Source organism: Cebidichthys violaceus, unplaced genomic scaffold (assembly GCF_023349555.1).
Source record: "Cebidichthys violaceus isolate CVI_PGR_0920_01 unplaced genomic scaffold, fCebVio1.0.p SCAF_6, whole genome shotgun sequence".
NCBI lineage: Eukaryota > Metazoa > Chordata > Actinopteri > Perciformes > Stichaeidae > Cebidichthys > Cebidichthys violaceus.
The window spans coordinates 12466636-12610814 of NW_027176816.1; the positions used below are offsets into that span (position 1 = coordinate 12466636).

The window sequence follows — 144179 nt, forward strand, 5'->3', positions numbered from 1 at the left end:
GTGGGATTTGTGTACAGCAGCATGCGATGTCATGTTTGAGAAATCTGGGCGTAGAACACGAGCCCCTCGAATCCATTAGCTTGTCAAATTGTTTTTGAACGGCTTTGATTTTTGCTTTTATCCTCGTCTGTCACTCGGTAAGAGTAAGACGAGGCTGTTATCGTGCAGTGGAAATGGAAATCAAGTCTTAGCCCGTAGTACAATTGCACTCTTTGAGTGGGGCATAACAAAGAATGCGCTTTATCAATTTACAGTAAGTGAGTTTCAAGGACAAGTCCAATAATACTTCAGCAGCGCATTAAGAATGCTATGACTGAATTAATACGGACAGATTATTTGGGTTTTACTTCAATCTCAGCATAATTCTAGTTAAATTTGATGGTTGCTTGACTTGATTAAATTGCAAGTAAGTTTTTGGGGATTTGAATATAAGGAGCTGTGAGTATGGTGAGAAAGCTCAACATTTTTGATCATACATTTTTCAGGGAAAAATCGTATCTTCTTATTAGAAGGTTAGATAAAAAGGTCAATATCACACCTATTTCTGTGCATTAAGTAGCTGGGGTCTGGAGGGGTTTAGCCTTAGCCTAGCACAAAGCCTTAAGTCTTTATGTTACTTTTTACATCTACCGGGGCAGCTGTGGCTCAGGGGTTACAGCGGGTTGTCCTTTAATCACAAGGTTTCCTTTCAATCCCCAATTCCTACTGTCTGCATGTCAAAGTGTCCTTGAGCCAGACCCATTTGAGCCCCAAGTTGCTCCGTGGGCACTTTGAAGTAGCACACTGCTCCTAAATGCTTAGGCTGAGTTAAATTCAGAGGTCTAATTTCATTTATGTAAGTATGTGACGATAAAAAATAAAGGTTTTTTTACTCCTACAGTTCAGAGGTAAAATTATATCTTCTCCAGTTACGACATTAAAATGGTATTTATACAGTGACACATCAGTATTAACAGTCTAGTAATGTAATATATGACAATATGTCATATTTAGCTGATAATACATATACTAAAGTGGGATTTTAAATGCTTTACATATCTATTCATTTTGGGTTTGAGTATTTTTTCACATTGGACTGAGACAGGATGGCAGTCTTAAAGCTTAGCGAGGCCAATAATGTCCAGCCTCCAGATGTCTCCCCAAGTTTGTTGTTGTTGAATCGAAAAGATGGAGCTAGTATCAGGGGAAGTCGTTAACCTGATAATTGCATCCCTGCATGCTGCTAAAGTATCCTCCACATGGATCTGAATGTAATGCATGAAATATATATTCCAGAAGTAAACATACTCGATGTAATAGCCTCATCCAGGCTGAGATGTGCCTGATATGCATTCTATCTCACTGTCTACAGATGCGGGGACACTAAGGGCTGCATGGTGCAATAACAAATATCCTAATGTGTAAAATATGTGTTTATTCTCTGAATCAAGCCTCTTCCCCTCACCACTAACCCACTTCCTGAAATAGATCTGCTCCATTCACTCTCTGAAGTCTTCCAAAGAGGAAAAAGTGCTTCTGGCTGCCCATGTCCTACATAATGTAATTATGTAAACCAAACCAAGAGAAAGAACCCGCCCACAACACAATCTACCACGCAATCAATGGCAGATGATCATTGAGAGAGCTAAAAATGCACAGAAATGCTTCTGATTCAGCGCGGTGCTGCTGTAGCGGATACAACGGTGTTTCCTGGGATACAGTCAGCCTGAGTCGTTTGTTGATATTGATTATAAAAATGCGCGCGTATGGACGACAGGATTCATGAAGTTCTTCAAGTACCAAGAGGAGCATGTGTGAGAGCCCAGCACTGCGTCTTATCTGACAGCAGATTGCTTTCTCGAGACCGAAATGACGAGGGCTATTTTCTGTCCTCTTAACCAAACCACTTGGTGCTTCAATCTTCATGAAATGCACCTTGAAAGCCCTGCTCGTCATTCAGCGATGGTCAATGGGCCGCCGCCATAATATTCTCCCTCACGCACACACACACACACACACACACACTCATGCACCCACTGATGTTCGGTAAATTGCAGTTTCATAGAATACTTTTATAATGAAGGTCTAAAGAGGACAGAGCTTAGGGAGGGAGAAGATGTAATAGGAACAGCTTTGCTTGCCTTATCTATGTGACAGCATGTCTGTAACACAGCTCATTGGTCTAGCCATTGAATGGAACAGCCTGTCCTCTTTCAGATGCCTCCATTGATTATATTGGCTCACTTGGGGACCACTTATGCCATTCCAGCGTGGTTCAATGTGCAAGTGGTTACATCACTCATTTGCTTTCTCCCTTTTTTTTATTTCTATTTTCTTAAGGAGACCTGGGTTACACACATGAGCACACACACTTAGAACCCCCACATCGTAGCCCATTGGTGCCATTAAAGCCATGGGCATTCTCCTCAGCAACGCCTGTCAGGTCAATGAAGATGCACGTTAAGTGAAGTGATAGCATTTTCTCACTATCGAGCCCTCTCTTTGACACATTACATGTTCACATAACGGATCATTTCAGAGCCTGACCTCCTTTGGAGGTGTTTTTTTTTGGGAAATTTTTTTATGAGATGTTGACGCTTTAACATGTGTGTCTAAGTGAGGAACGGAGCCAAATGATATGGTTTGTACACACTGTGTTTCATGCCAAACACTTCCGAGTCGCACGGCCATTTCATAAAGTTTAGCTTCTCCCAGAAGCATTCATCACAGTACTCAATGCTGTTTCCAAGAAAGCTGACTGAATTGAAGTGACAAAGAAAACACTTAGGTTGGGTTCTCAATAGCTAAATGTCACATCTAATGTGTGTCTCGTTGGCGATTTTCAAACTTTTATTTCACAGGATATTGAAGCCCTAATGTGAAGCAACTGACATTTTCTGACTTTGATGACTCCAAAGGGTAGTATCATAAAAAAGACACTGCAATAGGATTTTACATTCTAGAACCTGCATTTGACAGAACAATTACAACAAGTGTGGATGATATCCAGGCAGCATGGCTTCTGGCATATTGTTTTGCTTCTGTGTGTAAAGGGAAGTTAGCAGGACTGATAATATTTTCCCAACCAGAAATTGGCTAACATAAACACATGATTTTTAGGCTAGAGAGGCCCCAAGCAGTGGGTATCTTTGGGAATCTCGCATGCGAGTCACGATTGATTCTTGATTCAAAATCAGTTCAGTAAGTAGTGAAGGTGGTACTTTTTTTCTAGTGCCAAACTTGTGTTTTTAGTCCACTGATGAAAATAAAAAAATAACTTGCAGTTAAATCCCCACACAGTGAATTCCACTTATTCTGGGCAGATCTGACCTCCTGTCAGATGGTAGCACAGACTGTTTGATTTAGGCACTTCTGTTTGCACCTGTTAGGATGGGAAAAATGTAACCTTTACCATTCTTATTGGTTCAAGGAAGCCGAAGCTTCACTTACACTTCAACATCAACCTTATACAGAGGTCTAATCAGCCAGAGTAACTGAAAACACCTGTGGGGTGTGCAGGGCCTTAGTTACGGTCATCCCATATGGAGAGATTGTCGTGTTGTTATTTTAACTTGAATACCGTACATGTTTAGTGAACTTCAATACATTCTCCATTTCTATTATTTAAATTCAAGTTCAACTTTGAGTCACTGCTTTGTACTATGCCCTTTGCATTTGGTGCCCACAGTGAATATTAGATGATGGTCTTTCACCAACAGAAATCTCTTAGCTGCATTGGTTGAATCACTGCAAATGAGTAGGGAGTAGCCAGTCCCCTTGCGTGGTGGACAGAATTGGGGCATCAGCAACACACTGCAGGGATATCTCAGCAACACTTAAGCTACATTCAAAAACGTTTGTTTATTGAGTGCTCTGAACTGCCCTAATAATGTTGTCCAGTCAGACAGTCAACTTTATTTCCTCATTAGAACTGGTGTCCTGACGTGGCCTCGGCCTCTATGACCGGAGGCCGTGTTGTAGATTGGAAGTGGGTAAAGTGGCAGCTCTCCCAGCACAGAGGAACTGGGGGATGGCAATGGAGGCGGCCAATTAATATTTCAACAATACATCCTCTGTGGCCTGAGATTGACTGACTAAACTGCTAACTGTCAGAACAGTTATCTTCAAAAACCGTCCGGGTAGGAATTCAAAACGCTCGGTATAGAAAGGGATTTTGTATTCATCGCTCACTTTTGCATTCTGCATAGAATTGGTTACAGAAGCAATTAACACTGGAGGAAAATGAAATGAATATAAATAAGGCTGAGGGACAACATGTCGACGTAATCAGGCACCTTCTCTTCTCCAACTTTGTTTTGTCTTTGGATCAGGAAGTTAAACTGAGCAAACCTATTCAGAATATGAGAGGATGGATCGGCAACACCTTTCCTCCCAGAGAGGTGTTTTTCCACAGATCTACAGTTAATAAATGGCTTTTGTATAGCGCCCTTCCAGTATTCCAGCTGTACACTACATGTCATCATTCACCCATTCACACACATCATAGGCCACCATGCAGATGCCACCGGCACTAAACTAATTCACATTCAAACTCATTCATACACCGATGGCACAGCCTTCAAGAGCAGTTTGGGTTCAGCATCTTGTCCAAGGACAGTTTGACGTGCAGACTGGAGGAGCCGAGGATCGGACTGTTGATCTTCCGATTGGAAGACGACTCACTCTACCTCTGAGCCACAGCTGCCCTGATCTTTACCCAACAGGTGTTGACTTCACCCCTACCTTTGACAGTTACAGCCAAGACTCTAAGAGTATGTGTTGGACTCTAGGGTCATAGTATATCAAGTTGCCAGATGGTTCTTGTTCCTGTCCAATCTCTGATTGGAGCACTTTGCATCTGAGTGTGATGAAATTGGGTTTAAAAAAAATACTTTGCCCACAAAATGACCATTTGTGTAACAATTACTCACCCTGTGTTAACTTGAATTCTTAAAGAAAACTTTGTTTTCCTCTCATGCCTCCACTGTGAATGGACTATCAAAAAAACATTAATTAATTAATAATTGTCATTATGGATGTTATCAGCCAGATGTTTGGCTTCCAGCTTCCTTAAACCTAATAGTACAACTCTGCAAGACATCTGAACTCTTGAGGATTGAATCATGAGCTCCTTGAGGAGGATATGCTGGTCTGCACTGGTCCAGGGAGGAATGTTAATATTATGTCCAGAAAAGTTTAAATATTTGAAAGTTAGGTGATGATTTGCCATAGATTTGTCCTTAATGGCACATCTATATCACACTGTTGACTCCATGTCAAAAGCCCATTCTATGTGAAAACAAGACAGCCATGTAACATCCCTGATCCACAGCCAGTGAGTAAGGCTCATTATTTTGCCATCCATGGTGATACATTCGGTCTGGAGCCGCAGCCACCTGTCAGAAAGTTGTGGAGTTCATTTGAAGTTTGCCTTTGTTTTCACTCCTCCTCTATTGCTGTAACATTTCAGTGGCATGTTGACAGGTTTATCTTGGAAGCTGATGAGGTGCACTTTAGTGTGTTTGGACTTCCTGATTAGTTGACACAAAATAGGGAAATTGTGACATGTGGTGAAAACGCTGCATGCTGTTATGGGAAATATACCTGCTCAGGTTGAGTGAATTGGTTTCTCTGTCTCACTCGTTTACATTAACATTAGAGAGTGGTAATTATGTCAAAATATGGCAAGCAATCATTTTCTAAGACTCTTTTTTTAGACAGCTAATTTGAGCATTGTAGTATAACTGGATATTTACCATCATATTATCATAAAGCAGTGTAGATATGACTTGTGAGTACATTCTTTGGGAAGACCGCAAAAGCCTTGAATGATCTCTGCACATGTTCAGCTTTTGATTACATTCACACATTTCTGAAAAAATCAGAACATCAATTACATGCTTGATCCTCTTCATTCCAATTCTGCAAAGTTCGAAACAAAAAATAAAAAGCCACCACCACACAAGGCTGGATTGAAGGCTGCCCCCGGACCCTCAGGGGCCCCAAAGGAACCAAGTTGACTGTGTGGCCATTAGTTTATGCCAATTTGATTAATTGTTCATTTCAGAGTTGAACTTCTTCCTTAGTTTAAGAAACAGTAGTTCGGCAAAAAATATTGACTCATCCTCCACTAAATAGCTTTATCCAAAGCTTTTAACTACATCTCACACTATAGACAAACAAATCCCAGCAGCATTTCAACTCTAATACTGCATCCATACAATCTAAATTTCATTATAAAAAACAACTACCAACTAACAGCAGGGCAAGAATACGCAAAATGTGACAAAATGTATAAAACACTGAGAGCCAGTTGAAAAATACGCTGCTGTCTTATAATCCTCATGTGAGGCGTCAGCCTATGTTTATGTTCGCCATCTTTGTGTTTGCTGTGACACTAAAAGGTGGCTGTAGGCCAAGAGAGCGTGCGGTAGCTCCGGGAAACAAACCTTCAGAACTGTTGCAGCTTAAATTCAGCCCGCGCGAACCCTTGCACCGGGGGTCTGATCCCGGGTGACTGTCTGGACTCCCCACCGCATCAGCAAACTTTCTGTTGCTGCCGTTACACAGCTTAGACCCAACACTCCACCATCTCGCTGTGACTCTCTGTGCTGAGGTTTGCACTGGCTAAATGTGAGCTAACTGCTAACTGCTAACCGACGGTCTGTCTCCAGGAACTGCCACCCACCTTCCTCTCTGAGAAGTAGTCTGCCGGTGACGGGGAAGACAAATTATTAGTCTGAGTCATTTATGCCAATTTGGATTTAATCCAATGAACAAACTTAAGAAAAAAGCGTGATTATCTAATTATTGGTTTGTTTCAAGTTCAATTGTTGATCTGGTGGTAACTGATTGCTCCATGCTTTCTGTGTTCTAAAGTGTGTTTTAATGTGTTTTTGATTATTGTTTTTTTCTTGTATACATTTTGTGCTTGGTATTTATGTTTTCTGTGCTGTATCCTGTGTTAAAAAGGTGCTAATTAATTCAAATCTTACATGCTCACTAGCTGGTTAGCATGTTCCTTTTTGTAGATATCTATGCAACACAATACATACACATCTTTGACATAACGTCAACACTGTCACCTCCTCACGTTCCGTTGATAAAAAACATTCCGGCAAGATCTTACACATTGCATCTTTAAAGGTAACAGGATACAAAGCAAACAGCTCAGCTTTGCCCTTGGCCCCCTGTGGGTTTAACCCATACCTGCCACTACAAAGCAATAAAAGTGTGTGCATCTTGTATATGAATGTAAACACTTGAACGTGCAACAAGCATGTATCTGTGATTTTCACTATGGCAGGGTGTGACACATGGGTGTAAATGTTGGTATCAGCTCAGGAGAGCAGCAATCAAGATAATTCAGTTGTAGCACCATAGTGTAACTAAATCATCATGACTCACACTCACATCACTCCAACCAAATGATATGTTGACAGTGATCAGTCATTCCAATTTGTCCTCAGAAATGTGATCGTATAAGCAGGTTTGAAAGATTTAGTGGGAAACGATATCACATGCGAGGACTTTGCTTTGCTAAATGAATTGATCTAATCAGAGATGTACATGTAGGAGCTTTTAAGCAGCACCTGGAGGCAGCATCACTCTTTGCCGTGTGAGCAGATATTGTTTCAGTCGAGGGCTTGTGAGGGTTGATTTATTTTTATTATTTTTTTCATATCCATGTGCAATGGAGTTGCAGGCTTTGAGTTTCCACGCTCTCTTCCTCTCTCTCTCTCTCTATCTATGTAGGGCAGCCCGTGGATCAGCTGACATCCCCATCCTCCCACTTGCCCACACAATCTTGTTAAAGCATGCAGTTAATCTGAAGAGGAAAAGGACTCTCTTCACAAGCAAGCGACTCTTTCATCACCCTTTTGTATTGCCCACATCACGTTGTCACGCGAATATCGGATTCTCCCAAACCTCAGGTGCTTAGGAGAAGCGGCGCCCTCGTCTTGGCTCTGCCTGATGTCATTTGCCTGGAAGTGACTTTGTGAATTGGGCATTAAACCGCACTCTAGGAGCCCAGATAGCATTATGTCGCGGGAAGAATCAACATCTCAATGGGGGACTCTCCATTAATTTTTCTCTTCTTTCTTTCAGAAGTTGGCTCCACCATCAATAATTTAGACGAAAGTGCCGCCACAAAGATGAAACACAGGAAATAAAGCATGTGCTCTCCGGAAAGTCTTCTGAAAGAAGCCTACAGTCGTCAATTTAGAAACTCTTGATCATATCCTACGCATTTTCATAATCAAGCACGTACAACAGAAGGGAGGAAACACACACAAATACTCTTTTGCTCCTCTATTTCTCTTTATGCTTGTGCCTTTTTTTTATTGAGAGCTTAGTGAAAACAAAGAGCCTCGGCTGCTGCCTGGCAGGTCAGTTGAAGTGCAGCAATTTGATGGACACAGATACAGGGCAGCGCGGGAAAGGCCTCTGTTTGAATTGCCACTCGCTGTCGCCGCCGCTCTTCATTCCCCTGCCTGCTCAACGCGGTGTAAGAGACACAGAGAGGGTCATCGATAAATGCAGGAGGGGCTGCATCTAAGCCCTCATTTGACAGGAGAGGTACTGTCTGGATTGAGGTGAGAGTGGATGGAGGGGGGGGGGGGTGATTGTGCTGCGGCTGCTTGTCCCCACTCTGAAGTAGCTGGAAACCTCAAGACCCTGCTTCAGGGCTGAAACATTTCTCGGCCCTTGTGGGCTCTCAAAAGAGCAGCTCGCTTCTATGGGCTGTGGAGGTACATCTCAAAAGCACCTTCCATCTCTCGGAAGAGAGAAAGTGAGAGCGAATCATGTTAAACTCCCACATAATCACGAGTGTGCTTTTTCAGACACAATAAAAATGCACTGAGCTCTCAAACAGGGCTGATTGTGCTCAAGAGGAAAATGCACCTTGGAAAAATGAAACAAACCTCTTCACTCTCCTCCTACTTGTTATGCTGTTTGAGGTGTGTCTAGATTGCCTTCATCTGACTTTTCATTACACAGCCGCAGCCGGAAGCTGACTGAATCTTTTAAATTAATTTATCAAATGCCTTACTTCCTCATTGAATCAGAGGAGACGTATCATAGAGAGGATTTCCATCCCTGAAACCAACAAATGAGGAAGTTGAATACTGCAACTGTGCTACTGTGTTGCTGTCTCACAGGTTTTTTTTCTTCTTCTATGTACCAGGCATGCATGTTCCAGTCAAGTAAACACTGTACATATGTGTGGTGCTATGGTTGACTTGGCAACACTGCCATCTCATGGTGATCAGAGTAAAAAAGAACACATCGTTTTTTCCAAAACATCTTTATTAGACAATGTGTATTAATCAAGCAAGGCATGTTATCATCATCTTCCTCTGCCATATTAACTCAATCTATATACTGTCTCCTGTCAAAGCCTTCATCATTGCAATTATTGTATTAAAAATGCACATGCACTACGTAATGAGATCAACACAAGCTATTGTTGATTACAAAAAATCGAGCATAAAGCAACGTGATTTGGTTCCAGCTATCTTGTTAATGCTCTCATATATAAAAGAGAGTGACAGTTTGTGTTTAACTTGTGGAACTATAGTTTTCTTCAGCGTAGAAAACTCCTCTGACTGAAACATCACTTCTTGGAAAGGTTTTTATCAAAAGGGGTTGCATAAATTCCTCTCTGATCTTTTCAGTGGGGACTTATTCACTTTTCTTGTGGTCTATTTCTAGTCACTGAACCTCCAGAGAGCCGAGACTGTCTCCGAGCGAGGCTGAGATGCAGAAGAGATGGCAGATGGGTTCAACTTTTCTCTTGGTGTGTGAAAGGCATCCTCGCTCCCCCAAGGGCTAAAGTCGTGCCTCACGGCATTTTGAGCCTTTCTATAACTGGGCACCTTTCTGATCTTCCTCCCTCTCAGTGCCCCTCTCTGTGTCTGTTTGACAGCTCGGCTCCTTTCCACCTGCTTCCTCCTCCTCCTCCTCCTCCTCCCCACCCCTCTGGGTTTGACACCGGAGCACCAGAGCGGAACACCTCCCCAACCCTGATTCTCCAACCCGCTGCTTGCACTGCACCACAAAGATCCTGTAAAGCTCCAAGAGGACGACGAGGATGTTCTTGCAGGTGAAGAAGATCATGAGCTGGTTGAGCACCCGCTCTTGGACCATGAGGTAGAGCCGGTAGAGCAGAAACGGGCCATCTTGGAGTCCCACTGTCAGCAGCAAGCTCCACACTTCGCTGGAGCAGCAGGAGGAAGACGACAATGGAGCAGTGGGGCGGCGGGCGAGACCACCCGCACTCTTCTGCGGAGGCTCACCCTCTGGGAGTTGCGTCTGGGTCAGCACCAGAGGGAACTGCATGAGCGCCCAAGAGAAGAGGCCCAGGCCCATGTAGACAACCGTTTGGTTGGTTTTAACCTCGGGTTCCTTGAAGGTGTCAAAGATGTCCAGGATGTCGGCGCCCAGTCCCACATAGACCATGAGGAGCTGGGAGAGCTGGTCGCGGGACATGTCCCCCTTGGGCATCAGCCAGCGACCCAGAACCAACACTATGAGCATGGTCTGCTCCAGGCCAGCGACCCAGTTCTCCGGGTCCAGCTCCACGATGGCCTGGGTGATGGAAACAGCAATGTCTGGTTACGACAGAGGCGTTCGTCAAGTTCGACAATTAATTTTTCACAGTTTGTGTCACAGAGCAGGGAAATTTCCTTTGGATTGTCATTGGCTTTCCCCGATATTGCAATTACTTTTTGATCAATCACCCATAGACAGATATTATTTTAAATCTTGGTATGTGGTATGTGGAATCATCCATTCAACAAGACCTCTCCTCTCTATTCTTGCTGTAACTTGTGAGTCAGCTCCTCGTTGTGGCAAGGATCATTGAGTTTACCCTGACGGCACCCCTTGACGTTTCACAACATTACCGAAACACTACGTCTTCCACTTTCAAAAGCTGCCACCCAGCCTCGAGCACAGCCAAGGGGCAAAAAAGTTCCCAAATCCTACATGAAAGAGACTGCACTAAAATCACCCCAGAAGGGGTGAGATCTGAGAGTTTTTCAGAGCAGGAGCCTATCTGGACCTCATCTCACTGTGTCAATTACACATTTCCTGCAACTTATAGTTTATCCACCTCCTTGCTAGATTTAAATCTTATCTGATATCAGGTGTTGCTTTAATGTGGCTACGTGGAGGGTGAGGCGCGGAGGGCAGTTTTGTGGTGGGGCCCCTACCGCTGTGATCGGGATGCGAGCCAGCAAATGAAGCTCGGGGCCTGAGGAATTGTTGACAGGCAGCTTGGACTGCAGCAGGCTCAGCTCCAGGAACCAAATGGATGGGATGACAGTACTGAGGTAGAGGAAAACCATGGGAGAGAACCTAAAATTGGGCCACCAAAGGAGAGGGAGGGTGGTCGGGGAGGAAAGGTGGGGGTAGGTTATTTTTAGGGACATCCTTTTTTTTTTTATTTGCCACCCGCTTAAGAAGAAAGAGTCCCTATTTTTCTTCCAAAAGAAGCATTGAATTTCAGACTGCAATTATTCTCATCATATATGCAAATCCCTCTTGACAGTGCAAAGCCTTCTCCATGAGGAGAGAACTTCAAAGTAAGACTCAGTAAGAAAGAGAGAGGCCTGAAGAAAGCTTGTGCCTGTGGATGTTCACTGTATGTGTCAGAGCTACAGCGTTTGAATGAGACGCAGCTTGATGTTGAATGAGGTGTGACACTAAATGCTCATATCCTTTGGAGACTCGCGTAATAGAGGTTGGTGTCAGTTTATGTTTACTCAAGCCAAATTTTTTTTTTTTCAATCCAGCTGGACAGAAACGGCTTGAGCCAGCAGCAGCAGACATTTTCTCTGCCACTGGACAGGAGAACACTGTGACAGAGACGTGATGGCAGGCTCAGAACATAAGCTCAGAGAAAGACAGAGCAATAGCACCATGGAGGAATAGATTTGTTTTTGATAGACAGTGAAAGAGAGAACGAGCTGCAAAGGATAACAGAGAATTTAGTGGCAGAGAATATTATAGGCCGTACACAAGCTGCCTCTCACCCCCCTGAGCAGATGGGTTGTAAAGTGTTCAGAAGTTATTTACTCTCCTTCACAAAACAGGTTTACAAAGTCCTGCTCACAACACCTCAATCCTCATGTCACCGCTTTAGAAATAGAAAAAAAGATGGTTTGTACATGCTTAGTTAGCCTAAAAACACATTTTTGTTTATTATAGCTGAAGCAGATCCATGATCCTTTTTAGAGATATCTATATCTTCTGTGTCTCTTTGTAAAGAAGGAGAAATTTCCCCCACTGGAAATACTTCACTCAAGATATTTCGGACTACCTTTTTTTTATTTGTCTCTTGTGAGTCCCACAACTTTATGGAAGTGCAATACTAAACTGCTAAAGTACGGCGTCATTGAAATTGCTCTGCAGGTTGGTTAGGTAGAACGGATCATAGTATTATGTTATTAACATTGTGGTGTCAATGTCTGCAATCGATGCATGCAGATGTTTAGCCATTCTAGCAGTGTGGCTCTAGGGATGATAATGGTTTGTTGGTCGGTCGTTCCACCGCTTTGGTCCCAACCGAAATATTTCAACAAAAACTCAATGGATTGCTGTGAAATTTTGTCGAGGGATTTATAGACTGCAGATGATTAACCTAATCACTTTGGTGTTCCTCAGCTTTTCCTTTAGCAGGTACATTTTATACCTTCAAAACTATCGTCATCTCATCAGCCCAAGCTGTACTTTGTGTTTATTCCCAATAAGCAAATTGTAACATCCTAACAATCAGAATGATGGTTGGATGGACCTGTTAAATTGGCATTGTAAGACTTTTAGCATTTAGCTCAATGCACCTCTGTGCCACAATACAGCCTCAGAGACCCATTAGCATTGGCTACAGATGATGCAATATTTGAATGAAGGTCCAATTTTAGCCCAAAATGTCAGCCTAATCCTGATATTAACACTGTTGTGATCTAAATGTTACCATTTCCACTCTGCGTTTCGGGTGCACTTCAGAGTGACGGCCATTTCCACGCCCAGCAGAGCTACGCCCGTCAGCAGCAGCCAATAGAGTGGCTCCTCTTTAATGGCCACCACACGCCACACAGTCACCACCCCATGGACTGCAAACAGGAAGCGACTCAACAAAGCCAGCAGGATGTTCAGGAGACGGCACATCGTGCAACACAGAAAACCTGTAGAGAAGATAGTTTTATTGTCACTTGCTTTAAATGATGGAAAAATGTTTTTTTAAATCAAAATGTGTTGATTTGATACTGACTGAACCACTGACGTCCATTAACTTACAGTAAGTCAGATACAAGGACATATTAAGCCTATTGAATGATTAAGGGAAAATCCTATTTATATGCCACATTTGCACATTCTTGCAAGATTAATAAAAGCCGAAGCTTTTCCAGTATTTTTGCACAATTTCAACAAAACTTTTGTTTACAAGGTCTCAAAAGGCCTTCATGTTCTTTTGAATCTCATATAGTTTAACTGCAACACACTTAATGTCCAACAGTAAAGGCTTTTGCAGAGTATAGAATTGCCAAAGGCCAATTCAATTTGATTGCATTTTGCAATAAATTCAAACAATAAACTCACACAGAATTGTCAGTGTCAGGCAGCAAAAAACCAAACCAACCACGAACAATTTGTAAACAGTTATGTAACCGCCTGCCTCATTACATGTTATACGCCCAATTGAGCATTAATTATCAATAACTATTGCATAATATGTATGTGCAAACAGTCCTCGCTGTCAATTAGTCAGTTTAGGATAAAAGCTTCTGATCTTTGTGGGAATTCAAAGCAAGCAGTGATTAGTATGCAAATTAGAGAAACTGATCTGGAGTCAAAATTAAATAACTCCAGGAGGCTTTGCATGGGTTTTCTTAGATCTGATCTCTGGATCTCTGGATTATTGTGATGACTTGAGGACTTGAAAGCGGTTAAAAAGCATACCATTTAATCAATTCCGGCCAGGGACTTTTGTTGCAAATCATATCTTTCTCTTGTTCCCTATGTTTCCTGTTTGTTTCTGAACTGTCACCATGTAATTAAGACGAAATGTAAAAAAATTGAATAATAAAAAGGTTTGTAATGCTAATAAGGCACCTTTTGTAACAGGATTTATATTTGGAGACGTTTTTTCTAACACTGTACAGATGACGTACAGACCATTAATAATAACAACTTTTGTGTTGCCAGGTTGTGAAAGATCCTTTCCACATACTTTCAATAACATTTACTCATCATGTCACAACAAAACATCATCCAGTCAGCATTGTGGTCCCTTCAAAAAAAAATTCTGTTACTGTATATAAACGTAGTTTTTAAAGGACAGGGTTGCCACCCACAATAGAGCATATGGAGCCATACATGGTTTTTACTAGACAGCAATGAAATGTTAGTAAGTCCTTCATAAAGGGTCACAACTTTCTCACTAACAAGCCAAAAGCTAGTGAAAAGAAATGCATGTGGCTGGTGTCAGTACTTACTGGATACAATAAATAAATAAATAAAATAGGTACATATTATATATTTAGTTTGTCTTCATTTATAAAGACTCATAAAACAAATACATTTTTTATGATGTCTGTTTTGACAGGTCTATATGCCTTGAAGAGAATTCATGCTATATGTATGGTGCAGTTGCATGCAGTACAGACCTACAGTATAAGCTGGACTTCCGCCGAAAATGGTTGAGATCAGTTTCTTCGGTGTATTTCCCAAAAGTTCTCGGATGCTGCAGCAGTAGAAAATGTCAATACCAGAGCAGTCACACACTCTGACCCGGTCTGTCTGTCCTGTTTTGACTTTTAAATGACACCTCCAAGACCCACTGGACGTGTAGACATTTCAATGGTGTGTGTGTGTGTGTGTGTGTGTGTGTGTGTGTGTGTGTGTGTGTGTGTGCGTGTGTGCGTGCGTGCGTGCGTGCGTGCGTGTGTGTGTGTGTGTTCCTATGTGTGACTGCTGTTCAATTCCACTTGTGCAGAGTATCAGTGAGCTGTAGTTGTGTCCCACAAGTGTGTCTCCGTCCCCTCTGTGCCATTGTAGCAGATAGCGTTTCCTGCCCTCTGCGCCCACATCTTCATCGCCATCAGTCATGATGTCATCTCTCCTGGACCAGAACAAAGTTATCTCCCTGGGAGAAGCCGGCCTGTCGCGCTCCCTGTTCAGAGAGCACCCAGCCCTGCCCAGATCCCACCCATGCCTGCACTGCCTCTGCACTGTTTGCCCTGATAACAGCTTCGCTCCCTGGCGACTCATGGAGCACAAAAACATGGAGCAACAAGAGGTATTGGAGATGCCGATGCCCCCCTGAGCAGTCACTATAGGAATTTGTTGTTATGGCTGCTGCGTCAGAATGAGGACTCTGCGTGGGCCAATGCTGTCCAGGAACTTCAATCCACTAAACTCCTAAAGTGGAACAATAAATATGTTTACAGCCTGCTACAAAAAGGGTTTTTGTTCTCTATAGCTAATTCCTCCATCCATGACAACTGTACGGGAGAGGTTCATTTTTATTTTATTTTATTTTAAATTATATTACGGCTTAAAGTTAGGCATAATTGAAGATGTGGCCACTTTGAATGATGTACCAGGTGGCTAGCTGCTAGCTGTCTGCTCTGCCGTGTCACCATTTTTTGATTAGCCGCGAGTTAGGCTGTGTTGTCACTGCCAAAACCTATTGCTGACGTCACAGTCTTTGAGGGACGGGCTGTCAGTGTTGCCGACTTGGGGACTTTCTCAGAAGATTTAGCGACTTTTGGAGCTAGCGCTACTTTCATTTGAAAAGAGTTAGCAACACTGGGCTTTGGTTTTTCTATTGGATAATTTTTTTAAATCTACTATTGCCGGTTTCTCCAATGTTACCTACCCTAGCTTTTAGGTGTGTCCAGACTAAATGCAAAGCAGATTTTAGAGGTGGCATAATTGCATATGACGTCAATGAACAGACGAGTATTTCTTCTGTGTGGTGTGCATCGAGGCAAAAACATGTCAGTGAGAGGTGAAAATGTTTGAGCGAAAAATTCACATTTTATCTTGAGGCTTTATGGCTCCAGTGTTCAAACATATGGAGACGAGAAGAAAGGGGAGGTGTGGAGAGAAAAAAGCGACAGAGAGAAGTTTTGAGATCAGTCAGTGTCTGACTCTGAGCTATCATCACAACACACTCCACACACATTTGTTGTGTACAGCTCTAGCTAACACCTATACGTTTAGTACATTGGCTGCAAATAGACATAGACTGCTAAAATACTGTAAAATTTGGTGCAGTCTGAACCCATTTTAAGAGCATTGTCGGTGAGTGGTGAATGAGACATACTGGCCAGATTTCTATTAATTTATGTGCAGTGGCAGAAAATACGGGTGTGCATATTTGGGTGGTAGATGTAAGGCTGCATGTAATACACTCAAGGCATTCTGGAGTTCATGCCTCATTAACTAGTTATGTTATCAATCATCTGCCCCAAACCGTAACCTTACCATACTGTAGTTGCAATGCACAGATATTGGAGAATTAAATTATTTAAAAACATTTAAAAACAGGTGAGTATTAACAAGTTGACGAGTGACCAAAATAGGAGCGGGACATTTTACAGTTGAAAAACAAAACAAGTGAATACACTGTGTACTGTGTTTCTAAATGTCCCAGACATTTCTTTGTATTTCTGTATTGCAGTTTCTTGTTTTTCAGCCATCAGACTCTTGTTGGAATATGTTTGTGCAAAGACCCTGACCTTTTCTATAGTCCCATTGTTAGGTCAGGATTTTCCTTTGTCCATGTCCATGAAAAACTATTGTGAGAACTAACCATGACATTTATGGAATATGAATGGTCCCCAGTGAATGAATTCTAATGCTTTAGGTGACCTTGAGACCTTTCCTCTAGAGACACCATCAGGTAAATAAAATGTCCCCTTGTAGACAGGAAATATCACAATCTAACGGTCGGTTTGCTATGACATTTATCTTCGTGGCTGTCAGAGAAACTCTACATGTTAGCTGCTTTATGGTTCCCCCCTCATACTAAACTTTATCTCTATTATAGGTAAGCTTCTTAAAATAGCATAACACCCATATATTTGGTGGATGTAGCATTAGACTTTCAAACTTGTTTAAGATGTATTATACAATATCTTCTAATTGGATCAAAATTAGAACGCGGTAAGACAAGACACCTGAGAGTGCAGCAATTATCAAAAAGGCAATACTGTGATGTTGAATGAAAACTAGGTCATTCTTTGACTGTGAAGCTGCAGTGCTTTCTCATCCATAACTTTCCCCAAATCAATTTCCAAGTTCATACAAAGGACAGGCAAGAGTCTAAAATTATTCATAAGAGCACAAATCTTGACCTCTCTCAGTTGGACATACCTTCTTGTTGAAATAATATTCCCAAATTTTTTGCATTGACAAGTTTTTCATCTCCCACAAGGGATTTCAGCATTTCTTTTCTTTTAATCACACCCAAGATTTGGATTTTAGATTGAAGTGACCATTTGAAGCAGGAGAAAGAGAGAGAGAGAGACACACACAGGTACTGTCGTGGAGGAAGTCCTTTAATAGTGAGGAAAAAGGCAGAACTGGCAGAAGGAGATAAGACACCCCAGACGGTGTCCTGAACGAAAAATGAATTGAAAAGAAAATGGGTGGAGGACCAAAGGCGGGAGAGGAAGAGAGGGGGTGGCGATGGTGCGGGAGGAGGGTGAGTGAGTTATCAGCCATGCAGAATAGTAGGACACCTCATCTTGTTATCCTTCTGGTTTGGGCGGCGCTTTTTGCTTTTCGAGATAACAGGCGGTTCGCTCCAGATTGTTGCTTTTGAGTTAGTTAAGCCGACTATGCTTATTTGCGAGAAGTGCGCTTGTGGTCAGTGCTGCAGGTGTTCGAGCACAATATGTGGTTTTGGTGTCCCGTGTTGAGTTTGTTTAACAGCATGACATGTGTAGATCTGGATTGTTGGCTAAACTGTGTTCACTGTTTATGTGATCCTCCTCAACAGGCAACACAGTCCTTTGCGTTTATACAGCACTTTTCTCTATTTCTATTTAAATATATTAAGTCCTGTTAATACGTTTTAAACTCATAACTACTTCCATTACTACCATATTTCCATATTCACAGGCCATAGCAGTTCATTTCGTCTGAAGTATTTATTTATTTATTTATTTTTAACTGAGGCCTGCAGTATATTTTCGCTGCACCAGTCTGCCAGCATTGAAGTGGTACAACTCCAGCAGTTTCTTATATACAGCCCTGGATGGCAGCCATTCGCACAGACCTGCTGCCTCCTCTTCACATGGTGTACGCCACCCAGTAGATCACGTTCACCACGGCGAAAGTGAAAGGGAACACGGCCCTGGCGTAGATGTCGATGGTGTCGGCATCAATGGGCTTGCACACGCACTTGGAACAGCATTTCTTCTCCTCCGTGCTCTCCTCCGGCTGCCTGGACCTTCTCCTCCTCGGCTCAGCCTCCTCGCTGCCGCCCTCCCCGGGGATTTCACTGCTGGAGCGCTGGGGCCGTCCGTGGCGGTTGGAAATCATTACGCCCTGGTTCATGCCGGTGACCGACAGGGAAAACAGAACCATGGCCTGTTTGCCGTTCTTCACAATGGACTGTGGGGAGACAGAGAGAGAGGCGTGTAAGCACTTTCTGAGGCTTTACATGCTAGAGTTCAGTTTTGGGTCGCTCAGCATCAAATATTTGACGAATCAGGCAAAAGTGTCCGTTAGCTAATCTGCCTCCTGATGGACTAGACAAATTATTAAACCCTGCTAAACATCAAAAGAAAAGTTTGTTTTATAATTTCAGAATTACATCATCCACTCTTTTCATCATTACAAATCCTAATAGATAACAGAATAACCCCCTACACTTTTTGTTAAATCACATCTTACATTTTTTTGCACTGTGCTACTGGATCACTTCAAATCACATCACACTCATTTTACTTTATCATATTAGTACTTGGAATTTTGTATTAGCAAATTTATTAAATCTAAAGAATTGTCATTTGTAACTTTTTGCATTTAAAACAGAGCTGCCCCTGAAACAAGGCAGATTAGGTAAATCCTCAGGTCTTGATTTTTAGAGGAAGCTATGGTTTATTCAATGGTGGAGGAAGTATTTAGATCCTTTAATAAAGTAAAGATACAAATGCTAAACATGCTAAAAGTACTCTGTTACAAGTGACAGTCATGCATTTAAATAGTTACAAATGGTTTTGTATGAAAAATTACTCAAACCTTGTTCAAATAAGTTGCCCTTATAGGCAAATTCTTTATATTTCCTGTGCAAAATTTTTTTGTAAACTAGTCATTAAAGCTCACAAATAAATGTAGTGGAGTAAAAATACAATGTTTCCCTCTGAAATGTAGTGGAGTAGAAGCAGAAATTGGTGTGAAAAGAAAGGACTAAAGTAAAGTAAGTACCTAAAAATTTTACTTACGTTCCACCTCTGTTGTTTTTATATCATTGGTAGGTTTTTATAGTCTCTGTAATTTTACCCTCATCAACAATGCATGCTGGGTCTCCACACATTTTCAATCACTGTACGTTTCAATGTCACTCGCTTCAATCATCTTGTCATGTTTTTGTCCTCATTTTTCTTGTGTTGTCAGAATATAAGCAGATTTTGCTTACGCTTTCTATTATTTCATTTGATTTGATCCATGTCCTATTCTGAAGGTGTACCTCAGTAAGATGTATATCAACAGTAAAGCAAACAGACAGTATGATGAGAGTCACTATTACTCCCTGAAGGGAGATCTTCTATTCCCCCATTATGCTCTATAGAGATGCATTGTCTTGCTGAAGGTCAGTGGGATGGCTGCTTGTCAACAGCGGAGTTTGAAGTGCCAGCACAGGTCTATGTTAGAAAGGCGTACTCATTACTCACAACACTCCCCTCCCTGGAGTTCCACATTGTGATCTGCTGATGGGAGTACATGACAGGAGTGATTTTCTCACCTCAGAGCTGAGCTTGTTGGCCTTCACCTTGGCCTTCTCTTTGAGTCTGTAGTCAGCATTGTAGTGAGCGAAGGCGTACTCGATGAGTGCCGCGAACACAAACACGTAGCAGATCCAGAAATAGACGTCTAATGCCTTGATGGCTGACGCCCGAGGCAGGGAGGAGCGGGCACTTACCATCAGCGTGGTCATGGTGAGCACGGTTGTGATCCCTGTGGAAACAACGTGGGCGCAACGTGTCAGATTATGGTTATTATTTTGGGTTTTAGCCATACTTGCACCACTGTGCCCAAGTACAGCTGCACAGAGCCGCTAGCATGGCCTCTTTGTCTCATTAACAGACCACATATGAGGACTTTAGCAGCCCAGTGGTCATTTTACATCATAGCGGTGATGATCATCATCATCACTTTCTTCACAGGTCACAATACTGGATGGGAACATCACTTGATGGTTTTGTTGCTATCAGCATTGGTGACACTTCAGCAATAAATCCCAATAACATCTGGCCAGATGTCAAGCCCCGATTTCCACTTTCTACACATTAAATATCTAATAGGCATATTGCCATGAAATTTACTGAGGATAATATGCTCCTCGGAGTAGACACGTGGACATTTAATGAGCTTTTCTCTAACGCTACTGTCAAAACAAAAAGTCAACATGGTACACAACATTTCTCACTAACTGAGAGATTGCCATGAAAACTGAAAGTATATTTTGACTTTTGTCTTTTCTCTAGTGCCAGCACCAGCATGCACTTGACATTTGTACCACTGGTGAGGCTCTAAGAATAGCAAAATGGTCAGTATTGTTCAGTACGTTGTTGTTGTTACTGAAAGTTCAATGTCTGCCTGAGCAAGCTGTTCCATCCTAGCACAGTAAAACATTGCATGGTTTAACCTTTCTACAGATGAATGAGCACCAACTTTGATTTAAGTCCCACCTTTTAAAAATGAATTTTAAAAGTTAAAACAGACCTCATCAAACTATTACCAACCTAAGGATACACGAGCAGGGACTGCTGTTTGGCTGATCCAGAAGGACACCCAGGACATGGCGACCAGTAAAATGGAAGGCATGTATGACTGGATGATGTAGACGCCTCGATTACGTCTCAGCTCGAAGCGGAGGCTGAGCCTCGGAAATCGTCCCGCTGGGAAGCAGAAAACAGACACTGTTTTTAATTGCTTCTCTGTGTTTAGGAAATTAGCACAATGTTTAATTGCTTTACTGTTATTTTAGAATGGCTATCTGCTCACTTGTGCCCCTGGTGGCAAAGCTCTGAGATGCCGGACATAAAAGAAGTGCTGCATACATTTTCCCAGCAGCAACTCCTATCATCTCTTAAACCTCCTGCCTGGCTCAGCAGCAAGCCTGACTTGATTCATTCCTTCTATGCATAGAATATGACCAGAGCAGTGCTTCAAGTTAAAATAGAAATCTTGCTTCAAAAAGAATCTGAGTCTTCCAACGCAAGAGGCAAGACCAATTGAAAACCCCAAATCGTACATAATGCATAAAACACTCACTCAAATGCAAGGAGCTATCAGACTGACTCTACTGGAGCTAACCTTGACAACAAGAAAAACAAAGGAAAGCAAGATGGATGCTCACCAGATTTGAAGTTCATCATCTCAGTGACAAACCGATAGTCTGTGATGGTGAACTGGGAGAGCTCTAGTTTGTCCAGGCCGTGGATGTGTTTCTGACTCTCTGACCAGTGGTACACAATGTCCTCTGAGGAGTAGCCATCTAGAAAGAGAACATATTATCAGTCCAACCTACAATGATGTAGGAATGTGAAGGTAGAAGTAGTTATGGATAAAGCTTGTAACCAGGCGGCAACCTCCGGGAATGAACAGTGAAGCCAATGCGGACGTGCCTTAAACTTGCATTCTTTCTAAGGGCCAGCAAGGAGCTACTCCTCTGGTTGCAAAAATAATTAGGGCCCGAGCACACCGACAACGTCGGGCCAGCGAAGGCCCTATTGAAATTGTATGGGGTATTATTAGGGCCCGAGCCACCGACAACGTCGGGCCAGCGAAGGCCCTATTGAAATTCTATGGGGTATTATTAGGGCCCGAGCCACCGACAACGTCGGGCCAGCGAAGGCCCTATTGGGATTCTAATGTTTATTATTAGGGCCTGAGCCATCGACAACGTCGGGCCAGCGAAGGCCCTATTGAAATTCTATGGGGTATTATTATTATTAGGGCCCGAGCCACCGACAACGTCGGGCCAGCGAAGGCCCTATTGAAATTCTATGGGGTATTATTATTATTAGGGCCTGAGCCACCGACAACGTCGGGCCAGCGAAGGCCCTATTGAGATTGTATGGGGTATTATTAGGGCCCAAGCCACCGACAACGTCGGGCCAGCGAAGGCCCTATTGAGATTGTATGGGGTATTATTAGGGCCCGAGCCACCGACAACGTCGGGCCAGCGAAGGCCCGATTGAAATTCTATGGGGTATTATTAGGGCCCGAGCACCGACGTAGTCGGAGCGGAGGACCTGTTGTTATTCTAATGTTTTTTATTATTATTATTATTATTATTATTATTATTAGGGCCCGAGCACCGACGTAGTCGGAGCGGAGGACCTATTGTTATTCTAATGTTTTTTATTATTATTATTATTATTATTATTATTATTATTATTATTATTATTATCGTACCAGTTTCATCGCAAAAAGGAGGTGCTTGGGATACTGGGAATCTTTTGAAATTTGGCACAAAATTCAATCGTGGTGAAAATTCCAGTATTATTGGGGTGTCCAATATTTGCATGACATTTTGGCTCGATAGCGTCCCCTACAGAGTAGCCCCAACTTTGGGTTTCACCTAGCTGTATGAAATTTGGTAGGTATGTGGAACGTGATGGGACGTACAAAAAAGTCAAAAGGAGGTATATCCTAAACCAAACAGGAAGTCGGCCATTTTGAATTTTATGACGTTTTTGGACCGTTTCAAGGCGCCGTACTTTAACAAACTCCTCCTAGAGATTAAACCCGATTGCCTTCAGATTTGGTCAGTATGCTCTTGAGACCTTGGCAGTGAAACGATACTCAAAGATCAAAAAGTTATCGAACTATGTGTCCGTGGCGTGGCGGCAAAAAAACACCATTCGCCATGAAACAGGAAGTTGTTGTAACTCGGCTGTACATTGCCTAATCTGCTCCAAATTTCTCAGATGTCATAACATCCTGACCCTGAACACATGTATATGACAATTTAGAATCATAGTAATAGCGCCACCTAGTGGCAACAGGAAGTCATAGGTTGTGTACTTTGACACCCTACTGCTCACAGATTAATCGGATCCCTCTCAAATTTTGTCACAAAAGCCTTAACACCTTGATAATGCTTCATTGTGAAAATTGTAGGAAGTTGTCGAAGCGTGGCGACGTGGCGGCTCTGCAAATTTCGATCCTTCGCCACGAACGAATAAACTGATGTAACTCGACTCTGCATCATCAGATCTTTACCAGATTTCACATGTTTGATTAAACTCCAGGCCTGAAGACATCTGCAAGCCAATTTTGAATCATAGTCATAGCGCCACCTACTGGCAACAGTAAGTTAAAGTCTTTATACTTTGGCTTGTTTCTCTTAGTTGGAAAATCAGATCAACATCAAATTTGTTCCACACAAATGTAAGAAGTTCATAATGCCAGTTCTCTAAGCTTTTGATGTTTCGTCGAACGCCGTTGCCGTGGTAACGCAGTCTTCGCAGTGAAAAACGATGGTCATTTGGAGAGGTTAAAAAAGCTCGAAACACAAGCAAACTTGACACACAGATCACAAGGCCAAAATGTAGTTCTATAATATGATTTAATTCAATCAGAGTGTTAAATCGGCTCAATAGCGCCCCCTACAAAATTTCGACGAAGCAGCCCTCGCAGTACGTTTCACATAGATTAACAAAATTTGGTAGGCACATGTATCACATGTGGACTTAAATAAAAGTCTCTTGGGGCCATGCCCTAAACCCAACCGGAAGTCAGCCATTTTGAAATTTGTATGAATTTCTAGTGTCGTTTTAGACATTTCCAGGGGCTCTACTTTAACGAACTCCTCCTAGGGAATTAATCAGATCGACTTCAAATTTGGTCAGTACAATCTAAAGACCTTTGTGATGAAAAGTTACTCAAAGGTTGTTGTTTCGTGAAAGGCCGTTGCCGTGGCGACGCATTCTTCGCCACGAAAAACAAAAGTGTTTTTGAGGGGCTAAAAATGCTCAAAACGTAACCAAACTTGTCAAACACATTTAAAATCCTGAATGTAGTTATCTGATGTGATTTTAATGCTTCAGAGCGGCAAGTTGGCTCGATAGTGCCCCCTACAATTTTTTGACGATGCAGCCCTCGCAGTACGTTTCACCTAGCTGTATAAAATTTGGTAAGCAGATGTATCACATGTAGACTTAACAAAAAGTCTTAGGGGTTCATGCTCTAAACCCAACCGGAAGTCAGCTATTTTGAATTTTGTATGAATTTCTCCTGTTTTTTCCATTTCCATGTGCTGTACTACAAACTCCTCCTAGGGAATTAATCCGATCAACTTAGAATTTGGTCAGAACAATCTAAAGACCGTAGCGATTAAAAGTTACTAAAAGCTTGAGGTTTCATCAAACAACATGGACTTGGTGTAGCAGCCATTTTACATGGTTCGCCATCATCCACCAAGCTGTTGTAACTCAACTGTACTTTGACAAAACTGTCCCAAACTTGACATGCTTGATTACCGTCATGATTTTATGACTTTTGCATGCCAATATTAACTCATAGTCATAGCAGCACCTACTGGCAACCACAGAAGTAAGCAGGATTCTTTAATTACAGCAGCCCAAACACTGAATTTATTTAAAGGGTTCGTGTGCACACCATGAGAAAAAGACTTCTCTGATCTAAATATGTGCAAACTAAGATGCATGGAGAGCAAAAGTTAGACAACAGTGGTTCTCAAACCATGTCAGTGGGCATTAGTATAAATGATCAGTCCAGAGCTTCTACTCGAGAATCAGAATAAATGTTGCAATGAATGCTTCACACTACAATCTAAAGTTACAGAAGAGCTTAAAATGAAAACAGTGTTAAATTAAAGTGTTCAAGTAAAAGCAAATGACACTGCTGTTCTGTTAACTTTCATGTAAGTCCAAATACAATCAGCAGGACACTGCAGGGAGTTGAACCCCATCCCAGTAAACTGACAGTTTGTTATGTTTCAAACATTGAAGCGCATTCACGCACATTCATTTTCTTAATGATCTTAACAGGCTTACATCTATGATTGTATTGGGGGTACACTTAAAAACATTTGAGGCTTAAGACCTGGCAACATGATCTTGCTACGCTGCTTGTCGACGCAGGAAAAATCATCTAACTCGTGCACACAGTGTATGACGGTTACAGAAATGCATGGCTGCGTCAACCAGAGTCCTGCCAGTACCCTCGACATGAAGTTGCGAGGGCCCGATCAATGCTGCTTGCAGCTTTAATTATTATTCTGATTTTTATTTTTGTACTTTGGGCGCATATTTGGGATACTTGCCATGCATGAAAACTCACCAAATTTTGCAGACTTGTCAGGCCTGGTGAATATAGAGGTATGATATAGGTTTCATATATGTGTGAAAAGAAATGGCTCTCTAGCGCCCCCTCAAATTTGGACCGGCGATGCCCCTCGGCCAGTATGTCCGATTTACTCGAAATTCAAAACACATGTCCAGATTCACTAGCTCTACAAAAAAGCCTCTCAGACCCCTAATCTACGCCTGGAAAAATTTTCCGCCATCTTGAATTTTGTGAAAAACACATTTTTGAGAACTCCTCCTACACACTTGGTCTGATTGCTACCATATTTTCCGTAGATCATTATTGGATCAAGATCACATGAAGTTATTAAAAGCTTGTTGATATCTTAAAGCGTTTAGAAGATACGGACCAATGAACTTCTTGGGGCGTGGCTTGTTTTTCAATACACATAACTTCTCAACCGTGTATCCTAAAATCACTAAATTTGCAGTATTTGTGCATATTGCATGGTGGAACATACCCTGCAATTTTCATTCCATTCAACCTATAGGGGGCGCTACAGTATTTCACTCAATTTCAGTTTTTTGGTGATTTTTCATGTTTTCAGCCTTTGTATTTTAACAAACTCCTCCTAGAGAATTCATGCGATCAACTTCAGATTTGGTCAGGATGCTCTTAAGACCTTTGTGATGAAAAGTTATCAAAAGCTAGAGTTTTCATCAAAGAACCTTGACGTGGCGGGGCGGCCATTTTGCCTCATTGGCCGGGAAAAAAGAAGTTGTTATAACTCCAAGGTACATTATTCAATCTGCACGAAATTTCTTATGCATGATGCTACTTCAACTCTTAGCACATTACAATTGAAAAATGTTCAATAACTCATAGTGCCACCTACTGGCAAAAGGAAATGTCATATTTTATACTTTTATTTACTCCTCCTAGCCAGTTCACCAGATCAGTCTGAAATGTTGGAAAGATAGTCTTAACACGTTGATGATGCACCATTATGAATATTGGGAGTTTTCGTTGAACGCTGTTGCCGCGGCAACGCATCATTCGCCATGAAAAAGTAGGCTGGTGGATCAGTGGCTTGCGATGCTCAAAAAGTCATGGAACTTTATACATGTGTTATTGGAAATGGGAGGACATATTTTATATGGGTGTTTGGCTTGGCCGTTTTAAATTGCCTCCATAGCGCCCCCTACAATATTTCAAAAGAGCAGCCCCAGCGCTACGTTTGAGGTACCTGTATGAAACTTGGTAGGATTATGTATCTCAGAGAGACTTACAAATAAGTCTCTTGGGACCATGCTCTAAACCGTACCGGAAGTCGGCCATTTTGATTTTTGTGTCATTTTTCAATGGATTTAGGCTCATTTCTAGTCGCTATACTTTAACAAACTCCTCCTAGACACTTTATCGGATCCACTTCAAATTTGGTCGGTACAGTCTCAAGACCTTTGTGATTAAAGTTATCAAAAGCTTTACGTTTGACGGAATGGCTTAGCCGTAGCGGGCGGCTACTTTACGTGACTCCCCATGAAAAAAGCTGATGTAACTCAGCCGGACTTGTTCCAAACGCTCCTAAACTTCCCATGCTTGATAACACTCATGGCCTGAGGATGTCTACAAGCTAATGTTCACTAATACTCACAGCGCCACCTGCTGGCCAAAGTAATTCTGCGTTTTTTGACAACTGGCATCCGATTTACATGACTTTTACACAATGTTGTCTACAGTTGTTATAGAGCAACATAAAACATGTTTTTGCATGCTCTGTAGCACCACACAGCGGATACAGGATGCTGTGGACTATTTGCATAGCATCATTTCCTGCGTCACGCGGTCCAAGCAGAAAAACATCATCGGACTCCGACACGCGTTGTCCGACTGTCGCAGACGATCTCGGCTGCATACGTTGGAGTCCCGCCGGCACCCCCGACATGTGGGAGGAGGCGAGGGCCCGTTCATCGCTGCTCGCAGCTTTAATTCAGATTGTTTTGCAGTCTATGAGAAAATGGCCCTGCTTCTCACTTGATTTATAACCTCAATAAACATTGAAAACATGAGTTTATGTTTTCAATAGTTAGTTTCAGGTCTTCATCAATACAGTATGATGTTCTTTTAGTAAATTATGTTCCCATTAGGAGTTGAATGGACAAAATAGCAGGGTTTGCATGAGGGCGTGGCTCCCTGGTGATTGATATGGCTGTCCTTTCTGGGAGTTGTCCCTGTTTTTGTCTTACAACTTTAACCCCTTCACAGCGTGTTTTTTAGTTCATGAAAATGTATTGTAGCCGTGTTGGTCCCCTAAAAAATGTCTTATTCGGTATTCGTTCCTACTTAGCTCCACCCTCTCATGTCACTTCTGGTTCCAAAAAACAAGATGGCCACGACTAAAAAAACAAGATGGCGACGGCAAAAAGTAAAGGTTTCAAAACAGCAGTCCACAAACCAATAGGTAATGTCACAGTGACTACATCCTCTTCCGATATACAGTCTTGAATTTGAATTAGTGCTGGGCAACGATTACAATTTTGAATCGCAATTAATCGCAAGATCTTCTGTGATTAATCGCATTGTTATGCGCAATTCAATAATGAATTCAAAAGTAGTGTATTGCGCAGTTATTTTAAAAATACTGCTATATGAATAAAAGTGCAATAACATTTGGTTTGCAAACACTTTAAACAAATAAGGTGCTTTTTAACCGCAGTATACCCTTTACACATAGCAGTTAAAATACAGTTATAATGATTCTGATAATAGATATTCAGCCGGTGTTCAGAAATGTATTTTCTTGTGTGTAATAGATGCAATTTGAAATATACACTTTGAAAACTGCAAACCTATCTACGTCATGTTTTCTTTTTTTTTAATCTTAATGTTTTAATGTTGTTAAATTCTCAGTAGCGATAACTAAATTATATGCTTATTATACATATTCCAAACACACGTCTCTTCAACATTGTGTGGAGGTCTGGGACGGTGCCTAGGGAGTGGCAGACCGGGGTGGGGTGGTGGTTCCCCTGTTCAAAAAGGGGGACCAGAGGGTGTGTGCCAATTACCGCAGTATCACACTACTCAGCCTCCCTGGTAAAGTCTACTCCAAGGTGCTGGAAAGGAGGCTTCGGCCGATAGGCAAACCTCGGATTGAAGAGGAACAATCCGGATTCCGACCTGGCTGTGGAACAACGGACCAGCTCTTCACTCTCGCAAGGATCCTGGAGGGGGCTTGGGAATACGCCCATCCGGTCTACATGTGTTTTGTGGACCTGGAGAAGCTGATGACCGGGTCCCCCGGGAGATACTGTGGGAGGTGCTGCGGGAGTATGAGGTGAGGGGGAAGAGGTTGAGATGAGGATCAGCACCTCTAAATCTGAGGCCATGGTTCTCAGCAGGAAACCAGTGGATTGCCCACTCCGGGTAGGGAATGAGTCCTTACCCCAAGTGAAGGAGTTCAAGTACCTCGGGGTCTTGTTCGCGAGTGAGGGAACAATGGAACGTGAGATTGGCCGGAGAATCGGAGCAGCTGGGGCGGTATTGCAGTCGCTCTACTGTACCGTTGTGACGAAAAGAGAGCTGAGCCGCAAGGCAAAGCTCTCTATCTACCGGGCAATCTTCGTTCCTACCCTCACCTATGGTCATGTGGACTGGGTCATGACCGAAAGAATTAGATTGCGGGTACAAGCGGCCGAAATGGGTTTCTTCAGGAGGGTGGCTGGCATCTCCCTTAGAGATAGGGTGAGAAGTTCGGTCAGTAGGGACTCGGAGTAGAGCCACTGCTCCTTTGCGTGGAAAGGAGCCAGTTGAGGTGGTTCGGGCATCTGGTAAGGATGCCACCTGGGCGCCTCCCTAGGGAGGTGTTCCAGGCACGACCAGCTGGAAGGAGACCCCGAGGGAGGCCCAGGACCAGGTGGAGGGACTATATCTCCAAACTGGCCTGGGAGCGCCTCAGGATCTCCCAGTCAGAGCTGGCTGATGTGGCTCGGGAAAGGAAAGTTTGGGGTTCCTTGCTGGAGCTGTTGCCTCCGCGACCCAATCCTGGATAAGCGGTTGAAGATGAGATGAGACATATTCCAAACAAAAAAACTTTAAAAACTCAAAAAAAAATAATTTAATTAATCATTTATTTTTTGCTTTTTTGGTATTTTGGTCAGACACATATGCAATGCTGATTACCATGTAATATGTGTGGTATTAGTTATAAATATACGTTGGTACATAGAGGGTGATAAAAGCTGTACAGGAGGGACTTAAGACCCAGGGGAATGTTGGTGAAGCATGGGAACCTGGATCTGTACCGTGGCACAGACCCGTAGAGATTACCCTCAATTTGAATTACATGGGATGCACACTATGGTCTATATATATATATATATATATATATATATATATATATATATATATATATATTTAATTGTGCTTTCTTTGTTAGCTAGGTTAGTGACGTGACAACATAGGGCAGAAGGTCACAGACCGGCGCGCCCGCAGCAAATAGGTAGCTAACGTTAGCACTGATTCACTCAGTAACATTAGCACTGATTTTTCCTGCGGTGCCCAAAAGCGGCATTCAAAACAGAAAAATTATGAATTGAATGCCAAAACTTCCTCACAGGGGCCTCACAGGTTTCCATTACGGTACTGCCGTGACAGTAACGTGGATGTGGAAGTTTTGCTAATAAAGAGTTGCAGTTAAGAGCAGTTTGTTCTCACTTGCTTATATGTTTATTTAAAAACACGACAATGTGTATTTTGATATTGCCACGTTTGATCCTGTAACAAGACGTGTCACCCGGGGGGGGGGGGGGGGCAGGAAGAGTAGGACGAGAAGGAAGAGGCGCCACAGAAACACAGCTGTTCACCACTCGCTGCCCGGTTGTTGTGTTAAAAATGTCCGCTTAATAATAAAAAAAAACTGCGTTAATGCATGATAAAATAATTGTCGCCGTTAATTAATGAATGCGTTAACGCGATAATAACGCGTTAACTTACCCAGCCCTAATTTTAACATTGTAACCTTTCCTTGGTGTCCCTTTACATTGGCATGAGCGTGTCGAGAAAAATTAAGAAAGCAAAATGTTATCATGAATGTGTGAAGAAACAAAGAATCGTGACTTACAGCTCTCCAGGTCCAGCATACACTCCTGTTCATCCATGGGATACTTGGTCAGGTCCATATCACACGCCACCGTTGAAGTGATTCTAGGAACAAAGCACCCCAGTTAATCATGACTCAATGTACATCATCTGTTGTTTCTACGAAAACATAGTTCACGTTCACATGGTTTCATCCATCTTTCCAGTGTCTACAACATGTTCTATTAACTGAGAGCTGTGATGAAAATGAACTCAATACTTTATAGCAATAATAATAATTTTAAGAGAAGATACAAAAACCTTTGACCCAATTAATTTTAGTTTTTTTTGCAGCTTCGGGGGGAAACAAAATGATTCTGTAAACATAACACTGACATATGTCATAAAGTTAAATGGCAAAAATGTTTATCAAACAGTTACTCATGTACACCAGAAGATACAGAGCAACATTAGTTTTCATTTGGAGTAGTGCTTTTGTTCACCTGACGAATGCAACTCGAATATTCACTCTGCTTTCATTTCTGATCTTCACCAACTCCTGAGAAAACTATCTGGCACTTTAGCTGCTAAATGCTCCCTCATACTAATGAGGATGAGGCCACAATGTTAATGAGAGCAGCTAGGCTGAACCAATACAATTGACTGTACTTTCCCTTTACTGGCATTTCCCTTCTGTCTGGGATTGCAACAATAGTGGAATCTAAAGTTTTAAAACCACAAAAAGCAAGCTGGCTAAGAAACTGTGCGTGTCATTCTCTCTGTCTATCGATATCCTTCATTTGCGTTTGGACAGCACCCCACCAGCACTGTCCCCTCGTGGCGCCGGGCCCTGAGATAATGTCCTTTTATAAAATAATTATTCTTATGCAAGTCAAGGAGACAACTTGTTTAACTGAGTGTTTCAGCTCTTTTGTCTGGTGTGGAAAAAACGGAATGTCGCAAATGAGAATATGGATATATTAAAAAAAAGACTTGACCAATCAGATTTGACTGTATACAAATTCTTAGTTGGGAACACTCCTATTACACATAGTCAATTAATCCATTGTTGGTATAAAAATATTGACTATAGCAGCTTTAATGAAAAATTTCACTAAACAGAAAAACAACAGCATTGTTCATTTGTTCAGCCACATAAAACAAAATATGGGCGACCTCTTACAAAGAAGGTTTGGGGTTGGACGGAAATTGTAAAACTGTGCTTTCATAGACCACTATTCGCCTCTTGTCTCCTAACAACTGTCAATGTTGTTGTTGTTTTCATCAGGGCTACAATCTTTTCCACACCTTAAGAATATTCAGTTGCCTAATCCTAACCAAAGTTTAACCATAGAGGTGATGGATCAGAAAAGCATTATGGCATCTTTTTTCTCATTTGTAGCTTTTTGGGGGGCTCTGAGAAACAATATCATCCTGCCAACAGAGGCAGCAGAAGATGTATGTAGAAAATGTATACGGGGTGTTTGGTAAAACAACAACAATCATATAGTTTGTCATTTAGGATTGGAGTATTTTTATCATAGCAGTGGAAAGATTTTGTTTAAAAGTTCATGGATTCTACTGACATACTCACAGTAACACCCAATTTTGCTCCTTTGATGATTCCCCTGGACCCACTTTACCTTCACTTTTTCATATTCCTCCGGATGCAGAGAGACCTCCCCCGTCTCTCTGCATCCGCCTTGTACATGCACATCAGACCATATCAGAGAATTTTTTCAAGCTTATGAAGTTACGAGCAAGAAAATGACTCATCATGTGTTGGATCATGAGGGATTTTCATCCCCAAAGACAGATAAATAAGAGATGTCTGTCTGTGTTCTAAATTGTCGGAGGTTTCTGAAAGCATGAGTGACAAAAAAAACCCGTAGAAAATCTGAAACAAGTGAGAGCGTTCTCATATAAAGAAACATCTTAGCACCCAGATACACATTGTCTCCCTGGTTGTGTTGTCTGACTGTCAGACTAGTGGCGACAATAATCTGCTTGCTCATACCGGCTGCTGTATAGAATGACTCCGTTGGGCTGAAGGCGGATCAGCTTGTTCTCCACGGTGACATCGTGGAACCAAGCAGATTTGGCGTTGACGATGAAGGTGTCGGGCACCCACAGCTTGTCCACGAATCGACTGTCCAACCCCAGCGTCTTGTTGGTGTGATTGTAGGATAGGCGGTCATCGTGCCAGCTCTGCCGCAGGAACACGGTCATGGTGTAATCCTGCCAAGAACAGCACACAAACAAACACACATGCGAACATGTAGGCTGAGTCACGGACATGGGGAAACAAACTTTACAGAAAGAAACACCTCTAACGCTACAGTATTAGGGAAAAAAGGAATTGTTGAGTTTTTCTAAAATTCCCTTTGTGGCAAGAATATTTTGATAAATGAAAAAAAACCAATGTGTATGTAGTCTGTATTCATACAATTAAATACAAATAAACATCTGAATAATGTCTTTTGTGGCTCTCGCTTGGACTGTATGAAGTGGACGTAGTCATTGTGACGTCACCCATTGGCTTTTGACCTTTGTAGTCTTGAGTTTGGCATTTTGGCTTTTTGCAACCAGAAGTGACACGAGGATGGAGCTAAGTATGTTGTAAATTGGAGCTATGTAGTACTCAGTTTTGCCTTTTGACTGTTTTTCAGCTTTGGGTGAGCCTTCATTGGAATGCTTGTGGATTTTCATCTGCCGAAGCATGGAAAATATTTATTTGTGTGTAAAAGAATCAGGGTTACATACATAAAGTGCATCCACTAGATTTGGTTCTTACCATACAAAATCCCTGAAAGTATCGAATTATCTAACAACTCAGCCAATGTGTCACACATGTTCACTCTGAGTACTTTGAAACCCTCAAGTGGGATAAATCAGGATTATGCAAATACCAAATCTTTGATCTGTGCCGCAATAGTGAAGTTGAGGTACGACAGAGAATCTCTGTGTGTAAAAGGAAGGAGAAAGTGACTGTATACTCTACCATGTTGGCTTCGGAGATGTGGTCAATGCTGGCCACCTCAATGGCCATGGCCACGTTCACTGGTGGACCTGCGGGGGGGGAGAAGTGAGGAAAGAAAGAAAAACCTCCCCTCCAAACACGCACCGTCTCTGCTCATTCTGAACCCATCAATCCTTCCCGTCCGCTCTCCATCTCCCATCTGTTTCCCTCCCACCTACCATCATCCCACGTCTCAAACACTTCTACAGTGCATAGAGATTAAGCATTATCCAGTTTAACCATGCTAAGTGGCACATCACACTGTGGGCATTCATAAACAACACTGGGCTTTCATGGACTCGCACGGAGTGAGCTTCTGCCAACATTCACGTGCACACACACACACAGAGACATACAACACGCACACTAGCATTTCCACTCAACAGTTTGCCATGTGATTAGCATGGAGTGTGCCTCTGTGATCGGATGCTGGAGGGCAGAAACTACAGGAGAGCTCACTGATGCAGAGCAGAAAAGGCTATTTATACTGAGCATTAAGGAATCATATATTACCATTCCCCACCATTCAACACCTTCCCATAACCATTTCAAATCGTATTCAGTTGGCCATACACTTGATGTATAGTGTGAGGTGATTTACAACGGCATGTTCATTGCACGCCAAGGTCAGCAGGATACGTTTAGAAGGTGTCACCTGATGCAATAGCAGGCATGTTTTACATATTACCCTCCAGTGGTTGTGGACGGATTAATAATACATTTGAAATACATATACTGCATGAGCAGTAAAATAGAAAAGTTGGCTTACCATATACTGAAAGGTTAAAGTTAATATGGCATATTTTGCATCATAAAACCTAAAATAAACAACATGAATATTACACAAATACAATAAGATTCACAGAGGTGTTTACTGCTTGCAAATGCAATGCACTTGTATTTGCAAATAATGTCCACAAATATGTTTTGAACTCTATAAATGCTAGCACTTACTGATATATATATATAGTGGCCAGTATATATAGTTGCCAGTATATATAGTGGCCAAGAAAACTCTAAGCACTGTAGCACTGAACACTGTATTTGTTTGTTTGAGAGGCATTCAATTGAACTAGTAAGTTGCTTTGGACAAAACATCTGCAAAATGAATAGAATGTAATGTAAATGATCGTGATGCAAACATGTTTTCCACAATACAATGGGATTCAGAAATCCTTTTTGGAAAGTACAAACAAATGGTTTGTTTCACAAATATGCTTTTCCATTGACACAAATCGAATTGTGTACATGTTTGGATCTTCCCCACAGCAAGAAATCTATGAACCCTTTTTTTATTTGTGCAAATTTCATAGTTATTTTATTGTTAAATGATACAAACACAACTCCAAAAGTAAAAGGCTATGGGATGTGAGTTGAATGAAGAGACTTACTCCCAATAACACACACATGATTCCTCAGCGGTCACCAACAGCCCTTCCTTTTAGCTGTCATTTGTCAGCATACTTTAATGTTACATCAATAGGAGTGCAGTCACCACATGATGCTGTGTTATGTCGCTCTGCGTATAGGAGTGTGGTGATAGCGGTGCTCCTGCTCCACATTTTCACCTTTGCTCAGCTGAGTTAAGCTGTGAGATTGAGAAATCTATCGCTGTGGTCATTGGATGTTTCACATCTTGCAGCCATTCTTAGCAACGTCTCTGCAGCGGTGCTCATTGTTTGCACCACCCGTCTCCCTCTCGTCTTTGAAGGGCATCGTCCTCGATAATCCCTCTAAGCAAAGCCTGTTTGTTTTTTTCTTAACAAATGACTCACCTAACTGAGGAGTCAAAGCAGGTATTTACATAAGGTAAATGCAGCTTTGTTCAAATGTTGTACAAGAAAAAAAAAAGAAGACAACCTCTCAGGATAATGGAATTGGAGAATGAAATGTGAACACCCGTGTTGCTGTAACTTGAGGTGGGTGATGCTAAGGATGGCTGTAAATGTGAGGGGGTGAAATGCAACCCAACGCCACGAGCAGTAGATCTCATACTCACCTCCTATCCCAGGGCGAAAATTTCTGGCATAGCCCTTCATTAACTCATCCAGGTTAGGTAACCAGGATATTTGAATGTCTTTACCTACATAGTCCCCAATGTCACTCAGCATGGCCCTAAAGGAGACAAACAGCAAACACAGCAGCCTTCAGAGGTCGTCCCACCACAACATGTGTCCACGCTGAGCGTCAGATGCAGTCAGGAACGTACGTGGAAAAAACACATCTCCAAATGCCAGACAATGTTCACTAATGACAGAAAAAAGGATTAGAATTCACTGTAATAAAAAGACAATCTCAAACCGTTTCTTTAGGTTAAGAAAATGAACCCAGAATCATTCATTTGTCTTTTAAAGATTAATAATTGTTGTTGTTTTTGGGGGGGTTTTGCCACTTGGGAGAAATAAATCTGTAAACACAACAATGACATATCATCACATTGTAAAGTTAAGGCAAACATGTTAGTAACTAGTTGCCTATCTACACATCCAGCAGACACAGAGCAACCTTTACATGTTTATTGAATGTATAAGGACATGAAAATTCAACATATATACGTATCTCTGCCATATCCTATAAATCCATGTTCTCTAAATCATTTGTATTATTCATGACTGAATTGGGATACTATAGTCTCTTAAACTTACAACAACAATAAGAAGACATATGTTCAAATACATATTTCTAATAGATTTAAGTTGGAAAAAGCAGGCTCTTTGTTCTGTTGTATTTGTGCCCTCTGTTTTTATTGATAAATATATAAATAAATTGATGCTTTGATTTATTCAATAATATGATGCGAAGCACTGTATTGCATCTATGAGTCATAGTAAGTAAAATGGATGTGCTCTCAAATAAATCTAATGAAAAATGTAATCATGAATGATTCTGTGTTATCATCAGCAGCATGTCATTAAAAAACAACATATGATATTAGTTGGGGATTCTTTCATGGAAATGACCACATTCTGCTGATACTGAATGTCAGAATGAAATGCTAGCCGTCAGTTGTATCCTCTCAAATACCTGCACTTGCCACATTGGTTGAAGCCTGGTTGGCATATTTTCCTTCATTTGTGTCTCCAGAGTATGTCCACAAGGAGGCTGATCCAAATCTGGCTGTGCAGCTCCAGATTTCACACAGCTCAGACCGAACATCATGCTGTGCCTCAGTCCATGAACCTCGGGACCATTTTATTAAAAAGAAGCGGGTCCTCATTAGACCACATATCCCCATTTAATAAGACTTTTAAGTTAGCACCTTAATACATTGCTGTCTCTGGTTTGGGGCAGTGACACCTCGATTCAAGCAGTGCTTTTTTTCTTTTTTCCATTCCTCTAACCTCTCGAGAGGGGAATAATAGGATATACTGGGAGTCCTTTTATATATATCGTAATAAAAGGACTCCCCCAGGGCCCCTCGGAGCCCTCGGCAGAGTCCTAAATCGCCCAGAGCCCATGCTGACGGACACTGCCTCCGTGTATGATTTAACAAGAGCAGCACAGCTCAGATACCACCAGGTGGCAGTTTTGCATTCTAAAACAGAGCCTGTAAACAGATGATATGCAGATAAATGTTGCAGTATGGACCTTAATGTATTTGAGTTTGCATCATGGTCAGTTACATCGCCATGGGAGACACTATGCTGTCATTTAATGTGAGCAGAGAATTATGCATTCATATTTTTGTATACAATCTGTGGCAAAGAATCAGATTTTAGAAGCTAAACTGCCATCCAGAGTTGAAAGAGCTGACTGACGTGCGATGAATGAATTGAATGAAATGAAAGGTTCTACTGACATTCAAAGTCACAAAGGCAGGTGGTGGCATTGACAGGGAAATGGACCATATGGGGGCTTGATCGAAAGCGTAATTATTGACCAACAATGAAACGCCATTCAGTGACCTTTGCAATGAGGCTGACATTTGGAGAAAGTCGACTTCCTAGAGAGCAAAGCATTACACCTGCGGCTACATGGTAAAGTGACCTCCTCAGCAAAAATAACATGTAATAATTATCTGCATGAAATAGTAGGAAAAAAACAGTATTTCTGCCATGTCATTAACATTTCCCATGTTGTAGTGGCAGATGTATTCTTAGTCTGGCAATCACTGTCATGTCTGAAATAAATGGGAGCACTGAGTGAATTAATTAATCACCGTGTGACTCCTGGATTTCTTCACCAATTGGTACTTTCTAAATATGGAAATAAGGAGCTTTTCCTTCAAGAAATCCATTACCACACCATTTCAAACGGGCCTCATCACATGGAGGGACGGGAATGTGTGTCCGCTATAGGAACAAATCCTACTGTATTGTATTAGTCTATCTTTTGGAACTTCATCTTCATTTTCAGGAACTTTTCAGGATTCTTGGTATTGCAATCCCTGACTTTACAAGGTGTATTTATAGTTACAGATTACAGAAATGTAACTTTTTATCCCCTTTATGTCACAGACCAGTGGAAGAGCTATCTCTTTTTCTGAGATGTTTTGTAAAGGCCATCTTCTGTTTATCTGTTGGTGGCTATTGCTGCTCTTCTCCTATTACAACACATCAGAAGCGTATCTTATTTATTGAATCCAAAATACTTCGCAGAGAAAATGCGAACGCTTACTAAACTTACTGGACTTACAAAATCTTGTATCCCTGATTCTTTTCATCAATAATTGTGGCAAAAGATCAGAGATTATTGTTTTAATTAAACCCTGCTCTCTAAAGAGCCGATCAGACCTCCTCTGACTCTCTAAATTGATGAAGTATTTACTTTGTGATTTCCGACCTGAATATGCATTTTACGACCACAAAGATCCAAAACTGCAACATACGCAGGTCTCCAACGAGGGAAGAAATATTACTGTATGCTGTGTCATTGCTCTCTGTGGAGATTCTCTAAAAATACGATTTAGCCTCTTTATTTTCTAGCCCCTCCATCCATGACAAACAGTGGAGAGTGTGTATTTCCAGTCGCTCCTCTCCCTTCTGTATTTCCCTTGCATCAAACGTCTCTCCCAAGGCCTGGATCTGCACCCTGTCTGTTTATGAGCTAACATTAAACAGATGGGGAGAGGAGATGGAGGAGAGGAAAGACAAAGAGCTGCAGCCCCTCTCAAATTGATGGTGTCTTTTTGTGAACGTAATGTGCAGCACGAACTAACAAGCCTAATTACTTTTATACACTGACACTAGTTACCTGAGTGTCGATGCGCCGATCCTCACTCTGACGCTCACTGTGTCATTTGTTTTAGTGGCGTCGACGTGAGATGGGGCAGTGTTGCACAATCCATTTGAATAAATAATGATAAAACATAAATAAGTCTACAGGGAGCTAACCCATTTATATGATTGTGTGTAATTGTGTGTGTGTGTGTGTGTGTGTGTGTGTGTGTGTGTGTGTGTGTGTGTGTGTGTGTGTTCCAAAACTGACAGTAACAGTGATTAATAGATCCCTTTTCATTTAGCAAACAGATAATTTTATGAACTACATTAACACTCTGAATATACCTACTGTTTAGCATTTAGGTATGGAGTCCAAGGAGCAGCTTATTAACGTTTTAATGAATGAATACTGCATTTTTACCTTTCTACTCAATCACTTGACAAAGTAAAAAATAATTTGGACTTATTTCGCATATTGATCTTTTACTGGCATATTGATTTTTTTAAATTCTTTATTCTCGATTTCCTTGATCCTAGCATTTAACGAGGAAAATGGGGATTGTTGAAAAAAGACATGGGGAAATAGGAAATTGATAAACGATTAGAAGTGTGCTATATAAACAAGTACAAATAGGAAAGGGGAAAAAACTGGTTTAAAAAATTGTTGTATTTGTCCAAACTTCTTTACATTAAAAGTAAACTAAGTGTGCACCATTTGATCAAGGACAGGTGCTGAGCCTGTCAGTGGGAGTGGCCTCTTAGCAAGTGTGTCCCAGCAACCTTGTCTCCAAATTACATTTATATACAACTAAATAGTTTTTCAGTGAAGGAAGTGCTACTTCTTGTACCGCACATAGATCAGAGAGAATGTATTGGCACTTTTGGTGCGTGTACACAATGCACCAGGGTTAGCATCGTGAGTGCCACAATAGTTAGTGTTGCCTTTTTTGATATATATTAAGGCACTGATGTGTCCCTAACTTTTACCAAAGTGTGCTGAGTCCATACTTTTGTTCCTATCACATATGTTCAGTATGAATATTCACTCTGTGAAATTGTATCTCTAATATGCCAGTGCTAGATTGCTGTCAGAGATTTTTCAAAAAGATTTTTGATACATTTCAATAATCCAAATGCGAATGCTTGTGAGTCTATCAAACTAATTAGAAAACAGAATAATTGTTTTAAAAATCTCAACTTGAGTAGGAGGCTTTTAGTGGAAGCACTGAATTGTCCCTCTGCTGCTCAAGGACACTTCAGCAGTGTAAGAGTCTGAACTCTGATCCTCTAGTCACAGGCTGGTCTCTCTAAGCATGAGGCCTCCATTCCTTCCTAAACACGGTGAAATATACAGGGGATCTGCTGGATGGACACACAGTACTGTACAAGGCAGAGAAGATTTACAGTAGGGCCTCCTTATCAGAGTGGAAAATGCTGCAGGGCTAACATTCATTTCAGCAAGTTTCCTCAAAGATTATTTCAGAGAGGCTGAAAAAAAACAGAGCTTCAATTCTAACTTTCAGTATTGTGATTAGGATGATTTGCAAATCATACAGAAAATATTTTCACATACTTTGTGTTCACCTGAAAAACTTTAAAACTTAAAAAAACTTTGATACATAGATTACTGAATGACTTTCTTCTTCTTCAGTAACAGAGGACAAAAAAGGTAATAACTGGTAATATAAAAACAATATGTTATTGAATTATCTAAGCCATGCCCTCGTGAAAACTATGATTAAAGTCAAATTATTCGTCAACAGAATTTTTTTCAGTGATAAATTTGAAAATATATATATTGTGTTTAAGTAATTTATCAGGTTAGCAAATAGCAAACATTTGGTAAAGCCAACTTCTCAAATATGTGCTTTTCTTAAATCATATTGCAAAAGTAAACCGTAAACACATTTGTGGGGGACTTTGACTGTTGGTCAGACTAAGTAAGTGACTCTGGGGACATGTGACAAGTTCTCCTTATTTTTTGTAGTTTTTTGCCAAGAAATTGATTGTTTGAATTGAATGGACAGTAAACACACTACACTCTTGAATCATTTGGACTTTTGAATTGCAGTAACAAATATTAAGGTCTAAATGCGGTTTTAGAGCATTCTCCACACTTGCAGGATTTCTGATGGGGAAACACTGAATGTTTAATTTATTCATTGTACTTAGTCAAATTCTGATACGTCTAATACATATTTAACATGGAATCATATAAAATATCTATCAAGTTTTCATTCATACACCCCAAGTTGCTAAAACCCCTCAAATGAATCTCCAAAAATACAGAAGACTCAGTATCCTTAGTTTTAGCTACAGCTTCCATTATTTATGTTTATCTCCAATATGCCATTTGCAGATGGCTGTAAAGAGATTTTTCCAAAAGTATTTAAAAAAAATAAATAAATTGATATGTATTTGATAATCCAAATGTGAATGCTTGTGAGCATATTGAACTGACTGGACAACAGAATTATTAGAATAAAGTGTTTCTTATTGCATTTACAAACTGAGTGGGTATGAAGGTAGATTTGTGTCTTTATTACGCAAACAAAAAAATATGTTTTGAAAGCAAATTTCTCGCACTGCAATCAAAAATCAAGTTTGTAAGTGAAAATATATAAACTGAGAATAAATTATTTGTTAGTTTTGCTTATGAAACTATAATTTTTGGTTGCAAAACAAAAACCTTTGCTTTCAAAACGAAAAGCTACGGTTTCAAAACCAAAAGCTACGGTTTCAAAACCAAAACCAAAACGTAAAGCTATGAGTTGAGTTTGGACGTAGTGGGTGGGGCATACGCTGCTGAATGAGCCAGGAGTTTCTATTGGTGGGTTCGACTTGGATCCCGGCATCTACTTCCACTGTAGAGGTTACTGTGATGAGCGGCATGGAGGTAAGTTGACATTATATTGCTCTGTTAGCACTTCACTTTGTTTTCATCTTGTTAGTGTCGTAGAGTCTCTTTTTTTAAAGAACGACATGAGGTGTTGTTGACATGAAGCTTCACTTTCTGCGTGCATGTAACGTAAGTCGAACCCACCAATAGAAACTCCTGGCTCATTCAGCCAAACTCCTGGCTCCTGGCCCATTACGTCCAAACTCAACTCATAGCTTTACGTTTTGGTTTTGGTTTTGAAACCGTAGCTTTTGGTTTTGAAACCGTAGCTTTTTGTTTTGAAACCGTAGCTTTTGGTTTTGAAAGCAAAGGTTTTTGTTTTGCAACCAAAAATTATAGTTTCATAAGCAAAACTAACAAATAATTTATTCTCAGTTTATATATTTTCACTTACAAACTTGATTTTTGATTGCAGTGCGACAAATTTGCTTTCAAAACATATTTTTTTGTTTGCGTAATAAAGACACAGATCTACCTTCATAAGTGGGAGGCTTTTAGTGGAAGCACTGAAGTGTCCATGCACCACCTCAGCCTGCTGCAGGAGCAGAGTCAGGCTTACGGAGCCAGTTCATGCAGCCAGAGGAACATGATCCAATCACTGTGTTATTGGGAAATGTACTCTTCGGACAGTAGGAGAGATTTATCCGCTGACTCAGCCTCTTACACAGATTGGTTCGGAGCACTGTGTCACTTGTTTCAGGACAAGTGTGACAGATCAGAGAGATCATAACATGTTGGGATTAAATCCTGCGGCAAAACGCATCTTGTCCACAGCAGACTACGCATGATAGATTTGTGGTTTGATTTGTATTTCATTATATTATACAGATAGCCCCGGAAACTAATCACCTGTTGTGGAATACTACGCCGCCTCACCTGTTTTTGTGTCAGCTGATGTGGTCATTTGATTCAATGCAAAATGTATTTCGAAATGTGCCCCAAAGTATAAAATAACTTCTAATGTTATCCAGCTGCAGGAAGTGTTCATGTAGGCAACACCAAACCACGGTTAGGTCATCTGATAAAAAAGTTATTTGGTTATAATCTCGGGTTTTGCTGTCAGCAGATATGTTATAAATATTGCAAGGGAGAAAATGGTAAAAGTAGTTAGCTAGTTAGACAGCTCAATTTCTTCGGAAAAGCATGATTGAATTTACCAATAGGCCTTTTTCACAGCAGACATTTTAATGTGTTATAGCAGGAAAAGGCATAGCTGCTAAATTGGAAAATGAGACCATATAGTGCCTCCACGCGACTCTCAACATGGCGACGGCTGAGTGGTGGTAACGGTGCTAACAGTGCAAACAACAGCAAAAGTGCTGTCAGAGACCGACGGCGCCATCAGCCGTAACCACGGTATGAGTTTCGTATGCGTGCGGGGCAGGGCAGCGCCCATGAGCAAGCCGATTGGTGCACGCTCACATGCACTAAAAACATGCATGGCCAGCCCGACTATGTCAACAAAGCAAGCAGAAAATCGGACACACAGAAGGAGGGCGACTTTGTTTTACTCCACTATATCTTTACATCGACAATAGTTGTTTGATGCTGTATTAATTCTCTGAATATCATAGAGAACCTTTAATATCTTAGTTAGTTAGTTAGTTAGTTAGTTAGTTATGGCTTTTTGCCAAAAAAAATAGAACTGTCTGCTGTGGCAAAGGTCTGTTAACATTGTAGGGTAAGGCTGATGCTATTCTAGATTTGTCTGACTGTAAACAAATCCATTATTTGTCCAAAATCACACCATATTTACTCTCAACTACACTATATTATTGCTGTCCTCCATTTCTTTTGAGTTTCAGTAAATTGATGCACTATTTAGTGCCTTTAAAAATGGCTGCGATGAAACAAAAACAGGGGCGTGACATTTCTACTCACAATCCCACAATTTTATGGATCCCAAAATTACACCTGTCAGTTTGGTCGTTTGGCCAGGACCCTAGACGTCACTTTCTTGCTGTCAAACTATGACGTTCCATCAGGGTCCAACATCATGGTTGGGCTTAAAATAAGTACGCAAACCAAGTAAAACATAAAGAATGTAACAAAACATCTTTTACATGCTCTTCTGTCCAGCACCTAGTATTTACCCACTGGATATGCATGCTTTTCTGAGTCCCTGTGACGTAAAGGGTGACACTTCAGCTGGAAAGAAAAACTGTGAAAACTACACCACACCAAAGGTGGCGAGGCATAACTCAGCAAAGAAACTTTGGTGAAATGGATAAATGAGGAGCTAAAAAGAGAACTGGAGTAATTCTGTTCAGAGCGGGGCACGAGGGGAAGGAAACAGTTTGCAACTTTCAACCACCAAAGGCAAAGCAGTAATGTGTGTGTGTGCGTATATGTGCCTGTGTGTGTGTGTGTGTGTGTGTGTGTGTGTGTGTGTGTGTGTGTGTGTGCGTGTGTGTGAGGGAGAGAAAGAGAGAGAGAGAGAGGGAGCTGACACATAATGAGGTGCAAGAAAAAGCCTATACACTCTGCATTGTACTGGGAACAAAATAATAACAGCAGTGACTTAAGGCAGAGAAATCCAATTACAATAGCTGTTACTCCCTCTGCTGGTGGACAGCCAAGAGGGACAATAGAAGTGATTTGTCCAAATTTCACCCAAAGCTTAAGTAGCTTCACCCTCTGCCCTTTTCCAGTGGAGGCACTTGCCAGAATATGGGCTTTGAGGGAAACATGGGGCTCGGCAGTGGATGCTCGTTATCCCAAGAATTGGATGCTTGTGAAAGCTCGTGGACGAGACAGCACGAGGGCATTTCGACTGCACATAGATGAATGCGCTGTAGGCCTCCACTGAAGACATAAATAAAGTTCATAGCACTAAAACTCCTTGCACACACCTGGTTTACCAGCTGACAAAAGCAACCTGTTTTGTATTTATGACAGCTGTGGGAGAAGGTCATTTACAAAACTGACAATCAGAGGTCACATTTGGATTAAATTTCAATGTACGCTTTAAATGGCGTTAAGTTTAAGGTTGTCTTGGCTCGTAGGATCTTCATTTTACCTGCAAATCTCACCTCACTTTAAATTCACAGTTGAATGCGCTAAAATTAATTCTTAAAGACTAATTTCAGCTCCATGTGCAGTGAACAGGAGGCATCGTGAGCAAAATTCTGTGGCATATTTGAGACGGCAACTGTCCATCTGTTAATTCCCTGCCTTTCGTTAAACTCTTCCAAACTGGGCTTCCGCCTATGTTGGTGGTTTTAGTGGAGTGGACTGTGCATGCTGTTGTAACCCATGTGCATCGTGGCACCATCTGACCCTGATGGAACAGGCCTGGAGGTGGGTGACATTACACAAAAACGTACCCACTCACCTCACATCAAATTCATCTGCATAAAGATTTTTTTTTTTAATTAAAAAACATCTCTATCTATGCATATGCATTATGCAAATAGTGTCATCAGGTCCTCTATGTGCCCGGAGGTGAAGCAGAGGAGAAAGCAGACTTCAGGTTGTGGGTGTGGAGAAGCCACATAGCAAGCGTTATAACTCTACATTAATATTAATAGGGTGACGTCGTGAGAGGCGACTGCAAGGGAGATCAAACTGACTGGCGATATTTTAGCTTTAAATGATGTTGATTTTTCTAAAGTATGATATTGTTGATTGTAATGCACCGTCCATGGAGAGGTATGGATATTGTAATGATCTCCTCATAATGTTATTCTCATTTTCAGTGGTCGTTTGGCTGTTCCGGTCAGACTTTACGTTTATGGTTTATCCAACTTTCTATTCACCTATTTTTTTTTTTTTATTTCAATTTGTTTGTGGTGGGAAGTAGAAATAAGACACCTGCTAGAAATAAAAAGCAAAGCTGATCTCACCAGGTGAAAATATCCCCTCCAATGAAGAGCAGCCCAAGACTCGGCAGAAGGAAAGTTGGGATCTCCATTCCGCAAGCTATGTGGTAAATAATTGAAGGTAAAAAAAAAAGTTTCCCCGGAATGCAAATCGACGACAAAAGCCCACAGCCAAGAGTTTTATTTCAGCGCGCTCTCCTCGTGATCCGGCGCTGTCGAGAACAAAGTAGAGTGTGGTGGTGCTGATGCAGTTGAGGATGATGGTGGTGATGGTGATGATGATGATGATCCCATGGTAATGCTCCCCAATTCCTCCGCGTCCAGGAGCGCACAAGAGCAGAGCGCACCGAGGAAAAGAAAAACTCCCGGTCCGACCGCAATAACGAGCCGATCCAACGCTGCCTCCGCCGTCTGTCCGCCGGTAACAGAGCAGAGAGAGGGGGGGGGGGGGGGGGGGGGGGGGGGTGGATGGAGAGAGAGAGAGTCACTAATCTGTCAATTTCCTCCGTTGCTTGGCTTCTAAGCGTCAGATTCAATCTGGCCAGGGAAGGGAGGGGCCACGAACACTATATTATATAATGTTAAACACATTCGAATCAACCCATTAGGTAATTACTGTCTCCAATAAAGTCATATTTCACTCTGGTGGAGATAAAAGCATAGTGAGGGGCCCAAAGGGGCCCAAAGGGGCACTCAGAGGTGCTTGAGTTGGTCTGGGGGACAGTAGCATCCCCCCCCCCCCCCCCCCCCATTATCAGTTTCTGATTCTGGGAAAGTTTTTTTTTTTTTTTACTTTTTTCACTTCCATTCACTTAGCCTGCCCCCCAAAAATACTAAAAACATTTATATAAATACCACAAACCATTATATTCATAAAATATGCAATGAGCACCACATGCAAAATATACAAATCCATGTATTATAGGAGTATCAACAACATTCACAGTATAATAAGACTAAAGATGCTACAATTGTTGTACTGCAAACATGCAGGTTAATCAATAACAAAAGTAATAATGTTTTGTTTTTTTCAGTGTTGCATTTTCCGAAAGTGTTCCGAAAGACAAATTTTTAAAAGAATCATCAAAATTGATCCAGTAATCCCAACACTCTGGAAAACAAATATTGTAGTGATATTTAAGGGGATACAACCAATTTGGAGTACAAAACATAACTAAATAATATAGTAGACAATACTTTGGGTAAGCATATGCAAATAACTACATGACAATTAGTCAGCCTTGGATGTGCGCCTCATTTTAAACTTGCTAATACTTCTCCTACAGTGTTGTCATCTGTTTTTAAATAGTAAAAACATTTGAGTGACGCACCAGCAGCTTGGCCTCAGACAATTTCTGTTAGCTGTCTCATTTTGCTTTGACAATTCAAAGTGTTGATTGTCTGCTGAGTACCGTAACTGTGTTCGCTTTATCATGACCCACCTTCTCCACAGCGTTTATTATCAGTTGAAATATGTCTAGGTCCTTTTCCATGAGGTGCTCACATTATTGTGTCTCCCCAGTTTGAGGTCACCAAATCCAAGAGGCCTCAACAAATAATAAAATAGATTATGAAGCAAAGGAAAAACAAGGTAAAGTCATAAACCCATCTCACATCTCCGCACGTTCATTTTTCTATGAATTTCAAAGTGAATTGTTTTTCTGTAGAGATATGGTATGAGTTCCAGAGGTAAGCCTTTAAATCTCCTTTCACATTGATTAAAAAAACATATATTGATAGTAAATGTATCCTCCATTCTTTCAAAATGTGCAGGCTTTTATTTTCTCCTTATTAAAAGTAACCTCTTTATGTGCTGTGGGGAGAGTGCGTGTTGCAGGAGTGCACCTGCCCTGATTTCTGCTGCCTCTCCCTGTGGAGCAGAGGCAGGCCTGGAGTCAGTGGTGGTGGTGGATTCAAACCACAGTCTCTCTCTCTCTCTCTCTCTCTCTCTCTCTCTCTCTCTCTCTCTCTCTCTCTCTCTCTCTCTCTCTCTCTCTCTCTCTCCCACCGGACCTTCCAGTTGGATTTGCACTGCAAGCTCTTTTGATATGAAGACACCAGGATACGGTGCACACTACAATGCACTGCATGGGACTTTATTCTGTGTGTCTCTCCAACACTATTTCTCATTCCTCTCAGCCTCATGTATTCTCTTTCTCCATCTCTATCTGCTCTCTTCCTGTTGATCCATCCTTCATGTCAGCTGGAGTCTTTGTTTCCCTCGCAGTCACTTTGCCTTGCCTTTGTCTTTCCAACAAATCATGCCCTCTATTATACATCACACTGTCACACACACATACACTCATACTTTGTATTTATTCAGTCTCCCATGGTGATCCAAAATATTTGTGTATCACAAGTTTTTAATATGTTAGGACACACTTCTTCTCAATTCCTCTTCAACATTATGATGAATTGAAAGGCAGCTTTAGTGTGTCAAATAAAAAGAATCTTTCCAGTAAAAAAGCCCATTGTGCCAGTGCAATACTGATCAACTACAAATCAACGTCTGTTCCCGTGTAAATCAGATAGCAGTCTTGCATGCCTGACAAAAGATTTTGCATAACTCACAGATTCATCATTGTTCTTTCTGAACCAGCTGAGACATTTTCTGCTGAGTCCGGCATAACTGATATTAATCAGATGAAATAAACCAGTGTTGGTGAAGGAAATTATACTGAAAAGGTAACAGCAGACAGGAAGTCACAAAATGCAATTTTAAAGAACAACAGCATAATAGGCTTACGCAACCACTTATTCCTACTCAAACATGAAGTATAATTTACTTTGCCTGTCATTTACTGGTGCACAGTGTGATTTTATAATTTAAAAACTCTTTTAACGTCCTTTTGGGTCATTTCAGTGGATTTGTGGATAAGAATGACATGTTGGTTTTCATGTTAATTTTTATACCAGTAGGTTTAAGTTCATTTGACAGACGTCAAGTCGACCATGGTCATCTCTACGGGCAGATGGAAAACGACATTTAGGAAAGGTTGCATGTTTAATGCAAAATCTGATCATGCATTATGTACATGCATAAACGTCGAGTCGTCTCGAGGGACTGCAAGGCCTCGCCCCTTACGTCCCGTCTCCTTGGAAACACTAACAAACATGGCGGAGTAACTTTTGTAGTGAGAAAAAAATATTTTGAGAAGATATCTTACCAAGAGGTGGAAACCCTAAACAAGCGAGGTAACGGCTTAATGTTCGTTAAATTAAGTTGTTAACTCTAAATGTTGTACAGCCTAAATTTAGCATTAATTGTGCATTAACGAAGGTAACTGCTAAACTGTCTAGCTTCCCAACCTTAACTAGCCAAATGAGTTAGCCAGTGTAGGGAAACGACACGCCAACTACCATTCAGAAATCTGGTCATTGAATGTTGTCTTACTTAGTGGCAATGTCACACACCTCAAACATTTATTTTAATTATTTAACGCCATGTCTGCCAGCTAAAAGCAGTGGCAACAATTCAATTAGCAATGCCACGTTAAGTTGCCAGATAACTGAAGAGGTTTTGTTAGCTTTTAGCCTATTCTCGGGGACATGTTGAAGTTCTAGGTTTGTCTGCTAATATGCACCTGTGTCATTCATAAATCAGGTGAAATGGACGTCGAAGAGAGGGACAGTCCATTTGATGTGGCGTCAGACAGGTGTGGACTGCTGAGTGTCCACCTCAGCACTGATGAGGACAGTGATGGTGAGTGACAACTCCTGTTGCCTTGTTGTATGAGAAATGCAGCTTGTTGTCTCAAATTGTAAGATATCTTCAATTCACAATCACATGTGTACATATAAGAGACTGGGATCCCTCACTGTAATAAATACATGTTTATTTCAGAAGATGGTCCAGACCAGGAGACCTTTAACGATGAAGAGCCAGCCCTTCCTCCTGATTTGAAGTGGTTAGAAGAGTTGTATGAGTGAGTGTTTCTTGCTTTTCTGTGGATCATATCATAAAAATATATTATATATCAATCCTGTTGACTTTAATGTGATTCTCAATATGATATTTTGATAGAAAACAGCAAAGCTAATTATGATTATGATCGTTTTCACATCGTAAAACCTCAGTAAAAACACATCCGGGCATAATAGTGGTCTAATTTTATGCATGTACATAATGCATGATCAGATTTTGCATTAAACATGCAACCTTTCCTAAATGTCGTTTTCCATCTGCCCGTAGAGATGACCATGGTGATGTTGACGGTGATGGTGACCTTGCGCTTGCGGCTGTGAATGGTAAGAAGAGGCGTTGTGCCGAGACAGCACGGATGTTCAAGCTGAGACGAAACCTGGACCAGCTGGACCGCTTTTACCGACAGAAGGAGGATGACGTGCTGAAAGCCAGGTCTGGACCTGGCAATCAACAGACCTCTCGAGCCACAGTAGCACTAAGAAAAAGCAAACAATTTCCCACAATCTTTTCTGTTTCTGAAAAAGATCTTATTCCACTTTCCCAGGTCATTCCCCTCTTGCCCTCTTCACTCAGAGCCAATCATTTATATACCAATTGATTCAGCTATTTGCAGGAAATCATTTCAGCTGCAGAGAGAACATTTCCCATAATGTCCTCTCTTCCCACTTTTCTTCCCTCTTTTTATTCGTCTGCACTGCGAGCCATTAAGCACCCGATGAAGTGTGATGCTGTCCCCGGCGAAAAAATGTCTGTCATTTTCCTTTAGCTGAAAACATCAAAGGTCAGAGTAGAGCTGTACTTGCTCTCTGATCAAACACAAGTTTAATGGAACCTAAGCACACCTGGCTTTTAACCAATCTGCCGCTCTCGCTGTACCATGTGCCGTGATTTTCCTTTTTCCCCGCTCACAGATTGTTCTTTTGCACACCATTAAACTGCAAAAAAAACATTGGGCAATTCAAAGCTGTTGAGGTGTGTGTGCGTGTGTGTGTGTGTGAGCGTGTGTGTGTGTGTGTGTGTGTGTGTGTGTGTGTGTGTGTGTGTGTCAGCTTTTCAATATCTTCATTAGATTACTTTGTTAGCCCACAGAATTGCCTTCCTTTTTATTGCAATAGCCACAAGGAAATCCATTAGCTTGATGCTTTGTGTACATTGCACTTTTACAGCCTTGAAAACGTTCTTTCTGATTGGCTTTGATCTGGGAAGTTTTCTATGTCAACACTTGAACTGCTCTGTGTTATTTCATGTTTCCTTTTTTTTCCAGAGAAGAGCTTAAACTCTGTCATCAGAACATTGAAAGTTTGATGGAGGACAGGGATAACTTGGAGAACGAGATAGAGCGACAGAGAGCAGCAAACAACAGGTGAGTTGGTGACTGGTCTGTTCTTTATATTCATACATGAGATGTTTCCTCTTTGTCCAACCCCCTGTGTGCTCCGCTTCTTGTTTGCTTTATTCTGCAGTGTGGCAGTGTTTCGTTTGCGAGCCCAACACAAGCATCTATGTCAGAAGCTGCAGAGTGAGGAGGAGCTGGAGGGCCACATCAACACTGGGTTGAAGCAACAAGAGTGAGTCCGAGAGGAGAACAGTTTGACAGTAAGGTCTTGTTCTGACAGGCACTAGCACTGCACGGAAAAAACGCAGCCCCCTCATTTATTTTAATGGGACCACTGCCTTGACACTGGGGTAGCAAACACATGGGGCTAAAAATAAAACCTGCATGGTAATACAGCCCAAACTTTTCAATATGACATCACCTGGCAAAAAATCAAACCGCCAGGCAGCGTTTAGGCGTCTGATAAACCTTCAAACCCATGAATCTATTTCTCAAAAAAGACTTCCTGGATTGTATTTCAGCATCTCGACGGTACCTGAAAGAACACACCTACACCAGTGCAGCCCCCTTGTTTTTTTTCTAAAACAGTGGTCTTTTTAGTCAGGAAGCCTGTTCATTTGACATTTTGTGCAGCTGCATCACAGTGATTATAAACGCTGTAAACTATCATCTTCTAGCTTGATGTGCAAGAAAAGCTTCCTCATTCTTTTTTAAGGAACTGCTTGTTTTTCTAAAGGAAAATGATATCCTCTAATAGCCGGAATGCTGTTTTGTAGGCGTTTCCAATTATCACTCGTTAAGTGTTTGCCTCCTAGACCATTTGATTCAGTTGATTGATCTGATTAAACTAAAAACTACAAATTCAAAGCCGCATTGCGCTTCAAAACCCTAATATAGGTCTAGTTTCCTACCTCTGCTACAGTAAGTGACTTCTGGAAGATAATATACATCACCAGTCAGCGTTTTTAACTACATGTTCTGTCTACATCCACCTCATTCTACATCTTTGCTTCTCAGGCTGTTGCAGAGCGAGGTGGAGGTGGAGCTTGGCAGGTTCTCCTCGCTCCGGCAGGAGGTGCAGGAGGAGGAGCGGGTCTTCCAAGTCCTTAAGGATCAGAAAGCAGTGACAAGGCTGCAGCAGCAGAGGAAAGCCAGCCAGAACCTGCAGTTCAAGATGCAGCATCACAGGGAGTAGGGAAAAAAAACGTCTTTTACGTACATACTGTATTTTTATGTGAGACATAAACACATGGTAAATTATTATAATTGGAAAAAAGTATCACTGCCCTAAGGAGGTAATGTTTGTCTTGTGACATTGTGCTGTAGCATTTTGTTATTGATTCTTTTATGAGAAGCCTGGATGGGAAATCAGTTATATCAACCTTGAAAAGCCCTGTGATGACTGATATGTTATATAAGTGTTTGGGATTGTGTTCTGATAGTAAACAGGCAGCCATGCTGAAGAAAGCGGAGGCTGAATGTCAGAAGAAAATTGAAGAGGGCCAGGCGAACTGCAAGTTAGCTGCCAAGTACCTGAAAGACACCATTAAAAGGTAATCAGCTTTAAAGCCAATGAACAGGGCTTGGACGAAAACAAGAATATGGTGTTAGTCAGAGGACTCTATGCAGAGTTGACACATCCTATTGATCATTTGTTCGCACTGGCAAAATGTATTACAAGTGGGCCAGATAGGATACCTAAAAGCGCAAAAATTGTACACAAAAGTCCTTTTTGCTAAATGCAAGTTTTTGAAATCTGATACAGTCACCATACTCCATCAAAGCCTTAAAGGATAAGGCCTTGCAATGTTGTATATTTTTTTATTGTTAAAAATAACCATTAAAAGACTAAAAACAACAATAAACTGATAACTGCTAGTGTTCCTTGAGTATCCCAGTCCTAATGTACTGTAGTTTATTGAGCACCATTTTGGTTAAACAACTATTAAAAACACATCAATGAGCCACACCGCAGCAATGGGTCACATGTTCCTTCTTTACCAAGACTATAAGCACTAGTTTATTATGAGTCAAGCCTGCATGCATCACACCATGCAGACAAATGCAAACACCAAATGTATATTAATCAGCGGCTGAAAATAGTCTGCAACACAATCACTATATACTCCTGTTTAAATGATGTTCACTATAAGCTACAATGCCCAGCTGTTTTGGGAAATTACTTGACCTTTTAAAAAATGAATGAATGAAGCTATATATTTTTAGGATTTACATTTTCATTAGAAACAATGGGCTTTGGTCTGAGTGCCACAAGTCAAATAATCAAGCAAAGAATGGTAACTAAAACCCTGCCTATACCGTGACAACATGCCATCAAGCAAAATATAATTTGTGTCTATTTATAGAACGATACTTTTGATTAACATTAATTTCCTGCTTCGAACAGTGAAAGAAGCTATCAGCCAATCAGATGCCATTCCTTCTGTCTGCTTACTTCATTTGCTTGCCAAAAAAAGTCCTGAAAAAGTTATTAGTGTATGTTAAAATCTGTGTCATCCCATAAAGATTTGTACCTGTTCATTTAAATAGATGTATATTTGTATGTATTTATTTTTATAAATGCTTTTATGTATCTGGAACCTGAGCTGAACAGTATTTTCTAACAGTATGCCACCTAGAAAGCTTAAGTGAACGTTATTTTTGTATAATTTCTCATTTCTTCATGATAATTAACCACAATGTCTCGTGTCAATCCCAAGCCGTGACAGCCGATTAGTTTTTCTGTCTGTCCTGTATTTGAGCATTCACATGCGTCGGGTTTGTCCCCGTTTCTTTCAGGATGCATCGGCAAGAGGCTGAGAAGGAGCAGCAGAGCAGGGAGTTACTGGAAAAGAGGATACAGGCTGTCAAGTCACTGAAATCTAACATAGCAGCCACCCAAGTGAGCAACGCCTTCCAATACTGAAACTGAAGCATTCTTCTTGTTGTTTTCTTAGTAATGAGAAACACAAGCTGTAGCGCTTTGTATTTTTTAAGCCTTTAAGTACAAACAATATTTAGTGATGCATTATGAACTCATGAAGCTTTAACAATATAGTAGACAGATATACAACTTTGCTTTACTTTACTTGTGCTGAAATGTCAATGTAAGCACACATGTATCACAATGCATGTATGAACCTGAATGTCTTTTTCTGATGTTTGTCTGACAATTATTATTACAGTCAAGGGTCATAATTCATTTTAAGCAAAGCACCGCCATTAGTCCTGTGTTAACAGAATCTATTTGTTCTTCCCATGACACCCACTGGGCTCTGTATTTTTTCAGTATGAATAACATTGTTTAAAATGGAGTCGTGGCAGTGTCGTATGCATAATAATGTAGTGCGACTTGTTGAAGTTGCATTAATGTCATTGAAACGAGACTATCATTTGCTCAACTACATTAGGAAGTCATCATACATTTTTTTACCATTAGGACCTGGATTTATTTATTCCATCCACTCTGACCACATCTCTCCTCTTAGCAAGGAGAGATGTAAAGCAGCAACCACATATTAATTTTATTGTCATTACTACACCCCCTCATGGATCCCAGAATGCAGTAAATTCAGCTCGGTACTATGTACGCTGTTTTCGCCAGTACTCACATGCTCATCATCATGATCTACCAATGCTGTCATCATCGTGCTGAGCACTGTATTTTACAATTCACCATTCAACAGGTACATTTCATAGTTTAGGAGAAAGTAGCTCTGAGAGATTCATCTTAGTTCAGATGACACAATGTGGTCAAATGTAGCTTCATTAATCTGATTTCTTTAGGAGAGCTTACGGGTCCAACAAAGCAGAGCCAAAACGAGTGCCCAGAAGAAAGAGCAGCGACAGAGACAACTGAAAGAATCCCTGGAGGCCCAAGGAATCAACAGTATCAAGTATATGTACCAACAGAAACAACTAGAGGAGATAAAACAAAAACAAGCGTACGTCCTCTCTCCTCTCCTCTCCTCTCCTCTCCCACATGCATGTCCTCCACTCCCACTCCATGCAGCAGTGTGTGGGTGTTTTCTCTCGCTGCGTGCCGAGGAATACATGACCGCATTTCAGTATAATGCGGTGTTGTTGATTTGCCTTTTTTCAGGGAATTCGAGGAGAGGCAGAAGTCAAAGAGAGTGGAGATTGTGGAAAAAATGCTTCAGGAGGGACAGCTGGAAAAGAGCAGAAAGAGGCACCAGGCACTGCTGCCTAAACCCTCGGTCACTGACAAGTTCCCATCTCTGGGGAGAGCAAGAGAGAAGCTCCTGCGCTACCTGGATCCCGGCCCCCCATCGGCCACCGAAGAGAGAGCCACAATGGTGAGTGGTTCGAAACATCCCAGATGACATCTGTGGAATGACAATTTAAACAATTACGACCCACAGTGTATGTGCATTTTTTTCAGCAGTTGAGACAGTTCAGTGACATCAGCAGCTCATCGTCAGCCTCTTCTGATGTTGAGGACCTGGAGGAAACCTTGCACCAGGAAGTGGACCACCAGAGACTTGCTGACAGCCTGGCTGAGCCTGAGTTCTCTGGGCTGTGGGACCAGAACTACAAGGTGCACTAAAACAAGCCACTGCCAAGCAAAAGCAAAATCTTGCAAGCTGCTAAACACTCATAAATCATGTCCCATTCACAGCAGCCACATCCTTTTTTTTCATGCTTATTTCATATTTTTCAACACTGAATTCCCCGCCAACAAACTGAAGCGCGTTGTATAGCTAATTCCACTAAAATACATATTTTCGACAATTTCAAAATAGTTGCGTAGCAGGTTCGATTTGAGCAACAAAGCTGATTCATCTAAGTTCTTGTTCACTGATTTAATCAGGCTGGCTGGAAATTGGGGTTGAGGTTTCATGCTTGTTAGTGTGTCCCAATAAACACAGCTGTCAGTGTTTGTGTGGGAAACCAGTGAGGATAACGATGATACTTCTACTGATGATAACGGTGATGAAGACGATACAATAACAATGGTGATCATCACCATTGTTGTCATCATCATACATATTTGGTTGTATCAAAATCAGATCAAAATGCCTTTAGAATCTGGTTAAAAGGTACAAACAGTTACTGGTCAATTTGTTTTACAAAAAAAGTGATATCTGTGTCCAGAGTAATACTAATACATTAGCATACAGTAGACTGAGTGCCTGTAGGCTACTGGAACTGACTTTCTAACAGTTTGAGAACACTGCAGATTTAGAAATCCAAAGCTGGTATTGTTTTTCTCTCAATACATATAGGCTTAGTTGACCAATAGCCATATTTCCTAAAAATGTGGCGTAATTAAGAGTTTCCTCTGTAGATGTAGTGTAGAATTGATAAGTTACAATAGTTACAACATATACAATAAATATATAATCAATTTAACTCCATCACCACAGAGTTTTACTGCAGCGACTACACCAAATTCAGACTTTTCATGAATCTGAAGAAGAAGTGCCTTGCTCAAGTCTCTGTGGCATTTGTTGATAGTGTGTGTCTAGCTGGCTGCCGTGGAGGTAAGTTGGCTGTCTGTCTCATCCAGACCGTCCACACGCTTGAAATGTGGGACGTCAGGCATCACTTCTCATCGTGCTGGAGCCTTTGAGGCCTCAGAGCGAGCGCGGTGCCGCAGCTCACAGCTCTGAGCAAGTGGCAAGTCGAGTGGAAGCGTTCTCTCCTCCCGACAGATCAGACTCATTCCCTCATCAAAGGCTTCTTCTCAGCACAGTAATGGCTTGTGCGAAAGATGAGCGTGGCAATGTAACAAAGCAAAGATGATTCATGAGGGGGACAATGATGATGACATGTCAGTTCACGTCAAGTGCTTTATAATGCAGTAAGAATAGAGCAGGGATAAAATGGCCACAGAAAGTAAAATGGGGCTCTTAAAAACACTTTCACATGTTTACACCAAACATGTAGTTTAAAAATAAAGCAAGACAAACTAAGGCAAGAGTTAAACCCTAATCACAGTACAATAGATGAAACATAAACCAATCGCTACTAAAATAAATAAAATACTAATATTAATAATAAAATAGAGCAGTAAAGCATCAACATTACATAATAGCCAGTCTGTAAAAATGGCCGAGGGGCCCTAATGGCAAATGCACGGTCACCTTTACGGTTTTTAGCCTCGACTTTGGAACAGCCAGAAGGTGGAGATGAGAGACTGACTTTTGGTTGATGCCAGAGAGAAGGAAGTTACAGTATTATAATATAATATAATATGATATAATTTCAGATTTTGAGTTATTGAGTTCAAGAAAATGTTGGGCCATTCAACAGTTGATATCACTTTTAGGGTCATCAGGTCTCAAGGGAAGGTATATCTGTGTGTTGTCTGCGTAGCAATGAAAAGATACATTGTGACGTTGGATGATTTGACCTAGTGGGAGTATGGAGGCTAAATCCAGGTCAAAAGTTTTGATCATTTGAAAAAAAAAAATGTAACCTGAAAGTTCAAGGTGTGGTCTTGAACATTGAAAAATACATCAATATATTCAAAATAAAAATAAGTGAATGAAAAGCTTTTTGGGGTTGAATATCATTTTGATTCAGTTCTGAATTTTTTTTGAATACATTTGTTTTTTTTAATTTTTCACTTTCATATATATTTTGATATTTAAGGTCTTATATTTTTCAGTTTCAGGTTTTATATTTTCAGATAAAATTATTTTTTTTCGGTTTCAAATCTTTTTTTCACTTTCAGAAAAAAAATTTCAGTTCAGACTTTTGGCCCTGATCTGGGGGGCGTGGCATCAACGGAGAGGGGCGTGGCATCATGAGTGACAGCATAGAAAGAAGGCTGAGGACCGTCCCCAGAACTGAATCCAAATTATATTCAACCCAAAAAAACTTTTCACTTATTTTTATTTTGAATACATTGCTGTATTTATCAATGTTCAAGACCACAACTTGAACTTTCAGGTTACATTTTTTTTTTTTCAAATGATCAAAAATATTGACCTCCATAGGAGCATAAGGAAAATACAATTGGACCTAAAATTGAACCTTGCGGTACTCCACAGGTAATGTGAGATGTAGAGAATGAGTAATTACCTATAGTGACTGAGTAGGTTCTATCTTTTAAGCTAATATCAGCCATTATATATATTGATCATATACTGACCATAAACTGCCCATGACAGATGATGCATCAGTCTCTCATTTTATATTGCAGTAGACTAAACGCATAGGAAGTACATTGTTTTAATCTCATAAAAGGATTACATTATCCTACATTAAATAATATATTTTTCTGCACTCCATGACATGTGGCCCATATTTACAGCTCCACTCAATCTGAAGGGTAATAATACATACACTTCTTATTCACGCGTAGCCCCAGTATTCAGAGTAGAAGGGATCACCTGAGAAACTGACAAGTCAAATTTGAAAACGTTTATGAAAATGAAATGTTAGATTTAGTTTCATAGTCACCAGGCACACACTCAAAATACATTAAAGAGACATTTTTATGTCAGTGAATTTTGCTTTGGCTATGTTGAGCTGTGACAATTAGGAGTATGTGATTATGTGTAAAGGCTCAACCAGCTGTGCTTCCCTTTGTGCTTACAGAAGCTCCTGAATGAGAAAACAACATTGGTGCAGACAGGCGTAAAGCAGGAAGAACCGGCAATGGCCAGTGGAAAGCTGAACATTCCTGCTAAGAAGGTTCATGGGAAAGAGTTGAAAGGGCCTCCATTCATCAGTAAACCAGGGGTCATCCTCTTCAAGGTACTTCACCACTGATCTAAAAAGAATTTGAATGAACCTGTGCGTTATGTGTATTTTTCTTGTGATTTTTGATCTTTTGTTGATGAATTTTAATAGTGACATACTGACATTACAGTGAATGTTCTTTGTTAGGACTTTGAAGTTGGCACAATGTATAAGAAGAAAGTCGTCCTGACTAACATCAGCTATGTCACCAACCAGAGCAAGCTCCTTGGGGTCTCTGCTCAACTAAAGGATTTCCTCTCTATCAAGTAAGATTTTACATTGTAAACACATTACGCTAGTGGCCACGGTACAGAGGTCTGGAGACTCTTTTTAAACCTGGAATCTGGCAACGGTAGTACTCCCCACGACCTGTAAACAGACTTTGATGCATTGGTGGAATTCTCCTTTAATAGGCTACACAAAAGTAAAGACTTTCAATCCTTCTGTTGCTACATAAAAAATGTCATTAGGACATCAGTCCGCCGAATCAAATAGTGGCATCTACTTCATCCAAATTCCATGAAAGTCTGGATGGAGGTATGCAGTTTCCCCCCTGCCTCCAGACTTTGCGTTAAGCCGATACGTGACTTGGCCCTAACTCTCTACTGGACGCACAGGGATTAAATTGATCTTTATTCTCTGGGTAAATACCACAGAGAGGGGCCAAAATGATTGAACTGTCCCTTTTTAAAGTGTCAATATACCAGCCTTACAGAGCGCCCCATCGCTCCCAATGCCATAAGGAAGTTGCTTCTACATCAAAATGAACAGACTAGACTTTGAAAGAAGCCAACAACTCCAGTTTGACTCTGTGTATCACTGTAGGGCAAATCAATCTCTGTGGGGGCAAAACAACACACATACAATTGCATGAAGCAGCCCACCAGAACCTAAAACTAATCCCATTTTAGGAAAATATTGAAATATTGATCTTACAGAGATAAAATAGACACCTGAATAAACACAATTAAGCACAGTTGTTCAGTGTATTGCAACAACACTAGAGCTGGAGGTGTGTGCAACAACGAATGTTAAAGCTCTTATGAAGCCACTATAAGTTTGGTCGCTTCAATTATCACATGGAAACATCTGTCGATGTATCACCTCGTAGGAATTCAATACAACCACTTCTTGTCATTTTAAAAGACGATAGAGTGGACGTGAAAGCAGAGCCTGTCCTCCCACATATTGACGCCAGCTTGTATCACCACGATCGCAGCTCCTCTTATGAGACTCAGCTCAGTGAGTCAGTCTACGTCTCTGCTATCTCCTCTCTCTCAGGCTGCCAGCGGCCCACAATCCAAAACAGAGATGCATTGTTCTCCAGGTCACTCACTGTGTATCACTTTCCCATCAGCTCCCCCGTGACTTGATGTGGTTTCTTCGTCTTTCTTCTTTCTGCCTGACCGAGCGAAGAGTCTCCCAGGCTACAGCAGGGTCAGCTGGAAACTACCGATGCCGCTCTTGAGCCTTCGTGCTGGACCACTTGTCTGAACGCATCACCTTCTAGTCCTCTGATCTGAGTGTACATTATACCCACTCAACTCCCTATTTCTTCCGTCGTGACAAAGGGTTGATCGTTTCCTGCTGTTGGATGGCCATATCCCATAATAAGGTGGAGGGAAAAGGATGTTAGGCGGATGTTAAATAATAACAAAGACAGATAACAATGCCAAAACAAGTTTTCTTCCTTTAAGGCATGCATCAACACGAACCATGTACAGTCGAAGATGGTGCAGTATTTATTCCTCACCCACGACTTGAGTGCTGCTCAGCAGCAGCAAAGAAGACAACAGTTTTATTGAGTATTATTGTTGTAATACAGCTTCAATACAGCACATTGTTAATTTGAAGGGAAAGTAACTTTTTTAGTTTCTGTATTTCCACCTGAGTGGTAGTCTAATCCTAAAAGTCTGTTAGAATAAATGCGAACCAACACATTTTATGAGCCGCTGAGCGACTCAAATATCCAAATTTGGATGATCCAGCACCATGATCGAATGTAGTACTTCTGGGTCAGGGTTAGTGGCTAATGTTAGAAAAGCTTTGAAAACTTTAAAACGAGTAAACGGACCTTGCAGTACCTCACCGGGAGACATGTTTGTTGTTTCCTGCTTGTCATGCCGTTCCACTCGCTCACAGACAGGTCAACAGTCAACAACTGATGCTGTCAGGTTTACCTGACTTCTGCCAATACATTGGGTCTATCATACAGTCTAGATCTACTATTCAATTATGTTGTGTTTACATACATCTGACTGATTATTCACACAATATTAGAAGTGGTCGTGACCAATGGATGACTCATTCAGCTAAAGAACAATAAAAAACAAGGAATTTCTTTTCTTGAATAAAAACTCTCGCTACAAAAATCCCTGGGTTCAAAATAAGACCACTACAATACTGGGTCTACTCAAATCCAGTACCCACTGTGGTATTACTGTTAGGTTACTTAATTGAAACAACCCCTTATATGGTATGGTTTTCCACCAATGGGTAGTGGGTAAAATTAACCCATTATTCCATTAGTGCTATATTGACTCACACTGGGCCTATTTCCAACACAGTAAGTTTAAGTGGGTTAGTAGTAAGCCCAGCAAAAGATTGATTAAAATAAGGATTCAATAAATGTTGTATCATGTTTACAGAATACTGCTGTAAACCGTACATATTTAGGGCCCGAGCACCGACGTAGTCGGAGCGGAGGACCTATTGTTATTCTAATGTTTTTTATTATTAGGGCCCGAGCACCGACGTAGTCGGAGCGGAGGACCTATTGTTATTCTAATGTTTTTTATTATTATTATTAGGGCCCGAGCACCGACGTAGTCGCAGCGGAGGACCTATTGTTATTCTAATGTTTTTTTATTATTATTATTATTATTATTATTATTATTATTATTATTATTATTATTATTATTATCGTACCAGTTTCATCGCAAAAAGGAGGTGCTTGGGATACTGGGAATCTTTTGAAATTCGGCACAAAATTCAATCGTGGTGAAAATTCCAGTATTATTGGGGTGTCCAGCTGCGGCATGACATTTTGGCTCGATAGCGCCCCCTACAGAGTAGCCCCAACTTTGGGTTTCACTTAGCTGTATGAAATTTGGTAGGTATGTGGAACGTGATGGGACGCACAAAAAAGTCAAAAGGAGGTATATCCTAAACCAAACAGGAAGTCGGCCATTTTGAATTTTATGACGTTTTTGGACCGTTTCAAGGCGCCGTACTTTAACGAACTCCTCCTAGAGATTAAACCCGGTTGCCTTCAGATTTGGTCAGTATGCTCTTGAGACCTTGGCAGTGAAACGATACTCAAAGATCAAAAAGTTATCGAACTATGTGTCCGTGGCGTGGCGGCAAAAAAACACCATTCGCCATGAAACAGGAAGTTGTTGTAACTCGGCTGTACATTGCCTAATCTGCTCCAAATTTCTCATATGTCATAACATCCTGACCCTGAACACATGTATATGACAATTTAGAATCATAGTAATAGCGCCACCTAGTGGCAACAGGAAGTCATAGGTTGTGTACTTTGACACCCTACTGCTCACAGATTAATCGGATCCCTCTCAAATTTTGTCACAAAAGCCTTAAGACCTTGATAATGCTTCATTGTGAAAATTGTAGGAAGTTGATGAAGGGCGGCGACGTGGCGGCTCTGCGAACTTCGATCCTTCGCCATGAACGAATAAACTGATGTAACTCGACTCCGCATCATCAGATCTTTACCAGATTTCACATGTTTGATTAAACTCCAGGCCTGAAGACATCTGCAAGCCAATTTTGAATCATAGTCATAGCGCCACCTACTGGCAACAGTAAGTTAAAGTCTTTATACTTTGGCTTGTTTCTCTTAGTTTGAAAATCAGATCAACATCAAATTTGTTCCACACAAATGTAAGAAGTTCATAATGCCAGTTCTCTAAGCTTTTGATGTTTCGTCGAACGCCGTTGCCGTGGTAACGCAGTCTTCGCCGTGAAAAACGATGGTCATTTGGAGAGGTTAAAAAAGCTCGAAACACAAGCAAACTTGACACACAGATCACAAGGCCAAAATGTAGTTCTATAATATGATTTTATTCAATCAGAGTGTTAAATCGGCTCAATAGCGCCCCCTACAAAATTTCGACGAAGCAGCCCTCGCAGTACGTTTCACATAGATTAACAAAATTTGGTAGGCATATGTATCACGTGTGGACTTAAATAAAAGTCTCTTGGGGCCATGCCCTAAACCCAACCGGAAGTCAGCCATTTTGAATTTAGTCTGAATTTCTAGTGTTGTTTTTTCAATTTCCAGGCGCTCTACTTTAACGAACTCCTCCCAGGGAACTAATCAGATCAACTTAGAATTTGGTCAGAACAATCTAAAGACCTTTGTGATTAAAAGTTACTCAAAGCTTGTTGTTTCGTGAAATGCCGTTGCCGTGGCGATGCATTTCTCGCCATGAAAAACAAAAGTGTTTTTGAGGGGCTAAAAATACTCAAAACAAAATCAAACTTGTCACACACATTTAAAATCCTGAATCTAGTTATCTGATGTGATTTTAATGCTTCAGAGTGGCAACTCGGCTCGATAGCGCCCCCTACAATATTTTGACGATGCAGCCCTCGCAGTACGTTTCACCTAGATGTATGAAATTAAGTAAGCAGGTGTATCACATGTAGACTTAAAAAAAAGTCTTTGGGGTCCATGCTCTAAACCCAACCGGAAGTCAGCCAATTTGAATTTTGTATGAATTTCTTGTGGTTTTATTTCCTTTTCCAGGTGCTGCACTACGAACTCCTTCTAGGGAAATAATCCGATCAGCTTAGAATTTGGTCAGAACAACCTAAAGACCTTAACGATTAAAAGTTACTAAAAGCTTGATGTTTCATCGGATAACATGGACTTGGTGTCGCGGCAATTTTACATGATTCGCCATCATCCATCAAACTTTTGTAACTCAACCTTACTTTGTCAAAACTGCCCCAAACTTGACATGCTTGATTGCTGTCGTGATTGTAAGTCTTCTGCATGCCAATATTAACTCATAGTCATAGCGCCACCTACTGGCAACCACGGACGTAAACAGAATTCTATAATAACAGCGGCCCAAACAGGGTTTGTGGGCACACCATGAGAAAAAGACTTCTCTGATCTAAATATGTGCAAACTAAGATGCTTGGAGAACAAAAACTAATCAACAATGTTTTTCAAACCATGTCAGTGGGCATTAGTATAAATGATCTGTCTAGAGCTTCTACATGAGAATCAGGTTAAATGTTACAATGAATGCTTCACACTACAATCTAAAGTTACAGAAGAGCTTAAAATGAAAACAGTGTCAAATTAAAGTGTTCAAGTAAAAACAAATGACACTGCTTTTCTGTTAACTTTCATATAAGTCCAAATACAATCAGTAGGACACTGCAGGGAGTTGAACTCCATCCCAGTAACCTGACAGTCTGTTATGTTACAAATACTGAAGCACATTCACACGTTCATTTTCTTAATGATCTTAACAGGCTTACATTTATGATTGTATCGGAGGTACACTCAAAACATTTGAGGCTTAAGACCTGGCAACATGGTCTTGCTATGCTGCTGGTCGACGCAGGAAATATCATCTAACTTGTGCATGCAGTGTATGATGGTCATAGAAATGCATTGCCGCATCAACCAGAGTCCTGCCAGTACCCTCGACGTGTGTGACGTTGCGAGGGCCCGATCAATGCTGCTTGCAGCTTTAATTATTATGTCCCGAGCACCGACGTAGTCGGAGCGGAGGACCTATTGTTATTCTAATGTTTTTTATTATTATTATTAGGGCCCGAGCACCGACGTAGTCGGAGCGGAGGACCTATTGTTATTCTAATGTTTTTTATTATTATTATTATTATTATTATTATTATTATCGTACCAGTTTCATCGCAAAAAGGAGGTGCTTGGGATACTGGGAATCTTTTGAAATTTGGCACAAAATTCAATCGTGGTGAAAATTCCAGTATTATTGGGGTGTCCAATATTTGCATGACATTTTGGCTCGATAGCGCCCCCTACAGAGTAGCCCCAACTTTGGGTTTCACCTAGCTGTATGAAATTTGGTAGGTATGTGGAACGTGATGGGACGTACAAAAAAGTAAAAAGGAGGTATATCCTAAACCAAACAGGAAGTCGGCCATTTTGAATTTGATGACGTTTTTGGACCGTTTCAAGGCGCCGTACTTTAACGAACTCCTCCTAGAGATTAAACCCGATTGCCTTCAGATTTGGTCAGTATGCTCTTGAGACCTTGGCAGTGAAACAATACTCAAAGATCAAAAAGTTATCGAACTATGTGTCCGTGGCGTGGCGGCAAAAAAACACCATTCGCCATGAAACAGGAAGTTGTTGTAACTCGGCTGTACATTGCCTAATCTGCTCCAAATTTCTCATATGTCATAACATCCTGACCCTGAACACATGTATATGACAATTTAGAATCATAGTAATAGCGCCACCTAGTGGCAACAGGAAGTCATAGGTTGTGTACTTTGACACCCTACTGCTCACAGATTAATCGGATCCCTCTCAAATTTTGTCACAAAAGCCTTAAGACCTTGATAATGCTTCATTGTGAAAATTGTAGGAAGTTGTCGAAGCGTGGCGATGTGGCGGCTCTGCGAATTTCGATCCTTCGCCATGAACGAATAAACTGATGTAACTCGACTCTGCATCATCAGATCTTTACCAGATTTCACATGTTTGATTAAACTCCAGGCCTGAAAACATCTGCAAGCCAATTTTGAATCATAGTCATAGCGCCACCTACTGGCAACAGTAAGTTAAAGTCTTTATACTTTGGCTTGTTTCTCTTAGTTGGAAAATCAGATCAACATCAAATTTGTTCCACACAAATGTAAGAAGTTCATAATGCCAGTTCTCTAAGCTTTTGATGTTTCGTCGAACGCCGTTGCCGTGGTAACGCAGTCTTCGCCATGAAAAACGATGGTCATTTGGAGAGGTTAAAAAAGCTCGAAACACAAGCAAACTTGACACACAGATCACAAGGCCAAAATGTAGTTCTATAATATGATTTTATTCAATCAGAATGTTAAATCGGCTCAATAGCGCCCCCTACAAAATTTCGACGAAGCAGCCCTCGCAGTACGTTTCACATAGATTAACAAAATTTGGTAGGCACATGTATCACATGTGGACTTAAATAAAAGTCTCTTGGAGCCATGCCCTAAACCCAACCGGAAGTCAGCCATTTTGAATTTAGTCTGAATTTCTAGTGTCGTTTTTTCAATTTCCAGGCGCTCTACTTTAACGAACTCCTCCCAGGGAACTAATCAGATCAACTTAGAATTTGGTCAGAACAATCTAACGACCTTTGTGATTAAAAGTTACTCAAAGCTTGTTGTTTCGTGAAATGCCGTTGCCGTGGCGATGCATTCCTCGCCATGAAAAACAAAGGTGTTTTTGAGGGGCTAAAAATACTCAAAACAAAATCAAACTTGTCACACACATTTAAAATCCTGAATGTAGTTATCTGATGTGATTTTAATGCTTCAGAGTGGCAACTCGGCTCGATAGCGCCCCCTACAATATTTCGACGATGAAGCCCTCGCAGTACGTTTCACCTAGATGTATGAAATTAAGTAAGCAGGTGTATCACATGTAGACTTAAAAAAAAGTCTTTGGGGTCCATGCTCTAAACCCAACCGGAAGTCAGCCAATTTGAATTTTGTATGAATTTCTTGTGGTTTTATTTCCTTTTCCAGGTGCTGCACTACGAACTCCTCCTAGGGAAATAATCCGATCAGCTTAGAATTTGGTCAGAACAACCTAAAGACCTTAACGATTAAAAGTTACTCAAAGCTTGATGTTTCATCGGATAACATGGACTTGGTGTCGCGGCAATTTTACATGATTCGCCATCATCCATCAAGCTTTTGTAACTCAACCTTACTTTGTCAAAACTGCCCCAAACTTGACATGCTTGATTGCTGTCGTGATTGTAAGTCTTCTGCATGCCAATATTAACTCATAGTCATAGCGCCACCTACTGGCAACCACAGACGTAAACAGAATTCTATAATAACAGCGGCCCAAACAGGGTTTGTGGGCACACCATGAGAAAAAGACTTCTCTGATCTAAATATGTGCAAACTAAGATGCTTGGAGAACAAAAGTTAATCAACAGTGTTTTTCAAACCATGTCAGTGGGCATTAGTATAAATGATCTGTCTAGAGCTTCTACATGAGCATCAGGTTAAATGTTACAATGAATGCTTCACACTACAATCTAAAGTTACAGAAGAGCTTAAAATGAAAACAGTGTCAAACTAAAGTGTTCAAGTAAAAACAAATGACACTGCTGTTCTGCTAACTTTCATGTAAGTCCAAATACAATCAGTAGGACACTGCAGGGAGTTGAACTCCATCCCAGTAACCTGACAGTCTGTTATGTTACAAATACTGAAGCACATTCACGCACATTCATTTTCGTAATGATCTTAACAGGCTTACATTTATGATTGTATCGGAGGTACACTCAAAACATTTGAGGCTTAAGACCTGGCAACATGGTCTTGCTATGCTGCTGGTCGACGCAGGAAATATCATCTAACTTGTGCATGCAGTGTATGATGGTCACAGAAATGCATTGCCGCATCAACCAGAGTCCTGCCAGTACCCTCGACGTGTGTGACGTTGCGAGGGCCCGATCAATGCTGCTTGCAGCTTTAATTAACTATTTTAACTGTAACCACCACCATATCTGCAACAGGATAACAGACAAAATAGTGTAGGAATCATATAGTAGTCAGGAAGACTAATTAAAAAACTGAATTATGCTTACACAAATTCACCTATTTCTGCCATTGCACTCTCCTTCTACTGTTCATTGTCTGTTGTGTTTACCTACAATATTGAGATCAGTCATGACAACTGCAAACCCCTCATGGCTCACCCAGCCAAAACCATTAGCACATCAGGAGAGAGAGAGAAATGTGAACTATGAACACACTGGGCTTTTTCACACCATCCCATGGTTCCCTCTACGCCCCCAGAGTTTCTAAAAATGGCTTCCCATCCCCCTACACCCCCTCGCCCCGGGGTACACGCATTGTACATTTGTGCCAGAATGGGCTCTGCTGTATGTTTTCACTACTGGGACTAAATACGCAACAGCTCAGGCCAGACTTAGTGAAATACTATTGTATAGAAAACAGTGTGCATGCAAGTAGTTATAATAATAATACAAAAATGATTTATATTGCACTTTTCAAAACAAATGTTACAAAAAACCAAGATAGTGCAGGTGTCACTTCCTCGCATGTATTGCAAATGCTGAGAGTTAGAAACTTTTCTGTAGTCTGTTTTCTCCTGAGCTTTGTTGTGAAATAAAAACTGTAGACTGTTGTAGAAATGGTGGTACTCGACCAAATCTGAGGCTGCCCTCACACCTACAATTTTGTTTAGTTTGATCCAAATCCTGCAGCACCAGAATGAGATACATCGTTTCATTTTGCATCCAGTCTGTGGACATTCTTTAATTACAAAAACACTTTGAACATAGTATACAAATATTAAAAAGGAATCTTCAAGTCTTAATGCAATCAATGTGGATGTTTGTATCTGCTAGAGCATACAGTTGTAGAGGTCCCAATAAGTTGCCTGGGTCCAGACCGTCGAATCCACCCACTTCGCCGAGTTTGAGTGGACTGATTTGTCGGCCCTGCGCAGAATCGATCACCGGCGATTGCCGCACAATGCATACCGGTTAGATTTGTGTCCGACTTGATCCCGACTTGCTCTGACGTCATGAACACGTGGGCAGCGATAACCTCACGAGAGTGAGGCGGCCTCATTTTTCAGAGCCAGGCACAGCAGTTGCTCTCCACCGACTGCAGCCGCCTGCTCTCGTTCGCTTTCCAGGCGAGGCGCAGTTCATCTCGAACAAACCTATTGTAACATGAAACAGCGGTTTCACAATTAAATAGTAAAAGACCAATAAGCCCAGCGTCGGGACTAGCGATTAACCTATCAGTGCCAGGGGCGGGATTAACACTGTTTCAAGTCGTCGTAAAGCATTGTCAGTTATGTGCTGGAACCGAAGAGTAACAAAAACAACAATGGAGACTCTTACGGACGCCACTGACTCTAAATCAATTAAAAGTACTGAAATGCACTCTGCTTTGATGTCTGGCAAAAATGTATTGTTTGCCTCTCTCCTACTGCTACGAGATGCCGGTTTGAAACTCTGACACAGCTTATTTTTCCGTGGTGTTTTCGTTGACATATTACGGTCCCAGTTCTCTACTCTTCTCGAGCCTTCCTCCTTTGTGTCGGTAACCGTAACGTTAAGTTCTGACTGCCACCTTATGACCACACATTATGAATCTTCAACCCTTATAAGTAATATAAAACATTTACACAAATCCTCCCAGAATAGACACTGGGTCTATATGGGAGAATTACCCCGACATCTCTGCGTTGTTCAGTTAATGGCCTTTCTTGACTATTAAGAATTGTGAACTTGCAGACAGAGATTTGTAAGCACCAATCAAATCTTGAGAGTAAGCAATGACCGAATTTCTATCAAAAGAACTGTTTCAATCTCGCAAAAGGAAACAAATCTCTAGAATTGAGTGGCGGTAGAGCTTTCTTTGCTAGCTATGCAAAACTGGTTGATCTCCGATTTGGAAGTTTGTATGCCTTGCATGCAAACTCCAACTGAGATCAGAGCAAACCCCACTTAATTTTGCCTCAAGTAAAGTTTCAGCCTTTTAGAACCATCTTCAAAGTGGTCTGTCAGCCTTTTGATTTGTCTGAAAGACTTTGTGACTGTCAAATAGATACAAACTTGACAGCCACAGTATGTTATAGTTGTGCCCTGTTGAAACATGCTAGCTAAAAAAACGTTCGTAACGGCCTTTTCATTCATTCTCAAGTGCTTGTAATCTGTCAAAGGAAATTCCAATGACTGACATCAGAAAACTGTGCTGCACTTAACTGTGCTTGTTGTTTTATTCATCTTCCCTGGTCGTCTGACTAAGAATCCACAAAGAAATACTTCAACAGGAGAATCAGTCAAAACTGCAGTGGAGCTCAATATTCTTTAATCGGTTCTAACTACAGTTTTAACTACAGTGCAGAAATATGCATAATATTGTAGCCACCAGATGTAACGAGAGCAAGATCTCACTTCTGTGAAATAAGTACGACAGCAAGATTATTCGAGTAATGTTCTCACACGTCGTCAGAGTTTTGATGCTTCACTGTAAAGCTCTTTCAGAGTGTGAAGGTGTTTAAGCTCTGTTGAACTGAATAATAAACTGAGAGGGCTTATTGATTCACTGTAGGAGAAGCCAATGGGCCCGAACGTAAAATAGAGCACGGCATAGTCAGTAATACCATACAGCCGCTGTCTCAGCTTCATCTCTTCAGTCTGCTGCAATAGATATACTGTACAGTATGGCCTCGTTTGCAACACTCTAAATAGCGCTCTAACAGACGTTTTCAAACTCTGCCTCACTCAGCATTTAATCCCAAGTGAACTGTTCTATTTATTTTTTCTCTTCACGTGTTTTTTCATACCACCTGTCTTGAAGCTAGGAAAGAAGAGTTGTACCGATAAGGAAGGGAATTAACCAAATGAAAAAGGAATTCTGATGAAAGTGCAGTGTGACATTCATAATTACCACCAGACTTAACCAACCAGTTGGAATGCCTTCATACACGTCCAGGTCACAGTGGTGAGCTGGATACCAGCTTCAGCCAGCCATCCTGACAGCTGTACCAGCAACTTCAAACAGTTGGCTCAAACCAAACACAATGGTACATTCCACACTGGTGTTTGTGATGGTATGCACAGATTGCTAATTATGTCACAATTTTCAAGGGTACAAATTATTATTTATTACAGGAATCTAACAATGGCACATAATGCACCTTTAGTGTTCATCAAATGGAATTTAAAGAGGTGCTATTAATTTTCTATCAGTATATCCTTGATTGTGAATTGAAGCTTGTGAATGTAATACTGGAGGAACCAGGAAGAGTACGCTAGATTTAAAAATGTATCCAACTGAAAAAAACCTGCCCAGTGTTACCAACACTTTTCCGGTGAAAGTAGCTGGCAGCACTAGCTCCAAAGGTTGCTAAATCTAGCGGCCTCCCTCCAAAGCCACTCCCCCAAGAGTATCACTATGAACGCAAACATATCATAATCGACGTAAACAGCAACATGGCTATAGTTGGTACTCACAGCTGCCAAACTAGCTGCTTGTGGAAGACTACGGTGACGGGCAGAGTGCTCGCATGTAGAGATTATTGTCCTGCAACAGCCACAGATACCGCACTTCTTTTTTTATTTTGTCAGAACATTTGATCTATTAATTGCGGGGGGGTGTAAAGAGAATTTAAAAAAGTATAACAAACAAAAAAATATTCTAAAATACATTACCCACCCTAGTTTCAACAGAAGCAGAAACCAAATCATTGTCTTTCACAGAGTTTGAAAAGTTAACATAAGAAAGAAAAACTAGAAGGGTACTCAGAGAGCGCAGACCTCTGCCAAGGTAAATCCGCTCCAAATTGTAAAGGGGTTCTTGCTTGGCCCATGCTACAGCCTCCCATCAAGTTTCGTGAAAATTATAGTATGAACCCTTCTCATTTTCGACGCTCAGCTTTCGTCTTCTACCATCTGAACGCCAAAATGTCAACTTTGGCACAAAATATATCTCATAATCATAAAAGCAAATGACTGCAATCAGATTCAAATTTTTCCAACTTTGTAACAAGATGATACCATTACCAAGACCTTATAACATGGTTGTTTGGTATACATGATGTTCTGTGACTGTAGCCACTTCCTAATTATGCTCATAGTTGCATGTTTACAACTTCTTTGTTTATCTATTGAATTTTTGACAATCCTCCCTGCTTCTCTGGCTGGCTGCCTGCTACATTCATATCGATCGTCTCTCTTCTTGTGTCTTTTTCGAAGGGCGAGCGAGTTGTGAAGCTCCTCAGGGCAGCAACAGGGTTGGTGTAAACATATGCTGTGAGATACACATGTTGTTTTGAAATAGCTCCCAGTCCTCATGTTTCTCTTCTTGTCTGTAAATAAACTTTTGCTTTCTGCTCTGGTTTACATTCCGAGATGATAATGAAATAATTCCATATAGAACAATAGCTTTTTTCTTGACCTCGCCTCTGTCTTCTGCTTATCTTCTCTCCGGTCTCAGGAGATTCATCACACTTCAGCATTTCATCTGAAGCTGCTGAGCCATTGTTCAATGCAGCATACCTCCTAATGCAAAGGCATGTGCATTCTGTGGTGCTTTACAACCAACGTCTTTCCACTGAGCCTTGTTTTATGTCACTAATCTACCCACGTGTGAGGCCGTGCAAAGACAAAAATACACACTGCTTTTACATTGTGTTACACAGCAGAGATATGTCAATATATCGATATATTTTACTATGAGCAACTTGTCCTAACTATGTAATATCCAGTTAAATAACCTTGTTTTCCATATGCAGTAATGCATTGCATTTCAAGCTGTATAAATAAATAATGCTGATTTTGTTACTCATAACTCATTGTGATTTGTTTTTCAGCTTTGAGCCTCCTGGTTCTTTATCCACTGGGATGTCCTGTGACATGCAGGCTGTTTTTCAACCAATGGTTAGTGAGGTCACCCCTCCTTTTAGACATATACAGTGCTTACATCTTTTTGTCCAATTGGAGTAAAGCATGGTGCAGACTTTTAGTGTTGTTACATAAACACATGTCTGTAACTGCATGTACATAAATGGTCATACTACTGAAAACCACTCTGCTTCATTTCTGCTTTATTCTTCATAGAGCATAATGTATACAGCTTCGTTATTCCCCGCAGCACCTTAGGGTTTCTTAACAAATCAGATATACGATGATAGTCAAATCCCAAAACATTACATGTATCCTTGTGGAAAATCTGCAAGAATCAACAGAAATGCAGGAACGATAGATTTTTTTCTTACAGTTTTCTACATATTCTCATCAGCTAAGTCAAAACTCTGCCCGATGTCATTTCACTCTTCTTTTTTTTTAAACTGTTATAAAGCAACACATTGTCCCATTATTCAATCCCTTTCAGATCAACAAGGACTTGGAAGGTGAGGTCCAGTTTGCGTCAGCAGTGGGTCCCTTCTCTGTGCCCGTCAGATGCACCATAAAGAAATGTGATGTGAGTAGTGTGATGTAGTCAACCTAGAGAGAATTAGGGTTCCAAATGATTACCAATGTAATTTTCATGTCTTGCAATTTGCTCATGTTTTTTCTTCTTGCTATACATGTAAACAGCTATAGTTTGGGAGCGTATGAGTACAACATGGATTTTCTTGGCCCATATAGCTGTAGCTTTAGATTGCTGTAATCATAATGATATATGAAGAATAGGAGCAATAATTATTGAATTAATATGTAATCCCTGCATCGCGGATAACAACCGAGTAGCTCTTCTTTGCTGCTGCTTTTTGCTGTATGTCGATGTATCTTCTCTCTAGCTCGAGGTTGACAGCCAGTTCATTGACTTCGGTTCGCACGTGGTGGGTCAGACTATTTCATGGACTATCACCTTGACCAACAAGGGTGCACTGCCAACCCTCTTCAGCCTGGACACCTCCACCTGTCTCAGTCCAGAAACCAGCCACGTGCAGACGGCTTCCCAGGTCTCTGCCGACACCTGCCAGGTAAGACTGTAGATCCGGACCTCAAAGAGTTGCCGTTCCTTTGGTTGCCTGATGGAGCAAATTTACAGCTACAAATTAATTTAGAATTAGAGCATTTTACAGCGCACACGATGAATGTGTAGTCAATTGACATTACCCGGTCAAAAGACATTTGAATAAACTATCATGTATAAGAATCCGATGTGTGTGTTGTTGGCTGACAGGAGAAAAGCAGTCACAACACAACATCTGACGACCAGAGCAGCTCTGTTTCCATGGGCACCGGAGAACTCCAACCGAAGCAAGAGAGTCAGGAGCTCTCTGAGGCGTTGCAGCAAGAGCACCCAGGTAACGCTGTGATACATATGTACACATAATGCCAATTTTACCAACGCTACTGCCTAATTTTGGTACCATTTCTTTACTTTTTCCTGAACCCAAGTCCCCATCCTAAAAGAACCTTGCCCCCAGCAAAATATCTTTAAATGAAACTGCGTGGCAGTTTTCTTCTGCATTATGCTCTCTGGCAGTGTCATACAGCTGAATACTTTTCAAACACTTTTGATTGATAATATTTTGTAGCTATGCTGGTGTGTGATCATGTTAGCACATCGATGTAAGCATTTAGCTCAGGTAGAGCCTCACAGAGCAGCTAGCATGGCTGTGGAGTCCTCGTCTTGTTTCATAATACTTGTCAAAGTGTTGAAAAAAATCAATGCTGACTAAAAAGTGTGCAGTAGGATGTAGTGACCTTTTCAATATCAACCAACACCCACTATCTTTCCCTAGTCTTAGCAAAGTGTTTTGAGTTGACTAAACACAGCCTCTGAAATACAGGAAGTGAGGACTGACAAAATCTCCTCATTGTTGAGGATTTCTCTCATCTTTCTATTCCTGTTAGGACATTTGGTCCTGGTAAGAACAAAACCAAAAAAAGAAAAGCGCACGCCGAAAGCGAAGGGTTCACTTTGCTCTCACAGCTGATTCCTCTCATCAAAGAGAGGCATCTTCTCTTTAGTGTTCTCTCATATCAGAAGTCTTCATTGCTGCACTCAGCACTTTTCCCCACTGATGCTTTGATAAGCTGTTCAGTCTTTTGCCTCTGCTCTGCTGGTTTGGAAAAGACTGTGTATTTCTTCTGTTCGCCAATGTTGGGAGAGGCTGTCTGATGTAGGCCAAATGTTTAGACTGCTAACAATAGTTGATGTTGTCTTTTTCAAATGTACTTTTTATGTCACCGATATCTCTTGAACTAATGGCCAGATTACAGATTTATTTGACGTGCCCATTCATGCTCCGAAGCATAAGTGGTACTTTTATTTTCTCGTTCAAACTGTCAGGATTTTGATGATGAGATTTCCCTTAGTGCCACCTTGAGGCCAAATTTTGGCTTATGGAACAATTATTTCATTTGACCACTCAACTACACAACAGTAGAAATGACCTAAGATCAGGTGTGTGTGTGTGTGTGTGTGTGTGTGTGTGTGTGTGTGTGTGTGTGTGTGTGTGTGTGTCAGAGGCTACAGGTCCAGAAGTTATTCCCGAGACTTGTGTGTCCACCGATGTGCATGTCCAGATGGACCAGAGCCACTCAGACTCCGGTGACATAAGTCTAGGAAATGTAAGTATTTGGTCCTATTGTAAAATACTCAGTTACAGTAACAAAATTGATTTGGTGATCCCCTGACCTATCATCTACTAAAATTATTATTGCCCAAGAATTTAGTTCATGACCAAATCCCTGCAAAACTAATGACCACACTGGTGTGCCAATTTACAAATGGTCGCGTGCTAACATGCTAAAGTAAGAAGGTGTTCATGGTCAACTTAATACCTGCCAAAAATTAGCATGTTAGCATTCTTATTGTGAGCATGTTAGCAGACAAACTATTACTGTAGACGATTTTATGCCTCTCTGTCTTGTTTTCAGCATTGATGCTGTGTGTGCCTTGTGGCCCAGTGAAGTTCTGGAGTTGTTCAGGGTTCATTACGTCTCTCTGGTGGGGGGCTAATGGTGCAACACTTCTCCCTTTGCGCTTGTTCTGGCTGTGTTTGTGTGTTGCATGTCCCTCTGCTCGGTTATTGTCAATTTGACTGATACTTTCAAATTGTGCGTTCGGAGGCTTAAATGGCAGATTATCCATCAAACTATCACGGTCCCACAGTGTTGAGGCAGTTGCTGCACGAATGGCTCCCTCTCTTCTTCCCTCTGCTTTTGCAGCTGAGCAGACAATCCACACCGCTTTACGGTGTAGTTTGATTGCCCTTTTGATGCCATTGAAAGTTGCACTTGTGAGAGATTTCCGCTTCCCCTACATGGATAGAAATGGTTTTGTGTCGTGAAGTAAAACGGTTAAACTAAAGTGTGTCCTGTTTAGCATCAAAACAGAGAAAGCTCTTGAAGTTCACTGAAAATATGTAGAGGCCATGGTCTGACTTTGTGTTTCTTGGGAATGTCTGATATTCATCTATATCTGGTATATTTACTGGTATACTGGTCATTTTACTTTGTTTTGTAGAATTCTTTTAGAATGCACCAATTATTTTTATAAAATCCAATGTTTACTGGTCCTGTTTGATGTGCCCTCCCTCAGGTTAGAGAAGGGGAGATTGGACCTTTTGAAAGCCTCAAACTGGAAGTTGTTTTCACTCCAACCATTCCAGGAGAGGCCAAACTGGACTTCCACGTAAAATTCTCTGACTTAACCTGCAAACCAGTAAGACACAATATCATATCAGGGTAGTTGTTTTAAAAGTTTACAGCGCAATAAATTTCATATTAGCGTCATTTCATGCAAACCATTTGTGATTACAAACAAACAGATACCCATCCAGGTGAGGGGTGTCGCAGTCAGTGTCCCTGTATGTGTGGTTCAGCCCAGCATTGACCTGAAGATCTGCATGTTCGACCGCCTCTATCAAGACAGTATCATGGTCCAAAACAGGTTGGTCCCAGAACCTGAGATGGCTGACGGATTTGTCATATATGGAGACACCCTTGATACAGAAATGTTGTTGCACACCTGCACTGTGGTTCTTAGAAGTGTATTCATGTTTCATACGTTTTTTATTCTTTAAATCTTAAGTAAATAAGGATACAAAAAACAATTAACTGCCTCTCCCTTGTTAGCTAATTTTCTATGACTTACTAAACACCAACAATATGTGTAACTCAATGGAGAAAAGTCCCTCTGCCCTTATAATTGAACTAAACTAGTGTTCTATCCCTTGTTGATGTCCAATTGGTTTACACTTTAGAGTGAGCCACTTGCACAAATGTCTTGTTTAACGACCTTGTTTGAACAGGCAACGCAGCAAATTAAGAGACGCAAAATGTTATTTAATACCATATTAGTGTCACTATAAGTAATCGTCTGGTACTCTTGGAGACATTGGATCAAGGACAAACATAGTGTGCCAAGAAACTGTACAAAGCCTTATTTCAATTCCATTAGTTCTCAAGGTGATGTGCACGTTGCAATTAAAAACGCATTGGCATCGGTAATGTTAAAGGACCAGTCACACAGATTATGAGACCTGGGGGTAGCCCCTTTATTTTACAGGTTCCTTCTTTCCTAATCATTTCCTTTAAATTAATCAAAATCCCTTTTTTTAATTTTAGTATCTTGGACAAGCGTACTAATTTGGTACTGATTATAACAAAATGAAAAAGGTGCACTTGGTGAGTGCCACCTAATTTATTTGAATTTGTAAGAGTGAACCAGAAAGTTCTATAGTGGTTGCATAATAGAATCTTTGTTTAAAATCCAACTCAACAATTTTTTATGTTCAACTGTTCATATGAGTTATAAATCAGTTACTTTTGTGGAAGTTATTAGGAAGTCTTACTCCCTGCAAGGTTGCCCAAAGAAAGTTTTATCTTCGTAATCAGTATCAGTGTTTATGAGTTGTAGTCATGCTAAAGATGAGTTCATGTTCACCTGCATGAACGTTAACAGCAAGGACACAAGAAAAAGAGTCGCTGTCAGTTTGGGATGGGCTGTTTTTTCATGTACAATTTGAGCAGATGGTCCACAACTACAACGTGCGCACACCCACACACACACACACACACACACATGCCACGTACGATGGTTTCCCAAAGGAAACAGCACAGTATCCACCAATTGTTCATTTTCCCAGGACTAGTTTCATCTTTTACAGGCAATTTACTTAAATGAGACCAACACATTTTCCACCACAGGTGCACAGAGTCTCTACATGGCAGATTCAGACCTCTCTATTGTAGTCAGCCTCCAGGTACAATTTAGCATTTGTAGACAGACAGTTGGTGCATAGCCACATATTTTAAACCATTAGGGGAAACAAATACCAGAGCTAAGTTTCCATACGATACCTACCTCAACCACCCAACTGGGAAGTTGTGTTTATTTCAATGCCAGTGAACAATGTCATCATGACAATCATTATTGTTATCAATGGTTTGTCAGAGCAACATGAGGCATTTTAAAAAGACCTAATAGCTGTTGTATTATTTGTGGAAGCATCACAAATAAAGACTGTAATGTAGCAATGTGTGATGTGTGACTGCACATGCCAAACAAATGGATGATATTGGCATTGGTCACAAATCCAAGCTCATTAGAAGGAACAGAGGCCAAAAAATAACTGCAGACTTGTTAGGGCCCAAGCACCGACGTAGTCGGAGCGGAGGACCTATTGTTATTCTAATGTTTATTAGGGCCCGAGCACCGACGTAGTAGGAGCGGAGGACCTATTGTTATTCTAATGTTTTTTATTATTAGGGCCCGAGCCACCGACAACGTCGGGCCAGCGAAGGCCCTATTGAGATTCTAAGGGGTATTATTAGGGCCCGAGCCACCGACAACGTCGGGCCAGCAAAGGCCCTATTGAAATTGTACTGATTATTATTATTAGGGCCTGAGCCACCGACAACGTCGGGCCAGCGAAGGCCCTATTGAGATTCTAATGTTTCTCGGTCATTAGGGCCCGAGCCACCGACAACGTCGGGCCAGCGAAGGCCCTATTGAAATTGTATGGGGTATTATTATTATTAGGGCCCGAGCCACCGGCAACGTCGGGCCAGCGAAGGCCCTATTGAAATTCTATGGGGTATTATTAGGGCCCGAGCCACCGACAACGTCGGACCAGCGAAGGCCCTATTGAAATTCTATGGGGTATTATTAGGGCCCGAGCCACCGACAACGTCGGGCCAGCGAAGGCCCTATTGAGTTTCTAAGAGTTTTTATTAGGGCCCGAGCCACCGACAACGTCGGGCCAGCGAAGGCCCTATTGAAATTGTACTGATTATTAGGGCCCGAGCACCGACGTAGTCGGAGCGGAGGACCTATTGTTATTCTAATGTTTTTTATTAGGGCCCGAACACCGACGTAGTCGGAGCGGAGGACCTATTGTTCTTCTAATGTTTATTATTATTATTAGGGCCCGAGCACCGACGTAGTCGGACCGGAGGACCTATTGTTATTCTAATGTTTTTTATTATTAGGGCCCGAGCACCGACGTAGTCGGTAGCGTAGGACCTATTGTTCTTCTAATGTTTTTTATTATTATTATTATTGTTATTATTAGGGCCCGAGCACCGACGTAGTCGGAGCGGAGGACCTATTGTTATTCTAATGTTTTTTATTATTATTATTATTATTATTAGGGCCCGAGCACCGACGTAGTCGGAGCGGAGGACCTATTGTTATTCTAATGTTTTTTATTATTATTATTATTAGGGCCCGAGCACCGACGTAGTCGGAGCGGAGGACCTATTGTTATTCTAATGTTTTTTATTATTATTATTGTTATTATTATTATTATTATTATTATTAGGGCCCGAGCACCGACGTAGTCGGAGCGGAGGACCTATTGTTATTCTAATGTTTTTTATTATTATTATTATTAGGGCCCGAGCACCGACGTAGTCGGAGCGGAGGACCTATTGTTATTCTAATGTTTTTTATTATTATTATTGTTATTATTATTATTATTATTATTATTAGGGCCCGAGCACCGACGTAGTCGGAGCGGAGGACCTATTGTTATTCTAATGTTTTTTATTAGGGCCCGAGCACCGACGTAGTCGGAGCGGAGGACCTATTGTTATTCTAATGTTTTTTATTGTTATTATTAGGGCCCGAGCACCGACGTAATTCAATTGTGGTGAAAATTCCAGTATTATTGGGGTGTCCAGGTGCGGCATGACATTTTGGCTCGATAGCGCCCCCTACAGAGTAGCCCCAACTTTGGGTTTCACCTAGCTGTATGAAATTTGGTAGGTATGTGGAACGTGATGGGACGTACAAAAAAGTCAAAAGGAGGTATATCCTAAACCAAACAGGAAGTCGGCCATTTTGAATTTCATGACGTTTTTGGACCGTTTCAAGGCGCCGTACTTTAACGAACTCCTCCTAGAGATTAAACCCGATTGCCTTCAGATTTGGTCAGTATGCTCTTGAGACCTTGGCAGTGAAACGATACTCAAAGATCAAAAAGTTATCGAACTATGTGTCCGTGGCGTGGCGGCAAAAAAACACCATTCGCCATGAAACAGGAAGTTGTTGTAACTCGGCTGTACATTGCCTAATCTGCTCCAAATTTCTCAGATGTCATAACATCCTGACCCTGAACACATGTATATGACAATTTAGAATCATAGTAATAGCGCCACCTAGTGGCAACAGGAAGTCATAGGTTGTGTACTTTGACACCCTACTGCTCACAGATTAATCGGATCCCTCTCAAATTTTGTCACAAAAGCCTTAAGACCTTGATAATGCTTCATTGTGAAAATTGTAGGAAGTTGTCGAAGCGTGGCGACGTGGCGGCTCTGCAAATTTCGATCCTTCGCCATGAACAAATAAACTGATGTAACTCGACTCCGCATCATCAGATCTTTACCAGATTTCACATGTTTGATTAAACTCCAGGCCTGAAGACATCTGCAAGCCAATTTTGAATCATAGTCATAGCGCCACCTACTGGCAACAGTAAGTTAAAGTCTTTATACTTTGGCTTGTTTCTCTTAGTTGGAAAATCAGATCAACATCAAATTTGTTCCACACAAATGTAAGAAGTTCATAATGCCAGTTCTCTAAGCTTTTGATGTTTCGTCGAACGCCGTTGCCGTGGTAACGCAGTCTTCGCCGTGAAAAACGATGGTCATTTGGAGAGGTTAAAAAAGCTTGAAACACAAGCAAACTTGACACACAGATCACAAGGCCAAAATGTAGTTCTATAATATGATTTTATTCAATCAGAGTGTTAAATCGGCTCAATTGCGCCCCCTACAAAATTTCGACGAAGCAGCCCTCGCAGTACGTTTCACATAGATTAACGAAATTTGGTAGGCACATGTATCACATGTGGACTTAAATAAAAGTCTCTTGGAGACATGCCCTAAACCCAACCGGAAGTCAGCCATTTTGAATTTAGTCTGAATTTCTAGTGTCGTTTTTTCAATTTCCAGGCGCTCTACTTTAACGAACTCCTCCCAGGGAACTAATCAGATCAACTTAGAATTTGGTCAGAACAATCTAAAGACCTTTGTGATTAAAAGTTACTCAAAGGTTGTTGTTTCGTGAAATGCCGTTGCCGTGGCGATGCATTCCTCGCCATGAAAAACAAAGGTGTTTTTGAGGGGCTAAAAATACTCAAAACAAAATCAAACTTGTCACACACATTTAAAATCCTGAATGTAGTTATCTGATGTGATTTTAATGCTTCAGAGTGGCAACTCGGCTCGATAGCGCCCCCTACAATATTTCGACGATGAAGCCCTCGCAGTAGGTTTCACCTAGATGTATGAAATTAAGTAAGCAGGTGTATCACATGTAGACTTAAAAAAAAGTCTTAGGGGTCCATGCTCTAAACCCAACCGGAAGTCAGCCAATTTGAATTTTGTATGAATTTCTTGTGGTTTTATTTCCTTTTCCAGGAGCTGCACTACGAACTCCTCCTAGGGAAATAATCCGATCAGCTTAGAATTTCGTCAGAACAACCTAAAGACCTTAACGATTAAAAGTTACTAAAAGCTTGATGTTTCATCGGATAACATGGACTTGGTGTCGCGGCAATTTTACATGATTCGCCATCATCCATCAAGCTTTTGTAACTCAACCTTACTTTGTCAAAACTGCCCCAAACTTGACATGCTTGATTGCTGTCGTGATTTTAGGTCTTCTGCATGCCAATATTAACTCATAGTCATAGCGCCACCTACTGGCAACCACGGACGTAAACAGAATTCTATAATAACAGCGGCCCAAACAGGGTTTGTGGGCACACCATGAGAAAAAGACTTCTCTGATCTAAATATGTGCAAACTAAGATGCTTGGAGAACAAAAGTTAATCAACAGTGTTTTTCAAACCATGTCAGTGGGCATTAGTATAAATGATCTGTCTAGAGCTTCTACATGAGAATCAGGTTAACTGTTACAATGAATGCTTCACACGACAATCTAAAGTTACAGAAGAGCTTAAAATGAAAACAGTGTCAAATTAAAGTGTTCAAGTAAAAACAAATGACACTGCTGTTCTGTTAACTTTCATGTAAGTCCAAATACAATCAGTAGGACACTGCAGGGAGTTGAACTCCATCCCAGTAACCTGACAGTCTGTTATGTTACAAATACTGAAGCACATTCACACGTTCATTTTCTTAATGATCTTAACAGGCTTACATTTATGATTGTATCGGAGGTACACTCAAAACATTTGAGGCTTAAGACCTGGCAACATGGTCTTGCTATGCTGCTGGTCGATGCAGGAAATATCATCTAACTTGTGCATGCAGTGTATGATGGTCACAGAAATGCATTGCCGCATCAACCAGAGTCCTGCCAGTACCCTCGACGTGTGTGACGTTGCGAGGGCCCGATCAATGCTGCTTGCAGCTTTAATTCTATAATATGATTTTATTCGTTCAGAGTGGCAAATTGGCTCAAAAGCGCCCCCTACAAAATTTCGACAAAGCAGCCCTCGCAGTACGTTTCACATAGATTAATAAAATTAGGTAGGCACATGTAACACTTTTGGACTTAAATAAAAGTCTCTTGGGGCCATGCCCTAAACCCAACCGGAAGTCAGCCATTTTGAATTTAGTATGAATTTTTAGTGTGGTTTTTGCAATTTCCAGGCGCTCTACTTTAACGAACTCCTCCTATGGAATTAATCAGATCAACTTAGAATTTGGTCAGAACAATCTAAAGACCTTTGTGATTAAAAGTTACTCAAAACTTGTTGTTTCGTGAAAGGCCATTGCCGTGGCGACGCATTCTTCGCCATGAAAAACGAAGTTGTTTTTGAGGGGGTAAAAATACTCAAAACATAATCAAACTTGTCGCACACATTTAATATTGCAGGCCATTGGCCATTTTACATGGTTCGCCAGCATACATCAAGCTGTTGTAACTCGACTGTACTTTTTCAAAACTGTTCCAAACTTGACATGCTTGATGACTGTCGTGGCTTTAGAACTTCAGCATGCCAATATTAGCTCATAGCGCCACCTTCTGGCAACGATAGCCGTAAGCAGGATTCCAAAATTACAGCTGTCCAAACAATGAACTTATTAAATATTCCTGGCCACACCACCAGAAAATAAGACTTCTCTGATCTAAATATCTGCAAAGTGAGATGTTTGGAGAACGTTCGGCCATTTCTCCTCGACTGTTCCCGCTTTGAGTCACTCAGCAATGATTGTCAGAGCTACCTGCACAAACAAACAGTCGGTTTTGAGACCTGCATTTACTTAGTCTGTTATGTTACACTAAAGCATATTCACAAACAATTATTTTTCTCAATCTTTACAGGCTTAGATTTAAGATTGTATTTGGAGATACACTCAAAACATTCGAGTCTTAAGACCTGACAAAATTACCTGGCTACGCCGTTGGTACCACAGGAAATAGCGTCTGACTCGTGCATGATGGTCACAGAACTGAATGGCCACATCAACCAGAGTCCTGCCAGTACCCTCGACATGCGTGAAGATGCGAGGGCCCGATCAATGCTGCTTGCAGCTTTAATTTCTGCTTAAAAGTCTTGAACCAATACATCTCGTGAGAAAAGTAAAAAACTATATGAACTTTTCAAGATGTATTTACTCTATTATAAAATATTGTCAATGTCTGTAAACATCTTTTATCCACACATTTCTGGATATATGACAGCAACAATACTGAGGTAGTTCAAAGGCAAAGGATAGTCTTTACTCAATTCTTAAAAATCACACATTTATGTTGTTTTGTCCCTTGTGAGTCTGGCCCCACCCCGATTTGAGATGTCAGAGTACTTCTTAGTGCCTCTCTGACATCATGCTGGCATTTAATACCGTCGGTCCCATGTCGTTTTTTTTTTTTTTTTTTAAATAGACCAGCTGAAACAGTGAGTGCAATTAATCTTTAAAGGCAAAGTATGTAGGATTTGGTGGCATCTAGTGGCGAGGTTGCATATTGCAACCAACTGAATACCCCTCCGCTCAGTCCTTTTTTTCAAAGAATGCGGTAACGTGAGCCGCTGAGTGGTATTACCATTCGCCTCACTCGGAATCCATCCTTACCATAGTAACACTACTTCAGGAACAACTGAAATCAGACGCCTGGCGGTACAACCCTTTTGCACTCGGCGGCTCACGTTACACAAGCGCGTCGAGAGCTACGGTGACCTTCAAGTAGAGCAAAAAACATGAAAGGCTCTTGCTCGAGCCAGTGTTTGGTTTGTCTGTTCTGGGCTTCTGTAGAAACACGGTGGTGCAACATGGCGGACTCAGTAAAGAGAACGACTCATTTTAAGCTAACGAAAACACAACCATTTTTAGTTTCAGGAGATCATACACTAATGAAAACATAGTTATGAATATTATATTCCATTTCTGCTAATAGATCTACTTCAATGCAACACACTGTGTCTTTAAGAGTAAATGCTTTAACATGAATTTGTGTTATGCAATGTTGTAATGTTGAAAACTCTACAGCCCAATTTTCACAGATAAAGACGTCAAAAAAAATGTGGGCAAGCCTGTCAGAATAGGCCAAGTCAGTATGTCATTACCACAGAGTGCGTATTAAACAGTCTATTATAAAGTCATTGTGGATATTGAGGATAGTGAACCTCGCACTGTCAGCACTTTTCACAAGTTTACTGAAAACACAGTGTTTCAGTCATAAACCTTCATCAGGCATTCCACTCACAATTCTAAACAATATTGACAACAATGATAGGTTATTATAATGAGCTACATATTAGGATATTAATATTTAAGAGGCTGCCTTGAACCCCTCATCCCAATGAGATTACTGCAGAAGTGAGTGGTGCTTGTCATTATTCCATTTTATTTGTTGTCATGCTTGGAAACATCCTTGGAATAGAGTTTGGAAAGTGGCACGGACTGCTGATGTAGCATGCTGGCTTATCTGAATGCAATACTAAAACTCCCACATGTATTCAGTCTTAGCCAAAACAGACATTTTCACAGAAAACCGGCTCATGGAAAGCCCTTAAAATTGACAGGGGCCAGCTTACTTTTCAGCCCCACATCAAAGTGTCCTAACTGCGCTCAGAGCCAAGTATTGAGATATTCAACAAATGTGCGGACATAATAAAATAGAGATGCATTGGCTGATGAATGTTCATAAACACCCAGATGATGCAAGGGACCACAGCAGTAAGCCCACATCCCCACAATCCTCTTTGGTCCATACAATAACGCAGTACAAACGGTAAATCCCTGGTGATTATGGATGTGATACATTATGATGCACACACGAGGTTAAGAATTCACCAGGGGTCAGTAACATTCTCAGGCGTGCCGGCCACCATCTAGCCAGTCATTGTGTCCCATGTGGGGGGAGGGAGTGCATGTGTGTGGGTGAGGGATTTGTGACAACTGCCATCTGGTGCGCTGGCACACCAGCACATGTGACAAGATGACGATGACAGCATCAGCGTTAATGGCAGCTTTTAAAGTAAAAAAAAAATAAAGGTTGCTTGCACCAGCAAACCATGCAACATGTCACTCTGCCTCCAAGACAGTAATTTGAACACAAAATAGCTTGGCAGGCTTTTTTTGGGGGGGAAACAATAAGAGAGCCATTGCTTTCATCACGCAATTTGTCACTTTTTCCTTTGAGTAGATGAGTAGATATCCCACAAGTCCTCCTTAGTCTCTGACAGACTTTTCAAGAGAACAGCACAAAGCATAATTGAATATGTCTCTCTTGTCTGTGAGCCAGTGATTTGCATATTACTCCTACTAATTGAAAGATTTTTTTAAGAGACTTTAAAATGCGCAGTGTTTGATTTTTTTGCTTGTGAGCCAATGATTAGAATATTCCGCAGACAGTTGGCAGGGTTTTTCTTTTTTTTTAGTTAATTTCAAACAGGGAGCCTGGACTTTTTAAATCCTCCTCCACTAGGTCCTGCTGGGGAGTTGAGCATTCCTGCCCAAATTCTGGCCACAGAAACACATTCAACCAGCTTTTGTTCCTTCACAAAGCCTTCTGTCCTTGGTTTCTGCCTGTTTTCTGTATTTCTAAACTGCCTACCGTGCATAATGTGCCGTCCAACCTGTGTCCTGTGTTGTTTTGGCAAGAGGGAATGTGAGTGTGTTGTTGTCGTTTGGGGCCGTTTCTTCTTTTTATTTTGGGGATAATAGAACCATAGTTGCTAATTAATAACCTTGGTCTTCCAGCTGGTTATTTTTTTAAATATATCGTATAAAGCAGACAGTTGTGCATTGTGGGGGATGGTTAGAAGGCTTGGTGTCCCATGAGGCTTTGCAATACAATATGTGGAGTAAGCAATTGCAATCACCTGGCCTGTCTAAGAAAAGGGAAGAGGCACGGCTGCAGCCGTGGGCACTCTGCGTGTAGACTCAACATGAGCAATTTCCCTGGAACATGTGCTGACACAGTTGCCAAGTAACCTCAATGATGATTATGAGTGTCATTATCAATGTTGCTCCGACAAAGGGTTTTTAGGAATATTACAGAGGCAGTGTAATAGAGAGAAAGGGGTATGAAATGCAGCAAATGTTCCAATGTCTGTCACAGTGAACTGCCTCCAACGCACCCAGGAAGGGAATCACGATGAGCTCAAGTTCCAGTGAAACCACTGTCGGCTGTGTAATCATGGCTCGCCACACTTTTCTCACATCACAATTACCACAGTTGCCAGAGGGCTTTGTCACTTGAACACATTTTGTCTTGGGACACTTGCTGAAATGATGCTGTCGTTTTTCTTGGGATGACAGTGTCTCCACACCGGGAAAACCGTTTATTTACAGAACAGGCTTTGTGAATTGGGGGCATTGTCATGTTGTAACAGGAAAGGGGCCTGCATTAAAATGGCAGTAAAATGTCCTTGAATTGGAACCAAAGGGCCTATCCCAAACCATAAAAAACAACCCTTGTCCAAAAGTAAACAAAAGGGTGTTAAGGGCTTAAAAATACAACATATAAATTGTAAGAAAATCTTCTTAGAGATCCTTTTTTTTATCATCTAACACTTTGAGAAATTGTTTTCCTGAAACCGGCGTCTGTTTCGACCAAATGAAACACAAATATTAGTAAAATGTGATGGTTACATAGTCATGATTATGACAGTTTTTTTTACCCTGAGGAAGCAAATTATGTGAATTGCTGTGAAGTGACCTTTAAATCATTAAGCATTGCTTCAGTAATAAACTGGTCGCAGGCAGCCCGTTAAACAAAAAAAAAAAAGGATCTGTTAAATGCCCCCGTTAATTAAAATGCCTAATTGCCCTAAATGATTATGTACCCATGAATACTCCCCCGAGAGTGATTTGAAGGTTATCATTTCACCGGAATAAAGCGGCTTAATATCCCCGAGTGTCCCTGAGAGTCCTTGTCTCGGGGAAACAACCATCTGGTTGACATCGCTGTCCAAAGTGGGTCATTCCATTTGAGAGGGGAATCAAAAAAAAGGGGTCCCTCAATCTATTTGGCCACAGCCTGCTTATCGCTCACCTTTGTATCTTTGAGGATGAAAGCAGACATGGCGAAATGTTATCACTGTATGCGCATATCACCTCCAGCGGGTTTTTTTTTCTGGCGTGTTTGTACTGTCATCGTTTTATGAAGGTGTAATGAGTGTGGGCTGTGGTTGGACGTGTTGGAGAATTCCCAAGGTGAAGAGCCATTTATATCACAAGCCTCAGCTATAACTGAGGCTTGTGGCCACAGGCGCGACCATCTGTTGAAGCTCCTGGAAAATTGGGTCACCGGATTGATTTGGACTTGGGGGTACATCACTCCATACGAGGCAATTTCTGTGTCCCTCAAACAAAAGTATTGTCTGTACCGCGTTTACCGTTTGGATTGTCGTGTCTTTTGCGCCACCTGATAGACTGCTAGTGTCACCATCATTTCCTGTGCATTATTGCCTCAGCATTACTGCTTGTGAATTATTTAATAGGGCATTTTTAAAGAAATGTACTGGGTGTGTTTAGTATTAAGCTAATAAAACCATATCTTTTGCATGACAGAGCCAACACAGCCCTGAAGCTGACCTTTGAGGTGTGCCCGGAAATGAGGAAACACATGGAGATCCTTCCAAAGACGGGCTTTGTCCAGGCCCAATCAAACTTCAATGCACAACTCAAGTTCCTGCCGAGGTAAGGACACACAGAGGATGCAATGATAATGGAATCACTGGAGCATTCATAATCTTATTTTGGACTGTAACCTTGTTAAGCTTCTATCAACCTTCTGTGAAAGTGCAAACTGTTTCAGAGACTTGTCATATGTAGTGAGCCAGGCTTGCAGTTTTGTGACTTCCCAGCCTCTTCTTCTTCAGCAGAGAAGAAACATACAGTTGTCCTGTTGAGCAAAGACTGCTCTAGATTGTAAACTATTCACAGAACAGTCTGGTTAAAGTGCTCTTGGATGTAGATAGAGATATGGTAGTACACAACACACCATTATACCACATTCTTTGAAAGGCGTTAACTAGAACCATAAAGGGTTCTTTGGCTTGTCCCCATGGGATAACCAAACCTAAAGGGTTATACCAACAACCTTCTGGAAAAGGTTCCACCCAGAACCCCTTATGAGAAGTTCTACAGAGAAACCTATGGTGTAATGGTTTTTCCCACAACCCTCTTTGGAAGTTCCATCCAGAACCTTTCCACCTCCTAAGGGTACTAAAAAGAACCCTAACCCAGAGAACTCTCCCGAGAGCCCTTTAGTATTCGAAGGGTTTCATCCAGAAACCACCCAGGGTTCGTCATGATGCTCCTAAAGGGCTGGGACTGGTGTGGTGCAGCTAATCCCGCAACAATCATGGTTCGAAATCACACTTTTTTTCACTGTCTCTTCCAAAACGAGCTCTTTGGATGAAAAGTCTTACAAAGTCTTAAAAAGAACCTAGGAAAACCCTTTAAACTAACTATCCAATTTCTGATAAAAAGGATATTATTGGCTGGATATATCTTTCACTAGTTTACTACAACTGATAGCTTACGCTTTTTAATGGAGGCAAGCTGTGGAGTCCTACAGATGTACAAATGGGAACGATCTATAGCCAGTCAACGGCCAGCGGGTATATAAGTGTCGCTTCCACATACCTGCATTCTGAGCACGATGGTAATGGTTTCTAATGACTTTGAAGGACATGGTAATTATTTCCACAACAATACAGGCTCTATATTTAGATGGAGAGGCAGGAGTTGAACCGGAGTGTGAATGCCAGGAGAGCGGACAGGGGACCCCCAGGGCAGATATGAGAGGCGTACAGTATGTAAAAAAACAGCGTGGGCGCTAGTATTCTTCTGCCCACCCTCCTTTTTTTTTCTCCCTTCACAGTTCAGCAGCTTTGCGTATTGATGGCTGAGAGGATATTGATGTAAAAAACATAATGATATTAATAATAACAATGATGAGGAGGATATTTTGAGAAAAGTTGGGGCATGCAGTGGTCATTGTTCAGCAGGGGGGCAAGAGGGGAAAGTGGGGAAATGTCAGTAATCTGCTTTAGTGAATCAGCAGAGGTTTTAATGCGAGGATTAGAGTACAGCATTACTCGCACTGCTGCTGAGATGGTGCAGCGTTCACAAGCACTACCGCAGCTACCACCCCCTCCCTACTCTCTCCCTATCACACTCTCTCTCTCTCTCTCTCTCTCTCTCTCTCTCTCTCTCTCTATCTGTCTCTCTCTCTCTCTCTCTCTCTTTCTCTCTCTCTCTCTCTCTCTCTCTCTCTCTCTCTCTCTCTCCTTCTCTCACACATACTTTCTCGTTTTCTTGGCCTCTCACCTCGGTGCTTAACTATACTTCTCTCTCTTTGCCTTTCTCAAATTATCTCCACAGCACTCTTATCTCCATGCTCCTCCACTTCCCCTCTAACTCTGCATCCATTCTGCCTCTCTCCGTTACTCTCAAACTCCTCTCAGCCCTCTATGCATCCACCAGCCACCGCTGCTTATATGCTGACCCCGATTCCGCTTACGTAACCCGAGACACCAGACCCAGTTCCCCCGTGCTCTCATTATTTGCTCTGAGGTTTATCACAATTTGGATCTTATTTTGTAGATAAGATCTATAGATTACGATAACGTTGGACTCACCGAGTTGGCCTAAGAGTTGCTTTTTATGATGAAATATTGTGTGATATATACATATGTGATGGAATATTTCAGGCTTTGAGGATTCTGTAAATACCTTCTAAACAGAATGGTTGTTTAAGTACCATGTGTTGTTAAAACATCATCAGGGATTATTTTTCAGACAAAACTAATGCTTTACACAGCGACTCGAATGTAATGATAATACTGAGAGGCTCATGCTGGGGCTAGGTGAGCACAGTGCTGTCATAACCAATATAAATATTGGCCTATGAAAAATAAGATCAGAATTACACTTAAATATGCCCTAAGGTGCACAGAAGAATTCACACTGGGAATGGACCATGTTTCCTGCACGTCCGCCAGCTTGGTTCCTGCATGTCTCGTCTCTGTATGCTTTTGTTTTATGCAGTGACAGTGTGTCATTTAAATTGGCACTGCCAAGTCCTCCTAGCCAAAGCCTGTGATTGGATTTCCAAATCCTCATTAGCAGCACTGCCTTCACTCACTGTCTTATCCACACACACACACACACACACACACACACACGTGCGCGCGCACACACACTGTTAAATCTGGATTCAAAATGACTCACAGCTTTCATTCTTTACACAGGTGTTTGCTTCTTGCCTTCCCTCCTCTGGCTTTTGGGAGAGGGTGAGCACACTCTTGCTTCGAGCTCTGAAGGATTGTGCGCACCCTGCCCACATCTTTCACCATCTTCCCTTTGCTTCATCCCTCTCTGCCCATCTTCCTCCACTTTTATTTGTCACCATGCAACCCACATGTTTCTCTCACATATCCAGAGCAGTGTTCTATTCACTACATAATCCCCCTCTCTCAACAACATCAAGGCCAGTGGTTCACACGTTTGAGATCCTGCTCAGCAAAGAGGAATTATTTGAATTAAAATGGACACTGACTAGGCTAATAATCTAAATGAGTTGCCATTGCCTACATTTAGCCCGACACTGTGTTCGTGTCAGCCAGTTTCTGTTTTAGAAACGGGGTTATTCTGTTATTTTGGCCTTCTCAGTCGATTCTGAAGTTGTGGTGGTGGTTGCTTCGAGTGTTTTTCATGATAACTGAAGAAACATGGCGCTCTAAATGTTGTCAGCTTACAACAACCTCTACAGTTGAGTCATTCTCATCTGCGCTTGACGTCACTTTTTCATGGCTGCTCGGTAGCTAGCTATGGAGAAAGGTTACGTTCCTGTTGTTGATCCTGCCAACAGAGCTCTGATTGGTCAGCTGTTTCTCCGATGGGGGGAAACAGCCGTCAAAACAGACTTATTGAAATCGCTGAACAAATGGAAGGTGTTTCACATCACCACATTTAAACCATTCCATTTAACCTGGCTTACTTTGGCTTAGACTTTTGGCTTTAGAATGTATTAACTTCTGAGACAATAGAGAAAGACGTACTTTACTTTCGAGGAACAATAAATCAGCTTCTTGGGTCATGTGAAACAGTCGGCATGTAGACAGTTTCAATCTGACACACAAGGTCGGACGAATAATTTTAACCTGATGACATGATTATTTGGATAGGATTGCTTGAATGAACGGTTTTAGGTGTAATCCCTGAAGAGCGAGGCAATGTGTCCCACCCCGGCAGTTCCGGCTGATAAAAGGGAGATTACAAGGATGATTTTCTACAGATTACACCAGACAGCTCTACCAGTACTTTCAATTGATAGTTCACTACTCACAGTAACGGGAACTTTAATAATGCTATGAGTTGAAAAAAAAATGTCTTCTTCTAAATAACCTGTCTGATCACCATGATTTTAAAAGATTTTTTTACAGTCATTTATTGTATTTTTTTGCCAATAAATTTCCCCATATAGTGGAAAATCCCTAAGCCTCTTAGTCTGTTTTGTAATCCTTTTCATCATCACTTTTTAATGGGGATGAAATCCAAGCAGCAGTCCATACCGAAAAGGAATATGTACTTATGTATATATTGAATTTGACCCCATCGGGTAAAAGGAATTACTACAGCAGCCAGTTTCCTAAAATCAAACGCTCTTAAAGTTTCCTGATAAATATGTCTTTGAGATTTTTTTTAATCCTTGCTCTCTTCCTTTCGTCTCGTATCTTTTCTTTGACTTTCCAGGTTTTTAAAGAATGCATTCGAGACACAGAGAGCAAATTGTACTATGTCCTCTACTAATCTGAAGTGTCATTAAAGTCTACCAGTGCAGTGCCCCTTTGGCCGATTGCTTGGCCTCTGGTATTGCTTGCAGCTTTCTCAAGAACCGCTCATATGAACAACTTCACACTCAACAGTGCACTTCCTTGGGCCCTCAGCAATACATCCTGCAAGTGTGAAGTCGATCAGATTGTCAGTTGTCGAGTAACTCAAAGGACAGACAGACGGACAGACAGACAGAGGCTCTTTTCATTTTAGTTAGATGGTGGAGAATTGCTTTTGGTCGAGGCGGATAATCTGGCTCCAGAGAAGAAAAGCACCCAAGTAAATCTGTGCAGGACACCGACAAATCTGAAACCCCATCCATCCGCAAAATTCATCCCGAGCATATGGTCCTGGTGACGTCCCACCACACTTTTCCACTCTGCCCTGCCAAGCTAAATCAAGAGTGACTCTCCAGCAGTGACGTTATTTGAAGGCAGAACAAGAGCGCTTCCTTAAATACACCCCTCATGCTCATTGGTCAAGCTGAAGCTGGAGGGGGGAAACAAAGATATATATTTCTTTGTTTTGTTAGTCCTCATAGCAAATGAGGAGATTTAATGTTGACTTGATTTCTAGCTTTTGAGTCATAAAGGGTGTTTGAGTAGAACGGCGTGTGCTTTGGAAGAACTGACGCCGACATCTGGAGAGCCTTAAAAACCGCTGACATTTACAGCATTAGCTCTCAAGCCTTCAACTGGCATTAGGAGCGTAGAGAAGGAAAGACAGAGAAGACAGTTGATCCTGTAGGAGGGAAACAGGGGAAGGAAGAGCGTAGGGATAGCAGGGGAAAAACAGAAAGTTGAAGAGAAAGGGAGTTGGCGGGGGCAGATCTGAGCCGCGAACAGCATTTGACATTTGACCACTATTTACATGATAATTAACTATACATGCGGTGTCTGTGCTATATTGAAGGACCTGGAGTTTTACATAAGCCTGTGGATGACTACCGGGCCTCTTTGAATCACACTTACGTCTCCCATCACCATGGCTACAACCTACAGTAGTGTGGAGGCGCGCTCTGCATCCCTTCTCCTGCTTTCCCTGGCGAGCCGATCCTACAGCCGTGGGTTAAAGTAAAGCAATGGTTCTTCAGGGTCTGAATCTCAATCTTTCTTTGAAGAGCTTGACAGTGGCTCGTGGCTTTTGACAGATGTATTGAGAAAGAAAAAAAGAAAAATCGCAATTGTTAAAATCACTGATGCGGTTGTGTGTTCATTGCAAACCCCTAATTGCTGCCTTTGCTCTTCTTTGTTCGTGAGCATGATGCAAAAAAATCTAATATTTTTTACGTGTAACTTTGCATAATATAGCGTGTGTTCTCACAGTGTACCGGCCTGTTCTGCTCTCTCACAGAAGCTCTTTATCCAAAGACGCCAAGAAGCTTTTTGACAGTGATACGGGAGTCCTGGAGGCTCCTATGACGGTTCAAGTAGCGGGCCAGGTTTGTATTATAGTAACACGCTGCAGTTTGTTTCTCAGTAAACCTCCCTGTGATCCCAAAAAAACACTGTCGTTATCGTGCATTACGGGGCTCGTGTCCTACTTTGTGTCTCTCACAGAAGCAGAGCCGCTGAAGGTTGTAACCTATTTTGCTGGTAACAAGCTAAAATTATCTCCCACCCCCAAGGCCTAGTTACTCCATGGGCGCTAATAAGCCAAGCATAAAGGTTATCCCAAATTGTTTCACTGAGAATCTCTCTGGAAGACGCTCAAAAAGGGAAAGCAAAAATGTATGTGCTCCCTTATTCCATGGAGTATATATTAAGTGCTACCATTCATTTACATCATATATTTAATGTTATTAAATATATGATGTAATTATTTGTATTATATAACATCCCTTTCAACATGAGGTTATGCTTACAATCGCTTACCGAATAAAGAAAGCAATTACTGGTCCCTTCATTTATGGCATATTACTGCATAACATTTTTCATATGTGACGTGCTTAACAGAATATAACACGTAAAACATGGCTACACTCACTTAAGTTATTCATGGATTCAAGGGTAATTTATTGTCATTATGCAACACAGGGCTGCGCAACCAAATGCAGTTTTAGCCCATTTGCTGCTCAAGGAAAGCATGACAAACAAAACAGAAACGGTAATGCATTGCTGTGGTGCATTTTTTTAATTGCCACTAGCTGGTTTAGCTTAGCTTCCATCTTGGCTCTCCTACGTCGCCTCCACCTCCAGTGGCGTTTGGTCTGGCAGGTGGTGCTCGTCTCACGTGGTATGCTCCCCACAAATGAATCCAGTCCCCACACTTCCTTCTCCGATGCTGATGAGTGTATTCTGTCATATGTCATAAGTGCTGAAAGACGAAAAACACAACAAATTTAGACAAAAGTGTATTGATTTTCACAGGAGGCACCGACCGCAGCATGTTCATGAGCTACCATTGCCATATATAATACGTAAACAAAACATTCACACTTACAAGTAGTAAGTTGCAAAGTGGGACGAGTTATCACGTCCTGAGTGTCTCTGGTTCCCAGGAATAAAGGTCTGGATCATTTGCAGCACAGATGATGTGAGATGTCGAATCATCACTACAAAAGATGAGCAGCTGTGTTCTTTGATAAATGACAAAAGCCTGTGTGCGTAAAAATGTAAATGGGGAAGATAACTGCTGCTCTTATGGTGCGTTTTATGGACCAATTTAGTTACCTGCACTGCTAAGGACCAGCGGAAGCTGAGAATGACACTTTTTTAGAAAACTTTTTTTTCATTTTTTTCACTTTTTTGCAAATTGAAAACATTTGAAATATGAAAATATGGAGCCCTTAAAGTAGAAAATAAATTCCTCACAGCAACTGAATCCACGTCAGCTTGTCAGCACCAGCCTTTATTAAAAAACACAGAGCAGCTGCTTAGACATTGGTGTTGCACTGATGCCAGTCCTCTTTCTAAATAAATCTAAATCTGGTCGGTCTTCTTGCCAAATCGTCACCTTCCTCTCCCCCGTTATCCAGACTCTATCCCCTGTCTGTGTGTGTGTGTGTGTGTGTGTGTGTGTGTGTGTGTGTGTGTGTGTGTGTGTGTGTGTGTGTGAGTGTGTGAGTGAGTGAGTGAGTGCACATGCCAGGAGCGCAGGGCCTACAGCTGGGGGCAACAGCTTTGGTGCACCACAGGAGCATCCTGGCCCAGTCATTTGCCCAACACTCACACATACACACACACTCTGTTGTTTGGCCACCAGACGTCACAGCAGCCAGGAAAGCGATGGTGCAGAGACCAATAAACAAGGTCATCTGCTGAGCACTGACATGATTCAAGACGACATTATCTTGAGGAAGAAAAAAATACAGCTCACAAGTATAGTTAGTTTTCTAATCTAGTGCACATGATAAAGGAGTGTTAAGGCTGATGATACTCTATATTTTAATGTAGAAAGACCAAAATCAACAAATGAACCAATAAGTGTTCTCTGTGCATCCAAAGATTGATTGAGCTTATTCCTCTGCGACATAGGCCTTTAATTGTTGTCCAAAAACAATTACAAACGCTTCATGACCATTAGCACAGACTCACAGTCAATCTCACCTACATTATGCTGCAGTAAATACTCATTAGCACAACATATGTAGTAATTAACATAGTCCCCAAGAAATGCACAACTATATACAATACAATACCCTGCTGTTTTAAAGAATTATTTAGCCTTTTTTTAATGAAATCATATTTGTGACAGGTGTTTAAAGATTTACTTCATAGCTGAGGGAAGAACATATCGTTGGTTTTAGTAAATTCATGGGACTTGTTGACGATAAGAAAAATAAAGAATAACACCAGCCTTGCATGATAATACTTATTCAGTTTAAAAAAATAATAATTCAGGAGAGTGGCAATGTCACCGATAATGAGTTTCTTGGGTTGGTGCTGAGATTTAAATTTCTAAATCTCACATTGAACCTATACTGGTTTTGGAGTGCGTAGTCACACACGCACACACTTCTTACATCTCAACGGCTCAGTGATGATGACTGGTGACTTTTTGCATAAAAGCATTGCCCAATTAGGGGACTCAAACATGAATTTGATTCATTAGATGAGCGCATATATTCTATTTGTGAAAATCACAGACTTAATAAGGTGTTTTTTGTTATTTTTTTATAAAAGAAACCTCAGTCCCTGCTAGTCCTGTGTTCATGTTGTTGCAGTCTTTCTTCTACTCAATGTTTTAATTTTCAATCTGCATATAAAAATGTTTCATTAAGTAGCAAAGGTGACACCCACCCTGATCCTTATTATTATTATGAAGTTGATTTTTCTTGACGTTGATGCTTCAGATGCTTCGTGTCTGTGCGTTCAGGTGAAGCCGGCCCATTTTACAGTCCATGCAGTTGTGACCTCCTCAGACCTGCAGTTCGACCGGACTGAGGTGGACTTTGGCTTCTGTTCCATTTACCGGTCGATCAAGAGCAGCGTTCGCCTCACCAACCTCTCCCTGCTGCCTCAGGACTTTGGCTTCCTGGGTGTTCCAGAGGTACTGCACAAGTAACAACAACTTCTAGAACGTTAGTTTGCGGTGCTGTGGACACCTTACCTTGTGTCATGTGTTACTGTGTTTGTAAAGTACAGTTGCTTGGATCCATACAAGCAGAAACTAACCCAAATACTATTAGTCACTGAGAACAATGTTTTTGTCAGTACTGCATCACTAGATGGTGTCAGATGTGTAGGAGACTCATATTTAGTCATTGAAATAAATAGGACTTTTACTGTTCACTGTTTTTAGCTTTACCCTTCATTTCACAGGTTTCCCATTTTTTTGAGAGTTGCTCTTTTCGTTCAACCCCTTAATGTTGTAATCCTTACGATTTCAGACCTGGTTGATTTGGCATTCCCATGCAGTTACCATGGCAACAGCAAATGCAGTTTTAGCACCACAGCAAACACTCGTTGAGGAGCTACTTTGGCTAAAATACAACAAAAACAATACCAATTGGCTGTTTTAATGTGAAGCAGCAGCAGCGCTAGCTTGATACAGCTCTCATAAGTGTCAAGAAAGTGAATAATAAACAGTGAGACTGTTATCAATGAGACAAAGTTATGTTGGATTTCAGGCAAACACTGTTTGCTGTGAATCTCCCATGTTTATGCAATCTGAATCCCACGCGGGAATGGCGTACTCCGCCACTAATAATAGAACAACTATCCTCATGCGCACTGCCAATTTTAGGATTTGTTAATTTTCCGGTTTTCACTTTTGACTTCCGGGTTAACCGCGCTGTTAATAGCACTGACCTAATTAGTGCTGCCATACAAGTAGCACCCTTGTTTGTCAGGCTGCTGTAGAAGAAAGTCTCTAATTTTCTTCCAGCTATGGCAGTTCTTAAAGTTGTACGTTCTAGCCTCCCTAGTGTACAACTGTTTAGATATTTGCTGAAGTGTAGGCACCACAAGCAGCAGATGTAAATCTACAATACACAACACATCCTCACTTCCCATGCAAACAGGAAGTTAAGAGACAAAATTACAGAGTTCGAGCACTTCCTTGTTGCTAAAACGCATGTGGTCAATTGAGAGATAATTACTGAATGTAACTACATTGAATGGCTATTGCAGAATTGGAAATTGGAAATTTGTGTTGTTCTTGTTCTGTCACACTACAGTTTATTAAGCTCCAGCCTGATGATGGCTTTGGCACTCTGCTCCCACAAGAGACGCTGGAGATAGATCTGATTTTCAGTGCCAACAAGGCCAAAGAGTACCGTTTCCAGCTCAGCTGCAAATCAGGAATTAACAGGTTATCTTTTTTAATCTTGCATTGTGTGTAAATGGAATGGATTTGTTGATTTATAAGACCAGTATATCCATGATTGTTATCATGGTAATTGGTTCAATAATTTGTCAATATATATTCATATATAACCAAACAATTTATTTGTATTTGTCCATAGAGATTTCCCTCTGTCGTGCCGAGCGGTGGGTGTTTGCCCTCCACTGCAGCTTTCCCATTCTCTGGTTCAGTTTGAGGCCACGGCGGTAGGCGACCGCTCCACTGCCGTACTTTACCTGATCAACCTTCAAACTAAACATAACCAGTCCAAACAACCAGTTCCTACTCTGGTCAAGGATGCTGTGGCTCCTGTAGCGCCCAGGCTGTTCTCCTTCAGCCTGCCCGAGGATTCAGACATCAGCATCAGTCCTTCAGCGGGCAGCCTTCTGCCCGGAGAGGTGGAGTAGCACACCTCTTATGGTTACAGGCATATTAAAGGGCACGCCACCGTTTTTACACATAGACTGCAGGTTACTCTTTTTAATGTGTTTTTTTTGTGATTGCCCCACAATTATGGAAGTGCAATACTAAATTGCTGGAATGCCCCTTTAATATGGACCTGATTAAACCTAGCATGTTTTCATCACTATCTAATAATATTAATATGACCCTGTCCTCACCACCCGCTGTTTTATTATTCTGGTGGAGCCGGATCTCTTGAAGTTGTGTTTCTCATTTTACGCGTGGCCAAAATCTAAATGTAACGTTGTTGCAAAACCATGATTAAAGTTATAGACTCCTAGTCCAAACTCTAAACTAATCAAAAATAGTTTGAGTTGAGTTTGTGAACAAAACCTTTTATTTTGCTGTGTAAATAAACCAAACCTGGGACTTGCAAAATACAATTTTACTTTAAATGACAATTTACAACGAAGACATAATGATCCCAGAGCAAACAGGTATGAGAGGAAAATCTTTAGTTCAACTCAGTTATCAGTTATACACAACTACAGCGAGACAAACAGCCATCATAGCTGCCATTGGCTCACAACAGATCCCTTCACAGTGTAATGATGCACTCTACTGGACATCTGAAGGATGTGCTTTTTTTATTTTGCACGGTCTATGCTGCAATATCAATGAGTACAGAACATAATACAAAAAGAACAATGAATCTTAATGTTCATTTTGTATCCACTGAATGCAGCATCATCTCAAAGTGTAGGTGTTTAGAAAATCATTGTAGTTTATTGTTGCGGGTTGTGACATTTGAATTACAAATCCTTTCCTCAAGGCTCTGTTTATAGAAACATTCAAACTGCGTAACAGAGGTACGCTGGGAGAAATCCAGTGAATATTCTGCAATTGGAAAACGGGGATTATCGTCCACGCTAGAGAAACCCTCTCCCCCTCAATAGGAGACTGCCCAAAACTAATTCAGACCTCTGCTTCATAATAACAAAGCAGAGGCTTAAATAGAAAAACACTGCTGAGGAAGAGCACTGGAATCTGAACGCCACTTTAAAGTTCCCTGTAAATGTGTGTAATACAAGACGTAATAATAACTGGTGTTGCTGCTGGACCCTCAAAATCTGAGAAATTCCTGACACGATACCAATCTCTTCACTCACATAGAGATGTCTGGTCCAAGTGACGTTCAGACCCAGACTGTCAGACCAAGACATCAAAGAGGAGGCGCTGCGTCTCCTCCAGCGAGCCAAGTTGCTCCGTGAGAAGGAGCTTGAGAGGAACAGACATGCTGAACACGAGGTGCGACTATACACACACACACACACACACACACACACACACACACACACACACACACACACACACACACACACACACACACACACACACACACACACACACACGCACACACACACACGCACACACACTTACTCAGGGTCAGCCTGTGCTGCCGCAGGGGCTTTAAATGTGAACTCATCCTCCCCAGCTTACTGACTTTTTTTTTTTTCTTTCACTTTCATGAACATGCTAGTGTTTATACAGAATGTAGACGCTACATTTGTCTAACCTCTGAACCCATCAATCAACTTTATGTGTGTGTGTGTGGGCTGTGAGACTAAAAAGGAGGTCCCAGTGGAAACCGGTAAACAGAAGAAGACATCTGTGATTCCAAAGAGCAGCAAGGCGTCAGATGGCCCAAAGTCAGACCCGCTAACTGAATCACCAAATCCTGCCGACATACAGCCATGGTAGGAGGTTTTCATTTCAACAAAAACCTGATTTTGTCATCAATGTTGTTGCTCGCTTTGTACCACAAAATGACTTTGGAAAACATGTCCAGTTGGCTGGACTGAAATGCCAATGAAGCAAATATTCATTTATAAATATTCTGTAACCAAATATCAAGTTTTACTGCAATTCTTTAGGAAACATATTTCATATTCTACCTGAAAGCCTCTTTATATAGGAAAGTAATTAATAACTTGGACAGAAGTCTGAGATCCAACAGTGCTTTCGCTTAAACATTTCCTCTTCTTCCGGTGCTCAAGTGATTTCATTAGTATTCACATTTCTTTGTCATTTGCGGTGATCACACCATACTCACAGTATTATCTCAACAGAGCTGGAAAAGTCTGAGGAAAAGGGTTTTTTATTGTGCTAACATGGAGGAGATGCCGTTGATTTGTTTCATTGTGCCGAGTCTTTCTCTTTGAAGGTCAGAGCAGTATGAGGAGGCCAGGGCCTCTCTACTGTCCTCCTTCACTCAACGCTACGGGGAGTGTACCGTTCCCTGCTTTGTGTCGGACGGAGGCCCCCCAGAGGACGACCGACAGGCCCAGCCAACATGGAGGTAGCACTAAGTCAACAGCAGATTGCGGGCCCCGTCACGTCAGATTCGTGATCATGTCACAACGCACAATTTGTCCTTTTGTGTTTTAAATACAAATATACGAATAAGCTTATTTCCCAAAAGTGAAACTTATTCCTTTAAGGCCCTTAGCATTTTTAGTTGATATTATGTTTTAGTGGCGCACTTTCCAAAATTTGGAATAAACCTGGATCTCTCAGTGGCCTGAGGGTCTGGGTGCCCATCAAATAATGCTGTCTCGATCTCAATTGTGAATTCTGGCGCTACATTGTATTTCGAGCTTCCTTCCTGTAGTGAATAAGATGTGTGGGATTGTGCGGGAAATGATCTTGTTGTTTGCTACATAGCTTATTTTCTTCCTTTTAACGAATAGCCAAGACATCTACTATAGTGGAAACATCTAGGCTGCCTGGAACAAAAAAATATCATCACTCTAACGCTATGAGTATGGAACACAGCACTGATTACCCAGTAAATAGAGGATGGACCGGCCATTTAGCATTAGCCGTGACAGCCACCATGATTGAAGGGAGCTCGAGGAACTCACAGATTAAAACAGGATTTTACCCATTTAGAGGGGGCAAGAGTGTAGCTGCACCCTTCCAACTGACCAATGGGGCGCTGTTCTTTACAATCTGTACAAGGATGATCTATATTTAAAATTTAGAGTGTAAGACTGGATGTATGGTTGGGGGTTAGTCTTATTTCTCAGCTGATGTCTTAGCCATCCTGTCTCCTTATAGTCTGCTCAAGTTATGATGTGCAGTATGACATTAAATTCAACTCTAAAAAGAGTGATTGCTAAAACCAAGGAGAGCCAGAAGCTAAATTTTCCCTTTGTGTTTTTTTTTTGTGGCAAGCCAAGTGCTAAATGTGGTGAACAAAGTGAGATATTTGGGTCACATCATCAGGAATGATCTATGTGACGACGACGATGTGCAACGCCAGTGTTGCTGACTTTATGCACAAGCCAATATGTGTACAGATGATGTCAAAACGGCTCTCTTTTTGAGGTCTGCTGTTCCCTCCGCTCCATTCAGCCCACGCAAAAAATGAAAAAGCTTCAGGTAGTATTTAATGATGCGTTCAGAATCTTCCTCAAGCTCCCGAGATAAACAAGTGCAAGTCACATGTATGTTTCCATCTTTCTTGCAGTGTTAAGTCATTTTATTTACAAATTTAAATGTAATGTAATCATAATGGCCTAAACTGAGCAGACACAGGGTGTTGGAAACATTGGGACAAATGTCTCTTATGTCTTTTAATCACTGAGGTGTCCTCGTTTTGTATTTACTGTATTTATAATTTTGTTGATGTGGACCTATGTGTCTGAAATAAAGTTGAATTGAATATTCTGGCAGGTGAAAAAAATCCAGTGTCTATGACCTCTCTATGATTTCTCAGGTTGGGTTATAACAGCAGTTGACAAATCAGTATGTAGGAGGGAAATGTCTCACCTTTATAAATCATCTTCAACTTCACATTGGGGAAACTAAAGAGGTGATCGTTGTCTTCAAGAGAGTGAAAGTTGGAAAAAACGCTTGACTGGGAAACCTCTTTCTTCTTACCATAATCTCTGCTAAGCATAAACGATACATTTCATGTGAACGAATACATTAGAGAAAACAGACTGCATCCAAACTTGTCGTTCGTCCCTTCTGTCTCTTTCTTCTATTTATAGCGTCTGGTTTTATCCAGTGACTCTTAAGTGTTGTAGAAAATGCCTTCCGGAAAGAAGAAAGAAACACCTTTGGTTTAAATCTAAGCAGTTCAAAAGAAGTACATATCCTGAGGCTATTCCACTTGTGAATGGTAAACATTCTTGTTTGAACTATGAGCGCACCAAAGTGTGTTCCTTACAGCGTTTGTTGAAGTGGCATTAAAATGAACTCTGTGTTATCCTCAAGGATAAAGGATCTACGTAATATTAAGAAAACAAACAATGTGAGTTACGCATGCTCTTTATTTCATAGCTTGTTGTGTTCAATATCTCCGCAGTCCCTTCAACACGCTGTTCTTGAAGCTGCAGTGTCCTGCTGTACAGCCTCCTCTAGTGGTCATATCCAGCAATGGAAAGAATGTCATAGACTTCCATCAGCTGGCAGTGGGTGAGTGGTTTTGAAAGTTTATTTTGCTTGATTGTACTTTCCATACTGTTCATTTGGTCATCCAGCATACATACATTTTTTTGGTACTTATTAATTGTGGGGTTTTTTTGTCTGTCTTCTGTCTTTAGGAGAAAAAGTGATCGAGAGGTTTACAGTTCAGAACATTTCGAGGGAAGCTTTGGATGTATCCTGTCAAAACACAAAGTCTTACAGATAACTAGAAAACTAAAAGTCATGTTGTCAACTGCTAATGTAAATAGATTGTTGCCATATAGTCCCATTATATCCAAAAGAAGAAAGACGTCTCTAGAGCCAATATATCCAAAGCTAGGCAACTCACACCAAAACAAGCACGATTGATAGATAACACTACAGGTAAGACTAAAAATATGTATATTTGATTTTGGGGTGAACTGGCACTTTAATCTTAAATACTCACAGCAACAAAAAATTGGAATAAAAAAAAAAAAAATTGGCATTTTTGTACTGTTTGAGAGCAGAGAGTAGCGAAAAAAAAGGATATGAGGAGAGAGAGAGGGATGGGGAATAACATGCAACAAGTGTCTCTGGTCAGAGTCATACTTGGTAAGTTTCGGTTCATGGCCATGACCTTTAACCCCTAAGCCACAGTTTTTATATCCACTTCTGTCACCATTTCTAAAGAAAACTGATGTGTAGTGTACTGTGGGTTTTATATAGTAACAAGGACACTTCCCCTGGAGATACATATTGCTTTTGAGAATCTAAAATGAAAATTGTCAATGCTGTGAGCATCATGAAGGAAATTTTGTACACTTTCATTGTACCGAGGTGGAAGCAGAAATCTCATAGACGGGCTGACGGGCTCAGGAGAAGAAAAAGACGGATATCTAAAAACCTGGACAAATAAAATCATCCTTTCACGATGGGAGGTTCTGTCAGCAAATGAAATGTGTCAAAATAAAAGTTACAATATCTCAAAACTTACCATGTTAGATGCATACTTACCCATTGTCTATTTATAAATGTACACCTATGAGATTAATCTGCGGAAAAAGTCATAATCCATTTATATATATATATATATATAGATTAGTGCTGGGCTAGTTAACATGTTGTTATCGCGTTAACGCATTCATTAATTAACGCTGACAATTATGTTATCGTGCGTTAACGCAATTTTTTTTATTTTTTATTATTAAGTGGACATTTTTAACACAAGAACAGCACCGAGCAGTGAACAGCCGTTTGTGTGACGTCTCTTCCTTCTTTTCCTGTCTAACTAATACCACACATAATACATGGTAATCAGCATTGCATATGTGTCTGACCAAAATACCAAAAAAGAAAAAAAGAAATGATTAATTCAAATTTTTTTATTTTTTTTAGAGTTTTTAAAGTTGTTTGGAATATGTATAATAAGCATATCATTTAGTTATCACTACTGAGAATTTAACAAACATAAAAAATAAGTTGATTAGTTTGCCGTTTTCATGGTGTATATTTAAAATTGCATTTGTTACATACATGAAAATAAAACCGGCTGAATATCTATATCTAATATCTAATATCTGAATATAACTGTATTTTAACTGCTACTGTGTAAAGGGAATACTGCTGTTAAAAATAACCTTATTTGTTTAAAGTGTTTGCAAACCAAATGTTATTGCACTTTTGTTCATATAACAGTACTTTTAAAAGCGCAATACACTACTTTTTAATTCATTATTAAACTTTGCGCATGACAATGCGATTAATCGCATATATATATATATATATATATATATATATATATATATATATATTACTTTCATGTCCACATATTAAGTACTTCAATTAAGTGTAGTGCGTCTTTTTTTGCCACTACTACTTTTATTATGGGAGATACTACTACTACAGATAATAATATTATCAACTGTTCAAGACTGCTTTTCTTTGACTGTTTCTAAGCTGAGATCATCGGTGCTGGATGTACACGGTCCTTTTTCCCTTCTGAATGCTCTCAGATGCATCAGACCCGGAGAAAAACACACTCTGGTTCTGACCTTCAGTCCATCTCTGGAGAAAAAGGTCGGTAGAATTTTTCCATGAAGTGCTGCTTTTCGCTCAAACTTAATAAACACGTGAGTGTGTCACACTTTTCAACACTTTACCCACTCTCTACTGTTCTCTAGTACTGTGAGATTCTGGAGGTGTGTAGCCAGAAGATGACCCTGGAGATGACTCTGTGTGGGGAGGGTGTGGTCCCTGCTGTCACCTCCTCCCACCCTGGAGGTCTCCTTGACTTTGGCTATGTGTTGGAGAAGGAGAGCACCTCACAAGTCCTGAAGGTCAGTCGACAGTGTGCTGATGGCAAAGAGAAGAAGAAGAAGTATGAGACCAAGATTACATCTTGTTGGTTTTGAAGATACACACTGTTCTTTTCATGTCTGATTCAGATCCATTCATAACAGTCAAAATCAGACCTGGATTGCTGTTTATATGCACAGATTACCTTGAAGTTTGGACCTGACATGATGTCCTGTTTCGCCTTCAGCTGCAGAACTGCTCAGCGGTGGCCGTGGGTTTTCGGCTGCTGCTGGCCAGCCTCTCTCCCTCAAGGCCTCAGGGTGGAGCTGACAGTGTGGCCTTCCTGCTGCGGACTTACACAGACTCTCAGGTCCAGCCGACTGTGGGTAAGACCAAACTAACACTGCAGTGATTCAGCAGGGAACCTGAAAACTTTAACTGCCAGAGATCAAGGTGGGATAAACCTGAATAAATGAAAGGAGAAACAACAAATGCAAACAACTCCAGGACACATAGTCTAACTGAGAGACACTTATATCATTGTTAGATATATTTAACTCCCAATTAATCGATATCCACCACTGGTCGGGCTATAGTACTTTTTTTTGTTATTCTAATCAATGTGGAAGTCTTAATACTGTTCAACCTGAGCATCACATCTATCATAGAAAGACGAGTATCTTTTGTGTCCCGTATAGGAACCCAGAACTACAGTGGGCTGAGTGTGTTCAGTGTGGTGCCAGCAGAGGGCAGTATTGCTCCAGGACAGAGCCTGGACGTCGCCGTCACCTTTCAGCCCGACCACCCGTCTGTCAACTGTTCTGACAGACTAACCATAGAGCTCATGAATAAGGTCAGCACAACACCACACGCACACAAAGACATTGAGAACAGATCACTCAACTTGACCTTGATCTTAATCACATGGTCCAGGCAAAAATGCTGCCCTCCAAATGTGCTCATCAGACCATGTATGTCCTCCATTCACTCTGGTTTCCGTGACTAAACAACGTTAACACCGTGTCATTTCTGTCTCTCAGAGTAAATTGTGTGTGGTGGATCTGAAGGGCGCAGCTTTTTCACACAACATGTATCTGTTTGGAGGAGACCTGCTGACGGTGCCCATTGAATCCCTCCTCCCTCCACTGATAACCAGTCAACCTCACCTCACAGGTATCCAGGCCTCTCTGCCTTCATCTCTTCCTCGGGGTTATTCACTTCTGGTGTAATGGACATTATGTAGTTTAATGACATGTAGTCATTGCAGAAGGGATCAATATTATCTATGGAAAGTAATTCAAGTTCAAGCATATTCTCAAAGATACCTGAAGGCTCAAACCAGGCAGAGAAAATACAGACACTGACACTATGAATATGACGAATAACTCAGAGATTGCATAGTTTAAGTGTTGTCGTAATTTACGCTAATCATAGGATGCTGACAGCCCATGTGCTTGTCACCAGCATTCGGATCATATTTCAGCACAAGATCCAAAATAGGCACATCTCCTAGACAAGGTTAAATTTCACTAAATCAAAGCGGTGTTTTGCATTAAAATAACATCAGCAGTCAGAATAGGAAAAAATAAATCTGAAAAAAATGCTTTGAATGCCTCCCATTGACACCCAGCAAAATGTGTGTATTTGTCTTATCCTTCTAAGCACCCATTGGTTTTCATTAATTCCCATAAAGTGTGAAAATCCATCAACAGACTCTTTAAACTTGCTTGAATTGTGTAAGCCAACATACTGAACGTTTCTTTGGACTACTCTATATCCAGAGATGAGCAAAAATACATCAAAATGTATTTTGATACAAAATACCCCTCAAATAAATGTATTAAAATAAAATACAAAATACTGGTGCCAGAAAATGTATTTTGTATTTAAAATATAGGAGATTTTCCGTTTTCTCACAATTTGGTATAGCAGAGCATTCAGGTTTGGGCTATATAATGTACACAAAGCTCTGGTGAACCCCACAAAAAGGAAGAACAGTCACAGAATGTCAGTGTAACTAAGCAAAGCTATTAAAAGACAACAACTTAATTGATTATATATATATTTTTTTTGTTAATGGGACTTAACAGCCCATAAACTTTGGCTTCGTATCAACAAGAAAATATTCATCACATATGAATAGCATCACACATTAGGCCTATAAAAGCAAAATATAGAATTAAAACCAGTTGTAGGTAAAGAGCCTAAATAAATTACTGTACTGAGACATGTTGTCCACCTGGCCAACTGTAGAATGTATGAAATAATAAAACTAAGAATACTTTCATAATATGCCTTTTAAATAAAATAAATTGGATATTTAATGTTTTTTTTAACAAATGGACATCTACTGTCATAGCCTGGCTAACTGTGAACTATATTATCTGACAGTAATTGATGTGGCATTATGACATTCACATTGAGAAGATACAGCATAACTTGTAATACAGTGCAAGATTAGATGGTCAGACGTCTCTTGATAAGGTTATCATGAACATACAAGCTCCCAATCTCCCTCTTCCTATAGCTAGCTACTTGACTGATAAATTAATCTGCTAAACACTGGCTATGCACTAGCCTAGACAGCATGCTAGCGTCATTAGCATGTTAGCATTGATTACTAGCTTGATATTATAACCATCACCATGTAATAGGCTATGTAGCCAGACCCAGACATAAAGTATACATCAAGCTAGTTGACATCTGTCACACTCAGATAAAACCTTGACAGACAATCCGTTGAACTTGAAGATCTGAAGACTGAACTCGTGAACTGTTTTTTGATTCATGGAGAAAGTATTTTGAGTATTTTAAATACAGAATTACTCCACTCTAAAGTATTTTGTTACAAATTACGTTAGATTTTTTATCGGCCCTATCAAATACAAATTACAAAATACTCAAAAGTAATTGAAATACATATTTCAATTACAAGTAATAGAAATACTGCCCATCTCTGTGTATATTTGCCCTTTTAAAGTAGAGATTCATTTGAAAAGGCTGCAGCACAAAAATCAAAAAATGTGTAGCATGTTCTACAAGTTCTACAAATGACTTATAGTTGGATTTGTTGGAACAAATAAGTTAAATAAATTAATATAAGCCAAAGGATGTCTGGAACGGTAGAGATAAGACACTTCAACAACTACGCTAGTAGCTCTGTGAGGCTATACTTGCTAAATGCTAACACTAGCATGCTAACATTTGTTAATTAGCGCTAAACACAAAGTACAGCTGAGGCTGATGGGAATGTCATTAGTTTTGCAAGTATTTAGAGCAAAGTATTGGGCAAATTAAGATTTTTACCTAATGATCATGTTATATGGATTAAGAGGACCATGAATGTCTGTAATTTCATACAATTTTCATCCAGTAGTTGTTGAGATTTTTCAGTCCAGACCAACGTGGTAGACCGTTCGACTAACAGACTAACAGTACTATTCCTAGAGCCGTGCCACCATCATTGTTAACAGGCATTCCGATTTTTAAATCACTACTATCATTTTCTACAAAATGAGCTGGGTTGAAAATAAATCGTACCAGCAAATTCTATTGACTCTGGTCTGGTGGGCATTAAAGTGAACGTATGTAGTAAATGGACTGAATCTTGCAAAACTGCTCATACGGTCCTCTCTGTCTAGCTAAGTCAGAGCTGATGGAGAAACCCACCAACCCTGTGCTGGTGACTCTGCGGGCCGGCTACAGCGCAGGAGTCTTCACACCTGCAGTGAGGGAGCTGCAGGTGGGCTGCATCCGCTCCACACAGCCCATTAAGAAGGTACTGTGATGTCATCGGATATGAGCTTGATATAAGCTATTCGAGGCAGGGGGAAAAAATGGCATAGTTTAAAGTATTTAGGCATAAATATGCAGATGCAATATCTAATAGCTGTTTGTACTCCAAACCCATGTTTCGATGTAAAGGATTGGTGTAGAGAAATAAAAAGGCAAATGTATCGATTTTGTCTTAAATGTCTGTTTGGACAAATCTTTTTTTCTCTGTGTTTCCTCAGAGTGGTGAGTTTCACTGGGATAACGTGGCGTCTCTGCAGCAGCTCGGCTTCAGTGTGGAGCCCAGCAAAGGCACCGTGGAGACGGGCCACAAACGCACCATCACTGTCACATGGACTCCCCACAGTGGATACAAGGTGAACACGATTTTTATCTCTGTCACTGAATTGGGGGGAAACAACCTCTTCAAAGGAGGGTGCATAGAAATGTTTGCATAAATATGTATCAATTTAAATTGACTTTTGTTGAAAAGCTAATTTACTTAATTACCATTATAATTGAATCACTGGTCATTTTAATATAGAAATTGAATTTTAAGGTCATACATATTGACTTATACCAGTACCTTTTATAGCAATACCACCATCTAATCTCCTGTGCGTGTGTGTTTGTGTGTTTCAGCCCTATGAGGTAGTGCAGACATGTTTACCTCTTACCTTGAAGGGGGATGAGACAAATGTTTACAGAGTCACCCTGATGGCTTTGGTCTCCACCACAGCTGACTGACATCTACAGTGTCTAGATGCTGCTCAGCGTGAAATATGCTCCCCCCCCCCCACACACACACACATTTATGTGGCCAACATTAACAGACAAATTGATTATTTATGAATTAAATCTAATTATTAAAGGTGAATTGAATGTATGAATTGTTCGAAAATCTGATTTAAACCATATTATTCTACAGTGACTGTACAGTTTCTATGTTCCCCAGATTAAGTTTTTTTTAATGCACCTCGCTGTAGAACTTAATTCCACCACCAGGGGGTGTATATAATGCCAACTAAGCAGCTGTGTCATATTAAGGGTGTGTCAGCTGATGTAAGCAAGCAGATGTATACAGTAGGCTACATACTGTAGCACTGCTGGCACTAGTGCACTAGTGGAAGGAGGCAGGGAGTCACACAGTCTGTAAAATATGACACAGAATTCGCAAAGATTGAAATAGATAAATGATGGATAACATTAGTTTGGTATAAAGGCCACTTGTGTACAATTATAGCCTATTGATCAGGCATAGACTGATGTATTGGTTTAGCACATCGGTGTTAATAGCAGAAGTTGGTGCTGTAAGCTTGATCGCTCTAACAGTAATTGTAGAAGTATCAATAATAGAGGTATTGACCTTAGTATAGTAGGCTGATGAGTATTGTTGTTGTATTCTTATTGTATTACTGTAAGCTATAGATCAGCTTTTGGCAGCTTCAATCCAAAGATATTAGGGCCAGTGTCAAAAACTCATAGGTGATTGATTTAACAATGGTACTCTGGATATCCACCAAATAAGTGTAAGTACTACACTTCTATATTTACTTGTCAAATTTCCAGCTCAGATGTCTATTCAAAATTGGTCTTGGATGAATGTTGTTATTAGATGAGGAAACAGTTGTGAAAGCATTCGGGCCGTCACACTGAAACACATTCCGTGGCAGCATCGTTGAAAGGTTTTACAACTTAGAGACAAAACGTACTGGCAGATAACTGGTTGTGAGTGAAGATCAAAATAGATTTCACCTGATTTTGAACATTAGGGAGATCACTTCGGTCGGTCCTCGGGTTGGCCCGTGGACTGGGCCCAGGCCAGTACTGAACCAGATTGTTGCACTTACAAGTACCTGCCACTAGGAGCCCCCTAGTGTCCCCACTGGTCCTCCACTGGTTATGGAATTCATGGAATGTCATGGAATTTAAAGTGCCTTGGTGTATTTGAAATAGTCAAAGTTAAGGAAGTTGACCTTCCACTCTGCGGAAAGTCACGCATTATATGTAGTGTGTATTATAAAAGGGTCGCTTTAAGAACTTTTTTGAACAACTATACTAACAATAATCTGCACAAAATGTGAAAACATACCTGCACACTGCTTTCTCGTTCCCAGTTCTTTTATTCTAAAATTACTTTAGAAAATGTTCTTTCTATACAGCCTTTGTTCTAAAGTTGTTGTTCTAAACAAAACAGGAAGTAAATAAACTTTAGTCAAATGAGGTATGTTTTGAGTATCTGATACTAGCTACTGAAATGTGGTGTTTCTAGATTTAAAAAAAAAATATTTCTTTCTTCATGTTAACATAATTTAAAGAAAACATTTCATTTCCTTGCACTGTGCACTGTGTATTATATATGGTTTTTTAAATAAAATATAACTTTTTGGCACAATGACAAAATGTGAAAAAATATCAAAAGGTGAAAAATGTATATTTTGTCAATGGTTATGAAATTAATAATCTACTCCTTCATATAGGCTTAGACCTCTCTAAAGTTAAAACAATAAAGAGGGGGCTTTCCACATACCATACTCTGGATCAATATACAATTTATTGGTATATATTTAAACATTAGACTCGGATACTGTGATCGCTTTGCATATATAACTGCATCGTGAATCAATTCCAATCACATTGGACATTTAGGTAAACATTTCCTGTTACATATTCATTCATATTACGAATGATCCAGTACTCACAACAGCACCAACGGACAATCTCTCTCATCTAGATTTTTTTTTACAACATTGCTCTGTCACATTTTAATTGCTCATTCCAAAGCTGGGCACTCACTTGCTAATCTCCTGACAGGTGTCCGACTCTACATGAACCAGGCGCTGTGCATGTGAACAGCAGATGTCAGTAATGCCTCCGAACGGATCAATAGGATCTGACCTCTCTCAGAGATACATGCTGTAAGCATTTATGAGAGATTGGAGGAGATTATGCTAAATCAGATTACTGTACCCCAACCTGCCTATAAAAAGCAAGGTCATTATGAGCTTAGCCTCGTGTAATGTCACTCGTTTTATGAAATGTATGAGATCATATTAGGTAATATTTGTGTTGCCATTTTGCCTCTTTTTCTCTAATCTGATTTCTCCTCTGATCTCTCGCTAATACTGTGAGATAGTGCTACTTACGATCCCTGCTCTGAAAGCGTGTGTTTGTGTGTCTCTGACTGCCTGAATACAACCCACTGAGTCAGTGAATGTGTCATTATAAAATTATGCAGGAGATTAAAAAAAAAAATGCTCATAAAAAGTAAACATTGTCCATCTGAAGTATTTCAACTACACACAATTACTATTAAAACATACAAAAGGCTGGTATTCATTATCATGCCATTGATGCTATAAATATAATTAAGTCGTGTTTCTTACAGAATAAAATGGCCCAATTGTTGAAATCTCTTTTTTTAATGGTTTGCCTCACGACGATCATCACTGTCTGACATAGTTTGACTACTTTATTTAAGCGCAACTAAATCAGAGCATGTGTTGATACCAAAAGCACACATCGAGGCGTGGATTGTTGTCTTTTTCCACTCTCCTCAAAAGGCTCAATGCAGACAGTAAGCATTCTCCCCTGGGTGGTCTGAAGGCTCCGCTGAAGCAGCTTCACAACACATGAATGCACACGGACCGGGGTGTATCCAGGGGCAACTGAGTCTCACCAGTATTAACCTGAGCAGATGAGTCCCGGTGGAAAGCCACACCCAACACACACACACACACACACACACACACACACAGGGGCAGTGCTTTCAACACATCCTCTATATATCAGTAATTTTAAATAAAGCTAAATTCTGGTTTATAATCCAACACCAACATTTAGTATTTCCTTAATGTAGGCCGAAATGTGAGTGAATGAGTGTTGGTGGGTTTTCACTCTCGTACTCAAATCCATGTGTGCACACACTCCTCCATACAGTACTGTACAGTTACTATAGGGAAGGTATCGCTTGTCAATGATGTGTTGTTACAGAGCTGACCATCCCACAACAGAGGCTTGTTCATACAGGATAGCGAGCCAGTTTCCTCCTACAGGTTTGAGATTTAAAGAACTGGCAGGAGCACACACAACCGTGTGGTTATTGAAATGACTGAGACAAAAAATATATAGATGGATGATTTTATTTGGACACATGTTTATTCGGAGTGTATTTATCAATAATTTTTGACTGCAACATGGGACTGTCGGGAGACGACAGAAAAACAGATCCGGCACAAACAGTGCATCTCCAAATGCTGGGCTACAGCAGAGAGAACAGCGCTCTCTCAGGAGCGGTTTTCATGCAAACTGTAGCTGATGATGCTTTTGTCTTCCCCCATCACACCAAGCCCCATACACACTTTGTTATCCCGGCGGACGGCAAAGTGTTCCACGTCTCCATGTAACGCTTTACCCCGCTGAGCATTATCCCCTCCTCTAAGCACTCTACCAAGACTGCTGGTGATAATGATCAAGTCATCTCTGTGCTGCAGTGAGGGCCCATCCTCAAACACTCAGCGCAGGAGGTAAATCCCCACTGATTTCTGGTCTTGAACTCGGGCACATCATACAAATAAAAGTATGGCGAAGTTAATATCGCTTGTCAACAAAAACTTCCGTTGCCAGCCTGTGTTGACCAAATGTCTGGGGACAGTGGGAGTGACTAATGGCTGTTACGGTATTACTAATGGATCAGTATAAATTATGTGACATAGATCATTAAACCATCGGTGTATATTAGATTTACTGTACATGTGGTAAAGAGTGTTTTGAATTTGTGCCTGCTGGCAGGAAAGAACATGCAGTGCTCTAGTAAAATTTGTGGCACACTCTGTTTTGGTTTGCAAATGAGACTGTGTTATTGGCTTGAGCTAGCGGTTGTTGGACTGACATGAAAGTCATAAGTTGTGGTTGTTATATCAACATAACAATCCCTTTTTTAAAGTTCCCAAATTTGTTCATATCACAGGTTCACAGAAAGCCAAATGTCTCATGTGTAACATGGATTTGGGATTCTATACTGTATATACTGGAGTATATACTGTGTGTGGTACTATGATTGGCAAAATACACTAGTATACAAAAGCAATTTGTTCCTAAATATTTATATAAATTATTCCTGGTAAATGATAATGAAAATACCCTACAGAACCTATGGAGTTGTGTAGGCCATATATCAGAACCACTGGCTTAAACCAGGGCTGTTTAGAAAGGCTGTTGTTCTAACCTACTTTGGCGAGAGAAATGCTCATTCTCGTGTCACATCTGATTTTAACAATTTAAATGAGCAAAGTTGCAGAATAAAAAGTAGTGTTTTGGCAGGTAAACGTTATTTAGGTGTGTTGGTGTTACCAAAAATGGCAGTATTTCCTGATATGTTCGTCGCCGACCCTTCGCCGTGCGTTGTGACGCTGCCGTAACGTGGGGTTTCCCAGACCTGAGTGCAGGGTTACCGCGCCCATCTCTGCTGTTTGATGGCCGGAGGAAGAAGCGACTGAGAGCCTGGCGTGAAGGAAGAAAAAAAAGAGGGACGACGACGGTGGGAAAGACGAGAAGGGATTTTTGCTTTGAGTTGGAATTTGCGTTGAAACGGAAGAACGCTCCAACGGGACCGTGCCACGTCTTTTCTGGGTGAACCTTACATCTCTGCGCCTCTGTGCCGGTGTGTCTCCCCCTTCGGCGGGTCAAAAACTGGGTTCTGGGAGTGCCGCTCCTCGGTAGCTTAACTCACGTTAGCTCAATCTTAGCGCCTGGGCGGAGAGAGGAGAGACGAGATTCTGCTGTTTCCAGTCAATGTGATATAAACAACGGATACCCTCGACTGAAAGCGGGTAAGGATCTGTATTGATATTTTACATTGCGCTTCAGGAAATGCATGAAGTGTCGGTGCAATGTGCTAGCCTGTCGAGCGGGGAAGATGAACGAAAGGGGTTAAACCCGAGAGAGTAGCTCATAGAGTGGCTCCTACGTTAGAGCTAGCTGGGTTAGCCTGCTGCTAGCTAGAGAGTGGGTGGGGGTCACTGTTAAAGAAACTTAACGCATTGCGTTAACCCAGGTGTCAATTCAGCAGGACAGTGTTAAGCTTGTTTTATATCAAATGGTTCTCTCAGGTAAGCTGTTGGCGTTAGTTAATGTACTAATGTAGATTAGAAGGTTAATGCTAGTTAAATCTTGGTTGGTTAGCCAGCACCCATCTGCAACGTCCGGGTATCTTTCTCCCTCTGTTAACAAATCTCGTTAAACTATTTGGCTTATACTGTATCAGCGTTGCTTTAGTGGCCCATTTATCCAAGCATTATACAAACTTGGGGTTCACTTAAGTCCTAATATTGAGTCCATTTACCCCCAACATATTGGATCTGTACGGCGGCACACATTTCACACCGTTAACGTTACCTGGTGAGCTAAATGGTCGCACATTTGCTGCTCACAGTATTGTTGACTAACCCTATTCGAGCTATGATAATCACATAGCTGCAACTTCTTGTACTTGCACAACTCAAACAAACATGAACATAGTTTGGATTTACTTCCTCTCGTGTAGCACTGTGCAAATAACAGCGAAACGAGTCTAAATGTGGCTCCTTCACCACCCCCACTATCTCACAGCCAGTCCACACCAGCTAGCCAGCAGTGGCCACAGCCTACGTTTGCACCCAGCTACGGCTGATCTGTGCATATATTCAGAACATGGCAGCCAGAACAATCTGCCCGTAACGTTATCCTCAGTGAATACGAGCGGTGTTGTAGTCTAATGCCGCGTTTATGTAAAACTCGTTCATATTTGCCTTTCTAAAAAAGATTTACGTGCCTCCTAATTTCTCAGTTGCAAACTCTCATTTGACAAACTGTTGACCGAGCAGCGTTTAATCCGGTGAATCGAAACCAACCCATCATGTATTATGGCTGCTGTGTGCCACAGCTAACGTTACATGTTTAGTTAGTCAGTCACTCCAACGAAGGACAATTCGTTTATGCGATTCTTCCTTTGAATGCACAATGTATACAAATAATAGTTATTTACGTATATTACCAAGCGGAAGCGCAGGTTTTTAAGATCGCATTGAGAGAATAAGCGCCGCCGTGGACCTGGTGGGGCAATAGCCATTTTAGTTTAGAGTGTTAAACCAACGTCGGCTAGCGAACACACCGCTCGGTCTGAATGTGAACTTCTTATTTTAATGATGTGAAAACGAGATTGTCCAAATCCAATTATCGTCAGACGATCTGTTTATCTCGATCACGGGTCTGTTGTTAGCAGCTACACCTACAGCCCCACCGGGCCGCGCTGCTCCAGAGTAGCTCAGGCTGTAGCCCGGAAAACGGGCACGCTTTACCTACAACGAAGCATCAAATCATAGTTTAGCACAGCTGCGTGAGGCCCGTACAGTAGAAGAGATGAGTGCGGAGATTTGTGTTCAGTGGCAACGTTAAATAATCCGAAAGATGCTTAAGCAACGAGTCAGACGTCGCAGGAAGTGGAGCTGAGCGCCTCCTTCAGATATATGTAACGTTAGCCTGACCAGTTAAGATGTGGCGTCTAAAGGGCCCGTTACTGGAAATGTGCGACAAATGGTCGATTACATGACGTGTTCGTTAACAGAGCTATTTGTATTTACTGGTTCACAAAGATGAATTCATTTCGCCAGTGTGCCCCCCCTCCCTCCGCCTCCTTGAATGAATGGGTTCCTGTATTCAGGGCCCAAGCAGCTGCAATGAACAAGATGGCGTTCAAAGCCTTTTTCATCACCGCTTCTTCTCCGACGGAGATAGACAGATGTCGAGCATCGGATGGGTGCAGGCTTGGCAGACTAGATTTCTTTGATTTCCCCATCATACAAATATTGTACCGAATGTATTTGTGTCGAAACGTTTTTAAAGCTGAGGGAGAGTCCTGCTCAGAGGAATCTAATATGTGCACCTCAGACCCAGAACAACATGGTGGGGAAGGACTGTGAACATTAATGCCATGGAACATGGTCACTATTTTAATGATTTATTAGAAATAAACATGTTTTACATATTTTGATATTAAACTTTATGGCATGTTTCAAGCATTTGTAATCACACCTCACGGAAGTTGGCCATATTTTTCTCAATCCTCACAGCTAAATGTAACTAAATAGATACAAATAAATCTAATTGTAAATGAAAAGCCTAGTGATTACACTCAGCTTTAATTGCAGTGACCCCCCCCCCCCCCCCCCCCCCCCCGCATATTTTGTTTTGTCAAAACACTTGAAAACATAAATGTGACATTTCTTCAACTTTATTACAAAAGAAAACAGTTTGTTGTGCTTTTTTGTGCCCTAGATCAGCCACATTTCTTCAATTCATAGTATGTTCAGAAGTATGTATTTTCTATGTTGGTTATGTAACTATCAGTTTTGAAGGGTTGCACATTTCCAATGCCACTGAATGGCCCAATCACATTTATATTTAATTGTCTTCAAGCATTGATCCCAAACTTTAAATTCTGATCCATTTCTTTTCCTGTTCTGGTAATTACTCACAGGATAATACCACAACACCTGAGAACGCTCAGCAACTGCTGCCTCAGTGATGTCTCTCAGCTTCACTGGAATTTAAAATTGTGCTGTATCCATTATTTCTTTGTGAATTAATTGGTTCAGCACTTGCTATTTTTGGTCTAATGGCTCTCTCTTTACCTCGGAATCCACTGTAAATATATTATGAAGCATATACACAACACTGGACAGAGCATGTTATAATTTTTGTTCAATAATCATTTTAATTAGAGGAAAAACCTGTATGGACACCCAAGAGCATCCAGTTATGTAACTAGGCATAAAACATTGTTTCATTTAATGTTAATCAGCTTTTGTGGCCGGGCCGTAACCCAAACAATACGGGCACCCAGAATGCATTTGACATTCTGTTTAGTGACCCTGGTGGACAATGATGGCATAATCTGCGAGCATTTCTGAAAAGTTGTATCGATGTATGCAATGATACAAGTGGTGTATGACCAGCTTATCTGAAAGCCTCGATGGCAGTAATGAGTCTGAAAGACATTTGTCCCTGGATTTATATACAGCCGAGCTTTTCAGTAGGATGAGTGTCACCACAAGATAATGACCATGTGTTTAAAACCCGAGTCATTGGCCTTTTGCGGGGGGGGTCTTTGTTTTTATCCTGCTGATGTGTATTTATTCTCTTTTTAATCTGCGAGTGCAGGATATGAATAGGATTAAAATCTCTGGGGATTTTGCTCTTTGGGATTATGTGGATTTGGTCAGTGATAGGGTTGATTTTACTTCACTTCTGATATGATACTGCTTTCAACTATATGTCCACGAGGATATGTCCCTTTTAAAAGTGGCTGTACCAAATGGTAGCTTGTCCAAACTAAACTTCAGTGTGAAATTTTGACAGACAGTGCTCATATCTTGGGTTAGTTACATTCATTAGTTAAATTCTCATATTTTATCAGCACCATGTCATACTATTTTAAATAAATTGTCTGTTAACATCAGAACATTGGCATCAGCAGATATTAACTGCATTAAGATTAGGGCTGCAACTAACGATTATTTTAATAAGCGATTAATCTGTCGATTATTTTTTCGATTAATCGATGAATCGGCGGGGAAAAGGCGAGTGAATAAAAATGTGTCTTTAGTCTTGCAAACTATACCACCCCTGCTTTACTACTGTTATTAACGAGCTAACGCTAACTTGTCATGCTTGTCAAGCTGGATAACGAGTAAACAGCAGCACCAGGAGAGCTACTGGAGGGACGTTACGTTCCTCACTTCAAAACGGAACAACAGTAGGATTCTGTTGTGAATTATCCTGCTGTTGAACTCCCTTCCTCCTCATCAAGGACTCCAACATGTTTACCTTTTAGATGCTGAATCATCACCGTGGTGCTCCCGTGCCATGTCGCTTTTGCATATCTTGCAATTAACACACCTTTTCGATTTATTTAGTGTGAAATGCTCCCACACCTTGGATGACTTGGGTCGTACTGACTTCTCTGCCTCCGCCATGCGTTTCAGAACAACGTTACGGGTCTCTCCGATGGTCTTTCCTCTACCTGCGCTCAACTAAAAGAAAAAAAGTATACTCAAACATCTCCGCGACTTATTGAGTGGCGTAATAATCGCGCGACACAACGAATCAATAATGAAATTCGTTGCCAATGCTTAATAATCGATTTTAATTGATTTTATTGATTTGTTGTTGCAGCCCTAATTAAGATGTGTTTCTTTAGCTGTTTTTTCTCCAGCAGATCGGGTCTAAATACTGATTAAGACTTTTTGTTTTCACTCTGTGTGCAGTGTTGGATGGTGCTCCGTAGGGCTGCAAACAATAACTATTTTTCTATCAATAAATCTATCTACTATTTTACCGATTAGTCAAGATTCATCTAAACAATTAATTACCACCTCCACAAAAAATCAAATTGATCATTCAATTTATTTATTTTTTGACAATCTATGTCATCAATATATATTAGGGCTGCAACAACGAATCGATAAAATCGATTATTAAAAGCGTTGGCAACGAATTTCATTATCGATTTGTTGCGTTGTGCGATTATTACGCCACTCAATAAGTCGTGGCGATGTTTGAGTATAAAAAAAAGTTGAGTTGAGCGCAGAGCGGAGGTAGAGGAGAGACCATCGGAGAGACCCGTAATGTTGTTCTGAAACACATGGCGGAGGCAGAGAAATCAGTACGACCCAAGTCATCCAAGGTGTGGGAGCATTTCACACTAAATAAATCGAAAAGGTGTGTTAATTGCAAGATATGCAAAAGCTCCATGGCATGGCACGGGAGCTCCACGGTGATGATTCAGCATCTAAAACATAAACATGTTGGAGTCCTTGATGAGGAGGAAGGGAGTTCAACAGCAGGATAAGTCACTACAGAATCCTACTGTTGTTCCGTTTTGAAGTGAGGAACTTAACGTCCCTCCAGTAGCTCTCCTGGTGCTGCTGTTTACTCGTTATCCAGCTTGACAAGCATGACAAGTTAGCGTTAGCTTGTTAATAACAGTGGTAAAGCAGGGGTGGTATAGTTTGCAAGACTAAAGACACATTTTTATTCACTCGCCTTTTCCCCGCCGATTAATTGAAAAAATATTTGACAGATTAATCGATTATTAAAATAATCGTTAGTTGCAGCCCTACTACATATTAAAGTACAAAACTCAACTGTAGGGTCATTTTTGATGAACTGTACATCACTGTATTTTGCTGCACTAAACATAATGTAATCAGTGGTTTGCGTATTAAAGTGCATAACTTAAAGGAGGGCCTATTATTTAAGTCAGCAGTTCAACAAGATAATTAAAATTTTCTATTAAAGTCCTTAACAAAGTGAAAGGTTAAGTTCTGCAAAGTGTAACACTCAGAAGGTGTCGATGTAGCAGGCACACACAAATAAGACTTTGCCAGAAAATTGCCAGACAGGGAAACCGTGCCTCATTTGCTTTCCACCGCTGCAAAGGATGTGTATCTTTAGGCAGAGGCTGTTCCCCAAACTACTTGAGAATCTTTGTTCTCACTGAAGGACTGATGGCGTTGTGCCTCATCCCTACTGTCCTTCTGGCTGGATGTTTCTTCTAAGTCCTACCAAAGCAGTGAGTCCAGCATAGACACAGACCTCTTCTCTGCAACACATAGTGATATTTGGTCCGCTGATTCTCCGTCACTCTTCTCTTTTCGCCTAATGCAACAGGTTGCACTTTCACAGGCTTTCTTACGGGATTTCAGTCAGTGAAACCTGGGATCCAGGGCAGCTGCGATTACACTGGTGCTTGGTGAAGCATCTTTGTTGGCCATCTCAACCTCCCACCTTGTTGAGATTTCCTGTCCTGCACATGGGTGTTGTCAGAGGTTGCATTTTGTGTGGACTTTCTCAGTCCTATAATGAGTGCAGGTAGAGAGGGTCTTGTATGACTCCCCACTGAGATACAGGAGCACACTCAAAGGGCTCGAGAGCTTGTTCTAGCTCCTCCAGCAGGCTTCACTGTTCAGGTTTGAGGTCTTTGCTCTTTATGTAACTTCTGGGTCTGATGGAGTTGCTTTAACAGACCACCTCGGCTCTAGCAGGCAGCTGATCATGTGGTGAGAGCTATTCCGTCTTACGTCTTGAATTAGCTCGTGTTGAGGGATGCCTATTTGTTTTTGTTTTGTTTTCAGCTTTGAGCTGGATTCTTCAGTGCACGATTTACCACTAGTTGTAATGTGTGGCCAGCACGATTTCCAAACTTCTAAATTGTTGTTTCGATCCAGGATGCAATAATCATTGTGGTGTGTCGCTCTTCATGTAGCATAGTAGTTAAACTGTAGCTTCATTGATAAAATGTGGCTTGTCTCTGCATCTGTTGTTAATGATGCAGCTGACCAATGACTGGGGCCAAAAACGACTGATGTCATGAAGCAGCAATTAGACTACATTATGATATCGAAGAATAACGTAAAACATCAGGTCGTCGTCATTGATGACGTCAACTAATCTGTTTCGCTGCAGACTTTGTTTGTCACAATCCTTTTTAGGATGGCGTTATCAAAGGTGTGGCTAAACATGCTTAAGTAACCAAATTGTCACCAAACCACTGACGTCCTGTTACCAAGTTTATCAACTACAGCTCTTTGTGTTTATATATAACTTAAAAACCATGTGGCCTATCATCATGAAATCTGTAGTATATGTCCACATTGTGTTCTGTAGCATACCCTCAAATTTTTATTCCATACAACCACTAGGGGCGATACACTATTACTCCCATTTTTTGCATTTTTTAGGCATTTTTCATCATTTACAGGCATTGTACCTTAACAAGCTCCTCCCACAGAATTTATGCGATCAACTTCAAATTTGGTCAGGATGATCTAAAGACTTTAATGATGAAAAGTGGGTCTACTGAAATTGAACGACCTTCGTTTTATGTGGCGCCCATGTCACGCACATTTTGTGCCGTTCGCCATGAAAGAGGAAGTTGTTGTAACTCCAAGGTACTTTATTCAATCTGCCCTAAACGTGTTATGCATGATGCTGATCCAGGCTTGAGCAGATTTCCATGCCAACATTTTCACAAAGTCATAGCGCCACCTACTGGCAAAAGGAAATGACAAGTTTTATACTTTGATGTACTTCTCCGAGGAAGTTGCTCAGATCAGTCTCAAATTTGGTAAGGTAAGCTTTAAGACATTGAAGATGCTTAATCATGAATATTGTGAGTTGGCGTTAAACCCTGTTGCCGTGGCAGCGCGTCATTCGCCATGAAAAAGGAAGCTTACTTTTCTGTGACTTAGTATCCTCAACAAGCCTTTGAACTTTGTACATGTGTCATAGGTGATGGAAATAAATATTTCATATGGCTTTTAGGCTTGACTGTTTGAAATTGCCTCGATAGCGCCCCCTCCAAATACTCAAAAACGCTTCCCCAGTGCTACGTTTGACCTACATGTATGAAATTCGGTAGGCACATGTATCACATGAAGACTTAAAAAAAAAGGGCTCTTGGGACCATACTCTAAAATTAACCAGAAGGATTAACATTTTAATTAGGGCCCGAGCATCGACGTAGTCGGAGCGGAGGACCTATTGTTCTTCTAATGTTTATTAGGGCCCGAGCACTGATGTAGTCGGAGCGGAGGACCTATTGTTATTCTAATGTCTTTTATTATTAGGGCCCGAGCACCGACGTAGTCGGAGCGGAGGACCTATTGTTATTCTAATGTTTTTTATTATTATTAGGGCCCGAGCACTGACGTAGTCAGAGCGGAGGACCTATTGTTATTCTAATGTTTTTTATTAGGGCCCGAGCACCGACGTAGTCGGAGCGGAGGACCTATTGTTTTTCTAATGTTTTTTTTAATTAGGGCCCGAGCACCGACGTAGTCGGAGCGGAGGACCTATTGTTATTCTAATGTTTTTTATTATTATTATTATTATTATTATTATTATTATTATTATTATTATTATCGTACCAGTTTCATCGCAAAAAGGAGGTGCTTGGGATACTGGGAATCTTTTGAAATTTGGCACAAAATTCAATCGTGGTGAAAATTCCAGTATTATTGGGGTGTCCAGCTGCGGCATGACATTTTGGCTCGATAGCGCCCCCTACAGAGTAGCCCCAACTTTGGGTTTCACCTAGCTGTATGAAATTTGGTAGGTATGTGGAACGTGATGGGACGTACAAAAAAGTCAAAAGGAGGTATATCCTAAACCAAACAGGAAGTCGGCCATTTTTAATTTTATGATGTTTTTGGACCGTTTCAAGGCGCCGTACTTTAACGAACTCCTCCTAGAGATTAAACCCGATTGCCTTCAGATTTGGTCAGTATGCTCTTGAGACCTTGGCAGTGAAACGATACTCAAAGATCAAAAAGTTATCGAACTATGTGTCCGTGGCGTGGCGGCAAAAAAACACCATTCGCCATGAAACAGGAAGTTGTTGTAACTCGGCTGTACATTGCCTAATCTGCTCCAAATTTTTCATATGTCATAACATCCTGACCCTGAACACATGTATATGACAATTTAGAATCATAGTAATAGCGCCACCTACTGGCAACAGTAAGTTAAAGTCTTTATACTTTGGCTTGTTTCTCTTAGTTGGAAAATCAGATCAACATCAAATTTGTTCCACACAAATGTAAGAAGTTCATAATGCCAGTTCTCCAAGCTTTTGATGTTTTGTCGAACGCCGTTGCCGTGGTAACGCAGTCTTCGCCGTGAAAAACGATGGTCATTTGGAGAGATTAAAAAAGCTCGAAACACAAGCAAACTTGACACACAGATCACAAGGCCAAAATGTAGTTCTATAATATGATTTTATTCAATCAGAGTGTTAAATCGGATCAATAGCGCCCCCTACAAAATTTCGACGAAGCAACCCTCGCAGTACGTTTCACATAGAATAACAAAATTTGGTAGGCACATGTATCACATGTGGACTCAAATAAAAGTCTCTTAGGGCCATGCCCTAAACCCAACCGGAAGTCAGCCATTTTGAATTTAGTCTGAATTTCTAGTGTCGTTTTTGCAATTTCCAGGCGCTCTACTTTAACAAACTCCTCCCAGGGAACTAATCAGATCAACTTAGAATTTGGTCAGAACAATCTAAAGACCTTTGTGATTAAAAGTTACTCAAAGCTTGGTGTTTCGTGAAATGCCGTTGCCGTGGCGATGCATTCCTCGCCATGAAAAACAAAGGTGTTTTTGAGAGGCTAAAAATACTCAAAACAAAATCAAACTTGTCACACACATTTAAAATCCTGAATGTAGTTATCTGATGTGATTTTAATGCTTCAGAGTGGCAACTCGGCTCGATAGCGCCCCCTACAATATTTCGACGATGCAGCCCTCGCTGTACGTTTCACCGAGATGTATGAAATTAAGTAAGCAGGTGTATCATATGTAGACTTAAAAAAAAGTCTTAGGGGTCCATGCTCTAAACCCAACCGGAAGTCAGCCAATTTGAATTTTGTATGAATTTCTTGTGGTTTTATTTCCTTTTCCAGGCGCTGCACTACGAACTTCTCCTAGGGAAATAATCCGATCATCTTAGAATTTGGTCAGAACAACCTAAAGACCTTAACGATTAAAAGTTACTAAAAGCTTGATGTTTCATCGAATAACATGGACTTGGTGTAGCGTCAATTTTACATGATTCGCCATCATCCATCAAGCTTTTGTAACTCAACCTTACTTTGTCAAAACTGCCCCAAACTTGACATGCTTGATTGCTGTCGTGATTTTAGGTCTTCTGCATGCCAATATTAACTCATAGTCATAGCGCCACCTACTGGCAACCACGGACGTAAACAGAATTCTATAATAACAGCGGCCCAAACAGGGTTTGTGGGCACACCATGAGAAAAAGACTTCTCTGATCTAAATATGTGCAAACTAAGATGCTTGGAGAACAAAAGTTAATCAACAGTGTTTTTCAAACCATGTCAGTGGGCATTAGTATAAATGATCTGTCTAGAGCTTCTACATGAGAATCAGGTTAAATGTTACAATGAATGCTTCACACTACAATCTTAAGTTACAGAAGAGCTTAAAATGAAAACAGTGTCAAATTAAAGTGTTCAAGTAAAAACAAATGACACTGCTGTTCTGTTAACTTTCATGTAAGTCCAAATACAATCAGTAGGACACTGCAGGGAGTTGAACTCCATCCCAGTAACCTGACAGTCTGTTATGTTACAAATACTGAAGCACATTCACACATTCATTTTCTTAATGATCTTAACAGGCTTACATTTATGATTGTATCGGAGGTACACTCAAAACATTTGAGGCTTAAGACCTGGCAACATGGTCTTGCTATGCTGCTGGTCGACGCAGGAAATATCATCTAACTTGTGCATGCAGTGTATGATGGTCACAGAAATGCATTGCCGCATCAACCAGAGTCCTGCCAGTAGCCTCGACGTGTGTGACGTTGCGAGGGCCCGATCAATGCTGCTTGCAGCTTTAATTATTATTATTATTATTATTATTATTAGGGCCCGAGCACCGACGTAGTCGGAGCGGAGGACCTATTGTTATTCTAATGTTTTTTATTATTATTATTATTATTATTATTATTATTATTATTATTATTATCGTACCAGTTTCATCCCAAAAAGGAGGTGCTTGGGATACTGGGAATCTTTTGAAATTTGGCACAAAATTCAATCGTGGTGAAAATTCCAGTATTATTGGGGTGTCCAGCTGCGGCATGACATTTTGGCTCGATAGCGCCCCCTACAGAGTAGCCCCAACTTTGGGTTTCACCTAGCTGTATGAAATTTGGTAGGTATGTGGAACGTGATGGGACGTACAAAAAAGTCAAAAGGAGGTATATCCTAAACCAAACAGGAAGTCGGCCATTTTTAATTTTATGATGTTTTTGGACCGTTTCAAGGCGCCGTACTTTAACGAACTCCTCCTAGAGATTAAACCCGATTGCCTTCAGATTTGGTCAGTATGCTCTTGAGACCTTGGCAGTGAAACGATACTCAAAGATCAAAAAGTTATCGAACTATGTGTCCGTGGCGTGGCGGCAAAAAAACACCATTCGCCATGAAACAGGAAGTTGTTGTAACTCGGCTGTACATTGCCTAATCTGCTCCAAATTTCTCATATGTCATAACATCCTGACCCTGAACACATGTATATGACAATTTTGAATCATAGTAATAGCGCCACCTAGTGGCAACAGGAAGTCATAGGTTGTGTACTTAGACACCCTACTGCTCACAGATTAATCGGATCCCTCTCAAATTTTGTCACAAAAGCCTTAAGACCTTGATAATGCTTCATTGTGAAAATTGTAGGAAGTTGTCGAAGCGTGGCGACGTGGCGGCTCTGCGAATTTCGATCCTTCGCCATGAACGAATAAACTGATGTAACTCGACTCCGCATCATCAGATCTTTACCAGATTTCACATGTTTGATTAAACTCCAGGCCTGAAGACATCTGCAAGCCAATTTTGAATCATAGTCATAGCGCCACCTACTGGCAACAGTAAGTTAAAGTCTTTATACTTTGGCTTGTTTCTCTAAGTTGGAAAATCAGATCAACATCAAATTTGTTCCACACAAATGTAAGAAGTTCATAATGCCAGTTCTCTAAGCTTTTGATGTTTCGTCGAACGCCGTTGCCGTGGTAACGCAGTCTTCGCCGTGAAAAACGATGGTCATTTGGAGAGGTTCAAAAAGCTCAAAACACAAGCAAACTTGACACACAGATCACAAGGCCAAAATGTAGTTCTATAATATGATTTTATTCAATCAGAGTGTTAAATCGGCTCAATAGCGCCCCCTACAAAATTTCGACGAAGCAGCCCTCGCAGTACGTTTCACATAGATTAACAAAATTTGGTGGGCACATGTATCACATGTGGACTTAAATAAAAGTCTCTTGGGGCCATGCCCTAAACCCAACCGGAAGTCAGCCATTTTGAAATTTGTATGAATTTCTAGTGTCGTTTTAGACATTTCCAGGGGCTCTACTTTAACGAACTCCTCCTAGGGAATTAATCAGATCGACTTCAAATTTGGTTAGTACAATCGAAAGATCTTTGTGATGAAAAGTTACTCAAAGGTTGTTGTTTCGTGAAAGGTCGTTGCCGTGGCGACGCATTCTTCGCCACGAAAAACAAGTGTTTTTGAGGGGCTAAAAATGCTCAAAACGTAACCAAACTTGTCAAACACATTTAAAATCCTGAATGTAGTTATCTGATGTGATTTTAATGCTTCAGAGCGGCAAGTTGGCTCGATAGCGCCCCCTACAATTTTTTGACAATGCAGCCCTCGCAGTACGTTTCACCTAGCTGTATAAAATTTGGTAAGCAGATGTATCACATGTAGACTTAACAAAAAGTTTTAGGGGTTCATGCTCTAAACCCAACCGGAAGTCAGCCATTTTGAATTTTGTATGAATTTCTCCTGTTTTTTTCCCATTTCCATGTGCTGTACTACGAACTCCTCCTAGGGAATTAATCCGATCAACTTAGAATTTGGTCAGAACAATCTAAAGACCGTAGCGATTAAAAGTTACTAAAAGCTTGAGGTTTCATCAAACAACATGGACTTGGTGTAGCAGCCATTTGACATGGTTCGCCATCATCCACCAAGCTGTTGTAACTCAACTGTACTTTGACAAAACTGTCCCAAACTTGACATGCTTGATTACCGTCATGATTTTAGGACTTTTGCATGCCAATATTAACTCAGTCATAGCACCACCTACTGGCAACCACAGAAGTAAGCAGGATTCTTTAATTACAGCAGCCCAAACACTGAATTTATTTAAAGGGTTCGTGTGCACACCATGAGAAAAAGACTTCTCTGATCTAAATATGTGCAAACTAAGATGCATGGAGAGCAAAAGTTAGACAACAGTGGTTCTCAAACCATGTCAGTGGGCATTAGTATAAATGATCTGTCCAGAGCTTCTACATGAAAATCACGTTAAATGTTACAATGAATGCTTCACACTACAATCTAAAGTTATAGAAGAGCTTAAAATGAAAACAGTGTGAAATTAAAGTGTTAAAGTAAAAGCAAATGACAATACTGCTCTGTTAACTTTCATGTAAGTTCAAATACAATCAGCAGGACACTGCAGGGAGTTGAACCCCATCCCATTAAACTGACGGTCTGTTATTTTATAAACACTGAAACACATTCACACATTCATTTTCTTAATGATCTTAACAGGCTTACATTTATGATTGTATCGGAGGTACACTCAAAACATTTGAGGCTTAAGACCTGGCAACATGATCTTGCTACGCTGCTGGTTGAGGCAGGAAATACTGTTTAACTCGTGCACGCAATGTATGATGGTCACAGAAATGCATGGCCGCGTCAACCAGAGTCCTGCCAGTACCCTCGACGTGCGTGAAGTTGCGAGGGCCCGATCAATGCTGCTTGCAGCTTTAATTTTGTATGAATTTGTTGTGTATTTTTCCCATTTCCAGGTGCTGTACTACGAAGTAGTCCTTGGTAATTAATCAGATCAGCTTAGAATTTGGTCAGAACAATCTAAAGACCTTTGTGATTAAAAGTTTAGAATTCATCAAACATGGACTTGGTGTAGCGGCCATTTTACATGGTTCGCCATCGTCCATCAAGCTGTTGTAACTCAACTGTACTTTGTCAAAACTGTCCCAAACTTGACATGCTTGATTACTGTCATGATTTTAGGACATCTGCATGCCAATATTAACTCATAGTCATAGCGCCACCTACTGGCAACCACGGACGTAAGCAGGATTCTATAATTACAGCGGCCCGAACGCTGAACTTAATAAAAGGGTTTGTGGTCAGACCATGAGAAAAAGACTTCTCTGATCTAAATATGTGCAAACTAAGATGCTTGGAGAGCAAAAGTTAGACAACAGTGGTTCTCAAACCATGTCACTGGGCATTAGTATAAATGATCAGTCCAGAGCTTCTACTCGAGAATCAGAATAAATGTTGCAATGAATGCTTCACACTACAATCTAAAGTTACAGAAGAGCTTAAAATGAAAACAGTGTTAAATTAAAGTGTTCAAGTAAAAGCAAATTACACTACTGTTCTGTTAACTTTCATGTGAGTCCAAATACAATCAGCAGGACACTGCAGGGAGTTGAATCCCAGTAAACTGACAGTTTGTTATGTTTCATATATTGAAGCGCATTCACGCACATTCATTTTCTTAATGATCTTAACAGGCTTACATCTATGATTGTATTGGGGGTACACTTAAAAACATTTGAGGCTTAAGACCTGGCAACATGATCTTCCTGCGCTGCTTGTCGACGCAGGAAAAATCATCTAACTTGTGCACGCAGTGTATGACGGTCACAGAAATGCATGGCCGCTTCAACCAGAGTCCTGCCAGTACCCTCGACGTGCGTGAAGTTGCGAGGGCCCGATCAATGCTGCTTGCAGCTTTAATTTTTGTGTGAATTTTCCCTTGATTTCTAGTCGCTATACTTTAACGACCTCCTCCTAGGGACTTTGTCAGATCCACGTCAAATTTGGTCAGTACACTCTAAAGACCTTTGTGATTAAAAGTTGCTCAAAGCTTTACGTTTGATGGAATGGCGTAGCCGCTTCGTGGCTGCCATTTCACGTGATTCGCCATTAAACACCAAGCTGATGTAACTCCACTGGACTTGCTTAAATCTGTCCCAAACTTGCCGTACTTGATAACAGTCATTGCCTGAGGATGTCTACAAGCCAATTTTCACTCAGTCGTAGAGCCACCTACAGGCAACAGGAAGTGAGCGTTATGTGACAGACAGAATCCGATTTACATGACATTTACATGATGTGGTCTGCACTTAATGTAGAGCAACACAATGCATGTTTGCGCATGTTCTGTAGCGCCACATAGTGGATACAGGAACTGGTGGAATATTTACACTACATAATTTACAGCATCGCAGAATCCAGCGGGAAAAATATGTTAACCTCCGGGACGCGTTGTCCGATGGTCAAAGACTTTCGCGGCCGTGCCTGCTGGCGTCCCGCCAGTACTCCCAAGACGCGGGAAGGTGCGAGGGCCCGTCCATCGCTGCTTGCAGCTTTAATTTAATTAGGAACTTTAAAGCAAAATATTTAGGGACATAGGCTACTTACTCAAATTTCTCCAAAAATCTGAATAGACCATGTAGTTGTGTGTCACGATATCCATATGATTTTATCACAATATGATTGTTGGAAAGACGATACATTATCATATTGATCTCCGGTGTTTTAGGTTTGAAATCGCTGTTGAAGTCGTTTTAGTTTGAAAACTGAAGTGTTTTATTCTGGATGGGTGGAATCGGAGACCTTTTTAAAAAGGGTTTTCTTCTTGATTGTGTATGATCAGTCACGACGTGTCAACTACTGGTGGCCTCTGCGTTATGGCACTCATTCCTTCACTCTTAGTTCTAGTGTATTGTAGTTTAGCAATCAAAATCCTTTTCCTCTTCACTCATGGAGCTTCTCTCAGAACACAACTGAAAGTTTCGTCAGGGGTGTTGCACATCCATCATCAAATGTGGGGCTAAAGATTGTGTTGTTGTAGTTTTCTGTTGCCTTAGGCAGAAGCTGCCAACGTTTATTGTTAAATGATCTGCTGGCAGCTGAGTTTGACCTGTATACCGTTAAGCTGATTATTAGCTGTATAAGTTATATTCACTTAACTCAACATCTGTTTTGGGCAGGCACACACACACACACACACACACACACACACACACACACACACACACACACACACACACACACACACACACACATATACACATATATATTATTTTGAACCCTACCAGTTGAAGGCTCAGGGCTCCAGTAAACTTATTTTCCAAATCAAATTTGGTGTATTCTTAAATGTGGTTGAATATAGCACAGGGTGGAAATGCCAGTACACTCAAAAAAAAAGGTCTGTCCCTCGACACCAGACAGTGGCAACATGAAGTCTAAATTTGCAACAACTTGTATAAAGCATTTATTCACGTAGTAAGCAAGAACTTGGTGACACAATAGTTTCAACAGTATGTCTAAAAGTGGAAATTGCATATGTTTATTAACCCTCTCAACCCCAAAACCCGCCGGTGGGATGGAAAAGTATGTAGTCTTTAAAAAATTGCTAAAACTACACCATTTATCATAGTCAGACTGTCCTCCACATCATGTGTGACGAACACTTCCCTCAAAAAACGCAACCGAAACTAAGCTTTACTCTAAATGTCTTATTTAGTTTATTTGTTGCCCAAAATAAACCGTTTGCTGTAAACCGATCCTGTAAAAAAAATAACATTTTGCTCTCGTCAGCGCAACTTGGAAGCCATGATTTTTCCAGCTGAGACCAGCTGTCACGTGACAAAAAAATGTGAATAGCTTAATGTATTCATTCATGTATCATCATATTTTTTTTTTTTTAAACATTGGTAACACTTGTTGCAACGTGGAAAAATGTTGAATATATAGATTCCATTGTTTGCCAGTTTTTGTAAAAATTAATTATCAAAGAAATTAAACTTGCATTTTTAGTTTTTTATGATTTATGGCATTTTAGCTGTGTTTTACTGCACATAAGACATTTTTGAGTTCTCTGTACTGCTAGCCATGTCTGTGCAGTTTCCATTGAGGTGCCAGACCTATACATTGCAATTAAAATCAAGGCTATAGAGAGAAAAATGGGACTGGAGCAAAGCACACCCAGAAACTGCTCGGTGTTCAGAGGGTTGAAGTTAAAAACGAAGTTGTGGATCCACTTTGGTACTTATCTAAAACATAACATGTTAACCAAATGCAATTGCACATTGGGGCAGTGAATAACTGAGCATTCTCACTAGAGGCCTGAGACCATTATGCCAAAGGAAGCCTGTAGCAATTTTTCCTTTTTGGGATCACAGACCTCTGAGGACAGGGCAGTTTAGATGTTGAATGGACTATACTTCTGGCCTGCTGTTGAACAAACCCCACCAACACAAAATAATCGCATCTTTAACACGTATGATTTTTCAGTGCAGACCACATGTGACCAGCCACATGTGTGCCCATATGTTAAAAATATTATATTACAGTAAAGTGCACATGCTGGGCCTGTTCAAGATGCAACAGTTGGAAACCATATCACAGCAAGGTGGTGGCAGGACGTAACCATTAGGGCTAGGTATTGGTACTCCACACCTTTTTTTTTATTTTTTAATTTTTTTTAAGGAATTTAAATAACCCAGTACTAAGTAGTATCAATACTTCTCCAGTCATATGATCCTTTTTGTGCCCAGATATAAGAACTAATTACCATTTGTACGCAGTAGCTACAACCTAGTGCTGGGAGCCGGTGTACCGATTTAAATTTTCCGTATGATATGAATTTTTCATATACCGTCATACTGACAACCGAAACAACTGCTGTAACTCTTCAACAGACAGCAAAATATATTGTTCGCCGCTAAGAGCGCTGTGGTTGGAGCTAACGCTACTTGTGTATTAAGAGGGTCATGGTTATAACTTTATAACACAACAATTAATAACCCACAACTAACACTCTTTAACAGGGCAACACCATGGCACACAACAGTTTGTGACACATAAACAATTTGTAACACTAATAATTGTACATTTGCTGGGTACAGCTCGCTAGCTAGGCCGTTAGCTAGTCTGTTAACAGCTGGGAGAGGTTGCTACAGTAACGTTACATTAAAGAACAGAAAAGAGCGATGCAGGATGAACAAAGACAGACCAAAGATGCACTAATATAATTTGTGCCCAGGAGAGGAGCTGTGTCTGCCGTCAACCAGTAACGTTAGCGCTAGTGAAACAGTGAAGATATCACTTGAAGAGGCACTGCATATGACAAGAAAAGCAAGTGATGGAGCGACATTACGAACGCAATAACGATCCATCTATGTAAGGACATGGTCCCGCTACAGACAGTCGAGAAAGACGGGTTCAAAGCAATAATTAAAACACTATGTCATACCGGGGGCAAACTGCGATCCCAACATAATACACACCGAAGCAAGCTGGAAGCGGAGCTACGTACAGTCGCCCACTTTTCTACAACAGTGTAGGTCAGTTTATAGTGTTTATACAACTATCTTAAAATACTAAAACTTTAAGTTCAGTTTTTACTACGTTGCAGTTTGCACAATAAAAATTGTTTACATTCTGCAACTGTTTCATGCAACATTTTGTGGGGCCAAGCAAACCCTTTAGTAATCAAAGCCTTTATACATGATGTTATTAAAATGTTTTTATATTCTATGTACTCCTGACAGTAGATTAAGCCACTATAAACCTATAAACACCCAGTCAAGGAAAAAAAAAAATACTGTGAAACCGCCAGAATCTTAAAAAATACCGTGATACAAATTTTTGGTCATATTGCCCAGCACTACTACAACCCATACAGCCTAGATCGACTGCCTGCACACGGCTCTGAGCACAGATATGTCTGAGCAGGCGGCTAGCAGCTAATGGTGCTAACGGTGCTAATAACGTCAGCAGTGTTGACACTTTTTACCGGGGGGGGGGCCGGACATGGTCCCCACACCGTAGGTTTCAGCGTTAACCACTACATGAACGTTTCACAATGCATCTGCGATTAGCTAGCTACTGGAACACACAGATATAACATGTTTGCTTGTTGGTTTGGTTTGTTTTGAAGTCTCCAAGCTATCACCAGATTTAACATTACTAAGGAAATTCTACTGAAGTTGTCCCAGTGTGTAGTTTGACTGTGCTTCATTCATAGCTTGTAGGGTTGGAATGCTAAATCAAATCTACGGTCCGTTATGAACCTCTGTTTTAGGGTGCTAGGGAACTATGTTTGTAGTACAGCAGGGAGAACAATAATAAAACAGAAAATTAATACATTTTTATATATTTTATTAAATAACTTATTTAATGACTTTTGAATTAAAAAAAGGTGCATGTCTATGCTCTACCAGTCAGCACGATAGTCAATATTCATACCAATGTGCTTTCTATACCCTTTTTATACCGTCCTCCCCTACAGGACAATCACAACAGACTGAGTGAAATGCACACGTGACCTTATGCTTTGAATTGATATTGACTACAATCAAGTATGGTCACGTATATGCACCAATAAACACTCTGCAGTATTAGTTATAACTTTGTCACGGTCATAGTCTGCAGTGTCCATTTCTGTCTCATTCCGCAAATTGAAACATTTGGGTGATGCCGTCTGAAATTAATAGTTTAGAGTGTCTCCATTGATATACCCGACTTCATTTGAACGATGTCGGCATACAGTTTGACACAAATTGTTGTTTATGAGCTTGACTAACCGGGCTAAGCCGACTAGCATGCTACAGCACTCCTACAACTGATTCGACTAAAACAACTGGTGCGCTGCCAACCCTTTAGTAGACTTAAACAGCTGTTTGGCTCACAAGGCGTATCAAAAATATGTTGCATGTTGATGTTTGGTTGCACCAATGCTGTAACGAAAGGTTTGGAATGAATACACATACTGTTGCACTGCTAATAGCCTGCCACCACTGGCCAAAAGGTCGTAGCCACTGTTTTGAATAGTCAAAGTAAAAGAGCAGCTTAGTGACCCACACACGCAGACCTGTCACCACTCTGTCACGGTGTGGCCCTGACGAAAGCCCATCACGAGCCTGAGCAGTGCTTTGCCTATGCACCTCAACGCCTGCCCTGCTTTGAATAGAGACCAAGGTTTATTTACATCTTGGCCACAGGGAAAACGTGACCAATCCTGAGATAACGGTAACAGATAGCCAGTATTAGAGTTTTCTTGTGTCTTTTAAAGCAAGAAAGGTAATAGTCACTTGGGCAAAAGAGAGGGATATAGGGCTGGATATCACTGATTTCATGAACCGATTAGATTCCGATTCACAAGATTTCAATTCAGTATAGATTTGATGAGGGATGTTTCAGTTACAATACCAATATTGCTTGGATATTAAAGATATTCTCAAATAACTAATGCTGTAACTTGACCAATGAACCCTCTTACCTTGTGCATTATTTTAAAAAAAATAATTAATGTTTACATTAAGAAATTAACCCAAAGTATTTTGTGGGATTCCTGTACCCTCTAGATTCACCTACATCTGAGGGAAATATTGTACTTTTACCTCCACCATATTTATTTGACATAATTACTAGTTAAGCTACTTTGAGTATTCACATTCAGAAGAAAACAATTCGTAAAATACAATGCGCTACCCGTGATGCTCGCAGTACCTGTGTTTGAAAATGGCCAAGGCCGGGCTTAAGTGCAATCCACATGTTTACTAATGACGTGGGACTCGTTGGTGTTAGAGCAGCGTCATGTGTGCCAGCAGCCGGTGAGTATTTGAGCGATAGAGAGACAGCAATGCGCCCAGAGCCGATCAGCTGTTGTTGAAGAAATTAGCTGTAAAGTTATATCGTGCTATTAAATGTACAGTGTCACACACACTGTACATTTGTACAGTGTGTGTACCTGGCGGTGCCTTCAGTAGAGCAACTCCCGTAGAGCAATAGTTTGATTCAACTAAGCTTCTTCTTCACTCATCCACGGGGAAAAGGCTTATTAAAAGATCAATCTCTGGGTTTTAAAAAGTAGATATCTGATCATTCCACTGAAGATCGATTTGAATCACAAAATGCAGCTCTAGTGGGCGAGCTGTCATGTGACTCTTCACACAGGCTTGTTCCTCTCTTGGAAGCTTGCAGAGAAAGCACGGGGGAGGGATATGATTATTAATGCAATGAAAGGAGTGTATTTTATGTTTTAAATAAAGTCATGCTTTTGGCTTTGGGCTAGCCTGACCTTCCTTTCTTCTTTTTTTTCCTCTTCCTTTTTAATTTAACTCATTCATTTATCTGTATAAAAAGCTGGTTTTACAACTGTCTGAAGCACAAAACATACCTTTGTTAATGTATGTTACTGCTTTTCATGATAATCGCAGAACATCAGCCCACATTAGTGCGAACCTGTCTGTGTGGCATGAGCCCTGCTGCTCAGAGGATTGTATTACAAGACCAGCTTATCCTGAATTATATTGTCAGATACTTGTTTTCATTTAGCTAATGCCTGCTATTTCTACCAACAATACACCCTGTCTAGTAAGAGCACACCGCATCATGGAATGTTTCACTAATCAATCAATTAAACGCCACTGTCGGTCCCATTGATGTTATGTCCCCTATCATCAGACGTTACCCGCAGTTGGCAGCCGCATTAAGGGAGCCCACACAAAATTGTGCCCAGTTAAAGGGACAGTTCACACAAATTCCACATCTAGCTTGAGTAATGTTTGCAAAAAGGCCCAGACCTATTTCAAGTCAGTTTAATTTAAGATGTTTATTTAACAAAGTTAAGATTTAATCTGCGAAAAGGATCTAAGTGTAATGAATGTATGCATGGCAGACGTTCACAAACGTATGTTTTTTTATGTTTGTATATTATTACATTCATAGTTCAGAATTAGTCACCAATGCACCTAACCGTGAGCTGATTAAACATTACATCAAGAGGCAAACAAATTAGCATATGTTCACTAACAGAAGCAAGGTTGCTGTGCACTGTGTAATTGATAGTATGTGGATTTTTCTTTAACTTTTAGGTAAAGTGACTTTTGTTCAGGAAATGCAAGGGTTTCACCATACACTTATTGCTCCTGGCTCCAAGTTCGTTGATGTGGAGCCCCTCCTCATCTCTGAGGCTTCAACTGACTGAAATTGTATCACATAAATTGAAAGATATTTTGTTGTGCATCTGTCATTCTGGGCCCGTGTTTGTCCTGTATGGATATTTCAACGGCCAAAAGATGTCTTACCTCTAACAGCTGAAAAATGTAACTATCTTTCTGGTGTGATTCCACTCAGATTTTACACAAGAATGGAACGTACCACATTCGCCCCAAAACTATTCAGAGGAACGGTAAAGGCAGCCTCTTCATGTTAGAAAATGCTGAACTGTACTGTTTCTTTTTCCCCCTCAAATGAATTGTGCACCCAAATTCAGTGGAACATCATGAACAGAACTGTGTCAGCTTATGCATACTCATTTGTAGCCCTGGGATTTTGCTCCACTTTCAACGGAGCAAAATGGGTTGTGGGGCCCGAGGCTATTCATTTTCAGTTCAGCCATTCTTCTTGAGACCCATAAGGATTTGAAACCCACCTACTCCTCAGACTGTGGTTAAAGGAATAATCCACATTTGTTGCCTGCTGTATGACATTAGGAGGAGTGGCCAGTACATGTCACAGTGCTAATCATCACACTTTGCATTGTCAGCGCAGAAACTTAGACATGTTACATTTCCTTTATGGTGATGCTGTTGCATAGACAACTATAAACTATAGCCGCTAGGGGCAAAGCTGGGCAAGATAATTTTTCTGAGTTTAGCCAATTAAATTAAAAGTTACTTCACTATACTTTTTGTACTGCCTCTACTTAAATGTTTAAGAAAGTGGGTGTTTGTTTTCAGTCTAAAACAGTCCACCATATTAATGCCCTGATGTACCCATATAGTTTTTTTTTTTAAATATTGCAGTAAACGTTTGTAAAGCAATAGTTTTGGATTGTCAAATAATGGAAAGTAACCCATCGGAGCCAGCATGCATTTTACAGTTAGTCTTGGAACTTGTATTTTGGAACAGCATCATTAAAAGATTTCACAAGATATTCATTCATTGTGATGCTAACCGTACAGGGAGAGTACGATTTGACCTCCTCCACGGTGCTGTAGAGGCCTCCTGTTTGGTGGAAAACCACCAAGCCATAGAAAGTGTGTGTGTTGGAGAGAATGACAGAGAATGGAGAGAGTAAGATTGGATGGGGCTTTTAAGAAATGTCCAGGAGCGATCCCCTTCTGTCTCCTTGTACTGCATCATCAGCTCCCTTGTTCCTGCCTTCTATGTGACCTGGTTGTGTTTCAGCTACATTTACCATGCACCACTTCCCCACAGCACTTAGTTGGACTCCCACCCACCAACCAGACAAAAAAAGACACATGCACTTACAGTATTATCTGTTTTGCACTAGTCAAAACTTTCAAAATTGGATCACTTTAAATGTAGTAAATGAGAACTGACATAAGTAAATATCTTTTTACCAGGAATCATCTGTTTATTACCTAATTCTTTCATATTGAGAAACCAAATATGATCAGATTATTGTACCTTTCTTTTCTACATCAACCAGCATCGCAGCACACATTGAGCCGGAGGAGGGTAAGCCTGTAGTTGAAATGCACTCTTAAACCAAGAGCAAAAATTCAGAGGTGTGGTCCCCGTAAAAAAAACAACAAGTAATGGATTGGGCATTATTAAGCCAAAACAACCCATTACAAATGGATCAGGGCAGCTTCTGATATATACTACTCGTTGTTAATTTTGACATTACTTTGACAGTACTTAGACTGGAGGCTTTTGAGCACAATATGGGTTAGCCTTACTCAATTTGAGACGGCACAGAGGTGGGAGAATGCTTTTAAATATTGCAGAGAGTTCTCTTCAGATGGATGGATGGAGAGAAGAAGAAATTAGATGGTTTCTCTCCAGATGGAGTGCTTTTCTAAAAGCCTTTCCAGTTGCATCAAGACCTGAAAGTGCAGTCCCATTGTAAACCCGGCATAGGAGTGTTAGAGCTATCTGCCGTTTTACCAGTCTGGCTTCAACTTAGGTACAATGTGTGTGACCATTTAGATGAAAATTAACATTTTATAAAATGGCTTTTGTTGGAATGAGATCCAGTAACCTTGTTTGCTTTTGAAGTTTTTATGCATATTCACACCTTTGATGTTGTCTGTGTGGCAGAATTTCTCACAACTGCAAGTCCAAAATAACCCCTGAAGAAACACCATATAATGCATGTCTGATAAAGTTAGTTGTTTCTTTTCCATGTATGCTGCTCTGAGTTATTGCAGTGACCAGCTTCTAGCCATCAGTCAGTTTTGATTATTTGTTTACCAGTGTGGGCTCGGCCTAATCTAAGCCAGACTGACCTAGTTTAGTGTGAAGTGCCAGCCTATCCTCTGGTGTTGCAGCACCACACACACACACACACACAGTGCCTCCTGCTGATCCACCGCCCTCCTTCCTGATTTCATCCCTCCCATTTGTCTGTTGGCGTAAGCCTGCCTGTCAGGATGTCCTGTGCAACCTGCTATTGTAACGCAGCTGATTGCATAGCCCGATTCGAAAGCCTGGATGGACACTGACGAGTGCAATGGAAGTAGCAGAAACCACAGAGCGAGTGTATTTGTAAAGTGTGCGTGCTGTCGCCACATCCGCTGAATGTTTTGACAAAGGAAGAGAGAGAGACGAACAAGCTAAGGAAACACCCTTAAAAAGGAAACGCCTGCTTCGAGAGGCTACGCGCTCGCACTAAGGTGGAGGCAGCATGCTGACACAAATCATCAGTAGCGGAGCACTGCCACAGCCAGCCACTGAAAGTCTCACTACAAAAAAACAGTCCAATGCATACCCATCTGTACCTCGTACAGACTGTAGGAACAGTAGATCAACCACAACCTTAATGCCACTCTAAAGCACTAGAATATAAGATATGACAGAGAAGTGAGTGAGTAGGAACGATCAGATACGGGATGCGATCCTCATGAAGGCGAGGGGCGGGGCAGATGGTGTCCATGCAGGAGTGCGTAAATTATTAAGCCCACCCCCCTACCCCACCCTTCAAATACTGCAGTACTTTCTTGCTCCGTTCGTTTGCTGTGGTAACCTGAAGACAAAAAAAAGTGAAGAAGTTTGGGCAATTCTTAGGCAAATGTCATACTTCAAACGTATGATGAATATCATAATTTTTCAGTGCACGATTAGCATTTCTGCAAATTTCACTCAATGTTTTAATTGCGAAAGTGATTATTTTACATGTGTGTACTATTGGAAGATTGCTTGACACATCTTACAATACAACAATACAATCCAGGCTTTAAGTGCATTGAAGACACATTTTGGACTTTGTAGAAGGACGTTATAGGGTCCTAAATATGTATTGTCAGTCTGCATTATAAAGGAGACACAGTAGTCAGGACTTGTTTTTCATTACTGGTATGACAAAATCTCTGAGTGGGAGTCTAACCTAAAAATACAGTGCAGCAACTTTAAAGTGGATTTGTACTCAAGGGGCTAGTGATGACCCCGTGACTGACAATTATCATTTGATTTTGTTTGCCGTACTCATCTATCACGTCTCACACATGCATCATTAAAATATCGTGACAGTAGTGGGTCATTTTGTTTATACGTTTACATTTTTTTTTATTGCAGGCTTATTGTACTGAACTGCATTATGTTGTGCTGCATTGTCTTTGCTGACTCCCTGTACCATATGTACAGTACTGTGTACTGTATGTGCTCATTTGTACAGAGGATCTGGCTGAATACCAGATGAGCAAAGCTATATTTTGGGAAGGCCAGAAAACACAGGGCCAAGTGAGTGTAGGCCGCCTCTGCTCAGTCGTTGACGCCGGGAAGCTAACCGAGCCTCGCTCCTCTTCACCAAAGGGTTAATTAGCAGCTCCCCTCCCAATTGTCCTCTGCTTGTTCACTCTCATTAGTTTAATCTGGCTCTGTCCTCCAACTCGCCTCTCTTGCCTCTCTATCCTCTTGTGCACCAGAACATCTCACTGCCTACCCCTCTCCTTAATGTCATCAGGGTGGAGCCTTTAGTCTTCCCCAAAAATCTACTGCCCAACCCATCTAAACCACCATGTGATGTATATCCTTTCACACCTGTATTTATTTAGCCATCATTGTTGTTTTTATATTTATTTATTCAATATTATTCAGATATTTGATGTTTAAAGTGTCCGCAGTCTAGTTATCAGATGTCCACTTTTGATGGTCATGGTGCTATTAAGTTTTTTTTTTTAAATTCATTTTTGTAGAGATTATTTATTTTCTCATCCTGTGTGCTGTATAACAAAACCTCTGTGAAAACGTTCTCTGATGAAGACGCCCATCCAGCCTCCTAAAACGTCTGTGTGCTGTAGAAAATGAATAGTGCTCGCATGATCGCTGCTATTCAGGAAGGAGAAATACCAATGAAGTGTGTTTAGTGTGTGGAGTCAAATTACACTTCCTCTCTCCTTGTCACTGTGTTGTGCTCGAGATGTCGGAGCTGATAGGAGTGGCTGGAAAATGTGAAGTCTGCTCCACTCCTCCAGTTCCTCCTCCTCCTCCTCCCCCACCACCTCTCTAAAAATAGCTGGCAGAGAGAGAAGGCAGTGCAGTGGAGGCTGTATCTGTTGGGCTGCCAGTGGTTTCAACACTACCAGCACAAGGGAGAAAGACTTCTCTAAATCACACCTCTAATACCAATTGCCAGTAACGACTTGCTGCCTTATTATATTTTCTTGTCAGTAGACATTCTTTATTCTCCAAATCTCTACATTTCATCAATTGGACATTAACCTGTTTTTGGAAATGTTGCATTTTAGAGAGTCTGTTCTTTTTGATCGATGAGTAAAGCAGAAATTAATTTATCCAATGCAGTCGGAAATGAACCCTATTTTGGATCTGTTTTTTATGGACAAAACCGTGGAATGTGCTTGACGGGCTACATTGATCACCTGCCCAGCTGATCATGTGTTTCACTTGTTTGAACCAGAAGTGAAGACAAAAAGTCCCTTAAATAAGAACAAAGTGAAGATGGCTGCAGCACAGTCCCGTCAGGGTATTACCAGGAAGGATATCAAGCCTTCACTCTTGTAGAGGGATCGTAGACATCTAGCAGTTATTGATTCAGACTTTTTGCAACTAAATATATTTTTCATCTCCCTACAGCACGGAGCACAGTCCTGCTTATAACGGAGCTAATAACTAATACAGTACATTACAGTGATTCAGTTACATTTTGGTGCGTTTAAGCAAAACCGTAAAAATGAGTAATGATAATGAGTTTTGCATATTTTCACAGCAAATTAAATAGATATTAGAGAGGGAATTTTGACCTGTTTAACTTCCTAACACTAGCTCTAAGCAGCTTATAATAATAATAATAATAATAATAATAATAATAATAATAATAATAATAATAATTTCAACTACTAATGCTCCCTAAGAAATGTTTAATCTAAGTATTTAAATAAAATACAATGATTTATCTCCTTCGTTTTTATGCACAAACCCCCCCCCCCCCACCCCACACACACACACACACACACACACACACACACACACACACACACACACTATAGATGACAATAACAAAGTAAAAGGAAAACGATTAGATTTTTATTTTTTTGTTCAAATCTGTTTATTTTATTTGTTTATTAATAGGCCTACATTTTCCATTTTTAGGACAAGTCAGTTTGGCTATCGTGCAAGTAAAGTATCTTTTGGCTACTTGCCAAAGCTTAATGTCAAGCCGCGACCATTTAAAGCCAGGACAACTTTGCAGACCGAATGGATGCTTGTGTGACCATTCAGCAACGTTTAGCACTGCAGACTCCACCCCCATAGTTCTTGGGCCATGGGAACACACTACCCCAAGATCAAGTATGTTTATGGGAGAGCTGGTCGAAAATATCAGGACAACAGAGTGTTTACAACGAACACATTTGGATAAGATTGTTACTTAGGTGTTTTAAAACAAAAATTCAAGAACAGTGCCTTAATTTCAAGTGCACTAGTGTGATTGTTGAGTCATTCATACCTTTCAGTGTATGTGAATCCCCCTAGCCTAGACATCATCAATCGGTGGAACATATCCTCGGCCCAACACACTTTTTTGCAAATGTTCAAGGTTATTAAGGGATTCCATAAATCTGATGACCAGTTGATGTCTTTTGTTGACGTTTTGGGTAGGTTGCATTACCTCTTAATCAGTGGGATGTTACAGAGAAGACAAGAATTAGCCTGTGATATTACTGTGAGATGTTTCTATCACCAAGATTACGGGTTAAGGCGCCTTGCTTAGATGCAGACCCAGTTAGCGGCGCTGGCCAATCAGGTGACGGGTAGCTACTGAGATGTCAGGGGCTTGAAGAGGTGTTCATTCAGAAGGTCTCAACACTCCCCAAGACAAAGGACTCATATCGAGACAGGGAGGTAAGGTGTGTTTGCAGAACTAATGATGCTGTAGTTGGCTTGTATTTGACAGAAGGGTAGTGATGTTACCTATAGTTTTCTATAAATAAATTTAGTTTTAGAAATAATTGTGAGTGTAGTTGGTCCTTGAAATGAGTAAGAGGAGAGAATATAAAAGGAAGAAGGTTCCTGAGATTTTTGTCGCTGGATGGGGTCACTAAAAATATATATCATCCTGCAGTTAATAGTTTAAATGAACATGTGATTTTGAAAGTTTGCTGAGACTTCTACAGGCACTTCTGCTAGTAATGGTTGTACTGCTTACACTGTGTATTCATTCAGTGACCAACACGCCAGAGTTCATAATTGTTCCAGTAGTATTCCTCTTGTCTTCTTTCTACGGAGAGTGAAAGTGTCGGTGCTAAGAGTGTCAACCAGAGGATTGAGGTCAGCAGGATAGCCGCTGCTTTTAGGATCATCAGCAGGTTTTGTCTTAACCGGATTTGGCTGGAGGAGCTGAATCAACTGTGTCCCAGGATTACAGGGATGACATTGGAGGATGGTTTAGAGTCCAGAGGCCAGAGCATTGACAGCCTTGTCAAACCTCGCCCGCCATCCGAGCTCTTTGGGGTTCCAGTAGAGCAACCAAACCAGAGCTGGTCTCTTGTAGTGCCTCTCTGCTTCCTCCATATCTGGACTCCTAATCCTTGCTTCCTTTGCTAGTAAAGGGGTATGTTTTGCTCCCTTATAGCCAAGTGGATTTTTTTATTTGTTTTTGCCATGGCTGTTGAGTAATGGTTATCAGCTGCTTAATGTGGCCTAATCTCTGCCCAAGGGTTTGCTATTGTTTGTGAGGGAAGAGAGAACAAATTCAACATCGTCTTCAAAAATGTTCTCTTAAGCTCAAAGTAGCTGCTGAGTGCTTGTTGCTAGGTAACAGCTTGAAGCTGGCAAGGACGAGTCTTGAGTTTTGTCTGGAAAGTGTTGGACAGTTGTGGTTCCCTGTAACTTCTGTCTGGATTGGATTCAGGAGACGCTATGTGATACTCGGCTGCATTTTGGCACATCCAGAGTACCGAAAGTATCTCAGTATATATGACTTAATTGTGTATTTTGTTTATTGCCACCAACAGGAGATGAGCAGAATGTTGAGCTTCTCATTTCTTGTCTCCCCAGATCAGCAAGAGTCTAGGCGGCGGAGCGAAGCACACCATTAGCAGAGGAAAATGAGTGAACTGGATCAGCTACGCCAGGAGGCTGAGCAGCTCAAGAACCAGATCAGAGTAAGGCCTCCAAGTCCTCAAATCTGTTTTTATTTGGTTCCATTAGTTTAAAAATTCACGGATGTCGCTCTAGAGACTGATATTTCAAACTGGTGTTGATGAAAGCAGATCTTTCACTGAGAAGCTTCCTATTTTGATGCCTCTCCATGTTGACATTATAAACGTATGATTAATGCAACTTAAAGCTGTCTGCTAAAGCCCATACAGGGTTTCTATTTACATCATTGTAGTGAAATGCAACCTAATG

The 144179-nt window shown here is 40.9% G+C and overlaps 4 protein-coding genes across 7 annotated transcripts in view; 2 read left to right on the forward strand and 2 right to left on the reverse strand.

Moving 5' to 3' along the window:
- Window positions 1–9357: 9357 nt before the first annotated feature.
- On the reverse strand, window positions 9358–14688 carry LOC137889628 (transmembrane protein 26). Its single transcript, XM_068733575.1, is given in 7 exon segments — window positions 9358–9714; window positions 9717–9764; window positions 9767–9840; window positions 9843–10572; window positions 11199–11343; window positions 12962–13172; window positions 14655–14688. Coding segments are annotated over 6 exon segments (1239 nt in total). The 5' UTR covers window positions 13156–13172; window positions 14655–14688; the 3' UTR covers window positions 9358–9666.
- A 2849-nt stretch (window positions 14689–17537) lies between these two features.
- On the reverse strand, window positions 17538–45910 carry gabrd (gamma-aminobutyric acid type A receptor subunit delta). 2 transcript variants are annotated; one of them, XM_068732584.1, is made up of 9 exons: window positions 45508–45910; window positions 35688–35719; window positions 33587–33654; window positions 32603–32823; window positions 30629–30711; window positions 21587–21724; window positions 20970–21125; window positions 19970–20181; window positions 17538–18615 (listed from the first exon to the last, which is right to left on the reverse strand). In XM_068732584.1, the coding sequence occupies exons 1-9, from the start codon at window positions 45573–45575 to the stop codon at window positions 18292–18294; spliced, it is 1302 nt and encodes a 433-aa protein (XP_068588685.1). In that variant the 5' UTR covers window positions 45576–45910; the 3' UTR covers window positions 17538–18291. The 2 variants fall into 2 exon arrangements, with proteins under 2 accessions (XP_068588685.1, XP_068588684.1); XM_068732583.1 differs by having other exon boundaries at window positions 35604–35719.
- Window positions 45911–48429: 2519 nt separating this feature from the next.
- Window positions 48430–109524, forward strand: cfap74 (cilia and flagella associated protein 74). Of its 3 annotated transcripts, none has more exons than XM_068733810.1 (39): window positions 48430–48678; window positions 49088–49186; window positions 49328–49409; window positions 49676–49840; window positions 50673–50771; window positions 50872–50976; window positions 51762–51935; window positions 52187–52297; window positions 53544–53646; window positions 54531–54688; window positions 54847–55060; window positions 55147–55302; window positions 58314–58472; window positions 58605–58723; window positions 72061–72127; window positions 72582–72671; window positions 72991–73176; window positions 73380–73503; window positions 74673–74776; window positions 75750–75872; window positions 75979–76100; window positions 87651–87779; window positions 93279–93366; window positions 96243–96416; window positions 97546–97679; window positions 97834–98110; window positions 99288–99422; window positions 99738–99871; window positions 100339–100473; window positions 102490–102599; window positions 102728–102783; window positions 104529–104648; window positions 104753–104908; window positions 105115–105253; window positions 105566–105720; window positions 105908–106040; window positions 108509–108645; window positions 108881–109015; window positions 109281–109524. In XM_068733810.1, the coding sequence occupies exons 1-39, from the start codon at window positions 48513–48515 to the stop codon at window positions 109383–109385; spliced, it is 5178 nt and encodes a 1725-aa protein (XP_068589911.1). In that variant the 5' UTR covers window positions 48430–48512; the 3' UTR covers window positions 109386–109524. The 3 variants fall into 3 exon arrangements, with proteins under 3 accessions (XP_068589911.1, XP_068589913.1, XP_068589912.1); XM_068733812.1 differs by having other exon boundaries at window positions 55150–55302; XM_068733811.1 differs by having other exon boundaries at window positions 49331–49409.
- A 4545-nt stretch (window positions 109525–114069) lies between these two features.
- The window catches only part of gnb1a (guanine nucleotide binding protein (G protein), beta polypeptide 1a), a 46381-nt gene continuing 16271 nt past the window's right edge, over window positions 114070–144179 (forward strand). Inside the window, exons 1-2 of the mRNA XM_068732589.1 lie at window positions 114070–114469; window positions 143826–143932. Coding sequence (XP_068588690.1) covers window positions 143876–143932 — 57 coding nt within the window. The 5' untranslated portion in view covers window positions 114070–114469; window positions 143826–143875. The remainder of the gene's footprint in view (window positions 114470–143825; window positions 143933–144179) is intronic.

Coding starts and splice junctions, on each gene's coding strand:
- gabrd (XM_068732583.1), bottom strand. CDS start 45,575: ATGGAGATCCCAACTTTCCTTCTGCCGAGTCTTGGGCTGCTCTTCATT. Junction 35,720..45,507: donor GGAGGGGATATTTTCACCTG/GTGAGATCAGCT, acceptor TGTCTCCTTTAG/GGCCATGCTGAGTGACATTG. Junction 30,712..32,602: donor GTCATTCTATACAGCAGCCG/GTATGAGCAAGC, acceptor CTTTGTTCCTAG/AATCACTTCAACGGTGGCGT.
- cfap74 (XM_068733810.1), top strand. CDS start 48,513: ATGTACATGCATAAACGTCGAGTCGTCTCGAGGGACTGCAAGGCCTCG. Junction 50,977..51,761: donor ACTGGGTTGAAGCAACAAGA/GTGAGTCCGAGA, acceptor TTTGCTTCTCAG/GCTGTTGCAGAGCGAGGTGG. Junction 54,689..54,846: donor GAGATAAAACAAAAACAAGC/GTACGTCCTCTC, acceptor GCCTTTTTTCAG/GGAATTCGAGGAGAGGCAGA.